The sequence below is a fragment of the Armigeres subalbatus genome, chromosome 3 (genome assembly GCF_024139115.2).
Source record: "Armigeres subalbatus isolate Guangzhou_Male chromosome 3, GZ_Asu_2, whole genome shotgun sequence".
NCBI classification, from domain to species: Eukaryota; Metazoa; Arthropoda; class Insecta; order Diptera; family Culicidae; genus Armigeres; species Armigeres subalbatus.
The window spans coordinates 428,098,242-428,242,420 of NC_085141.1; the positions used below are offsets into that span (position 1 = coordinate 428,098,242).

The window sequence follows — 144,179 nt, forward strand, 5'->3', positions numbered from 1 at the left end:
TACAAAAAGGGCGATAAGCTGGTTTGTAGCAACTACCGAGCAATCACATTGCTGAACGCCGCCTACAAGGTACTCTCCCAAATTTTATGCCGTCGACTAGCACCAATTGCAAGGGAGTTCGTGGGGCAGTACCAGGCGGGGCGAACGCTCCACCACGGACTAATCGATCGGGACCAGCTATGGCAACTAATGCACGAACACGGATTTCCGGATAAACTGACACGGTTGATCAAAGCGACGATGGATCGGGTGATGTGCGTAGTTCGAGTGTCAGGGGCATTCTCGAGTCCTTTCGAAACCCGCAGAGGGTTACGGCAAGGTGATGGTCTTTCGTGTCTGCTATTCAACATCGCATTGGAAGGGGTAATACGAAGAGCAGGGATTAACACGAGTGGTACAATTTTCAATAAGTCCGTCCAGCTATTTGGCTTCGCCGACGACATAGATATTATGGCACGTAACTTTGAGAAGATGGAGGAAGCCTACATCAGACTGAAGAGGGAAGCCAAACGGATCGGACTAGTCATCAACACGTCGAAGACGAAGTACATGATAGGAAGAGGTTCAAGAGAAGACAATGTGAGCCACCCACCGCGAGTTTGCATCGGTGGTGACGAAATCGAGGTGGTAGAAGAATTTGTGTACTTGACTGCCGAAAATGATACCAGCAGAGAAATTCGGAGACGCATAGTGGCTGGAAATCGTACGTACTTTGGACTCCGCAAGACGCTCCGATCGAACAGAGTTCGCCGCCGTAACAAACTGACAATCTACAAAACGCTCATTAAACCGGTAGTGCTCTACGGATACGAGACCTGGACGATGCTCGTGGAGGACCAGCTCGCACTTGGAGTTTTCGAAAGGAAAGTGCTGCGTACCATCTATGATGGGGTGCAGATGGCGGACGGTACGTGGAGGAGGCGAATGAACCACGAGTTGCATCAGCTGTTGGGAGAACCATCCATCGTTCACACCGCAAAAATCGGACGACTGCGGTGGGCCGGGCACGTAGCCAGAATGTCGGACCGTAACCCGGTGATAATGGTTCTTGACAACGATCCGACGGGCACAAGAAGGCGAGGTGCGCAGCGGGCAAGGTGGATCGATCAGGTGGAAGATGACTTGCGGACTTTCCGTAGACTGCGTGGTTGGCGACGTGTAGCAATGGACCGAGCCGAATGGAGAAGACTCTTATATACCGCACAGGCCACTTCGGCCTTAGTCTAAATAAATAAATAATAATGAACAAAAAGTTTGTTTGTGATATCTGACGATACTCACGCGTTAATCGGTTTGATCCGAGAATTTGCTTTTATTTTCAGATAAATTTCAATTTGTTTGTTGTTATGTTTTCTTTTAGTCTTTGAATCGATCATACACATTTTATAGTTTAACCAACAACTTCCACTTCGTAAAATAAGATTTCTGATTATTGCATTTACCCTTGCCAATTGCCTATACATATATCAAGTTTAATACTGCTTATGTACTAATACTGAGCCAATGATTATCGCGTCGTGTACGCTTTCATTAATATACACTTATTCAACCATTTTTTTGCCAAACCTCATTTTTATTCAGAATCAAATTCTGGGAGAACTTCAACGAACTGTATTTTATTATGTTTACATCACCGCCTAACTATGGTGTCGGTTCATCCATCTGATACTTTACTGTGAATACTCGTTGATAACGGCCATCTCGTCCGCGAGGCTGCTGCCATGCTGGAATCCATTCGGTGAGGCTTCATCCACACCTTCAACCCCTCGGAAGAGCCGCTTGTTGAACTTGCCGTATCGATCGATTTCGTCAAAGTTGCGTTTTCCGTAGCCGGACATGCTGGGCCTCAGACGCGAGTTAAATCCTGACCAATGAGACAGGAATGAGAAATAGAGAAGAAAATTCATATAGGCCCATTACCTGCCCACTGATCGATCTCGTCGAAGTTGCGTTTGAACTCGTTGTTGCGTTTGCCACCGAATGTGGAGTAGCGATCGATTTCGTCGAAGTTACGCTTGTCGTACATCGGAGCGAGCCCACGGGCGTAGTAGTTGTACAGGAGGGTGCGCCGGTCCGAGTTGTTCAGCGATCGCTTGGTTTTCATCGAGCTTCCAGAGCTGGTGCCCGAAGCGAGGTGGCTGCGAATGATTAGGTTTTGAGATGTTTGGCGGGAAATGTAAACGGTCAGCTGGTAACAATGTTTTATAAATATAATCAACGTTCAATAATATATGCGGGGAGGTTCTATCATATTAACTGGTAACTGGGTTCGATTCCCGGTGCAACTAAAAAAATCGGGTTTAAGCTTTTCAAAGCTAATCATAATATAGGAATGAAAAAAGAAGGAAGCTTGCAGTTGGAAGTGGAAGTGATTCAAGAACACGCTGGGAGGTTATGATATTCTAAGCACAAAGAAGAGATCAGGAAAGGAAACATGAGTAAGCTATTCAAATACGGTGATGCCCCGCAGGTTAAAACCGAATGATGGCTATGACTGATGGCTTAGTGATCGAAAGGAGAATTATCTGAAAAAATTGGTGGTAAAATGACAACCTTTGTTATAATTTCTTATGTTTATCAGACAGGCCGGATAAGAACTAAATAAAAATGCATGTTAAAAGGTAGGATGGACTGCAAAAGTACCTACTGTGCAAAAAGATAGGACAAGGAAGGGTCAAGAATAGATTCCTTGAGCAGTACGGAGCTGGCAAGTAGAGCAAATTTCGCAACACAAATAACGCCTGCTACGCAAAGTAAGTGGAGTTGTCATTATTCTTGCCTTCCCATTTTTCCACAAGGAAAAGTGACATTACTCTCATACTTGAGCAGCTGAAGCTCAATTACAATGAGTGAAGCAAAAAATAATTCTTTTGATGATGCGTTAGGCATGGATGTGCTAAATCCCTTTGCCAATGGGGGGTTTGGCGAGGAGCGAGGAGTGACGGAGGCTGCAGCTAGCAGCACCAGAGTCTCCCCAGCAGTGATGGGGTATAGCCCTATCAGCACGCTCGGCGGTCCACTACTCGGGATGCGGGTGGTCGTCGAGGAACTCGATGATATCATCGAGCTCGCGAGCGCAAGGCAGAACATCAGTAAGAACTGAAGCAGAACCTTTGGATGATCCGCTAGGCTGTTCGAGTTGCAAGACAAGATAGGATGTGTTTGTCAGGCGGGTGGTGGGAAGAGAGAAGGCCGACAAAGGTGCCCAAACCGATGCCTTATCCTTCCTTTGAAGAGTGGATATGGCCCAAGAGGCGATTGATTTCGCCCTGACTTCCAATGAGGAAAAAACTGTACCTAACCCGAAACGGCTCAGGCAGCAATCCGGCGAAGGCGCTCAAGGGAACGCCAAGCGACGTGTGACAATAAAGGCCAAACGTTGTCTGGGCGGAGCTGATCGGGGTGCAGAGGAGCCCGAAGGGCGTCGACCCGAAAAGGTGACTTCTCGGCCCAGAAAGACGAAAGGCACCAACCAGACGCAAGTCGCTGCATCGCAAGAGGATACCAGGTGGCCGGTGCCATCGGAACAAGGGACCGAAAATCCCTGGCAGCTGGTCAGTATGGCAAAGCGGAAGTCGAACGCATCTCGACTCCAGCTAAGCTAAGAGGCGAACAAGGAGGCGAAGCTTTGTTGATGAAAACTGATAAGGAAAAGTACGCTGAAGTCCTTCAATCGACGCGGGCGGCCGAAAAGCTTTCGGCGCTGGGTCAGGACGTGCGAAGCGTCAGACGCACCAAAACCGGTGAAACGATCTTGGCTCTGAAACGCGGAGTGCAGGCTAGTGGGATTGACTACAGGAAGCTGGCCCAAGAGCTCTTGGGTGACGGCGACGAGGTAAGGTCGTTGGAGGCGGAAGTGACCCTCTAGTGAAGCAACTGGACGAGGTCACGAACGCCGACGACGTCAGAGACCAGTGCGGTACAGAGGTCGAGAAGTCTTTAGTCTTCAGTGTCTCGTAAGTCGAGTCAAGTACGAGACACTGAAGACGGCCTTACTGTTGAGGTCGAAATACGTATCTGTCAAGATACAATTAAGTGGTGGAATTCAATGGGATTGTACAAACTCGTCTTATGACAAGGGAAACTCCAGATGCATTAAGCCCGGACAGGTGCTATCGGTGCTTGGAGTCAGGGCACAAGTCCTGCAACTGTAAGGGTCCAGATCGTAGCAACATGTGTCGTCGTTATGGTGAGGAAGGACACAAGGCGCAGGAATGTGATTAGGCACCAAAGTGCCTCATCTGCGCCAGCTAAAAGCAAGCCTGTAACCACGTTATGGGTGGACCTTCGTGTCCCATCGGAGAGACGAACAAGAAGAAGCCGTGAAAGTAACACAGGTGAGAGTTACCATTGTGCAACTGCTGTGGTAGTCGGTTTCGGAATCGAGGACCGATGTTGCACTCTTTTCCGACCCGTACAACGTCCCTGTCGATAACGGCAATTGGGTGGCGGACGGGTCTGGGATGGCGGCTATTTGCACGACGGGCGGTAGCCGATGAGAAAATGTGCAGGTTGAGGATCAAAGGCCGGATCTTCAACTTCAGCATAATCAAAGGAAGCATTCTACGCGCAGCTGGAAAGTGAGTATTACGACAGCTGCCCAAGCCACGAAGTCAAAATCATCATAGGAGATTTGAACGCTCAAGTTGACCAAGAGGAGGAGCTTAGACCAACTATTGGGAAGTTCAGCGCTCACCGACTGAAGAACGAAAACGGTCTACAACTAATTGATTTCGCCGCCTCCAAGAATATGGCCATTCGCAGCACCTACTTCCAACACAGCCTCCCGTATCGATACACCTGGAGATCACCACTGCAGACCGAATCACAAATCAACCATGTTCTGATTGTTGGACGGCACTTTTCCGACATTATCGTCGTCAGAACATATCGTGGCGCTAACATCGACTCTGACCACTATCTGGTGATGGTTAAACTGTGCCCAAAACTATCCGTTATCAACAATGTTCGGTACCGACGACCGCCGCGGTACAACCTAGAGCGATTGAAGCAACCTGATGTCGCCACTTCATACGCATCTCGAGGCAGCGTTGCCGGAAGAGGGTGAGCTCGATGGGGCCCCTCTTGAGGACTGCTGGAATACAGTCAAAGTAGCCATTAACGACGCAGCGGAGAACAACGTCGGATATGTGGGACAAAGTCGACGGAACGATTGGTTCGACGAAGAGTGCAGACAGATTCTGGAGGAGAAGGACGCAGCGCGGGCGGTCGCGGTGCAGCGAGGTACCCGGCAGAACGTGGAACGTTATAGACGGAAGCGGAGACAGCAGACCCGCCTTTTTCAGGAGAAGAAACGCCACATGGAAGAAGCGGAGTGCGAGATGGAACAGCTGTGCCGTTCTCAAGAAACGCGCAAGTTCTATCAGAAGCTCAACGGATCCCGCAAAGGCTTCGTCCCGCGAGCCGAAATGTGCTTGGATAAGGATGGGAGCATCTTGACGGACGAACGTGTGGTGATCGAAAGGTGGAAGCAGCACTACGAGGAACATTTGAATGGCGCTGAGAGTACAGGCAGTGAAAGTCAAGGCAGCGATGAGATGATGATTTGTTCGTTGATTTCAAGGCGACATACGACAGTATAGACCGCGTAGAGCTATGGAAAATTATGGACGAGAACAGCTTCCCTGGGAAGCTTACCAGACTGATCAAAGCAACGGTGGATGGTGTGTTGTTGATGGACTCCAGTTCGTTCGAATCGCGCCGGGGTCTAAGACAAGGTGATGGACTTTCGTGCCTGTTGTTCAACATTACGCTAGAACAGGCCTGCCCAACCTTTTCATGCCACGGGCCAATTTTCCAAAATTAACACCGGATGGCGGGCCAAAAAAAAAAATCAAATTTTAAGTTTTTTCTCCTTTTTCCACAATGGCAAAAAAATCTTCAGAAAAAAACTAAACACTATTGAATTGCGTTCAATTTTTTTTTACGTAACAGGTCTTTTGATTGAAAAAAATTAACATGAAAGCTTTCGAGTTGGATAATAATAACAGCTTTATGTTCAAGTCATTGGGATGTTTGGTAATGTCTACCAGAAAAGCTAAGTCACTCGCCCAGAAGTGTCGCAATGCCAGTGCCGGCCCCATCGGTTGTAAGGCTACTTAAGTTTTTAGAGGAGCGTCAAGCACCTTCATATAGCTCCTCTCAGATCCTTTTCGGTAGTCGTTCCACTCATTGGGTTCAAAGCTACTAATTCCCCTGTGATTTAAAGATGATCAGCTACTTGCACCATGTTTTCAACATAGAATTTGAAGTACCGTGACCTGCCCTAATTCCGCGCATCGCTTAATACCGTGGTTTTCATAAAAAATCAGAATCTGGGTATCATGGACATCACATTATTTGGTAAAATGTTTAAACATAATATGTTTGAACATTTCACCAAATAATACGATGTCCATGATAGCCAGGTTCTGATTTTTGATGAAAACCACGGTATTAGGCGATGCGCGGAATTAGGGCAGGTCACGGTATACGGCTTTTCCGCGTAACGTAGTTTTCAAATCTTCTGCTAGAAGTTTTACTCACCGTGTTCCGAGGCAAATTAATGCTATTGAAGGAGACTTTTTCCTTAGGGCACACAATGCCGACAATAGCCGATGTGCATCCCTTAACAAGTTTTCCGTCATAGAATAGTTTCATTCGTTTTGCCAACATGTCAAACGTACAACGTGAAAACACAGTGTGTTTCATATCAACCTTTAGTTTCATTGGGTCACTCGGGTCAAACAATCCAGCCATTTCCAAATATGTATTTTAAAATATTATTCTTTGGTTTCAAATACGAATAAAAGGATTATTGGAACACATAAATTAAAGGGCTAGATTACCAGATTTTTGCGTTAACTAGTGATATCTTGCAGTATTTATTAATAAATTATAAGAAAGAAGCTTCTCGGGTCGCAAAGATAGACCTGTGGGCCGGTTATGATGTAAATATAAATAATGGGTAATGAGTTACTCACTGGTTGAGCTCAAATAGACTCCAAAAATGGAGGTTGGGGATGTTTATTTGAATGCATCACGATTAAAAAGTTGTAGGTGGATTTGAATAAATTTTAAGTTTTTCCCATATATATTTCCACATAAACATAAAGTAACTTCGCGCCACCCCTAAATGGTCACCGAATTGCCTGAAATTTTGCCAGAACTCGTATATTATCAAAATGATGCTAATAGACATATGGGAGTTGTAATTTTCAAACATTTTTGAAATGTGAACTGCCCTACTGTACACTCGCCTGAAACGTGAAGCAACAAAAGTTGGACTGGTGGTGAATGCGTCAAAGACAAAGTACATGCTTGTGGGCGGAACCGAGCGCGACAGAGCCCGCCTGGGAAGCAGTGTTACGATAGACGGGGATACCTTCGAGGTGGTCGAGGAATTCGTCTACCTTGGATCCTTGCTAACGGCTGATAACAATGTTAGTCGTGAAATTCGAAGGCGCATCATCTGTGGAAGTCGGGCCTACTACGGGCTCCAGAAGAAACTGCGGTCAAAAAAGATTCGCCACCGCACCAAATGTGTCATGTACAAGACGCTAATAAGACCGGTTGTCCTCTACGGACATGGACAATGCTCGAGGAGGACTTGCAAGCATTCGGAGTATTCGAAAGACGGGTGCTTAGGACCATCTTTGGCGGTGTGCAAGAAGACGATGTGTGGCGGCGAAGAATGAACCACGAGCTCGCCCAACTCTACGGCGAACCCAGTATCCAGAAAGTAGCTAAAGCCGGAAGGGTACGATGGCCAGGACATATTGCAAGAATGCCGGACAGCAACCCTGCAAAGATGGTGTTCGCTTCCGATCCGGCAGGTACGAGACGGCGTGGAGCGCAGCGAGCGAGATGGGCAGACCAGGTGCAAAACAACTTGGCGAGCGTGGGGCGTATCCGAGGATGGTGAGATGCTGCCTCGAACCGTGTATTGTGGCGTCAAATTGTTGGTATGGAGGTAGTTTTCAAGAACGGCGGTGTGAAAGTGTTCAAAGACGGTGAAGTCGTTGCGAGCTAGGGTTGCGAGTGGCCAGCGCCGTGGATTGCAATATGGGATGGACTTTTATGCGATGAACGAAGCAGCTTCTTTGCTGTTTCGTGCGGGAAGATTCTGAAGTGCAATGAACTATGGCATCGACGTTTCGACCACTTGAGGGAGAAGAACTTGGAAAACATTATGAAGAAAAAGATGGTGAAAGGTATTGACAAGAGTGTTTGTGATGAGAAAAATGAAATGTATTGCAAGTCTTGCATCGAGGCAAAGTAGACTTGGAAACCGTTTTCTGAAAGCTCGGGAAAGAGATCGTCTCGTGTGTTAGAGCTGATTCACACAGATGTGAGTTTCATCGACGAATGGAGTAGATTCACCATCATCTACCGGATGCAGTTCAAGAGTGAGGTGCTAGATTGCTTCAAGCAATACGAGGCAATGGTGACGGCGAAGTTCGAGCACAAAATATCGCGCATTCGGTGTGACAACGACGCTGAGTACCGAAATGCAAATTTTGAACGTTTCTGTCGTAAGAGAAGAATCCAGATGGAGAGTACTGTACCATACACACCAGAACAAAACGGCGTCAGCGAGCGAATGAACCGAACACTGGTGGAGAAGGCACGAGCGATGCTTTTCGGTTCCATTATGCGCTCTTTTGGATGGTAAAACTCCTTCCGAGTTGTGGAGGGACACAAACCTGATGTGTCTGGATTACACGTATGGGGAAGTCCTGCGTATTGCCATGTACCGAAGGAACGTCGTAAGAAGTTGGATAGCAAGACATGGGAAGGGATTTTTCTCGGATACCACTGTAACGGATACCACTGAAAGTGGTAGTGCTGCGCGATGTGATCATCAACGAGACTGGTGACAAAGCTCAGGAGAAAAATGAATTGTCTGATGTAGTGGAGATCAGAAAACAGCGGTTTAATTCTGACTCTGGAAGCGAATCCGACGATTGCAGTGATAGTGAAACCGAAGAAACAGGTAATGGTCTGGATAGTCTGGATGTTTCAGCAGATCAATACGAGGACTGTGAAAATTCAGCAGAGGATTCAGATTCGACAGAGGAACAAGATACAGCATCAGGGCATCAGGAGGTCGCGATCGTTGTGCTAAGAACCACCAATATGGCACAAGGATTACGATATGAGTTGTGCCATGGCTTTGAGTGCAATGACGAGACGAGGAAGGAAGATGAGGAAGGAAGGAGGACGAGATGAGGATGCGTGACGATTGGCCGACGTGGAATACTGTCATCGGTGAGGAAATGAAGTCCCACGAGAAGAATGTGAACTGCCACAAGGAAGGAAGGCCGTATATTGCAAGTGGATGTTTGGTATTAAACGTGGCGAAGACGGAGGTGTCAACCGATACAAGGCTAGGCTGGTGGCGCGTGGATTTAGCCAGCGATACGGATACGACTACATCGATACGTATGCTCCAGTGGCAAGGTTGGGCACGGTCCGAACGGTACTAGCTATGGCGAACCAGGAACGTCTAGAAGTCCATCAGATGGACATCAAGACGTCGTTTTTGAACGGAAATCTTCGGGAAGAAATATTCATGACGTTGCCAGAAGGTATGGAAGGTACACCGGGCAAAGTCTGCCGGCTGAATCGAGCGTTTTACGACCTTAACCAGGCATCTAGGGCCTGGAACGAGAGGTTCCATGGACTGGTGACCAAGCTTGGATTTCGGCGTAGCGAGAATGATCGTTGTCTGTACGTACGAGGAGAAGGCAGTTCGATGCTATTTTTGCTGTTATATGTCGACGACATTCTTATTGTTGGACGGAATTTGGTGGAGATTTCAAAGTTGAAGAAGCGTTTAGTACAGTATGGCCCATAAAAAAAATGCGAAAATATTTTTAAACTTATGTTTTTTACATTAAATGGTTATTTCTACTATTCATACATATGTGTAAGCAAAAACATTTGTATCTAGTGAATGTATTAATGAAAAAAAATGTTACTATGTAACATAGCCTCTCAACTATGTAACTACGTAACTATAATTTTGATGTTTTTGCATTTTTTATGGACCATACTGTAGATTTGGCATGGAGGGTTGTAAACCGGTTACAACGCCAATGGAGTGTCCTTTGAAATTGACGAAGGGAATTGAAAAGGATAGAACAACTCAACCATATAATATCTGCACTGAAACCACTGTGCGACGAAGCAACCCCCATCGTTAGTGATGCGCTCATGCAGCGTTGCGCGCGAAGAGAAAAGGAGAGAAAAGCCAGTTGTCAATGAATTTGTTTCATTATCTTTTTGTTACTGAACATGAATAAATACGTTTTTGTATTTGCTTTGTAAATCGCGTTGTTTCGTTTCTTGTTCCATATTCCCGGCCGAATTTCCAATCCCTCAAGAGAAGCAGCACTACGAGGGACATTTAAATAGCGCCGAGAGTACAGTGAAAGTCGAGGCAGCAGAGGAGATGACTACGTCAGTTCAGCGAACGATTGAAGCCAACCAGCGCCCGCCTTGAGGATGAGTTAAGGATGGTATCGGAGCTGAGCTCATCAAGATGGGCCCGGAAAAACTGGTCACTTGCCTTCACAAACTGATAGTCATAATCTAGGAAACTGAACAGCTACCGGAGAAGTGGAAGGAAGGGGTCATATGCCCCATCTACAAGAAAGGTGACAAACTGGAGTGTGAGAACTCTCGAGCGATCACCATCCTTAATGCTGCCTTCAAAGTGATATCCCAAAGCATCTTCCGACATCTGTCACCATTACCCGAGCAAAGCTTGAGAGCAAATCGATAACTAATTTTGTTCTTGTGAAATCGCCTAATTTTGATAACTCAGGTTGATATCCTTTTGGTTGGAGATCGAAGTGTGCCGTGTAAACAAATGGACGTATTTTTGTTTTATAAAAAAATTGTTTCCGTCAAAAACAGAAAAAAAGTGTTATTAAAAAATATAAAAGGTGTGCGGAATATTCAAGGACGAAAGAAGAAAGAAAAAATCAACCAGAATATAGAAAGTCATGTATGAGGAGCAGCAACACCTGTAACACCTGTCGACGTATAAGAGGACCTAATGCCATGTACATACTACTTCCGGAGTTTGGTATCAATTTGATAATTTCTATTATCAGTAATATGGTGACCATGCAGGTATTTAAGAACATTCATACTTAGTGCCAGGTCATTTGGACGCTGCTGCCATACTTCTGAGGATGCTGCCCAATTTTCGTCCTTGAGGCGTTGAGTAGCTCAGTTGTGAGACTCATTTCCTGGGGCAGTTTGGGATTTTTCTATATTGTAGAAATTTTTTTTGGCTTGTATTTCGCAGAGTGTGCCAGTGAAATCAAATAATGCGTGATAAGATTGGACAAGTTTATTCAATAGTCGTTATGAAACCTCCCCTAACCGAATGGCGTATTGTTTACACGTTTTACTAAGTTCTTCAATATCAGGTACCCCAAACAACCATCGACAATATTACTAATAGGCCACATTTTTATCTTTAATGTGAATGCTTTAAATATTTCTAGTTTGTATGCATTGTCCTTAATTCATGATGTTATCAGTTATCTTAACTTCGAAAATAAGACATAAAACAGACTTAATCCTTATTTAGGATGGTCCAGTTCTTTAAATTTTCATAATATTTTTTTCCATCAATTGAAATTAATTTGGAAAATAGCTTACACTGCTGCATCATACGAACAGGCAACTGGGTGGAGCTAATAATTCAACAAGCGATTGCATTTTCATTGCACACCCCCCGTTGTCGAAATTATCCCCTCCTCCCCTATGTATAGGGGTATGGTCACCAAACACCAAAGTCATGTTGAATATTTGTATGTTTTTTAAACTCCTGGTTAGGAAATTTTTTACCGTTTTTGTTAACTTTTTTGGTGTAACGCCACTAAAATTTAAAAATGCTTAGTATAAAAATTGCATTCAATATACATTCAAGATATATTTATAAATACTTGTATTGAATCGGCTGACATCTATAAAAAAAACACAAATACAATCTAGTTGGTGTTCCAGAATTTTGATATTGAGGTGCCCCCACTTAGTTAGTTCGTTGAAATTTCTATTCATCTCTATGTAAATGAAAACCAGCAACTATCTATTAGTTTCTCTCACGGGTAACGAGTAAACTGTACATTTCTCGCTTAATTTTTCAGAGGACCTAGATAGCATTTTTTTCATGCATTGGTTTGAGTATTGCAAGCAACAGACTAATATGAAAGCTTTTGATTGCAGTACTCAAATTGATTTGTGAGGAAGGTGTTGTTTTACCTTTTGAAAAGTTAAGCGAGATTTCTTTTGTGTTGTCCGCTTGGTTAATTTGTTTTCTTTTTATCGTGTACTAGTTAATCCACATTCCCGGTAATCCATAACAAATGTATCACTGCATGGAAAACATTCTCTTTTATTGTCCCCAATCACAACTCGTATTTAACATTCTTTATTACGATTATTTAAACATTTTTTTCTATTAAACCTATACATCAAATTGTTTTGTGAGAAACAGAGTAGAACATGATATGCCAAATATACGGTAAGATAATCGTTTTGAACATAAAGTGTACTGGCGTCTTACTACGTTTCCGTGCTAAACAAATCGAGTACACGTTTTCATACCGAGATTTAGGTATATGTTGAAAATATTGCAGGCCAGTTTTTCTTTTCATTTTTCGTGCGCAGAACGATCCCACGATCACCAAAATGTTTTGTTCTACGTTGTGCAAATGAGTAAATTAATTAACAAATACAGAACAATCGCGAAATCTCGCGCTTAGTTTCATGCACGGCTGTGTGGATCGATTTCTCTTCGTCGATGTTTTCTTTTCATTATTGTACCGAATTGTGCTGGTTTGTCGATAATTTAATAGTTCGGTGTGATAAAGGATGATTGTGTATCTTGCACCAGAATCTATAATCATGGTTGTAGCTTTTGAAACAATTGAGTTATTAACAAACTATAAAATCGATTGAGAGGGGTCGGTTAATACAGTTGCGCCCCTGTTTGTTTGTTTAAATTAATTACCCGAGCAAAGCTTGAGAGCACATCGATAACTGATTTTGTTGTTGTGAAATTGCCTAATTTTGATAACTCAGGTTGATATCCTTTTGGTCGTTTTAACGGTTAAAAGATCAAAATCTACAGCAGAAAATCTTACTGTGACATCAAATCGAAAACTATTCCTGCTATCGATGAGAGCAAATCGAAAACTAATTTTGATATTGGTTCTGATAACAAAATTAGTACACAGTGTGCTGTCAGATCATACAATTTAGAAATCTACAGCAAAATGAGATCAAAATATGTAATCAATCATGATGATTCATATTTGAAAACAAATTATGATTTCGATTTGATGTCAAAATCAAAATATGTTTTCTATATGCTCTCATTATGTTTTCAGACTTTGCTCGGGTAGCAAATGAAATTAGTGCGCGTCCGATTGTGTTTCCTTTAATGAGCAGAACGATCGCGCGATCATAGAGATATCAGGCTTTGCGTTGTGCGGGTAAATAAATTAATTACAAAATAAAAATTTTGTGCGTGTTCTATCGTGTTTCTATTGGTACGCAAAGCGATCGCGCGATCATCGAAATATTTTGTTCTGCAAAGTGCGGTCGTCATCAAACTACACGCTACACACGGCAAACCGTTTACCAAAACGAACCCTGCTACACTTCCTACCCCATATATCCAACATCCCAGTGATTTCTCGTGGAAGTGCAGATGACTCGTCGGCTTCCATTAAAGCGAGTATCACGTCAACAATTTCCTACCTATTCCCTAATTGACCTGCATTCGGACACGGCCGGCGCTGGTATTGCTTGACTTTGGGTCACCAGTTTTTACACATTGAGGATGATGTTAGTCCCAAACACCATCTGTTGGTTCTCTGTGTAATAACAGCTGACCTGGCAATAACGGAGTAGCAACCGTGGGCGGTCAATCCCCGAGCAAAGCTCTAGAGCAAATCGATAACTAATTTTGTTATTGTGAAATCGCTTAATTTTGATTACTCAGGTTGATATCCTTTTGGTCGTTTTAACGGTTAAAAGATCAAAATCTATAGCAGAAAAATCTTACTGTGACATCAAATCGAAAACTATTCCTGCTATCGATGACAGCAAATCGAAAACTAATTTTGATATTGGTTCCGATAACAAAATAAGTACACAGTTTGATGTCAGATCATACGATTTAGAAATCAACAGCGAAATGAGATCAAAATATGTAATCAGTCATGATGATTTATATTTGAAAACAAATTATGATTTCAATTTGATATCAATATCAAAATATGTTTTCTATATGCTCTCATGATGTTTTCAGACTTTGCTCAGGTCATGCTCATGCTCATGCTCATGCTCAGGTTGATATCCTTTTGGTCGTTTTAACGGTTAAAAGATCAAAATCTACAGCAGAAAAATCTTACTGTGACATCAAATCGAAAACTATTCCTGCTATCGATGAGAGCAAATCGAAAACTGATTTTGATATTGGTTCCGATAACAAAATAAGTACACAGTTTGCTGTCAGATCATACAATTTAGAAATCAACAGCAAAATGAGATCAAAATATGTAATCAGTCATGATGATTCATATTTGAAAACAAATTATGATTTCAATTTGATATCTATATCAAAATATGTTCTCTATATGTTGTCTTTATGTTTTCAGACTTTGCTCGGGTAGTGAATGAGTTCGTGGAAAGTAATCAAGCCACTCGACAACGGAACAGATCTTTGCTGTACGGAAAATCCTTCAAAAATGCCAGGCCCCAACGCACCATCTGCTCATCGGTTTCAAGGCGGCATACGACACTATAGACCGCGTAGATTTATGGAAAATTGTGGACGAGAACAGCTTCTCTGGGAAAGTTACCAGACTGATCAAAGCAACGATGGAAGGTGTTCAAAATTGTGTGAAGATTTCGGGCGAAAACTCTAGTTCGTTCGAATCTACTAACACTAAAACTAAGACCTTTGTGCCTGTTGTTCAACATTGCGCTAGAAGGTGTCATGCGGGAGAGCCGGGTGTAACAGCCGGGGTACGATTTTCAACAGATCCAATCAATTACTTGTTTCGCGGATGACATGGATATTGTCGGCCGAACATTTGCAAAGATGGCAGAACTGTACAACCGCCTGAAACGTGAAGCAACAAAAGTTGTACTGGTGGTGAATGCATCGAAGGCAAAGTACATGCTAGTTGGCGGAACCGAGCGCGACAGGGCCCGCCTTGGAAGCAATGTTACGATAGACGAAGATACCTTCGAGGTGGTCGATGAATTCGTCTATCTTGGATCCTTGGAAACGGCTGCTAATAAGTTAGTCGTGAAATACGAAGGCGCATCATCTGTGATAGTCGGGTCTACTACGGGCTCCAGAAGAAACTGCGGTTTCTTCTGAAAATATGTCATGTACAAATTGCTCATAAGACCGGTATACCGGTACAATACACGGATCAAGGCCGCATCTCTTCATCCTCGAATGCGCCCCATATAATTATCTACCTGGTCAGCCCACCTCGCTCGCTGCACTACACGCTGTCTCGTACCTGCCGGATCGGAAGCGAACACCATCTTTGCCTTGATCCGTGTATTGTGGCGTCAAATTCTTGATTCAGTGTAATTTGTTTAGATGTAAGCTAAATTAATGAAAAAAAGAATGCCTTGCAATTTACAATTAAAAAACAGTTACTTTTGGTGCAATCATGTTTTACACGCAAACAAATGGAGAGAGAAACTCCGGGTTCTAAATAATAATTCCAAAGCCTACTTTCCATCTCAATTTTTAGACATCAAGTCAAGTCAAGGGCTACAGTCAAGTATATGATCAGGATAAGATAAATTATCAATAAATGACTGATGATGCTCAAATTTGGCCTAAACATTCGTTGCATATCAAAGAATATTGTGGCCAAATTTCATAAAATTTGGTCGACAAAACCCCCCTGACAATAATAGAACAAAACCTGCCAAAGCCGTCTTTTCCCCTATCTCATATCCCCTCTAATTTATTAATATCTCATGAGGTGAACGGATTTCGGTACCACACAATAACATCAAGAATGCTTTTAGAGTAGTAAATACTACCAGGCGAGATTCATAGCCGAACAAGGGACAGTTTGTTCGTCATACTGATTTTAATCATGTTTTGGATATCTACCATATTATACTTTTAAATATTTGACTATATAATGCCACTTATGCCATTAATTAGATTTTAATTTCAATTACCTTCTTTCCTTTTCTCCACCACTGCTTATGTGTTGATCCGTTGGAGATACCTGAGAAACTTTAACGACAAACAACATTTTATGAATAGGAATTAAAGTGCATAACAATTATAGTGCAAATAGAATAAAAAACAATGCGCAGGATTCAATGAACTTTTATCTTTATTAGTACAAACTAAATCGTAGTTTATAAAGATGCATCCGTGTAGCCGGTCTTTGTACGATTCCGTCTCCGATACACATCCTATTTGGTTAGATTACATTCTTTATTCAGGGACATTCATCATTAAAATGCGATAAGGATGGCGGTAGAGAGATCAAGATTTTTTTAACGTGTTTTAATACCTTCACTAATCTGTTATTTTGCAACCATTCCTATCCTTGTCCCATTTCTCACAACCATTATTCTACATTGTATTTATGAAGATTAAAATTTAAATAACATAGTTGAAAAAATGCGTTTAGGGGTAAACAGTCAAAAATAATTGTTTCTATTCTCCGCCGTTCGGGGGAAATTATTTCTTCAACAGATTTCCACCGCCGATCGAGTCCAGCGAACGCTTCAGCAGGTTTCCTCCACCGATCGAGTCGAGCGAGCGTTGATTGCGTCCAAAGGTGCTGGTCCGGGATGGGACCATCTCCAGCGGGGACGGCCCTCCGTTCAGCAGCAAGCGGTTGAAGTAGAGATACTCTGTGGGATGCGGAAAGCACCGTGCGAATTAATACAGGCGTAATGTTGATTAGATGCCGAAATGATGGGACGGGTACAGATACCTGAATTTTGTATGAGATGTTACATGAACACACACACATATACACTTGGACTGGACACATTTAATATTCACGTGGGACAGACGAAATGCAACACTTATTTGCTCTGGCGAGGGTGGTCGGTTTTTTTTTTCGTGGCGAGTATGGACTACGACGGCTTGGCAAAGTGTAGCCAAGACAAGTAGCAGATGATTGATTGTGAGCTGAATTAATTCTAATTCGAGAATAGTAGTCGTAATTAAGAGGATTTGAGGTTCAATTAACGTAGAGTGTGGAAGTTTTTTTTTCTTCTGGTGAGTTGGTTGCCGGAAAACGCGTGTTATGAGTGTCTTTTCTTCTTATGGATTCTTGATTACTTAAACAAGCAACAAACGAATATCAATAGAAAAAAATACATTCGAACAAGAAGTAAAATGCAACTCGTAAGTCCGAAAAAAAGGCTTTCATTGCGTATTTTATCTTTTGAAAGTAACAGGCAAGTTTAGTTTAGGCAAATCTTGATCCAGTCAATGCCAACCCCATTTTCCAACGTGATAGTTAGAATAAATCTATTGCAGAGGATTTAAAAATAAAATTTTCTCATAAAAGCTGTTCTAAAACTTTCTTTGGCTCTCATGACACCGATTGAAAGGCAATCAGTTTAAACAGTGCAATTAATTAGGTGAAAGAGTGGCAAAATCGGGAGATTTTTTCTAAGGAAAATATTTTTGCATGACTACCCAGCATTACGGGTTGAATCCTCCAGCCCTTTTAGTCCAAATTCTTTCAAAATATTTTCGATTAACAGATGTCTCCTAAAAATGTTTTTACGAAGCTTGTTTCAGGGTGTCCTAGCAAAGCTGTTCTATAAATTCTGACTAACTTGTAGCTTGTACAGTAATTTATCTAAGATATTTTTACAGGAGCTTCACTAGAAATTTATCCAAAATTTTCGTTACAGGCTTCAGACTTTATCAAAATGAATTTAGAGAAGTTAATTTGAAAGATATTCCATGAATTACTGAAGCTTCATCACGAATGCATCCAACTCTACGAAATGTTTCGTCCAGGCAGATGACCTAATTCAGTCCAAATTTGATTCTCTTAATTGGTACGGTTCAGGGGTAGAAATATAAATTGATTTCCACTGCTATTTGAGGATTTGATCTTCCCAATTTTTTTCCGCGTTTCCTTTTCGACAGAATTTACCTTAACTACAATTTTTGATGACGACTTAAATCGAATGGCATTGATAGAGACTCACCAAAGAGGCAAATGACTAACCTAAAAGCTGCTAGCGTTTTGCCACCAAACTCAAAACTCATATCGTTACTTTGACAACGGTTTTTGTTCTTCCAAATTGAACTAACAATCTGATTTTAAAATTAAAATGTTGGAAAACACGATGTGCATATGAACAGCAAGTGGAATATTCAATCCAAAAAATGTATTGAAGATAACCATTTACCCTTGAATTAAATCTTTCACGCACTGAGCAAATGCACAATGAGTTTTCCTACATTGTAATGAATGTCCATGTCGGGTGTCCAATACCCGTAAAATAAGGCAATTAACATTGATTGAACTGATTTTAAAAATTATTTTCAATCATCTGCCTACTGAGGTCCTGGCTTTAAATTTTTCCATACTGCCCATAAAGACGCACGATGGGATCGAAGTGTGCTGTGCTCGTGAATGGACGTTATATTTTTTGTTGTTGCAGCTCCTTGTTGTTTCGGCCGATGAAATTCCGAAAAACTTCGCGTCGCCATTGGCGTTAGTTCGTGGAAAGTGGAAAACAGTCAAAAATCGACGATATCGCCAGCTTGGATGTTTTTTTCTTCGGGCACGCTACGGAACTGTTCCGCAGGTGATTGCAGTGCAGTGTCGTGATAGTAAAACTTGGTGGAACTCTGGGGTTCCAGAGAAGAAAACAGCTTTAGTTGTCCTGGATTCTTCTTGCATAGGATGGTCGTGCGCGTGCTGCGGCGGAGGAATAGGCTGCAATTCCCTACAGTAGCCAGGTAGACTGGATCAATTATGGACATTTGAAAAACAAGCCGGCTGACAAGAGTTTGAGTTTTAAACATATAAATAATATGTGCTTTAATTTTACTGCTCCATTCTATTCAATATTTTAAATATGTTTGTAGCAATTGCTTCCTCTTTTCTTGTGTTTGTTACTTTTTTCTCGTTCCAGAGAGCGAACAAAAGCGCCTAAACCTAGGTCTATATATCCTCGGAAAGAATTATAACGCATTCGCTGAATTTTATACAAAATAATCATGTATTAGCATCAAAATATCAATTTCTAGCTATTAGATTGGCATTCCAGCCTGAAATGACCTCAACTTTCAATTAATGACTGTTTTATGTATTCATGTTTACTGAGAAGGCACATTCTAGTTGGAAATAATTATTGAGCCACCACTTTTAAATGGCGCTCCATTAAAGTTTATGTGATTGGAGTCGAGCCAGCCTAGGGCTACAAGTCTCTCTAATAAAGACAAAAAAAGTTTATGTGGATTTTGGAACATAATCGCGGAACATAATCCATACCACTCAAGTACCCTAGAATAATTATTCCGGAGACAGGTGGCCAAAGCCAATTCTCAATTTTAGAAACTAGAGAACTAACCGGTTAGTTTGGTAGGTGAATCGTCAAAATCGGTACAGAATGAAAGAAGTTATGAGTGCCTAAAAAGTATCAAGGGAGGATAAGGGACCATACTGTAGTGATGTATAGAGCAGTGAAAGTATTAAACATAGCAGCCACTGGTTTATGATGAACGTAAGAAAAAGATTATTACAAATCAGTCATCCAACTAATATTGAGGAAGTCGGAAGCTAAAATGGAGGTCTATCAAATATCCGGTCACACACATACGTTCATGGAAACGCATGGTTGCTCACCATGGTATCACTCAGGTATAATCTGTTTGTTCTTACGCTGGCATTTTTGAAGTACAATGGGGTTGCTTTTTCCAAGTTTATTTAAAAATGACTATTTGCGGATGGGGCCTTCCTTAGCCGTGCGGTAAGATGCGCGGCTACAAAGCAAGACCATGTTGATGGTGGCTGGATTCGATTACTGGTGCCGGTCTAGATAATTTTCGGATTGGAAATTGTCTCGACTTCCCTGGGCATAAAAGTATCATCGTGTTAGCCTCATGATATACGAATGCAAAAATGGTACCTTGGCTTAGAAACCTCGCAGTTAATAAACTGTGGAAGTGCTTAATGAACACTTAAGCTGGAAGGCGGCTCCGTCCCAGTTGGGGGATGTAATGCCAATAAGAAGAAGAAGAAAAACAATTAAAAAAGTTTACCTAACAAAAAAAATGATGAATTTTGACATTTGGTGAGTACATTCGTAAACATATAATATACGTTGAAAAACTGGACTCAACGAACTGAACCGAAATCGTCTATTAATTTAATAGCCGTTAAAACTGTCACCCGATGAAAAGGTGAGATGTTTACAGTTTCATTGCAGTTGAACTTTTTCATTGGCTTGAGGAAATGCTTGTACCCCACTTATATTGCTACTTGATTTGATTAAGTTCTTCTTCTCAATCACGTAGTTATGCTTAAGATTCGTATTTTGGCTGGGCAACTATGAATTTTGAATAAGAAAAAAGATTTTTGTTATAGGGTAGAATGCCCAATAGCGAAATTTTGCCCTTTTTGTCATAAGGAGTAGAAATTTTCAACATATTAATTCTGCTTGACATCTAATACCAAGTTTTGCATCCCCTCTTCACGATACATACATAAAACACTCAAATACACGACGTTATTCGTTGAAATTAACATTTTAAAGTCTGACTAAATTCGCCCTATAGTAGACCCCCTGGGGGTCCATAATAGGAATTTGCTTCCCTATAGTCGACATTTCATTTGATTTTTATGTTCCGTTTCGGGACGTTCTTCTTCCCTATTATGGACCCCCCAAAATATTCCTATAGTGGACACTCTCATGTTTATTTTTTATAGAATTGTAAAAAATCATTTAATTTTACTTTCCATAGCATTTCCAATGCATGTAATCAAATCATAGGACTGTAAGGTAGGTTCTCCCGATGGAATTTCATAGCAAAATGTTTACATTGTGCTGTAATAATGCAAAAATGGCTAGAGGGTCCACTATTGGTTGGGGGTCCACTATAGGACACTTGACCCTAGTTGCTTTTTTATCACTTCTCTTAAAACAAACAACTCAATTTCTTCATAGGTGCTCCCGCTTGCTCTATTCTACAGCTTTTTTAAATATGTTACGAAAAATCAAGCAGGATCAAACCGTCTAAGACGAATTAAGTACTGTCCATTTAATTCCACCAGTGAATTTTCGTTATCTTTGCAGATACGTATTTCGACCACAACTGTGTGGTCGTCTTCAGTGTCTTGTACTTGACTCGACAAGCAGGATCGTCAAATGTGAAATGTTATCTGGCTATAGGCAAGTGGCAGGAACACCTCCATTTGACGGTTCACTACATGTGACTGTCGACACATTGCCCGATTGTTTTGATGACTAATGATGTGACTATCAGTTGTGATTCACATTGGGCCTACTTCGATTGAATATTTGCTTTATATACAGTCGCCTCTCCACATCTCGATATTGAAGGGACCATCGAGATAGGGAGAGATCGAGGAATGGAAGGAAAATTGAAATGGGTACTAGATCCAAAAAAGCTCGTTGCTATGAAAAACGACAACAAAACAAATGTCGTTTCCTGTTGTTGATATGTTTGTTATTGTTCAAAGATGGTCTAGTAGCCTACAAATTTGAACATATCGACATAAGAAGAGTGAATCCTGAACCAAATATGATCAGAACACATCGAGATAGAGAGATGTCGAGATAGGGAGGTTATCGAGATACAGAAACCCAAATGTACGTAAATTGAAGGGACTAAGGAAACCATCGACATAGGGAGAGATATCGAGATATAGAACATCGAGATGTAGAGAGTCGACTGTAGTAAACTAGAGTGATTCAAATTTTGACTTGTTTGCCCCTTCCGATGCTTAAACGATTGCATTTGCCATTTTAACAATCCTCTTAAATTTTTACCAATTTGGATGTAATTTGATTGTGCACACGTCATTTGAAGTGTGTGTGGAAATTACTGTGAGATGGCCCATGAACTATTTATATATAATCAACACATTGGCGACATAGTATACTTCTTAAGCTGAAAGGCAGTTGTTGTTTTGGGAGCAAAGTTGGGAAGAAAACAAAAATACTAAAAAATACTAAATAATATTCTTGATATTGATGTTATGATTTTAGGTGTTAAATTGAATTTCCCACGATTAAGTATGCCCTTAATAACTTTTCGTGTAAGCATCAAATCTTTTCGACCTGTTTCCTGTTTCTATGTTGCCTATGTTCTCATATGCTTTTAGCATGAAAGTAACTGTTTTCATAGTAATTTTCATACAAACATCAAACTGCACGTGCTTACTTATGCTGCTGCTCTGCTTATTAAAATGGTAAATGCAATCGTTTAAGCATCGGGGGGCAAAAAAGTCAAAATTTGAATCACTCTAATAGTAAACGGCAAGCGCTGTTTTACTGCCACACAACATTGCTTTTCTCTAAATTCATTTTTGTAATAATATCTTATGTTTATTCTGTCTTCTGTTGCAATCTGTTTGACGGAAAACAAATGCTTACAAAACAATTTTTATTTTGCAACTGTTAAAATATTATAGATTTTTAACAGAAGCAGCGTAAGAGGTGCTTCAGACAATCATAAGCTTAAAAGTGAACACATTATTTACCTCTGATCAAAAAAATGACACGGATGTCATCATCAAGGTTCGTTAATTACTATTCAGTCGAGTTTCACTCAGATTTCGTGGAAAATTACTGAAAATTATTAATTTTAAAACTATCCCATAACTGCAAGCGATTTTCCAGTATCATGAGACACTATCTTTAAAAGTATTTTTTGCAAGCAATTTTTTGCTAAGTCCAAGTAAATTGCACCAATCCTAGACAGTGTTAAAGCAAGAGCGATGGCAGTACTTACAGCAGTGATGCTTCGAACACGACAATTTCCGAAGCACCAAAAATGTATTTTATACATACATTAGGGGGAGATCCTTTACAGAAGAAAACATTTAGAGTAGTTACACGTTTCATTCGTTTTAAATCTTTATTTATGTGAGTTAAGATATTTTAAGCAGTTCTTTGTCGTATATACTCAGGCTAGGCACAACAAGTTAGTAGGCGAAATTCTTCCAGAAATTACACGAAAAGCTCCTCCAAGAAATATTTCCAGAGTTCTTTCGAAAGATGTATCAAAATTCCTTCAGGAATCTCTTAGCATGTTTCTAATACAATTTCTTCAAAAGTTTCCCCAGGAACCCCTCTGGAAATTCTTCCAGGAATTCCTCCGGAAGTTCCTTCGGGAATTCCACATGACGCTTCTCCATGTGTTCGGATTATGGGTCAAGAAAAAACTTCTCAAGAAGCGGTTTTGGTGATACGCTCAAAGCTGTAATAGATAGTGTATTTAAGTTTCATTGTGGGTTAGATTCGTGTGGTATGAGATATAGCACGTCCTACTATAGATATACCGGTCCTACTATAGATATAGCACATTAGGCTTAGCTTGGCAAAAGAGGGTTGCACTTACACTTACAGTCCTATTAAAAATAAATCGATGTCGAAATACGACCTAGACCAGATAGCATTTGACTCCCACAATACCTAACCTAGGGTATACAAATAAATCAATTACTGCATAAATTTTACTACGAAACACAATCTTACAAGTCTTAAACTGAACTATTCCCCTACACTGTATTTATATTATCAACAAGTAACCGTCCATAACACGTTTCAAAGCGCTCGATGGCAATCCATATATGATCTCCTCATTATATACCTTTGACGTCGGCTCATCTCTTTCGTATTGTGTTTGCTAACTCGTTCGCTGTCGGGAGATTCACCGCTATACAGTTCAATCCTGTTGGTTCGAACACCATGAGTTCGTCCAAGAATGCCTCTTAAAGATCCTCCAGAAATTTCTCCTAAAATTCCTGCAAGAATTCCACCGGAAGTTCTTCCAGAAATTTTTCCAAAGGTTCCATCAGAAATTGGTTGGGGTGTTCCTCCAGGAATTCTTCGTGAAGCTTCTCCGAAGATTCTTCGGGAAGTTCCATCAAAGTTCCTCCTGGAATTCCTAAAAAAGTGTCTTCGGAAGTTTCTTTAGGAATTAATTTCGAAGCTTCTCAGAGTTCAAAGCTCCTAAGATTTGTATGGATGATCTTTTAGAATGTCCACCAGTTTTTATCTCTCTCTGAAGTTCCTCCAGAAATTCTTCCAAGAACTTTTTATAAATTATTTCAAGAACTCTTCAGCAATTTCAACGGAATACCTTTCGAATCTTGCATAAAATTTCTGAACCAACTCCACCCCACCTCCGGAAGTTCTTCCAGAAATATTTCGAGGATTTTTTCTAGGAATACTTATGGTAATTCAATTGTATTTCCCATAACATTTCTCCAAGAAGCCCTCTGGAAAATCGTTCTGAAATTTTTCAGTAATTTCTTCAGAAATTCGTCAGAAACAATCGTAAACAAAATCCTGTGGAATACACACAAAAATCTGATTAGTGATGAACTTAATTTTAAAATTAAAAAATCACTTAAACAAAGGTTAAAAAAAACAAAAATCTGATTAGTGATAATTATGTATTTGAAATTCTCTCAGCAATTTAGCAGAAAGTTTTACAGAAATTCACTCCAAAAGACCCCCAATTTTTATTCCGGGTACTGCCACCCAAATTTCGCCCCTGGAAATTCATTCAAATTCTCCTGCGTTCTCTGCCTCCGTAACTATGCTATGCTATGCTATGCCACATAAAATAATAGAGTGCCGATTGAATCGTATTTCCGGAGTTCGCGTCCGATTGTGTTTCTTTTAGCAGAACGATAGCGCGGTCTTCATTTTTCTTGCGTTTTGCGGATGAATATAAAATAATGAGAAAAAAATAGTTTGCGTCCGAATGTGTTTCGTTTTGCAAGCAGAACGAACGCGCGTTCATAGAAATGATCGAAACATTTTTTTCGCTTTTTGCGATCTGAAAGTCGTACAATTAATGCGCGTTCGATTGCATTTTGTTTAACCTCGACCAAACTACACGCTACACCCGGCATACCGTTTACCAAAACGAACCCAGCTACACTTCCTACCCCATATATCCGTGATTTCTCGTGGAAGTGCAGATGACTCCTCGGCTTCCATGAAAGCGAGTATCACGTCAACATTTTCCTACCTATTCCCTAATTGACCTGCATTCGGACACGGCCGGCGCTGGTATTGCTAAAATTTGTGGTCTCCAGTTCTTACACATTGAGGATGATGATAGTCCCAAACATTCTCTGTGTAATTACAGCTGACCTGACAATAACGGAGTAGCAAACGGGGGCGGTCAATCATGCTCATTGCTCATGCTCATGATCAAATAGCCATTCTTTGCACCTGTTTTGCTAAACTTACTTCAATTCAATTGTTTTTTCTTGCTGAGGTATCAGAAAGCTACAGAAATAGGCAGAAACAAAAATTGAAGATGTCATTGAACATGGAGGGAATTTTGAGTAGGATAAGAAGTTGAGCTGTAGAGTCAAATAAGCTCTACTAACACGAGTTAATATTTACAACTTGAAGCAAGTGAAAAAACTTACTATTCTAAATGAAGTCTTTACTCATGTAATAGGAACTTGGACACCTTTGAATATGATGTAATAGTGTCCGGTACTCGGGGACACTTTTCTGAACTGTGAACATTTTCACCAAAATTCATCATCAATATACATTAGGGTGTCCCAAAATTGGGCCAAGTCTGGGATTTTGGGGGCTCAACCTTCAAATGAAAGCTTAGGGTATAACAAAAGCAAAATTGTTCTACGACAACTCTGGAAAATGGCGTTTAGGGGTAGCCCCGACGCATTTTATGAAAAAAGTGCATTTTTTATAGGTAACATCGAAAATACCGGTATATCGGAAAGAAATTCGATGTAACCCATCCATTTTATATTTTTTACATTTAACTTAGGGTCTATACTTTATGGCAGCGGTTCTCAACCTGGGGTACATGTACCCCTGGGGGTACCTTCGCTAGACACCGGGGGTACCTCGGATAAAAATGCGTAATGGCGGACGTAGTACAATTGCAACCAAAACATATTGATAATGTTTGGATAATTTTGTATTTCTATAATTTCAAAACTTATAAACTGTCTTGTACATAATACGTATAGTGATCAGTAAATAAAAGCCAATTAAATCCTGCCCTCCACAACCAAGGGATACGGAACAAAACATCGAACGAATGGACACATTAAAAAGAAAAATTTTCTATGCAATCTACCAGATCGATGCCTCTTAACTAAAATCTAGAATTCTAATTTTCGGAAGCCTTCATTTGAGAGACATAAAGGCTTATTTTCGAAAAGGTCGGTTATTTTGTTAAATTTGCAAGAGGATTAGAAGCATCTTTCTACGCTTCTCGGAAGCGTTCTTCCAAGCTGCTCGAAGCCCGCCTTTCAAGAGGTTTGGAAGTCTTATCTAGAGGCTTGAACGACTTCTTTCAAGAGGCCTGGAGGAGTCGTTTCAATATGCCTGGAAGCTTCGTTATAAGAGTCCCGGAGGGCTCCTTTCAAGAGGATCGGAAGGTTCCTTTTAAAAGGCTCAGAAGGCTCCTTCAAAGAGGCACGGAAGCCAACTTTCAGAAGGACGGAAGCCTCCTTTCAAGGGGCCTGGAAGTTTTCAAGAGGCCCGGAAGCCTCCTTTCAAGAGGCCCGGAAGCCTCCTTTCAAGAGGCCCGGAAGCCTCCTTTCAAGAGGCCCGGAAGCCTCCTTTCAAGAGGCCCGAGAGCCTCCTTTCAAGAGGCCCGGAAGCCTCCTTTCAAGAGGCCCGGAAGCCTCCTTTCAAGAGGCCCGGAAGCCTCCTTTCAAGAGGCCCGGAAGCCTCCTTTCAAGAGGCCCGGAAGCCTCCTTTCAAGAGGCCCGGAAGCCTCCTTTCAAGAGGCTCAGAAGCCTCCTTTCAAGAGGCCCAGAAGCCTCCTTTCAAGAGGCCGGAAGCCTCCTTTCAAGAGGCCGGAAGCCTCCTTTCAAGAGGCCGGAAGCCTCCTTTCAAGAGGCCCGGAAGCCTCCTTTCAAGAGGCCCGGAAGCCTCCTTTCAAGAGGCCCAAGCCTCCTTTCAAGAGGCCAGAAGCCTCCTTTCAAGAGGCCCGGAAGCCTCCTTTCAAGAGGCCCGGAAGCCTCCTTTCAAGAGGCCCGGAAGCCTCCTTTCAAAAGGCCCTGAAGCCTCCTTTCAAGAGGCCCGGAAGCCTCCTTTCAAGAGGCCCGGAAGCCTCCTTTCAAGAGGCCCGGAAGCCTCCTTTCAAGAGGCCCGGAAGCCTTCTTTCGAGAAGCTCGAAAGCCTCCTGTCAAAAAGATTGGCAGGCTCCTTTCAAAAGGCTCGAAAGATTTCTCTCAAGTGGCTCAGGAGCCTTTTTTCAAGATGTTCGGAAGCCTCCTTTCAAGAAGCCCGGTAGTCTGTATTCAAAAGGCCCGGAAGTCTGTATTCAAAAGGCCCGGAAACCTTCTTTCAAGAGACCCGGAAGTCTCGTTTTAAGTGGCCTGGACGCCTCCTTTAAAGAGTCTTGGAAGCCTCCTTTCAAGAAGCTCAGAAGGCTAGCTTTAAGAGGCTCGGAAGCCTCCTTTCAAGAATCTTGGAAGCCTCCTTTCAAGAGGCTCGGAAGCCTTCTTTCAAAAGGCTCGGAAACCTCCTTTCAAGGCATATAAGCATCCTTTCAAAAGGCCCGGAAGCCTCGTTTCAAGAGCTTTCTTTTAAGAGTACGAAAACCTTTTTGCAAATAGCTCGAAAGGCTCTATTCAAGAGGCTCGGGAGGTTCTTTTAAAAGGCTTGGAAACATCTTTTCAAGAGGCTCAGAAGCCTCTGTTCTAGGGGGTACCTCAGTTAATGCAAAAGTTCGAAGGGGTACCTGTCATGAAAAAGGTTGAGAACCGCTGCTTTATGGTAAAACTTTGATACCGCATGTTTTAGCTCTATATATTTTCCACTGATGCTTTATATGCCCAAAAATGATGAATTTTTCTTAATATTTTTTTATTAATGCATCCAAAACGGGAATCCATCATAATGCTTTCGAAACTAGATATACATAGAAAGGTGGGGAATTTTATAACGAATATTTTGCTTAAAATAGCAACCTCCTATCTCTATCCGTTTAAAAGTTATTCACGATTTACTGCAGCTTGGAAAAAGACTTTTTGAAATTTCGGTTCATAATACCTGGATCATGTTTAAGTAAAGAAACGCCTACTTTTCCATACCAACCAAATGAGTGCTTTAATAACCAATATAGCATTCATATGAGTTGCATAAAATTGATTTTAATACTTATTTGAGTGTTATAATGGAAATCCAACGATGGACCAGCAGTAACATGACTGACTACAAATTGTTCAGTTAGTCTGGGTGAGTACTCAAATAGATTGATGAATATGGTTTCAAAACTACCCATAGGTAGGTTCAGCTATCGTTTCATGGTTTGGTGAGCTGTGCAATGTTTCACGATAACATGGAAATTAATTGCTTTCTGACCAACTTGATTTTTTAACCAGCACGATCATGTGAAGTTAATCCGGCTGGATCATTTTGGTCCCGATTTATCGATGCAATCAATTTATCATTGTATTCAGTATTGGTAGGCAAAATAGTTCGTAATTAGTGTAGATTGTTCTTATTTCCAGAGATTCCGTAGATGGTAGATGCCAAATATTTCAATATGCATTATAAAATAATAATGATAATAGTAATTTGTGTAACTAGTTGCAAAAAGATGATTTAATCAGCATGGTTGTACGTTTATCCTACAAGGCTTGCCGAATGAGATAAATACTACGAGTGCTGATAAAATCGAGTTTTGCAATTAGTTGCAAACACTATTTTTTGCAATGGCGTTAAATGAGCTTCAATATGGCGTAAAATATGACAAATCGATATCAAAATGATCTAGTTGGATTTGCTTCACATGATCGTTCTTGCAAAAAATCAAGATGGTCACAAAACAAATAATTTTCATGTTATCGAGAAACATTGCACAGCTCGTCAAACCATGACACGAAAACCATAAAGTATAGACCCTAAGTTAAATGTAAAAAATATAAAATGGATGGGTTTCATCGAATTTCTTTCCGATATACCGGTATTTTCGATGTTACCTATAAAAAATGCACTTTTTTCATAAAACGCGTCGGGGCCACCCCTAAACGTCATTTCCCAGAGTTGTCGTAGAACAATTTTTCTTTTGTTTTACCCTAAGCTTTCATTTGAAGGTTGAGCCCCCAAAATCCCAGACTTTGTCCAATTTTGGGACACCCTAATATACATCGTCCAAAAACGTGTTCAAATGATCAAATACAGCTTGTATGAATCATTAATGATCATATTTTGTCATTTGTGTATATGGTGTACAAGTAAACATAATCCGGATAATTAGAGAGTTTTTCGTTAAATGTCTTATGTGTCCGGCACGGGTGGATCTTCCCCTAAACCTTACCAAAACCAAGTTAATGTCAACAATAAAGTTCAGTATGATGTTTGGCATTGTGTTTTGATGTTATGTGCAGAGAAAAGTCTAAAAAGTAACGGTAAATGCTTTAAATCCAGATACAGCGATTCTCACTCGCTAACGAGTTTTTATCAATTGATTATTTGGATATGTTATCGCGTGAGAGTGGTGTTCATCCTCGATTATTTGAAAATTTGATTTTTCCCATCCCTGCCAGGAGATTTCTGCTCCCGTTTTTGTTCCAATTTTTGAGTCACCTGTAAAGAATTTTGTGGAATTTGAAATTAGTCGACGTTTTCATTTGATTCACTTTGTATACTTTCGTTTTAACATTGTTGAGGACACCAAAATTATCCGATAAACTGATACACATTTTTTTAAATTTTTCATTGTGCTTTGGCTTAGGCCCTTCTAGAGTCAAAATAGTGAACCAATTATGCAATTGATGTTAAATATTTAGCAAAATTTTAGCGTATACGACCTTTGCAATCACAGAGAATCGTCCATCAAACAAACAACCACGCGTTCCCATGGCACTACATGTAACGAAACCGACGACACTTTACCAATCCAAAGATATAGGAACTGCTTGCGTCCAGCATTGAATCACATTGTCCCAGTTAATTCGGTTCCAATTCACAGATCAGCCCACCGATGTTATTTACTTTTCCGATGTTATTCCTTTCCGACCAGCTGATGCAACGCAGGAGCCGGAAAGTGCATAAGCAAAGCGCTGGGAAAATGGACATGGAAACGACATCAAACCACACAGCTTGATTTTTCCGTCGGTTGGCCGGGCCCTCGCATTGTGTGTTCCACAATCAAACAGACGTCTTGTGCGTGTGAAAAGGCAACTACTGGTTTAAGTGGAGAACTCTTTGGTCAATAATGTTTGTACGTTTGTAGAGTGGAGTGGCGCTTTAATGCAATCAATCATCCATGAGGAGTGGTGGCTCAATTTAAAAATGCCATTTAACAACAGCGCTGGAGTCGCCACAACACAGGAGGCTGCGCCTGAGAAAAACTGCAATAAGCGGCAGTATCGCGCCATTTTCAATAAGTTGCATTCCATGCAGCAGGGATATTCCCTTTTTCATCGGCCGTCTTCCAGTATCTTTATTGTGGCCGTAAACAGATCCTTTAAATGTTTATGCATCCATAAAATGAGAGGGTGCACTGGATGAGAATGATGAAGTTGGGTATTTTTTTACGCGCGTCAGTGAAAATTTCGCGAAAAACTTTTCCTGCCCTTGGGTGAAGAAGCAGTCGAATATTTTGCAAACGGTAACTTTTTAACTTTTTCTTATCATCACACTTATTCGCACACCTGGATGAAAGGATCGCGCTTACATAGCATAACGCTAATACCAAAGGAAACAACAATGTTTCGAGTGTCATAATAGACACGATATAAAAAAAAACTATACAGCGAAGTAAAGTTTGTTGCGTCGCATTTTTAGCAAATTGGTTGTTAATTTCAACTGAGTGATTTTGTTGTACGCGAATTGCGGCCACGTGCCATTTCGTCGATAATTTGATGTTGGTAATAAATAAGAAAGATCTTAATAATAACTGAATACTGAATAATGATGTTTTTTATTTATTACATCGAGTTTTACTAACAATTTGATTATTTAATGATAGGACTGAAATAATTTTTCCCTAATCTACAAATAGCTTTGCGAGTATTTAATTACATATCCAGAAATGCCGCATCTGAGCTTTCTCATCTTAGCGCTTATTTTTGGAAACAATAATTCAGCACAAATCCGGTTAAGGGTTTTATTATGGCCATCTAACGTGGACAGTGACGAGAAGCGAATCGAGCCAATCATCTCGAATTATAAAACCGAGCTTAAAGTTCCAATACGTGCGTGGAATAGAAGTGGTAGGTGAAGAAGATATGATTTATCAACCGATAAACGTCAACTGATTGTATTCGCATTGGCCTTCCAATATCGTGATTGTGCACTTCTGTAATTTTCTAATGCTTCGTCATCCATCGAAGTGTAAGAGCAAGGACAACGTCCGTTGCTCTTTCTCGACCAATCATCAAGCAATTTCAAGTGCTTTTGCAGTCTAAGCTATTAAAATTATTGTGAATTGTATGAATGTAGGTACCTGTTCTTCCTTCAAATTGCCAACTGTTTTTGCGTTTCAAATGATGAACTGATAGCAATGCTGCATTATAGACCATTTTCGATATCAATTGAACACAAACAAATAGCAGATTGGTTAATCTGTTTGACAGTTAAATCGTAATAAAATAACTCATTTTTATTTATGAAATTTCCCATGAATTCTTCCTCATAGTCCACCAGTGTCAATCGGAGAAGACTTCCACGCTGTATTATTTTCCCACGGATGATGCATATTCATTCGCACAAATAAAAGTGATTTTTTTATCTGCTAATGAATGTCACCCAGAAGCACTGACGAGGCAAACGCTTGTACGTCCGTGATTGATGCTGAATAATTTATGACTCAGAAATTAGAAATGCTTGAGAATGCCCTTTTGACTTGTAAGATCATCGAATTATATACGTGGGGAGAGTAGCTGGAAGATTAACATTTCTCTAATCCGAAGCAACTTCGAGATGTTTGCTATTTCCGGCGTGTTAGCAAAGCAATTCAAAGTGATTGCATCCCACGGCTAGGGTACTATCACTCGGTATGACTTACTTGTTCTTTCGCGTTCAGAATGCCAGCAAAAAGAACTTAAAGAACACATAATTTGTCACGTCTGCCGCCTCTGTTTAGTGCGGAAGGAACGTGTTACTAGCCCTAAATGGCGCCTCCCAGCTGAGGATTCACCCCACAGGAAGTGATGTCACTTGCGCTTTACTGCTGCTGGGTGGCTGACGTGCAACGCTGTGTTGAGTTTTTGCACGAGCCCGGTATTAGTAGTCAAACTGACCAGCAACAACAGTTCTAATTACATAGTTGACCGGGACATGATAATCGCGTGGCGTGGATGGGCGAAGTTAATTTATTTCGATGGTGACTTCCGATAAAGTTCATTTTCTGGATGTCTTTATAACTCTGTATAGAAGACAAGTTTGCACTGTGTCGTCCAGTACCACCACTTTATTTATATCTTGACAAATACGTGTATTTGCATCTCAACTGTGAACTCGCGAATGTACAAGTAACCTTCACATTTTCCCCTTCTTATTTGACAATGAATTATTCAAGAAAAATTTTCCGAAAGTATCTCGTAGAAATTCAGAAAAGTTAAAATTAATAGAATAAATTAAAAATTAAACTGGATTACGTTCCCTCATGAAGTAACTATGACAGACAAAGTGATTGTTGAATTAATCGTGGAAAGGCGAAACGACACAGTATGAAACATTCGACTTACTTATGAACAGATTGACAATAGAACCAAAGACGTAAAGATCGACCATATTCAAAATGAAGCTCATAAAATGTTTGGGGACTTGTTAAATCTTGTTTGGAGGCAATTCCGATGCTGTTGATGACTATCATAGGTCCATTATGTTAGTATTCGGCGTTTTCTTGAAATGAGTTTCAGAATATGTAGTGGTCAAAACTGTGAGTGACAAGCTCAAAGTAGATGTAAGTTGAGAACCCAACACACAATTTAGGCTGAATAAGCTACAGTTACTGGCCTTGTTGTTTTCTAAGTTGTATGAAGAAAAATAGAGAGATTCTGGACACATTGTCTATCCAAATGAAACCTCAAGTGAAATTTTCTCAAAAGATTCCGGCTTTGGGTTTGTTGACGTTAGTGATTAAGGTTCACATTTTGAAAATATTTAATTTTAACTAACACCAGAACAGCTGAAAAGTGTTCTGTTTTTGATTGAACTGACTGAGATAATCATAAAGAAGAATAAGAATATCAAAAGTTTGATAATGATCTTTCCTTATTAAAATTTTACTTTTAAAAATTAAAAAAATTAAAATACTAAAATTTTACAAGACTGATTACTGCTGGATTGGTAGCTCGTGATCCAAACAACAAGCGCTGTAGTGAAAAGCCTGGCAGAACTGCAGAAAATATTTTTTTAAATCCAAAAGGGTCGTCTTGCCTTTTCGGTGCATATCACCCCAGTTTCCCCTACTAGAATCTTCAGAAAAAAACACTTGAGTTCTGCTGATGCTGATGACGGCCACGCGTTTGACGTAGCCAAGCAAAATGATCATCCGAATCTACTCGCGCGGACGCAGTAATCCAACTTGCGTGTTTCCGCTTTAAGGTCACTCCTGACGGAATCCAAGTTTCAAAGTGCTCGCGTTTTCGGGGGCACACCACTCGATACGGAGGCGGCGCACAACTGTCATTTTTGTTGATTTTGCTTTGCTGCGTCGCAGCATGCGTGAAATGATAAAAATGACAGTTGTGCGTTGCTTCCGTATCGAGTGGTGTGCCCCCGAAAACGCGAGCACTTTGAAACTTGGATTCCGTCAGGAGTGACCTTAAGAAACGAACACTGAATGATATTTCGGGACCGATTTGCGATTTGGGCGTAACTTATTTTGTAAACAAACATTGAAAGGTAAATTCCTGCTAAAACAAGTATTTCCCGGGAAAACCACGATATGTATCCGACAGAATGAGCTTTCCTCTATCATGTAAGGGAATTAGTTTTGGAGAAAAGCACTTACATTCTTCGAAATCTTTGAAACAATGTTTGTTTACAAAATAAGTTACGCCCAAATCGCAAATTGGTCCTGATTTTTCTCCGACGCGAGATGCAATTATGCAATGCTAGCATCCCATTTCAGACCACTGCGATTGAATTTCAAATTTGTGCACATTTACTTTGTATGGCATGCTAACACTTCACTTGCCTACTGCGATTGAATTCCAAATATTCAAACATTGGTTATTGTGATTACTTAAAATTCTATAACTTTAATTATTCTATTAATTCATGATCAATAAGTTGCTTTTACATTTTCGATTACTGTTACCGGATAAATATATTTTTCAAAACGTTGTTTTAAATAACGCGCTAACCACGCCAACGGCTTCCTTTCAAGAGGCTCGGAAGCCTTCTTTCAAGAAGGATCGAAAGCCTCGTTTCAAGAAGCTTAGAAGCCTCCTTCTAAACGGCTCGGAGCCACCTTGCAAGAGGATTAAAAGCTTCCATTCAAGAAGTTCTGAAGCCTTAGAGTAAAATCAGCAGTGATTCAAATCGTTTGGGGCTATCAGTTGAAATATGAATCTGAAACATTAATTTTCCCAGCAGCTGTTCTAGATTCATTTTTTATATGAGTCAGCTGTCAAAAATAAAACTGGTAGAACGTTCTATTTTCTACAGATTTGAACCACGGATGAATCACGCGATTCAAATATTTTTCAATTGTTTTTGTGTATGAATGCGTCATTTTATCCACGGATCAATCCACTTTGCCATTACAGCACCTTTTTGGCGCCAACATGATGATTTCATTGAATTGAAAATTTGAAAACATGAATAGAACACTGCTGGGGAAACCAGCGAGTTTGTTCTATTTGGCTCCAGATTCAAACTAGAATAGTGGTCGAAAATTTGGAATGAAACTGAATAACTCCTGATTTCACTCTTATTTCTAGAGGCTCGGAATCCTGCTTTAGAGAGGCTCGGAAGCCTCCTTTGAAGAATTTCGGATGCATCATTTCAAGAGACTCGGAAGCTTCCTTTGGTATTACAATCAGGATGGACGCAATGAAGATATTTTTTAATTTGTGAAAAATCATCTAGTGGTGATTTTTGGCAGCAGAACTTAAGTGACATACCTCGCATTCTGTTTGTAAATTCGAAGGCGCATTATTAAACTAAATCGGTCATCTTCAAGACCAACATTTTAAACAGAAGAAGGATTGATTTGCCGCAAAATTCTGTACTGTACACTACATAGCGATAACGTCGGTATTAGTCCCAGTGGCGGGTGTTTGCTGCAGAAATAGCGAAGATGGCGTCTGTAGCCATACAGCTTTCCAGACTCATGAAAATAATTTTCTTGAAAGGTGGCATCCAAGCCTCTTGAAATGAGGCATCTGATCCTCTTGAAAGGAGGCATCCGAGCCACTTGAAAGGAAGCTTCTTGAAAAAAGGATTCCAAGCGTCTTGAAAGAATGGTCCTTGAAAGGAGGCTCCCGAGCCTCTTGAAAGGAGGCTTCCGAGCTACTTGAAAGGAGGCTTCCGAGCCACGTGAAAGGAGGCTTCTGAGCCTCTTGGGAGCAGGCTTCTGAACCTCTTAAAAGGAGACCTCTCGAGCCTCTCTGAGGGAGGCTTCCGAGTTTCTTAAAATTACGATTTAGAGCTTCTTGAATAGAGGCTTCCGAGCCTCTTGAAAAAAAAACTTCTTGAAAGGAGGCATCCGAGCCACTTGAAAGGAGACTCCCGAACGTTTTGAAAGAAAGCTTTTTAAAAGGAGGCTTCTGAACCTTTTGGAAGGAGGTCTCCGAGCCTCTTGATTGAAAGAATGCACTAGGACCTTTTGAAAGGATGCTTCCGAGCCTCTTGAAAGGAGGCTTCCGTGCCACTTAAAGGAGGCTTCTGAGTCTCTTGAAAGTAGGCTTCCGAACCTTTTAAAGGAGGTTTCGAGCCTCTTGAAAGAAGGCTCTTGAAAGGAGGCATCCGAGTCTCCCTAAAAGAGGCTTACGAGTTTTTTTGAAATTAGGCATCAGAGCGTCTTAAATGGAGGTTTCTAACCCTCTTGAAAGGATGCTTCCGAGTTTCACGAAAAAAGGTTCTTGAAAGGAGGCATACGAGCCTCTTGAAAGGAGGTTTTCGAGCCACATAAAAGGAGGCTTTCGAACCTCTAGAAAGGAAGCTTCTTGAAAAGAGGACTCCGAACCTCTTGGAAGAAAGCTTCTTGAAAGGAGGCTTCCGAGCCTCTTAAAAGAGGATTCCGAGCCACTTGAAAGGAGGCTTCCGAGCCTCTTAGAAGGAAGCTTCTTAAAAGGTGGCTTCCGAGCCTCTTGAAAGAAGGCTTCCGAGCCACTTAAAAGGGGACTTCTGAACCTCTTGAAAGGAGGCATTCGAGCCTCTCTAAAGGAAGTTCCGAGTTTCTTGAAAGGAGGCTTCAGAGTGTCTTGAATGGAGGCTTCCAACCTTCTTGAAAAGGGGCTTCTGTAAGGAGGCATCCGAGCCTCTTGAAAGAAGGCTTCCGCACCTCTTGAAAGAAGGCTTCCGAACCTCTTGAAAAGAAATTTTGGAGCCTCTTGAAAGAGAGCTTACGAGCTGCTTGGAAGGAGGCTTCCAAGCCTCCTGAAACGAAACTACCGAGCTTTTTGAAAAGGCCTCCATGCCTCTTAAATGGAGGCTTCCGATTAGATTCTAAAATTTTGTCACAAACCGTTGTTCCACACCGTGCTGGTTATAATGGCAGGATTAAATAGGTTTTGATTAAATGATCGTTTTGCTTTTTATGTACAATACAAAGTTTTGGAATAAAAAATTACACAATTGACAAAATTTTATCGATAAGTTTTAATTGAAATTGTAATACGTCCGCCATTGAATATTTTTGTCCGAGGAACTCCCTGGGGCCAGCAAAGGTATCCCCAGGGGTACATGTACCCCAGGTTATGAACCGCTGGTCTAGAGGATCTATACTAAAAAGAACGCTAGAACATAACAACAACGGTAAAACCCCTTAGGGAGGGAGAGTCTCCCTTAGGGATCAAGTCTCCTAAACCTTTTTTTTTAATTTTCGCCGATGGGATTGTTTCTTTGAACTCTGACCAAATTCTTAAGAGCTCTCAAGCGGTGCTAGTTCGTAGAACCAGAACTACACAAAATGGAGCGTAAAAGTACTTAACATTGATTACTTTTACAAGATTTATTTCCATTTTGATTGATGAATATTTTTAATTTGGTAAGAAAATTATTTTGAGCTTTTTAGTGGAATGTTTTCACCTGTCATAAGACGAGTTTATACAATCCCATTGAATTCCACCACTTAATTGTATCTTGACAGATACGTATTTCGACCTCAAAAGTAAGGCCGTCTTCAGTGTCTCGTACTTGACTCGACTCGTCGAGTTGTAATCTCGCCTGCACCGCCGTTTTATACTTCCATTATCAATTGGATAATAGATCCAGAAACAAACTTCCGGATTCTCTCAGCGCATATTTATTTTGAGTATAATGGGGCCATACACTAATTACGTAAGCATTTTTTCTGGGGTTTTCAACCCCCGCTCCCCCCATGTAAGATTGTTTCCATACAAATCATTTTTTATTTACACACTTACTTACAACGTAAGAACATGGAACACCCCCCGTCCCTCCATAAGTGCTTACGTAGTTAGTGTACGACCCCTAAGTATAAGTATATTTATTTGTTACGACAGCCTACCAGTTACAGGACTTTTACTTAGCTCAAGAAAGTTTGATTGGGAATTTCATTAACAATGGACTTCTTGTAACTTCAGTGGCATTTGAGTGGTATACCTAAATAATTGAATTTTTGATTAGAAGTTTTCCAAGAAAGCTTTTAACGTCGAACGTCGGTTGTTGTCGAGTAGCCAAAGGAAGATGATTCCAAGTAGAGGCTCCACTTATGAATAAACTTTTTGCACTTGATGACGTATGGTGCGGAATGATGAAAGTTCTTGCTCGAATGTTCGTTCCTTTTTGGAGGAAACAACAAACACGAAAATCGTAATTCTCCAGTAGATCTTTCCCCATGATCGTATGCCATAATTTCACTGTGGTGTCCCGTTGACGAAGGCCGTAAACGAAACGTACGGCTGATTTGAAGCTTCGAAGTAGTTGCTGCTTCAGTGCTGTTGTCAGTCCAGGATAGTATACAGTAGTGTATAGTGGTGTATAGTGGAGTAATGACCGATTGCACGAGTTTCTTCCTCGTCGGTAACGACAGTACACTCTATTGCCTTCCTTACAAAAAAACGTTTCCTTGGTTTTTTTTTGGGTTGGGTGAAAGAAAATTTTGCTCGGTCCATTCTTCAATTGGGCGAAACACGTGATGAACTTATAAATTAATTTAAAAAATCACGATAATAAAGTACCCAATTAAAAAAAAATGAGCATAAGTCTCGGTTTATATGGACTACCAATCTGTAAATCTTCTCCACAGGTCCCGATATATAAATCTCGAGATCATCTGCATAGAGTTGGTATTTGCAATTCAAAACGTTCGGTAGGCTATTGATAAAAATGCTGAACAGAAGGGCACTCAGGCAAGAGCCTTGCGGAGTTCCATCTGTTCTGTACAATTGAGCTGGCAGGCAGAGATGGAAAACCCAAATTCGCGACTCAAATTAGCTTGAAGGTTCCTATGGTTGACGCAGTTAAACGCCAGAAATAAATCAACCAGCACCATGATAGTACAGTGTCGATTATCCAAATTGGCGTAGATGTTATGTATCGCTTTCCACTTCTGTAAGTGCAGTTGTTGTACTATATCCTCGACGATAACCAGATTGGTAAGCAGCCAGCAAATGGGGGTTGCTGATATTTAGGTGGTCGGAGATTTGCTCAAGCAAGATTTTTTCAAGGATTTTCGATTACACTGATTGGACGAACATCTTTGGGAGCAGTTCGGTGATTTTGAAATCGGTGTTACCATTGCTTTCTTCCAGGAGGACGGGAAAGTTTTTGCTGCAACTACACCATTAAAGACGTGTGTGAGTAGTGGAAGAACAAAGGGGCTCAACATCTTCACGAATGAGATCGGGAGACTATCACTTCCAATGGCATTTGATTTTATCTCGAACATTTTTCTGGATACATCTTCGACAGTAGTGTTTGGGTGAAAAGTAAGCATTTCCTGAACATTGATTGGTGGAGTTTTGGGTAGTGGTTGGTTTGCGTTGTTATTACTGTTTCGTAGCGTCAGGTGCCTTTCAGTAAAGAACAGATTTAGTTGGTGACGATTGAAATCTGCAGAGTTTGAGTTTATTTTTGTGCTGTTATGTCCTCCTTCTCTTCGTAGTAATTTCCACAGTTGTTTGACCGGAAGATCGTTTGAAAAGTTTCTTTTAGAATATTGTTTTTTGGCATTAAATATTAGTGACTTTACTCTGTTGCGGGTACGCACGTACTCTTGCCACTGAGCACTTCCTCTGAATCGATTAGGATTACGAATGTATAGCACGTAGTCGAGATTTCTAACTGCGATGGCTCGTTCGATGTCACGGGTGATCCACGGAGTATGCTTATCATGAACCTGGATGGTTCTCTCAGGAGCATGGACTTCCAGGAGGGACTGCAGCTTGTCTGTCATCAGTTTCACCTAGCGATTGATGTCATTTGTGTGGTAAATTGCTTGAAGATCAGCTGCTTGGAAATCCGTTTGCAGTTGAACTATGTTGATTCTACGCATTTCGCGAACTTTTACCACTTGAGGTACTCGGATGTCGGCGTTCAGATAAATCACTTCATGATCCGAAATGGAATAACCGTATTGCGCTTTAGACTTGCAAATTGTACCCGAGAAATCGGTCATCAATAGGTCAATAGTTGTTGTGCTCTGTTCGGTAATACGTGTGGCGTCAGTTGGCAACACAGTGAGGTTGAGGAAGGAATGTATGCGACTTGAAGATTTTGCATTTCCACAAAGACGATTAGCAGCTACATTGATGTTGTAATCGCCGATCAGATATATTCAAAATGAGATATATCCTGTCGAAGTCGTATTCGTGTATGTCCAATAGTATCTTTTCGTAGTTTTGGGCGAATAATGGGTTTGATTATAGCGTATTGTACACAACTACAACACATACATTATAACAACCGTCTAAGACGAGTTTAGTACTCTCCTCGTCTTAGACGGTTGAATACATTCCACTAAAAAGAGCTTAAAATACTTGTTCTGAAAATGACATATATTATGGTTGTTGATTTTGGCTTGGACTACCAAATATTCTGACCCTATAGTACCGATGACGTTTCTTGGTTTGTGTGTGGACCTAATTATCGGCGTAGTTTTGATTCCCTTTCGAACATTCGAACATTTCGAACATTTGGCAATTATAATTATATTAAAACCTTATATCTCCATAAAAGGAAATAGTAGTTAAACTAAATTGGAACAATATCACCAAGTGATACCACTTGCGTGTAACTGACTATCCACGGCAAACTATGAGCTGGAAATAATGTTTGTGGAAGGATCTCTGGATCTGCCCTCCTCGTTCGATCCATGTTGTGCCTACTGCGACTCCTGGTTTCAAATGCGACGCATTCATGGCAGAAACTACAATCGTTTTTCACAATGTGACCCACAATGGGCAAAAAAAAAACGAGCGCCGAAAAATTATGACATCTATGGCGCGCTGCACTTTTCGATCTACCCCCTCAAGATCTTTTTCTGGGATATGCACCCTGAGGATAATCCGTACATATTTATCAACGAAAATCCAAAAATTTAAATTTAAAGATTCATTTATATGTGTGCACATGTCCATAAGACACACTTCAAACAAATTTGTGTAATATATTTCATGAGCAGCTGCACATATATTTTACCAGCGCTAAACGTTTTTTTTAGCCGAACAAATGAATCACAAATGTGTAGTTAGCTGATCACTATCTATGAGTGTATACACATACATATTACGTGCAGATTATTCTGAGTGTATGATATCCGAGTGCAAAATCCAAAATGTTTGTACACCCTTGGACAAAAGATCATCCTTCTGTTCGCTGGATTTTAGCTCTTCAATGGATAAACTTGTTGGTTATTGTTACTATGACAAATGCTGTTTTGACAAGTTTTAATTTTTTGTATTTTTGCGTTCATCTAAAATGTATTAATTATGATCTGGTTTTTCTTTGAATTAATTATTTATTATTTTAAGGAAGAAGTTGCAAATATTTTGGTGGTCAATTGTCTATCTATTTGCACAATACTTAAGGATTGCACACCACCTAATAAAATTCCGTACACTAATTACGTAAGCATATTTTCTGGGTTTTTCAACCCCCGGTAAGATTTTTCCCATATAAATCATTTTTTATTTATATGGTGCATAAGAAATAGGCAGAACCCCATAAGTGCTTACGTAATTAGTGTAATATGCTACAATTGTTCCAAAATGACCGATTTTTTATATGTGGAAAGGACTATTTTTCTGCAAAGAAAATTGACAGCTCAATTTGTTTTACATGGCAGTCCGTACTGCATAAGGAATTCCATCAGCGGAATCATTCCTTGGTTCTGTGGCATACACGCCGTCCCTTCAGTGTTGTATATAACAAGCGAGCATTTTTTATGGTTTTGTACTTTTTATATGGGTGCGAATTCCGGACCAATAATGGAAGTGGTGTTTATGGTTTCTTGCTCACTTGGGATCAATATAGCCACATTAACTTTTGATCCAGAGGGCCTATGGAATGAAATAAACATTCACATCTAATGTGTTTCACGGGTTCCAGGATCATTAAAAACATCTGTTTCTATTATTCCTACACCATGGGGTTAATATGGTCTCATCAGCCAACATCGGGATAAACATTTCTTCAAAATGCGGAATGTGGTGCAGTCGTGTGACGCCTGAAGCCTCATAGTTTAGTCAAGTATTATGAAACTTACGTTTAATTACTTACAGATTTGGGATCAATCCAGTCATATTGGCAAAGATCCAGAGTGTGTGTGTATCTTCAATCTAACCCCCACTGTCCGGCAGTGGTATTATGGAAGAAAGCTGTCTTTAATAAAGTCAGCTTTAGCCCAGCAGTTAGAAGGTGTTAGCTCTACTGCAGCTCCAATGACCCATTTCAGACTGCCTGGTAACTCACGTCCAGTCCGAGGTCACTTTCACTTGCCCCGCCTGTTTATGCTACCATTATCAATCGGATAATGGATCCATAAACAAACTTCCGGATTTTAAAATCCAGCGCGTATTTAGTTTTTGAATCATATGAAAACATATTGAAACAATCTCACCAAATTGATCAAATTCCGGATAAATGAACTGAGGAAGAGAAGACCACAACTAGTGTCCAGGAAAAAATCACTACTCTTCCAGAGCTATTCCGAGCAATTCTTTATTCATCCATATTTTCCTGGTATTATCACACATTCATACATATTTTCACCAAATACATACCGTATTCAAACTACACAAACGATTTCGCACGCTCAAATAAGAATACACTTGAGTAAAAGTCAGCAAACTCGTAAATCTCAAACTTCAAATAACTTAAACTTTTTTTTCTAGTACTTATGCAAAATATATACATCAGCCGGATCTATTTATTGCGGAAACGAACAAAAACCGTGACAGCAAATTTAAAAGCAACCGTCCGCGCGCATATATTGGCCAAGATCCAGAGTGCTACGAAAAAAACCTTTCCAAATAGTCTAATTGATATGTCCATTTCGTAGGCTCTTTGGGTCTTGGCCGATGGAATCCTATTGATACCGATTGAGCTGACAATTATAGGAACAATGTTCTCAAAATTGTTTTCCAAAATTATTAATCTTGGGATTTGACCCTCTAATAAATGATTATATTTACATCAAACATTCGAAAAAAATTATATCAAGTTGTTGCAGAAAACTATTAGTGTTTTCGCTATCGCTCTGAATTGCACATCTTAAAAACCATGAAGCGATAGCTGAACCTGCCAGAAGATAATTCAGTATTGACCCGATTTTGTCACTCCCCGATTATGTCTACCCCCCGATTTTATCACGCTTTCGACCCGATTGTGTCACGTATCGATTTTATTACGTTTTCGACCCGATTTTTTTTATTTTTGTAAATAATACCGCAAACAGCAATGACTATCATGAAATAACCTTTACCGCCTGTGGTTTACTATGAATCATTTCTAAGTACCCGTCAAAAATTGTATAAGCATTCTCCACAAGAAATTGCGGGTTCCGATCTTATATTTTGTCTTTCCAAGGCATACACCAGAGGGTTAAAAATCGGGATGTTACTATATTTAAGTCATGTTCATTGATCTTTTTCACTAATTGCGTGACTCAGATAATACACAATTTGGACATTCACGCATGCTCATTGGCGTAACTACAGGGGGGCTAGGGGACTATAGCCTCACCTAGGACCAAAGTAGCCCCCTAGAATTATGGTCACTTTCCATTACTATTGTTTATATCTAACTCTCTGGTCACATGAAGGCGTAACTGTAAGCAATGGATTCTGTCTATCATCTCTATACAAGCTAGTTGAATTTATTTTATTAAGTTTTCAAGCTGTGAACAATTGTTATGTTGTGCGATAAAAATGTTGAAAACGAAGGATATTAGCCCCCTTGATTATCTAGCACCAGAAATTCAAATTCAGCAACAAATGATCAATCCTTCAATATTTTTAATTTATTTCCAGAATTAATGCTTGACGACTGTGGATACATAACGGAGCGTGTAGTTTTTGGCTGTTACAGTCTTGTAACACAGCAAAAATAAATTTATTTCTGCATCTGACGGTTTCGGTAATTTATTTTAACTTTTTCAAGTATTATATGTCCAAAAATCTACCAATCCTTGAAAAGATAAAATGAATTATAGAAACCGTCGGATGCTGAATTGAACTCGTTTTTGCCGCGTTACAAAACTGCAACAGCCAAAAACTAACCATTTTTTAGTGTTTTTTACCCGAACGAGTGATCTTTAGCTATCTGACATGGTCCCTAAAGATGCATATAAAAGCATTATCAAGGCATCCCCAGAGATTTCAAAGAAAGGGAACTGAAATTTAAATGTGGAAGAACTCTTTCAGATGAATTTATTGCTAAGTTCCTTCAAAACGTACCAAAGTTTCCGAGATTCCTAAGCCATCTCTAGATTTTTTAAGTCAGCGTTGAACCTCGATGAACATTATTTGTAATGTTCAAGTCGTCAATGGATCTGTTGAAATAGCTGAAGGCCAGTTTGCGAACAGTATACATGATTTGGGCAGACTTTTTTGTGTTTATAAAATTAGAAAAAAGTTAGCCCCTAGAATTTTTGTTAGTTACGCCAATGCGCATACTAGTTAAGCAAAATGGAGTCATGTAACTACTGTTCGATTGTAGGTTTTCCATTACAGCAAACAAATGAGTGTTCTCATGAATTTTATGAAACTCCTTGTGTACTATAATTGTTATCAGAGCATTCATTTCATTGGTCTGGAATTGCAGAAAACCACATTTTATACCAATTTTAGAGTAAAAGGAAAAGGCATACCCCGTTAGGCATAATGGACGTTAAACATTACGGACTTTAAGCATAATTTACGTTAGTCATAAAATGCCCAAAAAAAAGAAGGCAGAAGGCAGAAAAGCCCATTATGATTAACGTACATTATGCCTAACGTCCGTTATGCCTAACACACTTATGGCTGACGTCTTAGGCCTATCGTCGCGGACCCTAAGGACATGATGTTATATGCACACGAATAAAAGACAATATTACCAAATTTGTTTTTGGGTTTGTTTGACTCAGCAAACATCCTTAAGTCCAAAACTCTCACGATTTGTTCTGTTGCTATTTAATTCCGACCAATTGTCCATCTGGTCAGATGCCATTCGACTTAATATAATTTGAATAAATGTTCCAAAACTGATGTGTAGTTCAGATACAAGAATCACGAGTTGTGGAATAAATTGTCGAAGGGCAAAGGGTCAAAGGACAAAAGGTCAAACAAAATGTCGAAGGATTAAAAGTCAAATGAGCAAAGGATTGAATGAACAAATTTTAAAAATCTTAAATTTTGTACCGTTGATTGAGACAAAATGTTCGGAAATATCGCACTTTGATCATAATAAAGATTGTGTCAAAGTGTACAAATTTATATTAGAACAGAATACAAATATTGGAAAGTTGAAAACTTCAACAAATGCCATAATGCTTTCTCATTAACTACCAATTTGGAGCAGTGGACAATTTTGAGATGCCGATTTCTTTCGCACAACTCGATGAACTATAAATTTGACACTAAATGACTCAATAACCAATCGTTTGAATGATAACATATTCTTTAAAACACAGTTTGCTAAGATGAAGAAACGTAGGCTGCTTTGTCACTGAAACACGAATTGCAAACACTGCAATTACGATCGGAACTTGTGAAAATACATTAGCAAAGTAATCCTAAAAATCCATCACGGCTTGATTATGTTTCACACTTGGTTAATGCTGCTACTTTGCAATTCTCATGCCACTGAAGGGTAGAACGAAGAAACGGTTGCAATGAGCCGGAAATTAGAAAAGGAATTTCATCGCCAACGTTTTTTTTTTGCCGTCAAAGGAAAAGGACATTCCGCCAGGCGGAAAATGGTACTTTGGACCATTTATGGCTTTGCTTCCTTTTCACGCTGACTTCACATGCGAAATAATCACCGGGCCTACTTGGACTCACACAGGTTTCCACTGTGCAATGATGCTTGCAGTTTTTCCAGATTAAATGCCACTGTCACTGATTTCTTTCTTTGGTGAACACACATAGTACACACGTTGACAGTTGACCTGGGACATGACCGTTGCTGGGACGGGTTTTCTCGACAAAGGACACGTGCTTGAAATACGTACAACAAGTTGCTTCTTCGGACAATTCACTGGTGATTTCGGACGCGGACAAATCTTGACACACAAAACAGGTTGGAAATATTTACCATCATTTAGTTGTTTGAGTTGTTGCAGTTTGTAAATTAAATCCTCAACTTCCTGTTCCTTCACTGGTTGTGCTGTGGTCCAGCTTAGGAGCGCAAACAGGAAAATGGCACAAAACACGTGTAACTTGAACATTTTGACACTAGTGCGTTCGCCAACGGTTTTCCGGCACTGGAAAATATGATGCTTATCAGTCAACGGATGTTTAGTGAATGTTGGTCTATCGGTATGATGGGATCCTTTTTATATGCTCTCTCCTTACAGGCCAGACTCTGGCACACAGGATCATACGCCACTGCTCTCTGACTTGTTACTTCGTTTGCTGGTAACGATGGCGACATTAACGGCGTTGATGGCCATCCTGTCGTCACTCGCTCGGAGCAGGCGGTGATTAGCAAATCAGTAGCAAATAGTAATCGTCGCCCACTTTGTCACCACTTGTTGCGTACTTGGCAGCACTGCTAAGCACGTGGAAAACCTCTAGCAGCGGCGACGGGGGAAAACAAACTTTGAAAAATTAGTGGATTCACTTTATTCAAGCGATTAAAAAAGTGCACAAGAGAATCAAGCACTAATATCACTCATCAGAGCCCCATTCTTATCGGTGTCGGGAGAAGCGCCTGATGAGTGTGTTAATAATGAATCAAATTAAAGAGTAAACCACTGATGAAGCAGCAGGTTCAATAAAAAAAGCTTTTCCTCCAGTAGATATAATCCTGGGTGCGCATGGTAATCCTTGAGCGATGAATGGTCTCGTAGCCGAGTCGTTAATGTATCAATTAGTAGGTAAAATAACTTCCGCGGCATATTGTGGGCAATCAATCGAGCGCTAAAAGCTACCACCATAACATGTGTCCCAGATGTGTTTTCCCGCGTTGACACCGAAGTGGAGCCCTTTTTAGCGACCATATAATGGAGAGAATGTGCTTTGCTGGGGAAAGTAGGTACTTGACATTACTCGGAATTCGTTTGGGTAAATGTTTTACTAGCAATCAAGTAACTTATGACGTATGTTCCGGTTATATGGGTTGTGCAAAAGTAAAACAAAAAGAATCGGTTTGTGACTTCCCTGTTAATAGAATACCGCTCTATTGTCTTCTATATTTGTGCTATGTTGATATTAGTGGCAGATAACAGTTGCAGAAATCAGATGCATAAGCAAATTTGTTATGCTTACAGTTTTAAAAAGTTAAAAATATATTTATTATAAATCTTTTCATGAAACATTTCCGTTTCCTTTTTAATGTTTTCAGATTGTTTTGATCCAGCCATCTAGCCCAAGGGTCCAAATTTCAATCGAAAAATGTTGTTCGCTTGAAGGAAAGCGATGATAAATAAAGTTTCTTACCTCGAAGTATTTACGACAGTCGACTCGCTTCTCGATTTTTCACATCGCGAGATCTCAGAGGCATTTAGTGCATTTGTTGTTCAAAACGAATTAGTATATATGAAGTGCCTTGGGTCGTCGCATCCTTACAGAACCTCCGCCTTTGCTAGAAATAATCTTCCGTAGCATAACATGTATCAGAGTTTTCTGGGCCATTAGTGTGCGTTAGATTGGATTAGTGCTTGGTACTCCAGCTCGTTTAGGTAGATCGTGAAGTAAGAAAAAGTAATTTACTGTTCCGATTGACAGATTCTTTTCTCTTACACGTGAAAAATCCGTAGCAGGATTCATGACTAAATATCAAGGGCGACTAACTCTAAACTTTCGGCAGTATCCGAAAATACTAACAAATTCTAGCGAAAAACCACGTCGTATATACGGTAAATTGATCGAAGAGGTCTGGTTGGGAAAGCATGAAACACAACGCCACCCAGTCGATACAGTCTACCCAGTTTTAGGCAACACATGATTTCAGCCTACTTTAAATTCTAGAAAATTACTGAACAATTATTCCTATTACTACTACTTTTTGAGCAACCTTTGGAGCCAACGTTTTGGTTTGATGGCATTAGAAACATAAAATGCGGTTTGAAAGTTTTTTAGAATCTGTGGAGGGTTGAAATCAGGTGTTTCCTATACGGGGGAGCACTGTGTTTCATCAACTAACTGACAAACGCCATAACAACCGAACTAGCAACCGTTTCATTGTTTGACGAAAATCGTGGATACTAGAAATATCACGAAATACTATTGCGAGACAATGAGTGATATTATCGCAAAGTTTAGAGTTACTTGTAGGTTCCATTTTTCCCGGAATCAACTTCCGGAAACGGGAAATAAAATGTTAACTTCCTGGGATTTCCAGGATCCCTGAAATAAAACAATTTTGCGAAACTTATTTTAAGTAACGTGAAATAATAACTAGGATAATATACTCTCGACCTGAAGGGATTGATACTTGATACATTGTGCAAAAATGATTAAAGAGTTGTTGAAAAGTCTGAAAATTTGTCTCTTTTTAGTTCGAGAGCGTTACTTAGGTCTATGTCTGCAAAACGCTCGATATATCATAAGCATCAGATGGCGAAGTTTCAGCATCTACTCTCGTTAGAGAGTAAGATCTGCTGTGTCCAGATGATTCCTTGATTTTTCCTTGATATGGAGGAGAAGACGGCTTTGACAGGATTTGTTCTGTTATTGCCGGAAGATTTCTAACATCAACCATTCTGGTACTCGTCCGTATATTTTATTAAAGCAAACAATATTCTGGTCAAATTTGATATATAATAACAACCATCATACGAGCACTTGACCACATTTCGCCTTTGTATTTGAAGTATGTAAGCAATGAATGTTTTTTTCAAAAATACGTTCAGACGAGCGTTTTATGGTCGTACCTTACAAATCATAACTATCAATATTAAATGAATCTTTCTGTCAAACTTTGTTTGAAATTTCGAGCAGCACTAGAAACGCATGAAATTACATAAGTTTGGCGAGATTTTGTTATTAGACTGTTGTAATGTTCTTATAGTAAAGACCTAAAATATGTTAACTTTTGTACTCTAACATATCCAGACAGTAAATTCTCAATAGTTTATTATAATTTAGCAAAAGAAACTGTTTGGAACACGTATCGGGGTTTGATTCAAAAAGTATTGAAAGTCTTAAAAGTGACGGCTTTGGTAGGTTTATTGTCAGATAATAAACCTACCAAAGCCGTCACTGCCCTTGCTTAAATATCTGCGATCTGGAGAAAATTTGTCGCTTTGCACAATTAAATAACTTTATTTTTGCTATTGAGAAATTTCATCAAATACTCGATTTTTATTTCGACTTCGTAATGCCCGTAATGATTGGGCTTACTAAATAAATGAACGACCGATGGAATCTTATGCTTTGATTCGCCTCCCTTCAACGCGCATTAGAGTTGAACCCTGCGATACTGTAGCATCTACAGTTAAAACTTAATTATTTTTATAATTTGGGGAGTAATCTACATTGAAAGCGAAATATACTATTAAATAGACATTTCATTATGGGAACAGTGAGAAGGTGTTAGTCAAAAATATAATTGATACTCCCTCATCAAATTTGCAAAATAAGAAAAGGATTTCCAAATACTTTAACTGATTACATTCGTCTCCAAAAATTGGTAAATACTTTAAAATAATAATTTCCCGGGAAATTCGCAAAATTAAAGTGTGCATCCCGGGAATCGGGAATCCCGGGAAAATTGATTTCCCGGGAAAACATTTCCGGGAATGGAACCCCTAGTTACTTGCCCTTGCTAAATATTAATGATTCCATAAAACTGGTTGCTTCATGATATCATGACCAAGGTGAATACAAACAGGTGTAGCAGTATGCCAATTTCATGATTCAGCCATCTTGGATTTTTATATGGGGCAGCAACCGAGTTTGTTTATGTTTTGTGCTGAAAATGAATTATTCATCCCCGCGCTAGTCTCTCCCATCTACTGTCGAAGTGAGTGAACCCTGATATAAGAACCCTGATCATGACTACAATTCATTCATACAACAATAGCATTTTTCATAAAATCGTGAAAGTCATGAGATAATTAAGTTATATAATTAAGATAATCAGAGTCATCAAAATATGCCAAAATATCAGATATAAGCGTTACGAAAACATGTGAAAATGTTTTTTTTATTTTTATCAAGCTATCAAGCTGTCAAGTAGCTGAAGTCTTTGACTTTCTCTATTTTTTTAACTCAACGGAACGTGGTTCTGTGCAAATCGATTCAGCAGCTGATTCCGGTATCGTGATGGTGAATCTTGGTGGAGCTCTGGATGTTTAGAGCATGAGCATTGTCTGGAAATAGCATCACACCCCAGTCACTACAACCCTGTACCGGCGCTAGAAATTTGCAATGTAGCCCCAACCAGCATCGATCGTCTGCGCCTTATACAGATCGTTATATTGCATCGCTGTTTGTACCGGATCGATTTGCGATATAAACACGACGCAGCAGTTTCAGTGGACAACGACGACGTAGTTTACAGGATAGCAGTGGATGATGGAAAGATCTTCGTACCTGCATGTATGGTTTAACCAGTACGTCGCCCAGAATGATTGTACGTGATGTCGGCTAATAACGAGAGATATGAAAGTGGACATGAGAGGCGTCGGACCCGACCGAAACCCAAATCATCGCACGGAGCGATCCTGATCAGATGATGACCGGTAGGTATTAGGTGCACCAGAACCAGAAAGGCTACGGACGAGCGTAGAGGCCGCGCGCGTTTAATTACAACCCGTACTAAATGTGTTAGTTTGTAAGCAAAAAGCGTAAAGTTTAGAGCCAAATTAATGTAGTGTCGTAAAGCGTGCTTTTAGATAAATAAATGTAGTTTTGTGAAACGGTTGATGTAAACTCGAGTGTTATTTTAGTGGCAAAGGAAGAAAAAACAGTCCCAGATTCCCAGACTTTGAGTCATAGTGCTGGTGGAGAAAAGAAGAATCCACCGATTAGTTTAGCCTGTGTTGTTATGGTCAGATAACGTCGAGTGTTGGAGGGCTGAAGGATAATTATCGAAGGCGGAAAGAAGGCAAACAGTTCCCCAACATTTTGGTCCTGAACGAACCGGATCGGACGGACTGGAAAGGGATTGAAAGGAACTTGGTTTTCAATCGGATTTGGAGAATCGATTGTGGAGGATTATTGCGCCATTGTGAAGCCATTGCCATTGGATCGGAACAATTAAGGGTAGCCATCATTTCACTCGCGGATATTTGGCGCGGTAGCCATCGAGTTGTGCACAGACAGGGGTTCTTCATCACGACACTACAAGGATCACTACGCTCGAGGATTGAGGTCCATCTTCGCGGTTTGGAAAAGACGATCGGCTTGCTGTGGACTACTGAACCAGCGTATAAACTGGTTTTCCAGGTAAATATTTAAGTTCAGTATATGTCCAGTCGTCGTTAGGATTGCATGAAACTAACACACATTTTTCGACATTTTTCCCTGGACCTCGCTGTATTGGATTGCGGTGAATGCCGAGACGATCCAAGACGAATTGTGCATGGGCGCTAGGACACCGATCAATTGCTTTGGATCTAGGACACCGTTGGTATCCCGGAACATACGATCGATTCGCCGTGGTTGAAGAGGCGGCAACGTATATCTTCTGTCTGGGTGAGTGCTTTGAATTGTATATGTCACCGAAGCGGGACGCAGAAATATACACTTTGTAATTTGAAATTATCCTCTTCAATTCATTGGCTACGAGTCCCTGCATAAGACTGTTCGTTACCAGAACAATCATCTCGATTTGGATACGCTTGCTTTTCTATTTGGATTGGTGCTGTTTATGTTGTTCCGGGTTAGTTGAACAGTATATGTCTGGCCGAGGCCTAAATCTCTGCATACTACATGCATATTTCCTCTTCTTGGATCCCACCCTGATTATTGAGCTACTGTTATACATTGGATGCCCCACCTGTGAAATTTGGAAGTTTGTAACGGTTTTGGAATAGAACCGTAAAGCTGTTAGTTCTCCTCGGTGAGTTCTACAGTATAGGCCTGCCGAAGCCTAGGACTTCCGGAATATTACATGCCCTTTTCCTCTTCTCCAATTGATTATTACGAGTTGTGTTTCGTGTGCTGTTGCTGTGTATCCGTACCTGCTGTGAGCTGAACGATCGTGACGTGATCCTGTTGGATGCGGTGTAGCAGATCTCGGTGCAGCATATTGTTCTCCAGGTAGGCTTCTACAGTATATGTCTGCCGAAGCTTAGGACTTTTGGATCTCTACACCATCCTATTTCTCTTTTGTCGGATCGAGTGACGTACACCAATGCCTCCCAAGGATAAGAAGCCGCCAGCGCTGAAGCTGTTTATGGTCCAGCTCAAGAACATCCAGACGGCTTTGGACGACATCTTCAGATTCGTACAGAACTACCAGCCGACCTGTACTGTTAGCGCGATCAACATTCGTCTGCAGCGAATTGATGAGTTGTGGGGACGGTACGAGGAGACTTTGAATGACATCCAGGCTCACGATGACTTTGAGGATGAGGAAGGAGAGTTTGATGCGGCTAGGTTAGGGTATAGCGATAAGTTCTATGAGTGTAAGGCTTTTCTTATGGATAAGGTCAAGGAACTGGCGGGAGCTGATGATGTGGATTCGTCGATGCGAGGAAACGAGACGTTACCGCACGGGCATGGTACACTTGATCATGTTCGTTTGCCTCAAATCAAGCTCCAGACTTTCAACGGTGACATCGACGAGTGGATCAGCTTTCGTGACTTGTATACCTCCCTCATCCATAGAAAGACGGACTTGCCGGAAGTGGAGAAATTTCACTACTTGAAGGGCTGTCTTCAAGGTGAACCAAAGAACCTCATCGATCCCTTGAAGATAACTAAAGCAAACTACCTAGTGGCTTGGGATTTGCTGATTAAGAGGTACGATAACAGCAAGCTGTTGAAGAAGCGTCAAGTGCAAGCCTTATTCAACTTGCCAACACTATCTAAGGAGTCGGTAGTGAACTTGCATTCCCTGAAGGACTGGTTCGAAAGAGTTGTCCAGCACTTGGATCAAGTGGTTAAACCCGAGGAGTACAAGGATCTTCTACTTGTTAACTTGCTGACAACTCGGTTGGATCCTGAGACTCGAAGAGGATGGGAAGAGCATTCATCTACCAAGGAACAGGACACGTTGGCAGACCTCACCTATTTCATGCGTCGTCGGATACGAATCCTGGAATCACTCTCACCGAAGACTTCGGACAGCAATAGATCCCATCAATCGCAACAGCCATGAAGCAGAAGTCGTCAGCTGTAAAGGCAAGCTACGGCTCCGTGACGATGGGTGGTGTGTGAGGAGAACCATTCGCTTTATCAGTGTTCTTCTTTTCAACGGTTGTCGGTGCGGGATAGGGAGGCGGCGCTGAGGTCAAATTCTCTGTATAGGAATTGCATCCGGCCGGGTCACATAGCGAAGAATTGCCCGTCTAAATATTTCTGCCGCAGCTGTCAAGGTCGTCACAACACATTGGTGTGTTTCAAATCTGGGAAAGATGGATCAGCAAAGGTCGCTGCTGCTACGGAACGCAACAATTCTCCTCCTCCGGATGCTGGCGAGCATTCGGGTTCGACATCCGCCCAGGTGGTGAACGTGGTCGCCACCGATTCTACAATATCTGGTGCAGCTCAGCAGTTCTCCTCCCATGTCCTTCTGGCCACGGCGGTCGTTATCGTGGAAGATGACGAGGGTAGCCGATTTTCAGCTCGAGCGTTGCTGGACTCCGGCTCTGAAAGCAATTTTATCGCAGAACGGTTGAGCCAACGACTGAGGACGCGTCGAGAAAAGGTGAACATCTCGGTCCTTGGTATAGGTCAAGCAGCTTCAAAGGTGAAGCACAGGATTCAAGCAATGGTGTGCTCAAGAATCACGGATTTCTCTCGGAACGTGAATTTCCTGGTTCTGCCGAAGGTAACTGCGGATTTACCAACGGCGAAGGTCAACATGAACGGATGGAAGATGCCTGAAGGATTAGTTTAGCGGATCCAGCCTTTTTCAGCCCCAGTGCGGTGGACATGGTGTTGGGCATCGAGTTCTTTTTTGACTTCTTCGAATCTGGTCGAAGAATTTCCATCGGAAACCAAATGCCGACATTCAATGAATCGGTCTTTGGATGGGTGGTGTGCGGAGGTCAAACAAAACCCACGGAGAGCCTACGTGTTAACTGTAGCACGGCAACTACAGCAACTTTGGAAAAGTTGATTGCACGGTTTTGGGCTAGTGAAGAAGTTGGTACTTCGAAGATTCTTTCCACCGAGGAGCAACGGTGTGAAGAATTGTTCCAGCAGTCAGTTCGCAGGGAATCTGACGTCGGTATACTGTTTCGTTACCGAAAGATGAGGACGTCGTTTCGAGGATTGGTGAGTCGCGGGACATCGCCTACCGGCGTTTTCTAGGCACGAAGGGCAGATTAGACAGCGATGCTGATTTACGGAAACAGTATCATCAGTTTATGGCAGAGTACATACAGGTGGAATACATAACAAAAGTAAAGGATACAACAGAGTCCGAGAAACGTTGTTTTCTACCACATTATCCCGTCATCAAAGAAGCTAGCACCACCACGAAGGTTTGTGTGGTCTTTGATGCGTCGTGCAAAACGTCGTCAGGTGTATCGCTGAACGATGCTTTGCTGGTGGGTCCAATCGTCCAAGAAGACCTTCGATCGATCATGCTTCGAAGTCGCATGAAGCAAATAATGCTGGTGGCTGACGTGGAAAAGATGTTTCGGCAAATCTTCATTTATCCGGAGGATCGACATCTTCAATGTATACTTTGGCGTTTCGACACCGGTGCGGCTATTGATGTGTATCAGCTGAATACTGTCACCTACGGGACAAAACCTGCGCCTTTTCTAGCGACACGCACTTTCAATCAGCTGGCAACTGAAGAGAAGCTACAGTACCCGCTGGCTGCTAGAGCAGTTACAGAAGATACGTACATGGATGACGTTATCACAGGAGCGGATACGATTCAAGCAGCAAGCGAAGTTCGGAAGCAGTTGGAGGAAATGACCTCTAAGGGAGGATTTCGGCTGAGGAAATGGGCTTCCAACAAACTGGAGGTACTGGAGGGAGTTGCCGAGGACAATTTGGCAATTCGTCTGTCAGAAGGAATTAACCTGGACCCTGATCCGACTGTCAAAACACTCGGACTGACATGGATGCCGAATACCGATCAACTGCGATTCCAATTCGACGTTCCAGCATGTCCCATCACCTCACAACTGTCAAAACGGCAAGTGCTGTCGGTGATTGCGTCGCTATTCGACCCACTGGGACTCATAGGTGCAGTTATTACCACGGCCAAGGCAATAATGCAGCTATTGTGGAAGATCAAGGATACCAACAATCAGGCATTGGATTGGGACCAGCCGTTACCTTCGACGGTGGGTGAGTTGTGGAGATCCTATTATGACCAACTTCCCATATTGAACGAACTCCGTATCGATCGCTGTGTGGTGGTTTCCAGAGCGGTAGTAGTCGAAATCCATTGCTTCTGCGATGCTTCGACCAAAGCATTTGGCGGCTGCGTGTACATCAGGAGTGAAGACCATGAAGGAGAAGTGAAAGTCCGGTTGTTGTCTTCGAAATCAAAGGTGGCACCGTTGAAGACACAGTCCATCCCAAGGCTGGAGCTTTGTGGAGCATTGTTAACAGCACAACTGTACGAGAAGGTTCGGGAATCAATCAAAATACCAGTTCGAGCGTTTTTCTGGTCCGATTCCACCTGTGTATTGCGTTGGATCCAAGCATCACCGAATTTGTGGAATACGTTCGTGGCAAATCGTGTTGCGAAAATTCAATCTATAGCTAATCCGTCACAGTGGCAGCATGTTGCAGGCAAGGATAATCCGGCGGACTTGATTTCTAGAGGTATCAATCCAAAAGATATTGTAGAGAATACTTTCTGGTGGGAGGGACCGGAATGGCTGAAACAAGAGCGGGAAGGCTGGTCATGTTCATCAGCGGAGTTGACTTCGGAACAAGTGGATCAAGAGCGGCGACGAGAAATGGTATCCTGTTCGGTTTCGGTGGAAGCAGAGTTCAACGAATGGTATTTGGGGAAATTTTCGTCCTATTCGGACCTCATTCGCCGAACTGCGTATTGGTTGCGGTTAATGGAGCTACTTAGAACAGACGTGCAGAACCGTGTTGCAGCAAGAAGTCCTTTGTCTACCAGAGAGCTGGCCGCGGCAGAGCTGACCCTAGTTCGGCGAGTGCAGAGAGAAACCTTTGGAGGAGAGTGGAAAGCACTTGCTAAGGGAGAAGAAGTGTCTAGGCGATCCCCACTTCGCTGGTACCACCCGTACATCTCGGATGACAACGTGATTCGTGTCGGCGGCCGCCTTGGGCATTCAGTGGAGACCCATGATGCAAAACATCCGCTGGTCCTACCAGCACGTCATCAATTCACACGGATGGTTCTTCAGCATTTCCATTTGAAGCTTCTGCATGCTGGTCCTCAGCTGTTACTTGGTGCGGTTAGGCTCCGGTTTTGGCCTTTGGGAGGTCGAAATATGGCACGTTACATTGTGCATCAATGCATGAAGTGTTTCCGATGTAAACCTCCACCAATTCAGCAGTTCATGGGAGAGCTGCCAGCACCACGAGTCACAGTATCACGACCATTTTCGCAAACCGGTGTGGACTTTTGGTCCACTCTACATCAGACCAGCACCTCGTAAACCAGTAGTTAAAGTGTATGCGGCAATTTTTGTTTGTCTATGCACAAAGGCAGTGCATCTCGAGCTGGTTACGGATCTAACGACTGAACGCTTTCTACAAGCTCTTCGTCGATTTATTGCCAGAAGAGGGAAATGTCAGGATATTTATTCCGATAACGGGACGAACTTCGTTGGCGCTAGGAACAAGATGGTGGATTTGCTGCGGTTGCTGAAGTGCCCCGATCATCGTGAGAAGGTAGCTAAGGAGTGTAATGAAGAAGGGATCGAATGGCATTTCAACCCGCCGTCCTCGCCCCACTTCGGAGGACTTTGGGAGGCGGCTGTTCGTTCAGCAAAGGCGCATTTGCTTAAGGTAATGGATGAAACATCTCCATCGACAGAGGATTTAAGCACACTGCTGGTTCAAGTAGAAGGATGCTTGAATTCACGGCCTCTTACTCAATGTCGGATGACCCAAATGATTTGGAACCCTTGACACCAGCTCACTTTCTCATTGGCACTTCTCTGCATGCGCTACCGGAACAAAATCTAGAAGCAGTTCCGATGAACCGACTGGATCGTTGGCAGCTAATGCAGAAGAAGCTACAGGACTTCTGGAGACGATGGCGTAGAGAGTATTTGTGCCAATTGCAAGGGAGAACCAAACGTTGGCAACGCCCAGTTCAAATCGAGAAAGGAAGGTTGGTCGTTATTCGCGACGAAAATCTGCCACCAATGAAGTGGAGAATGGGAAGGATTAGCGAACTCCATCCGGGAACAGATGGAGTGGTTCGAGTGGTTACATTGAAAACCGTTAATGGATATATTAAACGAGCCGTCGAGAAGTTATGTTTCTTGCCAATACAGGAATCACCAATTGAACAGTAGCTTTCAGGCAGTGAAAACATTGAATCCCATCCTCCCATTTCCTTTCGAAGAGGATATGTTTTATTTTCTTTCAGAAATCACACCAATTTCTGGGTGGGTGAGGATGTCTGGAAATAGCATCACACCCCCAGTCACTACAACCCTGTACCGGCGCTAGAAATTTGCAATGTAGCCCCAACCAGCATCGATCGTCTGCGCCTTATACAGATCGTTATATTGCATCGCTGTTTGTACCGGATCGATTTGCGATATAAACACGACGCAGCAGTTTCAGTGGACAACGACGACGTAGTTTACAGGATAGCAGTGGATGATGGAAAGATCTTCGTACCTGCATGTATGGTTTAACCAGTACGTCGCCCAGAATGATTGTACGTGATGTCGGCTGATAACGAGAGATATGAGAGTGGACATGAGGCGTCGGACCCGACCGAAACCCAAATCAACGCACCGAGCGATCCCGATCAGATGATGACCGGTAGGTTTTGGGTGCACCAGAACCTGGAAGGCTACGGGCGAGCGTAGAGGCCGCGCGCGTTCAATTTCAACCCGTTTTTAATGTGTTAGTTTGTAAGCAAAATGTTAAGCTAAGATCCAAATAAATGTAGTGTCGTAAAGTGTTCTTTTAGTTAAATAAATGTAGTTTTTGTGAAACGGTTGATGTAAACTCGAGTGTTATTTTAGTGGCAAAGGAAGAAAAACAGTCCCAGATTCCCAGACTTTGAGTCATAGTGCTGGTGGAGAAAAGAAGAATCCACCGATTAGTTTAGCCTGTGTTGTTATGGTCAGATAACGTCGAGTGTTGGAGGGCTGAAGGATAATTATCGAAGGCGGAAAGAAGGCAAACAGTTCCCCAACAAGCATTATGACCATACAACTGAATTTTGTTGTCAAATTTTTTACCTCCAGTTTAATTTTGGCGATTTTTATCAAGTTGACAAAAATTGACAGCCGACAAAAGACATCAAATTGCTGAAATCGGTGCCACATTTGGAATGAATCATATCCGATACTGAAATAAGAAAAACTTTTCCGTGCCAAGTAACAAATTCCAATTCCCGTGCCCAAGCTGTGTGTCCTTGGAGTTCATTGAGTATAATTTCACTCCATTCATACTTTTCATTTGTTGCTTCAACTAAACCTTTCATTATCTCCTTTTCTGTATAGTTGTGGGCAAAAAAGTTTGTCTTTTATTTTAAAATTATTTAATAACTAAAATGATTAAATTGTGATCATTATTATTATTTATTTATTCAGACTAAGGCCGAAGTGGCCTGTGCGGTATATAAGAGTCTTCTCCAGTCGGCTCGGTCCATGGCTACACGTCGCCAACCACGCAGTCTACGGAAAGTCCGCAAGTCATCTTTCACCTGATCGATCCACCTTGCCCGCTGCGCACCTCGCCTTCTTGTGCTTGTCGGATCGTTGTCAAGAACCATTTTCACCGGGTTACTGTCCGACATTCTGGCTACGTGCCCGGCCAACTGCAGTCGTCCGATTTTCGCGGTGTGAACGATGGATGGATCTCCCAGCAGCTCATGCAACTCGTCCTTATTCGCCTCCTCCACGTACCGTCCGTCATCTGCACCCCACCATAGATGGTACGCAGCACTTTCCTTTCGAATACTCCAAGTGCGCGATGGTCCTCCACGAGAATCGTCCAGGTCTCGTGTCTGTAGACTACCGACCGGTCTAATGAGCGTTCTGTAGATTATGAATTTGGTACGGCGGTGAACTCTATTCGATCGGGGCGTCTTGCGGAGTCGTCACCACCGATGCAAACTCGAGGTGGGTGGCTTACATTGTCTTCTCTTGAGCCCCTTCCTATCATGTACTTCGTCTTCGCCGTGTTGATGACTAGTCCGATCCGCTTAGCTTCCCTCTTAAGTCTGGATGTAGGCTTACTCCATCTTCTCAAGCCATAATATCTATGTCGTCGGCGAAGCCAAATAGCTGGACGGACTTATTGAATACTTTGCCACTCGTGTTAATCCCTGCTCTTCGTATTGCTCCTTCCAAATAGTTGAATAGCAGACATGAAAGACCATCACCTAGCCGTAACCCTCTGTGCGTTTCGAAGGGACTCGATAATGCCCCTGAAACTTGAACTACGCACATCACCCGATCCATCGTCGCTTTGATCAACCGTGTCAGCTTATCTGGAAATCCGTGTTCGTGCATTAGCTGCCATAGCTGGTCCCGGTCGATTGTATCATATGCGGCTTTGAAGTCGATGAATAGATGATGTGTGGGAACGTTGTATTCGCTGCATTTCTGCAGTACTTGGCGAATGACGAACACCTGGTCCGTGGTGAAGCGTTCGCCCATAAAACAAGCCTGGTGCTGCTCCACGAACTCCCTTGCAATTGGTGCTAGTCGACGGCATAAAATTACGGAGAGTATCTTGTAGGTGGCGTTCAGCAATGTGATTGCATGGTAGTTGCTACAATCCAGCTTATCGCCCTTTTTGTAGATGGGACACACGACACCTTCCATCCACTCCTGCGGCAAAACTTCCTCCTCCAAAATCTTGGTAATGACTCAGTGCATCGCTCTAGCCAGTGCCTCACCATCGTGTTTAAATAGCTCTCCTGGTAGTTGGTCAACCACAGGGGCTTTGCTGTTCTTCAACCGGCCAATCTCCTCCGAGATTTTCTGGAGATCCGGAGCCGGTAAAATTATGTCCTGCGCGCGTTCTCCCAGGTCTATCACCATACCGCCATCTTCGTCTTCTACATCGCTATTCAGGTGTTCTTCGTAGTTCTGCCGCCACCTTTGGATCACCTCACGCTCGTTCGTTAGAAGGTTCCCGTTTAGGTTCTTACGCATATCAGGCTGTGGCGCGTGGCCCTTACGTGAACGGTTCAACTTCTCGTAGAACTTTCATGCGTTATTAGCGCGATACAGTTGCTGCGTCTCCTCGCGGTCTCGATCATCCTGCTGGCGCTTTTTCCTCCGGAAAATCGATTTTTGTCTGTTCCGCGCCTGTTTATATCGTGCCTCGTTCGCCCTCGTGCGGTGTTGCAGCAATCTCGCCCATGTTGCAGTCTTCTCTTCAACTAACTGCTCACATTTGCCGTCATACCAGGGGTTTCTCTGATCACGGGACACCGTGTCAAGCGCAGCGGTTGCGGTGGTACCAATGGCGGATCGAATATCTCTACAGCCATCTTAAAGAGATGCTGCGTCTAGCTGCTCTTCCGTTGGGAGTGCCTCTTCCAGCTGCTGCGCGTATTCTTGGGCTAGTCTACCGTCTTGTAGCCGCCCAATGTTAAGCCGCGGCGTCCGACTTCGACGCGTGTTGTTCACCGTTGAAAGTCTTAAGCGCAGGCATACTGCAACGAGGTAGTGGTCGGATTCAATATTCGCACTGCGGTAAGTGCGTACGTTCGTGATATCGGAGAAGAATTTACCGTCAATTAGAACGTGGTCGATTTGGTTTTCCGCTTCTTGGTTAGGTGATCTCCATGTGGCCTTGTGGATTTTTTTGCGGGGGAGGAAGGTGCTTCGGACTACCATTCCGCGGGAGACTGCGAAGTTTATGCATCGTTGGCCGTTGTCATTCGATACGGTGTGCAGACTATCCGGTCCGATGACCGGTCTATACACTTCCTCCCTTCCTACCTGTGCGTTCATGTCACCGATGACGATTTTTACGTCCCGCAGTGGGCATCCATCGTATGTCTGCTCCAGCTGTACGTAGAACGATCCTTTCTCAACGTCGGGTCTCCCATCGTGTGGGCAGTGCACGTTGATGATGCCATAGTTGAAGAAACGGCCTTTCCTCAGCTTGCACATCATTGCGTTGATTGGCTGCCACCCAATCATAAGATGGCGCATCCTACCCAGCACTATGAAGCCGGTTCCCAGCTCGTTGGTGGTGCCACAGCTTTGGTAGAAGGTAGCCGCTCGATGCCCGCTTTTCCACACTTTCTGCCCTGTCCAGCAAATCGCCAGCAGTGCCACGACGGCCAAGTTGCGGGGATTTAATTCATCGTAGATCATCCTGTCGCAACCTGCGAAACCTAGGGACTTGCATTTCCATCTTACAAGTTTGCAATCGTGATCCTTTATTCGTCGCCTAGGTCTTTACCGATTATATTGAGTCGTATTATCTCTTATATTGCTCGTAATTATTGGTTTTCCAGGCGGCTTATTGTGCCTGCGCAAACCTCCTGTCTCGTCGGAGGGCCGTCGTGTCAGGTGTGTTTTGTGTCCCACCTGACACCAGGACTTGGGCTTGTGCGCTTTGAGCAGCACACGGTCGTTTTGGTGGGGCCTTCGTGCGGATACATGAAGCTTTTTATAGAGGTTTAACAGGGCCCATTGTTAAACCCCACCACATCCTAGGCAAGCCTCACAACTCGCAGATGGCGTGGGGAGGGATCGTCAAGCCCTTGGACATAGTCCCTGCCTGTCTGCTGTCTGAAAATCAACTTAACAATTTAGTGTAATGTTCTCGTTCTCAACTAAACAATTTAGTGTAATGTTGACTTAATATTGAGTCAGGGAGGGAGATGCGAGAGAAAAAAGTACCTAAAATCAGGTGTTTTTTCTAACCGTGTAGAGTCCGTTTTGTGTTGTAATTTTTGTTAATTTTGTATTACTATGCAGCCGCCTGAAAATTGCTCTCCTTTGTATCTGCAATGTCTTCGTTGAATAACCACGCCTTGACGAGCATACCTGCCGCAGTGATGAACACAGTGCTTTTTCCTGTAAAACTGAACGTTTGTCTCGGTAATGCCCAAAGTATTTGTGCTAGAAAGTCTACCAAACTTATTGAAGTCAAGAATTTGTTACAGAATTCCAAAGTTAGTGTGGCATGTTTTACGGAGTCTTGGCTGTTTCCAAAAATGAGTGACAGTAGGTACCCAGCGGCTGATTTTTTTCCTCGTTTGTCGGATGAAGATCACTGCGTCCAGATTTTAGGACTATTGTGATATACCCTTTTGCTGTGTAATACGCAAGTTATCTCAGTAACATGTTTGTCACTGAGATACCTTGGTATCGACTGAACTCAAGACCATCTATTATTGATGAATAGAGATCCTGAGTTACAGTATGTGACTCCCCCATTCTGGCGAGACTAGCTTTATGAAGCCAACCACGTCCTTGGAGGATAAGATCCATATGTCAGCAGGCCCTAAAAAGGGCTTGCTGAGAACTTTGAACCTACGTTGGGTGAGTGCACTGCAATAGCAGAGGATGTGTTCTGATGTTTCTCTCTCCTCGTCACAGAAGCGGCAATTTGAGGTTTGGATTGCTCCGATCTTTTGTAGATGGTATCTGCAGGGGCAGTGTCCAGTTATTAGACCGGTGTAGATGTTGAGATCCCTTTTGTTGAGACCTAATAGTTGTTGGGTTTTCTTGGGGTTAATCGTTACGAGCCTTTTGAATTGGCTCGTATGGGGAAGTGCATTCCAGTTTGATGTGATTTGACTGACCATATATTTGTTCAGTTCCATTTTTACAGAGCAGTCTAAGATCCCGCAGAAGGGCTCAGGGCCAATGAACCTTTCATTAGATCCATTCCTGGCTAGCTCATCAGCAATCTCGTTTCCCTCTAGACCCGTATGTCCTGGGATCCAATATAGGTAGACTCGATTGCGTATGGATAAGTTTTTCAAAGCCAGAATGCATTCCCACACTAGCTTTGAGTTACAAGTGTAGTTATTAAGCGACTTAAGTGCCGCTTGGCTGTCAGAGAAAATACATATTTTTGCAAATCTTTACTTTCTCCTCAGGCATAATAACACGCATTCTAATATTGCATATATTTCCGCCTGAAATACTGTGGGCCACTGTCCTAAGTGGACAGAAATTTTTGTTGTAGGGCCATAGATTCCGGATCCTGTCAGATTATTCATTTTCGAACCATCTGTGAAGAAATTTATAGAGCCTGTTGGAACGCTGGGTCCACCTCCTTCCCACTCCTGGCGGGAAGGAATGAACACATCGTAAGGTAAGTCATAATTGACTACCGTTTCCATCCAGTCACTACAAATTCCTATTGCGGGATTTATGGCAAATTCATTTAATATGCTGAGGTGACCCGTAAGGTCTCCCGACAGCAGTGTTTTTGTTCTCTTTAACCTTAGAGCACTTTTTCCGCTTCCAGCTTTATGAATTGATCTAACTGGGGCAGGTGAAGCATTGCGTCTAGGGCCAAAGTGGGTGTACTACGAACTGCACCAGTGATGGCTATGCAAGCGGTGCGTTGGATTTTGTTGAGCTTAGCCCTTGCAGCAGCCTCATTAGTTTTAGGCCACCAGACAAGGGAAGCGTAAGTTGTCCTGGGACGGACAATGGTTTTATATATCCACATGATCATACTTGGTTTTAGGCCCCATCTTTTACTAAGGGTTTTGAACAATCCCAAAGTGTATTGATTAATGAAATCGGCTGATTAATGAAATACTGTATCGCGTCAGCTATACCTAAGGTGGCAGCCCCACCAGCGCGATGTAGGTAACGTGACCCCGGTAAGGTAGCTTACTGAAGCCTCTCAAATACCACGAAAAATGGAGATAGAAGAAAAAGAGATCGTTATTTTTGGCCACCGACCCGGCAACGAAATAAGGACTATGATTGGAAGCTCGGTACCTGGAATATCAGGACCCTGAATGAAACTGGATAAGTGAGCCTTCTGGCTTGTGAACTGCAAAAGGTTAGAGTGAACGTGCCCGCTATTCAAGCTAGATCCGGAGAACGTGAATTCCGAACCGTGGACCCCACGACTAACATGGCATTCAAGTATAACATCTATCATAGCGGCGGCGGAAAAGCAGAGCATGGAGTTGGTTTCGTAGTGATGGGCAAGCAGATGAAGCGAGTGATGCGATGGAAACACATTAACGAACGAATCTGTGTGTTTAGGATACGGGGCAAATTCTTCAATTACAGTCTAATCAACGTTTATGCACCGACAAACGATACATCCGACGACGTGAAGGACACGTTTTATGAATGTCTTGATAAAGCCTATGGAGAGTGCCCAAAGCATGACGTGAAGATTGTTATCGGAGAAGCTAACGCTCCGGTCGATGGAGAGGACTTTTTCCGTCCCGTAATTGGTAGGGAGAGCCTTCACTCCGCTACCAATGACAACGGCCTACGGCTAGTAAATTTCGCTGCTGCCAGAGGGTCATCAGTAGCACCTACTTTGCACGAAAGAATATCAGAAAGCACACCTGGAGACACCCAAATGGTCGCAACCAGATAGACCACGATTCTCGGATGTTATTGATGTACGGACATTTAGAGGTCCGAACATTGACTCTGATCACTACCTCGTTGTCAGTAAAATTCGATCACGGTTGTCAACTCATTCGATAGAAAGATCACAGCAAGCTATGCGTTACAATATCCAGCGTTTGTCGGCGGAAGGAGTATCGGCTGAGTACCGCCAGAAGGTCGACGAACGGATAAGTGCAATCAACGTTAGCGACAACATCATCGATCTATGGGAGTCGACCCATGGAGCGGTGAGCACAACAGCACGAGAAGTGGTAGGTACTGCACAGAGGCGACACAAGACGGGTTGGGTCGATGTGGAGTGTCAGAGAGTGACAGACGAGAAGAACATTGCCAGAAGCCGGATGTTGCTGTCCGGTACCCGATCGAATAGAGATCGGTACAAGGAAGCAAGAGCAGCAGAAAAATGAACCCACCACAGGAAGAATAAACAGTATGAAGAACAAGTGATTAGCGAGGCGCAGGAAATAATGGAGCAGAACGATATGCGGAGGTTTTATGATACTGTAGATAGTGTGTGAAGGAAGACAGCGCCATCTCCCGTCATGTGCAACGACCAACAAGGGAATTTGTTGACAGACAAAACTGAAGTAGCTGCCTGGTGGAAGCAACACTTCGAGAATTTGTTGAATGGAGGAAGTGACGGTGCATCGGTGAACAGAATAAATATTATCGACGATGAACAAGCTGTGGAGCCGCCTACTTTGGATGAGATTAGTAAAGCTACCGCCATCGGGGGTGACAATGGGTCTGGGGGGTGAGAATGGGTCATCGCTCTCACCGGCAGCCTGGAGGTCGGATAGCAAAATCGTTCAAAAAGGTCTCTTATATTTTAGTCTTCTTGTCCTCAGATACATTCAATCTATTCTACAAGCATTCTAAGTACTTGAAACAGTGACCCATTCTCACCCCCATTTGACCCATTGTCACCCCCGACGACGGTATTAAAGAACTGAAAATAATAACGCTACTGGGAAGGACCAGCTCCCGGCTGAACTTCTCAGACATGGCAGTGATCAACTTTATGACATTCTGCACCGTATTATGTCGAAAATATGGGAAAACTGCACACTGGTTGGACGGTCTCATTTGCCCACTCTTCAAGAAAGAGCCCATACTGGAGTGCGTCAATTACCGAGGAATAACCCTCCTTAATTCAGCGTACAAAATTATGTCCCGTATTCTGTTCAACTGAGACAAATCCTTGATAAATTCCGGGAGTACAACTTGCAGACACATCACCTGTTTATTGATTTCAAGGTGGTGTACGATTCAGTGAAACGTAATGAATTATGGAAAATTATGCTAGAACATAGTTTTCCGGCGAAGGTGATACGTCTGATTCGTATTATAACATTGGACGGATCGAAATCATGTGTAAGGGTTGCGGATGAAATATCGACATCAGTTGTTACCTTAGATGGATTGAAGCAGGGTGATGCACTCTCGAATCTCAATCACTCACGATCAATACCAGCAAAACGAAGTACATTATTGCTGCCAATCAACGTGGGTTCATTAGTGGTGGTGGTGGTAGCCATGGTGCTGCGGATGTAAGGTGCTGCGGACAATACTCGGCGTAAACAGCAGAACGGTATCTGGCGGCGACGCATTAATCACGAATTGTAACAGGTATATAAAGGGCTGAATATTGTTCAGCTTATACAACACGGCAGATTACGGTGGGCTGGACACGTTGCTCGTATACCGGAAGAACGTCAAGCGAAGATAATGTTTAGTAAAAACCCGGATGAGGCCGCGTACACGATGGCTTTTTGCAGTTGAAGAGGACCTGAGGGCGCTCAATGTTCAGGTCGACTGGAAACGATTGGCCCAGGATCGAGTCCAGCGGAGAAGGATACTCCATTCGGCGTAGGTTCATCGAAGAGCTTTAGCCCATCAAGTATCAGGTAAGTGATATAAAAATGGAATGGTACAAGTATTTTGTCATTTCTCATAGTACGAAGAGTACACAATATTGAAATAGAATGATAAAATCTGCCTTTGAAGCACATGAAAAACAATTTCATAAGATGTAGACAACCCCTAATTATTAATTTGCCATCCGAATAATCTGAAACGATGAAATCGATTTGCAGTGATGAACTCTCCCCCGCAAACTGGCACTGATAGAAAATAATCACAATCTCAGTATGGCGCAACCGATAACAATGATGTGTCAAACAATAATTTTCTATGCATATGGCCGGACCACCTGTTGAGCAAGGAGGTGAATGATTTTCCGCGTTTCCTCCAAAACAAGATGAAATCGAAACCACTTGAAAGAAAATCGCTCTCCGCCGGATTGATCTCGTAGCGACAGCGAATGCTCGTTCCAGGCAGAGCGTTATCGACTAGGTGCTGCCGGCAAATATGATTGAACCGTTTACGGCATTCGTCTATGAGCGCCCTGTGGAGTTATGAGGCACTTGGGAAGAAGATCTAATTAAGTAAGTACCATCGTAGAAATGGTCGCTTGGTAGGTAGATAACTGCACGATGATTGACAACAAGAAACAGGATATGCCTTCTAAGCTAGGAAAGAAAACGATTTTTCGTAATGGGTTACACACTTTCAGCAAAATTTGGATACGTCGCTAATTTTGAATGGCATAGCAATTTTACAACTTCCACTTTATGAATGTGCTGTGATGAACAACCTAATTGTGCATTTTGAATAATTTTGGTAAAAATCTGAAGGAAATAAGTCACGTGATCAAACTGGGTACACAAGGCAATAGATCAAATTTTGCTGATCGAGAAAATTTAAAATAAATCGATGAAATTGGTACTATGTATAGGTATTGGACAGTATTGGAAAATTAGGCAAATTGAGAAAAAAAGAATGTTGTGCAAATTGGATTGGATAACTAAGAAAAAATCAGTTGTTCAACATTACAGAAATTTAATAAATCAATCAGATTTTGGATGCGACAAATTACACATGCTGTGCATTTTAGACAAATTATTTGAAAAAGACATCTAAGATAAAATAGCTGAAAAAATCGAATCAAACAAAATAGCTAAACAAATCGAATTTTTATCTGTATCTTTTATTATTGTATTGTATCCCGTATACACCATTTTATATCTATCTGCTAAGGTAGGTACTGTTGTTTTAAATGTGTAAACCAAAGGAAAAAAAATGTTACGTATCGTATCGTTATACCGGTTATACCACGTTATACACCTGTACCTAATAGAACTAGGTTCGTGAAATTATTTACTTCCGCACTTTCAATCAGCTGACGCATGGTCAAGTACGTGCCCACAGCTGAGACGGAGAGATATACTATTTTCTTAAGGGTTGGAAAAGTCAGATAAATAAATCAATCAGCATGTTGAAAATGAAGTGCTAGAGACCAAAAACATCCACTATAGATAAAAACGCCGTTACGGTATACCATATTATTTATCGTGCTAACGATAACGATAAAATTTCTACAAAATTCTACAACATTTCAAAAACTGATGTTTTAGATATATGCATGATTAGATTTATTGCGGTTTTATAGCACACTTGAAGAGTGAATCAATGTCTCCAAGGGCGTTGAAAATGTTTCTTGAGTGCGACTTCGCACAGTTCGACCCAAAATTTGTAAAGCGTACGCGTGGTGCGTTTTTGGTATGGGAAGATCCATAAAGTACGTCACGCAAAATTTGGCTATTTTCAAACCCCCCCCCCCTCCGTCACACTTTTTGTATTAAACCTCTAAAATTTTTATATGAGTCGTCACGCTGTTCGGAACTCCCCCTCCCCCTATGAGCGTGACGTACTTTGTGGATGGCCCCTATGAGGTAACTGGAGTTCTATATCTTGATGAACTTTCCAATAAAGCTTAACAAAATTTAGAAAATGTAAATTTTCTGCAATTTTGAGGAGAAAAAACATCTTTGCTTAAGATAAAAATGCAAATGAAAATCGTAGCAACTCAAAGATTTTTGTTTTTTTTTAAGACAAATGCATTGCTCTGCAACTAAACAGGTTTACAAAATATTTTCAATTCTTCGATTCAACTGAACAGAAGTTGTTTCCACATATAAAACATCGGATGATAGGACCAGACATTCTCTGGACACTGAGTAATTGGGTACATACTAAAAACCCCTTTTCACAACTCGTTTTAAAAGTCAACTAGGCATGGAAAGTCGTTCGGGAAATAGCTCTACATTCAGCATTGCATGCACCGGAAAAAAATGCTGTTTAATTGTGTTGTACTTATTTGTTATTCACCTGCGTTCTATCTTATACTATTATACGTTTACCAATTAGGGGAACTGTTCCATTTTTTATCTCATTGAACATATATTCATCTCATCGCAAAACAGAGAAATACAGCACCAATCTCCCCTACAATGTTGAATACAACGCGTATCGTACTTTTTCTGCATGTGCGTGCTGGCCATTGCACTTTATGGTTACTAGGTTTGTTATTGATGGGAGGATCATAAATAAACAATCTGTGTAGGGTTTTAACCGTCCATTTGTCGTGTTGACAACGGATTTTATTACTGGCAGAAGGTGTATGAAACGTGTTGGAAATGAAATGATTTCGCACCACCATATTCGATGTTGCTGATATGCAACTGAAACCATTGATATAATTGCTGAAACTGATCTGTATATAGGAAATAAAAAGAACGTACAGTATATTGCTTCTGAGTTTGAATGTGTTTAAAAAATGTTTAAAGAACGTTATGGGTCATATAAAATACAAGGTCTCTGTGTAAATTAAGGTTTGAAAGCAAATTCCATGCTCATGTTCAAAAAATCATGAACATGAGCTATTTTTGACTGTTTTTTTTTCAATTTGCTTTTGTGCAAGATTAGCCAATTATCAATTAGCCAAATTTTCATATAATAATAACCAATTTTTCGTATGGTAATCCTTGGTCGATATTATCGCAACAAGTTGCATTCATAAAGCCTTGTCGGTCGCTATTGAATTTCATAACGATCGGTCAATGCGTTCAAAAGTTGTGAAGAAAATGGTGTACCAAAGCAAAAAGGTTAGTGTGTTGGATAAATGCGAGAAAGGCACTATCACTACTTCTTCTTCTTCGTTGGCATTACATCCCCCACTGGGACATTGCCGCCTCGCAGCTTAGTGTTCATTAAGCACTTCCACAGTTATGAACTGCGAGGTTTCTAAGCCAAGTTACCATTTCTGCATTCGTATATCATGAGGCTAACACGATGATACTTGTATGCCCAGGGAAGTCGAGACAATTTCCAATCCGAAAATTTCCTAGGCCGGCACCGGGAATCGAACCCAGCCACCCTCAGCATGGTCTTGCTTTGTAGCCGCGCGTCTTACCGCACGGCTAAGGAGGAGCTAAGGAGGGATTTATTCTTATACATTTGAATTGGACGGGAGTTTGTAGATTTCAGGCGCCAAATTTGTTTTAATCACGTTCGAATTCTAATCTTGAATCTAACTCTCCCAGTACAGGGTGCGGCAGAAAATAATGCGAAAATGTTTAAACTTGAATATTGGGTTAATTCGAGTAGTTAGTGACTAATTTCTGTTGAAAGTATATTTGTTTATGTTTACTTTTAAATGCTGCACCGAGAGATTGTAATTGTTTTATTCCAAATTTCTAAAAATGTACTCAAAAGAATTGGTTACTAGTTTGTTGCTCGCCCGGAAGACGCCGAATGAGATAGCTATAGTGATAGAATGTCTTTTGGTCACAGTTTATCGCCTTAAAACGTCTCCACAGGATAGTTCTAAGCAGCGGAAGCCGGAAAGTGGACGTCCATGCTTTACACGCATGCCAAACGTGATCAAATCGGCTCGTGGAAAGATTACGTTCCATTAAAAAATTGCCAAGGAAGTCAACATTTCTTAAACATCCAAGCGAGATCCATCAAAGAAGACTTGCCTGTACCTTCCAGAGCTTGAGTGAAACGCCACTTGATTACGGACCTGGTATAGGAACTACAAGTGACTCGTTCAAAAAGATTGCTTTCTTTGTTGAAGGAGGAAAAAATATAATCCTGTTCTCCGACGCGAAAAACTCAGCATCGATGCTGACGCCAACGACCGCACGGACCGGTTCATTTCAACGAAGAAAATTGTGGATGTTCTGGAGAAAATGAAGTTTAAATTCCAAACCAATCCGGCTGATGTCATGATGTTTGGCCACAACGGTTTGAAACTGCGCCTGTTTTCATTTATGTTGGGTTCAAAATCAATACCGAATTATTTATCGGTATTTTAAAGGAACAAGTGCTTCCCTGCGCTAAGGCCAAATTCGCACGTCCAATCGACCCAACAATGGCTGAAGAACAAAATGAAATTTTGGTCGAAAGATTTGTGGCCCCTAGCAGTCCGGATCTTAATCCGTTGGGTTATACGATTGGGGCGTATGTTGAAGCACGAGCCTGCAAACCATCGCACCCTTGTGTGAAGACCCTAACGTCAGCCCTAACATGCACATGGCAGTCGATGTCGGAGGACTAGGTTCGAAAGGGGTGTTTTAGCTCCGGCGTCGTCTTGAAGATATTATTAATAAAAATAGAGCACACATTCAGTAAATTTGTTTGAAAGGGCCTTATAATGATAACTGAACTCGAAAATGTTGATATTATTGCTTGGAGCAGTTCAAATGGGATTTGAAAGAAATAGAACCAATTTTCGCATTATTTTCTGCCGCACCCTGTATCTTAGAAGAGAAAAACCCTGTCTCCTCCGCTCGATCATTGCCACTCTGCCGTTGAATGTCTAACCTCTTCCTGCTCCCACAACAACTGGGAACTGTGTGACCCTTAGTGTTGAGCTTTGAGTACTTACCCTCTTTTTTGTTAAATATCTTGGCTGTGCATATGCACAGCCAAGATATTTAACAAAATATCGTACGGCCGAGTTGCCGAATAATATGCAATTAATTGTACTTACCCTCTATTAGCGGATGGCAGAATTTAGCACAGTTCTGTATTAATAACTTGTAAAATTTGTATTAAAGTTTGACATATGATACTTGATACTTGATGGGCTACGGGGGGCAGCAGGGACTTTGTCCAAGGGCTTGACGACCCCTCCCCATGGCCACTGCGAGTTAGACCGGGACCATCGTCCCTAACCCCTAATCCCAAGGCGTCAAGCGACCCCTGCCGAGGGAATGCATGGCCAGGGGGATGAAATAATAAGTTAGGCGTTTAACGGAGCCTGTGGGGTACCTGGGCACTCTCCACAGTAATTGTCCCTTACCGCGTCATGCTGGGCTCTGGCGTGGTGGACCTCTTTTCCCGAGCAACTCGTGGGACCAAAATGGAAAACCAAGTCAGTTCTTCAATTAGTGGTAGTAGTGTAGGCGACAACCCCTTCGCAAGAGGTGGGTTGTTCAGGTTTCCGCCTAGGAGGCCAGAGGCAATAGTCAGTAGCTCAGTGCGCAGCGCCAGCGTGGGTCACTCAACCTTCCTCTCGGCTAAAAAACGCCGGTAGGGGTTATTGACGGCTCATGGCTTGTGGAGGCGATGAACCGCAAACGCGATGGGCTCTCGGCCTTCGAGGTGGCGACGGAACAGCTGGACGCCATCATCGACTTTGCGTCATCGAAGCATAATATCAGCAAGGACCTCAAGAGGAGCTTGCAGGAACTTCGAAAGCCGATGCTGGACGCCAAGCTGGAGAGGGCGGTCAGGACGGCCAAGTGTAAACCCGTGAAATCGGTGGAGTCGAGGTCTACCCAGACTGAGGCCCAAGGATTCGCGGACTCAGGCAAGGTCGAATCGACCGAAGGCGTGCCAGCGAAGACGGTGGCACCAAAGTCTACCCAGACTGCGGCTCAAGTATTTGCGGGTACGTCGGGGTGACTGCTCCAACGGAGCAGACACAAAACAGGGAGACAGTCTCCAGGATGAGCTCCCTGGGGCCGCTCAAAACCCGGAGGGTTACTACCCCGAACAAGGGTAGTGGGGCTGGGAAGCTGAACCCCGGCCAGGTGCCTCCAAAACCGGGGTAGGAAGGACCTGGAAAGGTCCGTCCACTCAGGAAAGACGGTGGTAAGGGTTTACGGCAGGCTGAAAGTTCTCAGCCGCACCAGACCAGGGGAATATAGGGGATGACGCCTCCTGGATCCTGGCCAAGAACAAGAGGAAACCGAAGACGTCAAGGGCCGAAAAGAAAGCCCAGGCGAATGAGGGTAGCAAGAAGTCTAGGGTAGGCGTCAATCGCTCCAGGGCGATGCCCTAGTCATCACGGCGGACGAGGCTAAGTACTCGGACGTTTTGAAGGCGATGAGGAGTGACGTCAAGCTCGGTGAACTCGGCGCCGACGTACGTCGAATAAGACGTACCCGGATGGGCGAGATGATCCTCGAGCTGAAACGGGGCGTCTCGCAAAAGGGCGCCGCCTACAAGAAGTTGGAGGAGGAGGTCCTAGGCGAGACGGTCAAGGTGAGGGCACTCACGAAGGAGGTGAATCTAAGGGTTAAAGACCTGGACGAGATAACCGAAGTCGAAGAGCTCGTCACGGCACTGCAACGACAGTGTGAAGTGGAGACGCCCACCGCAGCCGTTCGGCTACGGAAAGGTCCGGCAGGGACGCAGGTAGCATTGTTTCGGCTATCTGCAGCGGACGCCTCCACGGTAATCAAGTTAGGGAGCGTCAAGGTGGGATGGTCGGTATGCCCTGTGGGCATATACGAGCAACCCGAAGTTTGCTTCAAGTGCCTGGAACCGGGGAACAAGCAATAGGACTGCAAAGGCCCTGAATGAAGCAATCTCTGCCGACGCTGCGGATTGGAGGGACATAAGGCACAATGCTGCACGATTGTTTGATTTGTTCCAGCAAAGCTGTGAACAGCAAGCACCCCATGGGGGGTTCGATGTGCCCGGCGTTTAAGCGTGCTGCAAAATCACAGTGCAGGTAACGCAGCTGGCTTGCTCGACCTCGCCCGAGTGTTTGGTGTGCGCAGATTTAGAGGAATCGGCGGAACACGTGTTGTTCGTGTGCTCACGTTTTTGCGCAATGCGTGACCACATGCTTGCCACATGTGGTCTGGACACTACCCCGGACAACCTAGTTCGGAGGATGTGTAAAGATGAAGTTGGCTGGAACGCCGTTTTATCGGCTATCGCCCAATTCGTCTCGGAGCTACACAGAAGGTGGCGCGTGACTCAATGATGGCTAGTTCAGGCGCAAATAAGAGGTGGCCCAAGAGATCGGAGTCGGCTTCATGGGTCATACCGGTGGTCATGCTCTGTGGTCGAACTCGATCCTTTTATCGAACAAGTGGCCGCGCGAAGAACAACATGGTATCGTCGCTTTCGCGGCGTTTGTCAACCGGGCGGGTTCCGAGCCCGAGGACGGAAAGAGGTCCTCGTCAAGGCTGGGGCAGGCGTAGGCACCGCGTCGGCAAGTCCCTCTGTGTGCTGGCGAATAGGCCCTATCGCAGAAAGGTCAATTTGGGGTGCACGCGGCATCATCATTCTTGATACCAGTCGTGCAGAGGGAAGCAGGACATAGCCTTCCGAGGACATAGGGCGTGGTAAGGCCACCTGGAAAGCCGGTAATGCGCAGGCACGATGGTGTTCTTCTAAAAAAGCGAGTCACGAAGTTCGATGCTGCAATGACACGCAGCTAACCTCGAGGGTGCGTTGTGCACTGGCACCCCTTTGAAGCATTACTTTCTGGTTGTACCGAAGGGACTATGGGCTTGGCGGCAATGGAAACGGTTTAGCGGGTCGGGGATGTAGTCCTGCTTCCCTCGTTTGCTATTGGAGGTGATCACTAACCCCGCACTTCCTGGACAACCCAGGATGTCTGTTGAGCAGATTCCCCCTCCATTGCTCAGGAAGAAAAAAAAACTCACACACACACACAGACATCACCTCGAATCATCAAACTGAGTCGAATGGTATAAGAAACTTTACTATCAGATGTTCCTGTAAAAAGTTCGTTTTTTAGTGAAATGATAGCCTTTCGGTACAACTTTGTTGTACGAGAAAGGCAAAAAAATATTGATCATTTTTAAAATAACGTCAAAAATTATCCCAATTTTTTCAGATCTAAATTATCCAAAACTAAGAACTATCCAAAACAAATCTCAAATGACAAAGTTTTCTGCACTTTCTTAGTCTCACCGAAAAACCGCGAATAAATTTGAAAACTGAGTTGAAAAAGTTATACGAACAACTGTAACTGTTCGGTTCCAATGAACAGCTTGTTGGCTCCACCACAAGTCCCCATCCAATTTCCCTTCCTGATGACGACCCTGAAAACCGACAAAAAAAAAAACAATAAGACATGTCTCACTAAAAGATATTTTAGTTACTAGATAAAGATTGTCGCTGTCGTCGCTGTCCGGAACATCTTTTCGATGATAGGGGAGCTAAATGTCAAAAAAGGAAAATCCATACGATTTGACAGGTATGTACCACACATGTTTCGGACAGCAGAACAAAGGGAACCGAAGCGACAATCTTTATCTAGTAACTAAAATATCTTTTGTCTCACTCCTTGTGCATGGAAATGACAACGAGTGAGAATTCCATTTCCACGTCACACCAAATTGACAGATAACAAAAAGCGAGCAGTTTGAGTTAAGGCAAAAGAGAACCCAGCCCTGTTACTGTCAAACTCACTCATAGAGGGTGAGACGATACTACACGGTGGGCATGCAAAGCATAAATTTAAATGTACGATGCATCAAAAAATTATGATAATTCATTTTTTATATAAAAGAAGGAGTCCCGGCAGAATCGTTCTCTTTTCTGTGTGATCCTCGAACGAAATTGTAGTGCGCGCGTGTGTAGAGTTCATTTATTAGAGGTTAGAAAGTTGTTAAAAAAACCTCGTGGCAAATTTCTTAATGTCGAAGTGTTGTTTCTATTCCAAACTTTCAGGAATCATTTCAAATCTAATAAGGAAAAGTAGTTAGTAGAATTAATAAGATATGTTTGTGAGTTCAAAGTGTTAATGTGGTTAGTATTGTTAGACCCTTAAGGTGGTTATACAACAAAGCCACAAATCGGCCATCTTGGAAACCACGTGCTTTTTATAGTGATTTTTCAAGTACACGAATTGAGAAAACCACAACGCCCATGGAGATGAAACATCCGTAGATCGTTTGCTTACTTAAGCTAAACAATCGACTTTAATTTCAGCATTTCATAGGAGTAGATGAACAACCGTGTGGTGAATTTGAAATTCACCACATGGCTTGATTGTATAATCACCTTAAGTGTTAACCTAAAACTAATGTGAACCTAAAATATAGTATCTTATGCTAAAATAATTACCACACAAACGAAGAACAAAAACATCCAATTAGCCGGAAAAGAAAAAGAAAAAGGTAATAGTGACATGATAGCTACAGTGACGTCGCAGGGTATTTATTGGTGGTGTTCAGGCCCGAACAAAGGGCCTTTTTCTTCTTGTTCTTCTCCGAGTATTTCGCAGCACTGATGTCCGGCAAGGTCGCCGATGGGTAGCCAGGAGGATTGGGTACACGGGTATCGAGTGAACGAAATGACGGGCGGCCATCTTGCAAAATTGCCGATCGGAGCCAATACTCGTTCCGCCACCATCTCAACTGTAGCGGACAGTTCCACGGCCGCTGGCATCAGTCTTCCGTCAAACCAATAGCATGCACGACCAACGAATCCCAATATTCGTCGTGTCACCTACTCCGATACTCCATCGTCTTCTCTGGTCTGCAATCCGGCAGCCAAATCCAGTCTGCCATCCAACTTCCACTCGGTGCTGCAATCCAGCAGGCAGTCTTCGGTTGTAATCCTGTGAGCAACGCTAGATGGTGATCCCACCGTTCTCAAATCAATACCCCAAGCCACAAACGATTCCTGAAGCTACAACCACCAAGATCCGGATCTATTCTGTCGAACCAACATGAAAGTATGTACCCCTGTGTGACGTCACTAATAAATAAACCGTCTAAGACGAATTAAGTACTGTCCATTTAATTCCACCAGTTAATTTTCGTTATCTTTGCAGATACGTATTTCGACCACAACTGTGTGGTCGTCTTCAGTGTCTTGTACTTGACTCGACTTTTCGTGTTTCGTCATACCGGGTTCATAACGGAACCGTCAAGCCTCGTCCTTCGGGGATCCTTGTTTTAAAACCGATTCTATGACTTCCAGTAATGCTATGCTTGCCTTCCCTAAGTACGGAAAACCTCCATCAGTCGAGTTCAATTCCAAGTCTACTCCTGCTCGAGATAGTTTATGTTGGTTTGAATGTGCATGTGGTACGAATGTCCATCAACGACCCTTAGATTCCCGTACCGGTGAGTCAGCTAGTTTCACAACACTTCTGATATTTTTATGAATAATAGTTACCTGAAAGTTCCATAGCCTTTCTTCCCCATGTGATTTCAAATTCATTTCCATATATCTGAAGGAAGATATTTCAACGAATTTCCAACGAAAATACCTTGGGGGTACCTCAAGCAATGCCAAGGCCAGAAGGGGTACCACAAAAAAAAGGTTGAGAACCGCTGGCCTACATTATGGATGGAAATCCGTCCTTGTAGCGTACCAGATGTTTATACGTGACGTAGGCATTTACATTGAAAGTAATTTTTTTACAGGATAATTATATCAACGTTTGTTATAATTTTGATATGAAGGTATCAACATCTGATTAAATTGTGTTACGGCTAGAGGGATTTTTGATATATTTTTTGTTATTTCAACAACTAACCAGCCAAATTTATAACACATTTTGTTACAATATTTTTCTGAATGAACTTAATTTTAATATTAAAAAATCACTTAAATGAAGAAAAAAAATTCTGAAATAAATAACACCCCTTGTTATAATTTTGTTATGCATGGCTGGTCGGGTTGTCAGTCGCCATTGAATTTCATAACGATCGGTCATTCCGTTCAAAAGAAGAAAATGGTTCAATGGCAGGTGCCAAATATGTTTTAATCACGTTCTCGAATTCTAATATGAAATCTAACTCTCCCAGTCTCTTAGAAGAGAATAAACCTGGCTCCTCCTCCCGAACATTGCCACTCTGCCGCTGAATGCATAACTTCTTCCTGCTCCCGCAGTAACTGAGAACTGTGTGCGATTTTTCCTTTTCCACTTCCCCCAGTGTACCTTACAAGGTTATTACGGGTAGGAGAATTGCGACAATATCATGATGCAGGCACTTTATTTATCCACATGCAACGTGTAAGGGAAGGGGGGAGGGGGGCTTGATCTTGATCCCCCTGTTTTACCGAGAACCATAGTAGTTTAGTTCTAGCGTATTTTTAGTATCAAATGATCGTTATGTGGTGAGTTATTTTTAAAATTGACAATCGTATTTGTACTGCAGGACGGTTTGTGTGTTTTGTCTTTCTTAAAGATTTTTTTAGTGATCACGCAGAATTTTAATAACTTAACCTAACTAAGACCAAATGCTTTAAGAACAAAGCCATAAATATACTAAATGATCTGTACTGATAAAAATGTAAATATTCCATCACACATTTTAGGATATTTGTATTTTAAGTTGTTGCATCAATTTGGTGACACTTGATCCCTCATAAGTCAACCATACACAAATTAGGCGAAACAATTTCAAAAAATACAAATTCGTTCTCAGATCTCTTACTGTCTTCTTCTTCTTCTTCTTCTTCTTCTTCTTCTTATTGGCATTACATCCCCACACTGGGACAGAGCCGCCTCGCAGCTTAGTGTTCATTAAGTACTTCCAAAGTTCTTTACTGCGAGGTTTCTAAGCCAGGTTACCATTTTCGCACACGATGATACGAAAATTGCCTAGAACGGCACCGGGAATCGAACCCAGCAACCCTCAGCATGGTCTTGTTTTGTAGCCGCGCGTCTTACCGCACGGCTAAGGAGGGCCCCAAGGAGGGTATCTTACTGTACCGCTCATAAAAAAATCTACTCTTCCACTAATTTTTGGTCGCAACGAAAAATACGCGCCAGATAGTCGTCTAGGAAAAACATACACAGTTAGAAAAAAGTACCTATTTTTAGGTACTTTTTTTCTCCTGCATCTCCCTCCCTTTCCCTTTGTTGTCATAAAATGAAGAGCAAAATCACTCAACAAGGGCACAAAAGTATGGGAACCAAACGTTAAGTAACCTCTTGTTTACAAAAGATTAGTAAAGTTTATCTAACTATTGGTTAGTTTCTATTCAAAAATAAGTATATTTGATTTAATATTAAGTGAATTTTACTTAATCTCAAGATAAATTTACTTAATTTTGGGTTCCCACACTAAACCCCCGATTTGAGTGAAAAGTACCTAATATTAGGTACTTTTTTCTAACCGTGTACTTCCAGAAAAAAAGCTCATCGATATTTTTTTTGAATTTGGCACCACGTGGTGCATTCCGGCGGTGAATGCTTGGATAGCACGTACTATTTGTACTGCGGCGAAATTTTTCACATCTATGAGAGCCTTAGAAAATGATTAGAGTTTCCATTTCCCGGCCATTTTCGTTGTCCTGGGATTCGGGATGAACTTGTTCGTATATCCCGGGAAATCCTGGGATTTTTCAACGTTTCCTTAGAAAACTTATTTTTTGATTTAAAAACGATTTTATTCAATGTTCAGGGGTAAAGTTCATATTTTAGAAAGGCCAGATAATACAGATTTCAATTCAATTCTAATTTAAATCGATACTTTCGAAAAAAAAAAACGATTTCAAGAATCAAATAATACAGTATGACCCATAAAAAAATGCTACATGCGACATTTTTTTAATAAGTGTGATTCCTTCAAAAATAATTATGGAAGGAAATATGTTTTATGATTTCCCAAGTTTATTTGACATGTTTTGAATACATTTATTCAATGTGTCCACCCTGATTTTCAATCACCTGCTCCAAGCGGGGTCTGAATCTGGAACACACGGTCGTAATATACGACGCTGACATTGAGGCCCATGCCTTGCGAATGGATGATTTGAGTGAATCCACACTGGGATGAGAGGTTTCACATGCCTTAGCCTGAATATTGGCCCATATTGAATAATCCAATGGATTCAAGTCCGGGCTGCTGGGGGGCCAAAACTCCTTCGGCCAAAAATTAAGGTTTTCAGCCAGCCAAGCTTGAGTCCTCTTGGATGTATGACAGGGCGCTCCATCCTGCTGGAAAACTACAAATTGGTCTTTTCCAAAGTTGGCCTTGATCCATGGCAACAGATGGTCCTTCAAGATTCCGATGTAGACCTCCGTATTCACTTTTAAACCCTCTTTGATGAATACCGGGGGCATTGCCAATCCATTGGATGCGACTGCCCCGAACACCATAACTCCTGCAGGGTGTTTGGTGGTAAATTTAAACTTTATGTGCTCAGGAACTTCCTCGACCTTCTTCGGCGAAATAAACCGGTCAGTGCGCGTGTTGGACACCGCATCTATGTTGAATAGTTTTTCGTCAGAGAACACGATTATTAGTTGTCCCTTTTTTAAGTTGGAGAGAAGCCGCTTGCTTCTCTCAAGCCGCAGTTCCTTGATCCGGTTCGTTATCAGGTGGCGCTCCATCCTAGCCCTAGACGAAGCCTTCAAGTCATCTTTGACCAACCGTTGCATCGGTATTGGTATTGGTATTGAAGATATTAGCTGCTTTCGCCAATTTCCGGATCGATCTAATAGGATTCAATGTAATTTTCCTCTTGACGGATTTGATGACTTTTGGAGTGCGTGCCGAGCGCGGACGACCACTTCCTGCCTTCCGTGGATGTGGTCCATCAAGAAGAGTGTAGAATATACGATTACAAACTGTAAGAATAAATAAATTAAAAGCTAATCCGTTGTAATTAATGATTAGAAAAATCACATCCTTTCATTGATGCAATTTCTTGTGTTGTGTTTTTATTGGTCGAAAAAATATCATCCATTAACCAATCAGCGAGAAGCAGCCTGCAGCCTGTTTTGATTGGTTGAAAAAAATATCACCCATGAACCAATCAGCAAACAGCAGCCTGCAATGATCGGCTATAAAAAGAAGGGACCAAAACAAACCAGCTCATTCGTAATTCGGAAGCCGACCAGTGAAGATCAGCAGCAACAGCCAGTCCGGCGGGCGAGATATTCTATTCCCCTGCCATTTAGGGACCGTAGGCAAACCAACGCATTCGTGACTCGGACGCCGACCGAGGAAGAGGGCAGCCATTCCGGCTGAGGATTTGCGAGATCGAGCAAGATCATTTATTCCCTTGCCATTTAAGGCAAGGACCGCAGGCATACCGACTCATTCGTGACTCGGGCGCCGACTGAGGAAGAGGACAGCCAGTCCGGCTGAGGATTTGCGAGACCGAGCGTGATCGTTTATTTCCTTGCAATTTAAGGCAAGGACCACAGGCATACCGACTCATTCGTGACTCGGACGCCGACCGAGGAAGAGGGCAGCCATTCCGGCTGAGGATTTGCGAGACCGAGCGAGATCGTTTATTCCCTTGCCATTTAAGGCAAGGACCGCAGGCATACCGACTCATTCGTGACTCGGACGCCGACCGAGGAAGAGGACAGCCATTCCGGCTGAGGATTTGCGAGACCGAGCGAGATCGTTTATTCCCTTGCCATTTAAGGCAAGGACCGCAGGCATACCGACTCATTCGTGACTCGGACGCCGACCAGGAAAGAGACCGAGACAAGAGAGACTGCAAACACTTGTCTTCCTTTGTGAACGCTTTCAGGATCCCTCTTGTGCAATCACAAGCAGCGTTCCTTAAAGTGCCGCTCTCAAGCCAAAATGATGACCAGTCACGACAATTGGTAGCTTACTTGAATGGCTGATTGCTGGATTAGTTGGTTGGTAGCTTAGTTGGTTGGTTATTTGGTTGATGGGTTGCTTTACCGTTTGATTGAATGGTTGGTTGATTAGTTGATTGATTGATTGATTAGTTGATTGGTTAATTGTTGCTCGATTTGTTAGTAAATAGGTAGAATTGTTGATTATTTAGTTCCTTGATAGTTGGTTGGTTGGGGCCCTCCTTAGCCGTGCGGTAAGACGCGCGGCTACAAAGCAAGACCATGCTGAGGGTGGCTGGGTTCGATTCCCGATGCCGGTCTAGACAATTTTCGGATTGGAAATTGTCTCGACTTCCCTGGGCATAAAAGTATCATCGTGTTAGCCTCATGATATACGAATGCAAAAAATGTTCTCAACTGAATACACCTAGATTCGAACTTCTGACCTCTGGGGTGGAAGGCGCTTGCCATACCACAAAACTATCGGAACACACACACTAGCTTTTGATTTATTTATTCTTACAGTTTGTAATCGTATATTCTACAAAGAGAACGTTTAATCCGATGAACAGTGGCCCGGTGGCATCCTACGATCTTCGTTATCTCTTTTATCGACTTTTGGGCAACAAGCAAACTTGTAACTAAATCTTTTGCGAACATTTTTGGACTTTTTTTAAAAGAAACTCACTGTTTTGTTTACGTCAATTGACAGAAGAGATTCCAACGAGTACACACATATATAATAATAGTTAAAAAAAATCAATTCTACCCAAAAATAAGTTGAAAACAATGTCGCATTTTTTTATGGGTCATACTGTATTCTCGTTTTTCTCGGAAGGTAGAGTACCCTTTTGGAATATAAGATCGCCGAGGCCGAGAAAAAGGGTTCGCTGACGGTTAAAGTCGGCTTGTCTGTTTGCATTGTTTTGAAAATGCATTGGGTTTAGACAGTTGCTGGGATTGCATTCAATACCCTAGTGACGGGCCCTAGGGCCCATAACCTATTGGATATATGGGAACCCCCGCACAAAGAAAGCACAATACTAAAGTATTCTCCAAACTATGGCAGGCTACTAATTGATACTTTTGCTAAGAGCTGCAGCTCTTCCTAATCTTGAACAGATCGCTTCCTAAACTTATTCAGGGTGTCGACTACCTGGAAAAACCTGGAAAGTCAGGGAAAGTCAGGGAATTTCATTTTGGACCTGGAATGTCAGGGAAAGTCAGGGAATTTTGATTTAGGTCAGGGAAAAAAATCACAAACCCAATTTTAAAAACTTAGGGTAAAGTGCCCAATAGTGGACCCCCAACCAATAGTGGACCCTCCAGCCATGTTTGCATTATTACAGCACAATATAAACATTTTGGCATAAAATTCCATCGGGAGAACCTACCTTACTGTCCTATGATTTGACTACATGCATTGGAAATGCTATGGAAAGTAAAATTAGATGATTTTTTACAATTCTATAAAAAATAAACACGAGAGTGTCCATTATAGGAATATTTTGGAGGGTCCATAATAGGGAAGAAGAACGTCCCGAAATGGAACATAAAAATCAAATGAAGTGTCGACTATAGGGAAGCAATTTCCTATTATGGACCCCCAGGGGGTCTACTATAGGGCGAATTCAGTCAGACTTTAAAATATTAATTTCAACAAATAACGTCGAGTATTTGAGTGTTTTATGTATGTATCGTAAAGAGGAGATGCAGAGCTTGATATTAGATATCACGCAAAATTAATATGTTGAAAATTTCCACTCCTTATGCCAGGAAGAGCAAAATTTCGCTACTAGGGGGTCCACTATTGGGCATTTTACCCTATACTGATTTTTTTTATTGCTCGAATATACTAAACTAAGGACACTTATGACAATGAAACTTTGAACCAATTTTAATCCATTGAAAAGCGACCAATAACTGTATTGAAACGTCGGATCAGAATTAATATTGCGCTTTATAGCCGGTCATCAGACTGCATAGCCGATAAACAATACTCCGAGGCAGTTATATTCGACAACCATCTCCACTATCAAGCTATAAAGCTTTTTTTGTGGCTGTTGGCAGTCTCTAGACTAAATGTCTATTACGAGGCCATTTCATGTTCCCCATGGTAATCGAGTTTGTTTCTATTAATCTCTAAGCAATAACAGAGGTTCAAAGCCACGTTGCTCAAATGGTCACTGTTGAGACCTGATACATTTTTTTTTAAGATTATTTAGTTTGAGTGGTTTTGTGTCGGTGTCGTTTTGAATTGTTTGCAGTTTCCTTATTAGTAGCGTTTGAGTCATGTTCCCATCAAGCAAAATAAGTCCTGAAAATTGGTTCAAATACTTAATCGCGAGAGTCATTCCTTATAAAATTATGTTGATGTATTTATGATATAGGAAAATTTCATATAATGCGGTCTATCCTGATGAATTTAAATTGCTGACTAGTGACCAACTCAAATTGAAAACCAAATTTATCATATTACTTTCTGATGAAAAGCAGTCGAAACTGAATCAAATGACTGACAGAACCGTTCAACATACAATCAACTAGGAAGCTTGTTGAAAGAAAACGACGAATAGTATCTCTGTGGACCTGTAACAGCACTCCACAGCATCGGCATCATCTCTAAACAAAATTCTGTGGGTAATGTCTTAAAAATATTTCGGGAACTTCCATTTGATGATGGGGTTATACAGTCATTGGTCGATCCTGGTCAAAATAATGGACAAGTAGAGAGAATGACAGTGGATAAAAGCATCATATGGTCTACCTCATATAAGTACGTGGCGAAGGTCTCAATTAAACGTTACTCGATACTCCATAATTATGCTTGGACGCAAGAGACGCATAATGTTGTTATCAATGGTAATGTTTCAATTTTACATTCGCTACCGATGTTTATAGAGAAAAGAAAAATACCTCAGAATTCTCACTGATAAGTAAAAAATCCCAAGAGATTTAAAAAAGCTGCTTCGATAGTTTTTATCCTGGAACTCCTCGATAGATGTTCAGTAGATTTTTTCAAAAGCTCTGCTCTAAAAACTTGGTGGATTGTATGGTATTTACTCAAATTTGAATTGAAGGTTCCGTGAAGGAATCTATACATTGAAGACGGTGTTCAAATAAATAATTCAAACCTAATTATTTAAAGTATTGCATTGGTTAGAATATTTTGCTGGGCTTACTGTACTGCCGTTATACGCATAACTGTCCCATGTATATAGGAAATCCCAGCAAACATGGGACAAATATGCGTATGACGGCAGTGTAAGTGCTGCATAGATAGCTTGTAGGGATTGATCCGTAACTAATTTTAGAAGTCTATAATCTCCACAGAGAGTGAATAAGAATGCTCCGTAATACTCCGTAATCATACTTAAGAGCCAATGGAGGTTTTTCAATGTTCTCGAAAATACCTTTATCGTACGATTTTTTAACGGCATTAGAAGGATTTCTAGAAGCTTCTCAGACTGTTTGGAAGTTCAAAAATCGTGTCAAAAGATACAACGGTTCACACAAATTTCCAGAAATATAATGAAAACTTCAACGATTTGAAGAAGTCCAAGTCTATTGTCTTGAGTTTATATTGCGACTTCAGGGAGTCCAAGAGAATTCCTAATGGTTGATGAAGGCACCAGAAAACTTATAACATTAATTAGAGCCAATTTAAGAAACCTGTAAAATCTAATTTTGGATTTATGCGCATTCACTTGAATCTTTGTGAACGACCAGAATTACCTACGATATTCTACAAATCCTTAACCCGTATCGGCCTGAGTGAAGGAAAAAAATCAAATCACTGCCATTTCGTCATTTGTTGTATTGGCCTGGTTTTTATCACTGTTCTGCTCGTACGGATCCCAGAATTCAGAATACATGTTGGGACTTGTGATATGGTCCTCCTATCCGGAGTTATTCCGGTGGGTCACTGAGTCAGATGCAGTAAATTTGACAACAACTTCCTTTTTTGGCTCTATAAGTTCAACAAAATGTTGCTTTTTTAGTCTCAATTCATATCATTTCGGTAGATTTGTATAATCCGTGTATACAAATCTACCGAAATGATATGAATTCAGACTAAAAAATGTCAGAACCAAAAATCTCGGTGACACCTGTTCCAGAAATGGCCAACAACGGGGTTTCTTCGAACTGACGTTTCGGGAACCGGCCCAAAATAGACAGTTCTGTATTTGTGCTCCATACTAGCAATATGGGTATCAAACTTCAGCATTTTGGAAGACTAGTGGAATTATGATATCCAGATATGATTCAGGGGATATTGGCCACACTGGGGCCAGTTCCGAGGCTCTTGGGGAAGCCTCCAGGGGCACCAAAATCGGCGATTTTCAAAATACCACAAACTATGGCAATATAGGTATCAAACTTCAGTATTTTGGGAGACGAGAGGAATTATTACATCCAGATATGACATTGGCCACCCTGGAGCCTGGTCAAATTTACTGCATCTGACTCAGTGACCCACCGGAATAACTCCAGATAGGAGGACCACATCACAAGTTCCAACATGTATTCTGAATTCTGGGATCCGTACAAGCAGAACAGTAATAAAACCAGGCCAATACGACAAAAAATGACGAAATTTCAATGATTTGAATTTTTTCCTTCACTCAGGCCGATACGGTTAATGTTCTGTTTCTAGAAGTGATAAGGCTTCCAGTAGCTCAGAAACTCATATGGACTTCAATGATTCACACAAGCAGAGATTTTCATACGTTTCTAGGAATTAAAAAAAAACATTTTTCATATCTGGAATTTTTTGAGGAAAGGTCTGGAAAGTCAGGGAAAGTCAGGGAATTTTATTCTCAAATTTTAGTCGACACCCTGTTATTGTAATCGTTTTTTATCGTTATCGCCGATAAAGTTAATTGTGTTCAACGTAATCGCTTGCTGCGATAACGATGAATTAACTCAATTATTATCGGAGTTCGATAATTTAACGTAAGTTAACTCGATAATTTAACGATAATGGGGTTAATAGGTTACGCGATTAAAGTTGGTATACAATTTTGACAGAAGCCGAGAATTGAACAAATTGATTGCAGCCTGTTGACCAGAGTTGATTTTGATCGAAGCGATACACCAAAAAAAAAAGACAGAGCATCGGGGTCAGACCACTTGTACTTGCGCATGTGCTGGAAAGTTTGTTGTACGAACGTCGATTGGAAGGACATGAGTTGGATCAAGAAATGTGTTGGAGGCAAGAAGCTCAGGAAGACTGACTCAATGTTGAGCGGCGCGAGGAGATTAGCAAGGCGAGTATCAGCTAGTGTACACAACCTTGCTGTAGACGGGAGATGGGTAGGAAGCAGGCGTCAAATAGATGTAGCTGATCTTGTACTGTAGATTCATTCATTTATTTAGTTAACATCTAAACAGATAACACTGAATCAACAATTTGACGCCACAATGCACGGTTCGAGGCCGCATCTCTCCATCCTCGGATACGCCCCACGCTCGCCAAGTCGTTCTGCACCTAGTCTGCCCATCTCGCTCGCTGCGCTCCACGCCGTCTCGTACCTGCCGGATCGGAAGCGAACACCATCTTTGCATGGTTGCTGTCCGGCATTCTTGCAACATGTCCTGCCCATCGTACCCTTCCGGCTTTAGCTACCTTCTGGATACTTGGTTCGCCGTAGAGTTGGGCGAGCTCATAATTCATTCTTCACCGCCACACACCGTCTTCTTGCACACCGCCAAAGATGGTCCTAAGCACCCGTCTCCCGAATACTCCGAGTGCTTGCAAGTCCTCCTCGAGCATTGTCCATGCTTCATGTCCGTAGAGGACAACCGGTCTTATAAGCGTCTTGTACATGACACATTTGGTGCGGTGGCGAATCTTTTTCGACCGCAGTTTCTTCTGAAGCCCGTAGTAGGCCCGACTTCCACAGATGATGCGCCTTCGTATTTTACGACTAACGTTGTTGTCAGCCGTTAGCAAGGATCCGAGGTAGACGAGGTGTACTGTAGATACTTGTCGTTTAATTAATAGAGAGCTGTAGCTGCTGGAAAAAGTATCAGTCAGTAGCCCTCCATTGCACAGTGGGAAAAAAGGGACATTGAGTGGTATAGGGGAATCTAGTATTTTTTGTGAAGGTGTTCTATTAGCTATCTCCGATATTTTCATGTCTATTCATCTCTTACTAATTTAATAATAAGATGATATCGTTTGTGCTCCACAAAGAACCTACATCCCTGAGCTTACCAAATAAACGAACTTGCAAAAAAAATCATGTCTGATGGGAGGTATAAAAATGTGATATGAGTTTATCACCTAAGTTGGGTTTCGCGTTCATTTTGTAAGAAGAAAAATGACACTGTTTGCGAACCGGAAATGAAACAGCATTTTTTGTCCCGGGTATCCCGGGATTTTCGGGACTTCAAAAATAATATCCCGGAAATCGAGAAATCCCGAATTTTCCTAAATCCCAGCATTTTTTTGTCCCGGGATGTCCCGCGATGGAAACTCTAAAAATGATCATGAAAGTTGTCATTGCAAGGCACAATATTTTTGTGGATTTGACAGATTTGATGAAGGGTTGGCTCGAAAAAATATTTATTGTGTAGATATCATTGAAAGGGGATCAAGTCTCCAAAATTTTTAAGATGACATGCGCTGTTAAATTCCATAACAAAAGTACTCACAGGAAGTCGGAAAATCTGCGTATTTTGGAGGAAATACATTAAAAAATGAGAGTGCACTAGGGTGGCTCAAAAAACACTTTTTCAAATTTTATGATGGGCCGCCCTCTTATTCGGTTCTATTTGGTGCCCTGATGCTCTGGACAAAATTTCAGCCAAATCGGTCAACGTTTGGGCAGTGCTAAACTCATTGGAAGTTTATATGAAAAAATATATGCAGAAACATCCTTAAACAGTGATTTGCAGTTGGACGGCACAATTTACGATCAAGAACCATGATACTCATTCAGTTCTTGTAGAATTAGATACAGAATGTTATGCTGAAAACTGCGAGAAGATTAGACTTTATTAGGCAAAGATATTAGCATTTTACTGGAGTGTTGTAGGGGTGAATTTATTTCTTTTCAAAGGTAAAAGAAACGAAATTTGCTCAAACCCCACTTCAGAGGAATGCTTATAACTTAGCCGGGCAAACTCCAATCTTCTCGCGGTTTTCTGCATAACATTCTGTATTAAATTCTTCAAGATCTGAATGAGTATCATAGTTCTTCATCGTAAGTTGTGCCGTCCAACTGCAATTCACTGTTTTTGGATGTTTCTGCATACATTTTTGCATATAAACTTCCAACGAGTTTAGCACCACTCAAACGTTGACCGATTTGGCTGAAATTTTGTCCAGTGCATAAGGGGCATCAAATAGAATGGAATAAGAGAGCGACATATAAAAAAAAAATGAAAAAGTTTTCCCATACTAATTTGAGCCACCCTAGAGTGCACGTTTCTACTTTTAACAAAACGAGATCTAAGATAGGGATCAATTCCCCCCGAATGATTTTGAAGTCGATTTTTGAGAGAACTAAAAAAAAAGGATTCTGTATTAATAAGAACAACAATTTGCAGACTGTCACATTTAAGTAAAGTTTAATTATACATTTCATAGAGTGATCTTCGATTTCCGAGGGTTTCTGGAAAAGAAGTATTAAACGAAAGAGTAAGATCGTCGCTTTGGTTCGATTTGCTCTGCTGTCAGAATATGTTATGGAACAGAACTGTCGAATCGTATAGGGGAAGAGGCTCCAAAACGCCCAACCCCCCTCGCCCCGGAGCAAAACGCCTTCCGTGGTTTCCCTCATATTTACCGTCATTAAGATGACCGTAACAAAACTAGATCTAGAAAATTATGTAGGTTAGGCGAAAAAAGTTTCAAAATAGTGTATGGGAAGGTCGGAAAAACCGAAAATTTCCACATTTTAAAGAAACGTCTAACATTTTGGCAAGGCAAAACGTGCTAGTGGCACTAACCTACAATGTACTTGCGTCTCCACGCACTATCCATACCAGAATGCTGATTCGCCGACGCATGGTGCTTTGTTCCCCAGAAGCTACCAGCTAAAAGACGTTTTGCTTCATGAGTTTTCCGGCTATCTTGTTTAACTGATGCATAATGTAAAAATACCCATGAATAGCGTTACAAATAAGACAATAAAGCAGTGTTTGCTTAGCTAGGACATATTGACCCCCCCCCCTTCCCCTAATCTTTTTTTGTTTGATTGTTTATTTCACAATGTTATCATAACCCTGCCGACATCTTGTACATGTCTAGGTCTACTATGATCGATCATAGCCATGAAAATGTTTCCCATCCGAAAACATCCTAGACCAGAATCGAGAACGGTGGAATTAAATGAAATAGCACTAACTATTATAATGAGACGATATTTAAGTTACATATGTATAATAATTCTCTGTCAATCATTATACAAACGAACAGATGGAGAAGCATGGTACAGCAAATTTTCACTACCAGAAGTGCAACCTAGTTTTTGGTTTCTAGTTTTATTTTCACATTACTGATTAGATTATTATTACTATTGAAACGTTTCTTTGAAACGATTCTTTGAAGAGAAAAATAGTTCATATTTCCATAACTACTATTTTTCATTGTATCGATGGGCCTCAGATCGAAATACTAATATTTGTGACATAAATAATCTTGAAATCTCGCATATTATCCAGCAAGCCAAAGCCATCATTTGATATCTGTGTGGTTTTGAGCTTGAGTTACACCGTAAGGTAGAATATACATTTACGTGTCACCTCAGGGAATATACACATTGCATGTTATTAGATTCATGGTCCTGCATTTTGTGATCAATTGAAGCTTGCGCCGAGTCGGGGCGAAAGCGTAGACAATCAAACGGGTGAACTTTTCGTGAAATATTTCAACGGGCGCGGCGAGAGTGCACAAAAGCTTTCGGTCTTGGAGGAGCTTTAGATCATTTCGTCCGCGGCGAAACAGGATGAAATTGGATTGATAATAATCAGTGTGCTTTTATGTCAGGATTATCAATGGCGTCAATTATAGGTTATTTGAAATAGATCTCATACCTATCATAAATAATAACATATTGCATCAGATAATACAACAGTCGAGCACTCAAATAGGTTAATTCGTGAAATTGTGGTCATGCAAGAAATGCTATATTCTTACAACTCAATTGATAAAATGAATTTTGTGCATTATGCAAGTAGGTTGTATATTAAAATCAACTTCATAGGATGCAACAATGAGGATAAAGTTTTCCGTTTTATTAATTACATAGTAGGGTAAAACGGTATAATGCGCCCCACCTGGCAAAAACCCCCCTTTAATTTCTAGAAAACTATAACTAACTAAGAGTAAAAATCAGTTGGTACCTTTAAATATTTGTAAAACCATCATACTATGTAAATGTGGAAGTATTTTTGTATTACATTAATGAAAATAATAGCAACATACAAAAAGCTACAGTTTTGATGTAACTTTTAATGTTTGTTTGCACAACATTCTAGAGCGACCCTAGCATACTGTCCGCAAAATTTGCACTGGAACACTCAGTTGGGCAACAAAATAACTTTTCTCAGTGATTAATGTAATATAAAATTGCTTCCATCTTCAAAAATGTAAAGGATTTCGAAAATATGTTTCACGGGCCAAAACGCCCCAGTGTAGGCAGGACGGTATGCCCTTACCAACTGGACACAAGCGCAGCGAGCCTGCAGCAGTTGCTTCCAAATTATATGGAAAATATTAAAATGTAATTCACACCTGCTTGAATGGACTTATGTTGGTTTTTAATGTCAAGCACATAAGGATTTGTATCCTTTTTATAATGGGATAGAAAAAATAACACAAAGTTTGCATGAATTGCGATGAAAAGTAAAAAGTTATCATAGGTATTGCCTTAGGGGGCGTATTATACCGTCTTACCCTATTAGTTACAAATATTTATGATCAAGAATTCGAACCTTCAGAGTATCCTAACTTGTAAAATTCAAATATCAGTTGATTTAAATCTCTTCAGTCTGCGGATATGCATTTATCTCATCTGAATTATCCAGCTGCCAATGTTCTCACAATGGATTTAATTTATTTAGCCTTTGTTTTAATCTCAGTTCATTGTGGTTTGCATATAATGTAGAAAATAATTAAATTTTAATATGATTTTTTTATTCAAATTATGCCTCTAACATATTATTTGAATTGACTCCATTGCATTGCATTTGCAACTAAAACAACTAAAACAACAACAACAAAAAATACGATGATGTTTTAAATATTGTTTTTAAAAATTTATTTCAAAATTGGGCGAGGTTAGAAGTCAATATGATGAATTATGGAGTTCATATAGACTTATCAGCAAAAGTTAACCTTCCATAATGTCCGGCCAGTAAAGGTAAAATTGAATCAACACGTCCTTTGGCTGGAGGAAGTGAGCAAGTTCAAAGGGATGAGAGTTACCGAGAAAGCAAACAGAAAAAAAATGAAACTATCGTGACCCGGTCGACCCCGGTAGCAGACAGTGACCGGTCGATAGCACTTTCCGTTCGGATCAAAATATTCCGAGTACCTTTGCCAAGGTGCACTGAAACTGTGGTATGGTGACTTTGGGGTTGGCGAACATCAAATTACCTTTCACAGAGCATGCCATGTCTGGGAGGATGACGGCAGTGAATCGGAAGTGAGTCGGGATCGTTCCCTTTATTCCTGGTCGGTGTCTACGAACGCCATTATGCCAAATGGTAGGGAACGATGAACGATGGCAGTCAGTTCTGGAGACGAGCTTCCCTGCGTAAAATGAGGAGGTGGGAGAAAGTGTATGTTTGTTGAACTATATTTTCCCTGGCCCATGTGGACAGGAGGACGCCGACCAACGGCAACGGTTAGGTTAGGGCTGATGTGGGGCAGCATGGCGGTCTGTCGGAGTTGTTCCGGGATGGCGTTTTTATGCTACTGGTACATTGGCGTCGCCATCGAGACTGCAGGAACGACGCGGTAAATGGCTTGACATATTTTGCTGCAACTGTGTGTCTGTACATCCACATCATCATCATAACGGCCGTCATCGCAGTAGACGCTGAACAGGGGTACCCCATCCCCCCGGCAACGACGGCGTGGCGGCAAATAGCAACCGCGCCGGTTCCTATGTACTAACGCGGACTTTGCTACTTTGGTAGCGCTACAGCGACGAGGGAAAAGCCGAAAGTGGCGTGGTTTTTAAATATTGTTTTTTTTTTGTTTCCCTTTAGAGTTTGCGTCTGTGGATTGCAGGATAGTTGCCGGGATGTGGGGAATATTCTATGTGCCTTCCGAGTTGGGGAGTACTTTTCCGGAGTGCTTTGACTCCTTTCTCGGCATTGCGGATATTTTTCGAACGTCCCGGTCTGGGTGGAGTACGCTGCTCAGGATATTGGAAGGAAATGTTCCAGAAATATAGCTAGGAAAGGGATAGTAATATTTTGATGTTTTAGGTGGGTTGCTATGATGATAATTCACTTTTGTTTCTGCTCGCAATATAAACAATCGGTTTAAAAGTAAATTCGATTGCTTTTACTTTCTGATACGTTATAACAATAGAAGGTGGATGGGTTCGAATCTTGTTTTGGCCCAGGAAATGTTCTCGACTTCTCTGGGTACACAAGTTTTCGTTTTTGCCACATAACACACGACCGAAAAAATGGCTACTATATCTCAGCCGTCAGTAAACCGATTTGAACAATTTTGGAACTCACACATTTTCTCGTCATCCAAGATCTGAAACGATGAGACCTCCGATAGGATCTATCGGGGCCTCAAAACGTCGGAGCATGTTGTGATTTTCATACAAATTGCGTGGTGGGTGCTCACGAGCTCGATGTTCATGGTGATATAAGTATGATAGTTTGGAAGATTTAAAAAGTTGCAGTCTTCCACAAATTTGTTCAAAAGGTCAATACGAAACTGTCGCACGTCATATTGTTCCGGAAGTCATCCGCTGGGCGGCACTAGTGTATATGGGAATATTCGTTGGATTAGATATAAGTGGAATCCGTAATATTTAGAACGTTGCAGTCTTCTACAAAGTTGTCCATGAAGTCAAAACGGAACTGTCACAAATCATATTATTTCGGAACTCGTCCGATTGACGGCGTTAGTGTATATTTTTTAAAGATTTTTTTAACATCTTTTCAGGATATTTTCAAAACTTCACCGGAAGAAACTTTTGGATTTCGTCGGAAAAATCTGATGAACTGCTCCCGAAAATTCTCTGAGCTTTTCCAAAATATTCATTTGAAAATTATTTTCAGATTTTCCAAGCTACTTCAAAGTAACCAAGCTTTGGAATTTCCAAGGAAAGTTGGGAAATACTTTTGAATTCACATGAAAAATTCTTCATAATAAAATTGAAAAGTAGGAGGGTCGTTTGGCAGAAAGCCATTTGGCCGAATAATACGATAAGTCGAAAATCATAAAATCCAAGTGCTTCTTCTCCTTTTTCTTCTTCTTCTTCTTATTGGAATTACATACCACACTGGGACATTGCCGCCACGTTGCTTTGTGTTCATTCAGCACTTCCACAATATTTAACCGCGAGGTTTCTAAGCCTGTTACCATTTTTGCATTCATATATCATGATGATACTTTTATGCCCAGGGAAGTCGAGATCACTTCTAAACCGAAAATTGCCTAGACCGCACCGGGAATCGAACCCAGTCTCCCTCAGCATGGTCTTGCTTTATAGTCACGCATCTTACCGCTAGGCTAAGGAGGGCCCCCAAAAACCGAGTTGCATTTGGCCGAAATTAATGTTTGGGTGAAAGGGTTATACAAAGTAAAACAGTTTGATCGAAAAATTTCATTTGGCCAAAGCGACATGCGACCGAGTTGGTAATTTGGCCGAAAAAGCACTCTTCTCTAACACGTCCTTTGGCTAAAAAGATGTCGTTTGGTCGAAATGGTTGTTTGACAGAAAGGGCCATTTGATCGAAAATGTTGATAACTAAACTGGTTATATGGTCAAAAACAACCACCAAATAATAAACGACCATGTCGGCCAAAAAAACAAACTATGAGTAGTCCCGTTTTTGGCGGAAATTGAGTAAAAGTAAGTTAGCGTGTATATGTCATCTAGCAGACAGTCATTCGGAGAAAAGCCATTTATTCGAACGCCACATGGTTGAAAAACACTTTAAGCCGAGAGTCATCTAGCCAAATTGCATTAGGCCGAATTAAAGTTTGTCTGAAATGGTATTAGGTCGAAAATGGTTTGACCGAAAATGACATTTGACCGAAAGCGACAAGCAGCCGGAAAGCACATTCGGCTGAACTGGTAATTTGACCGAGAAGTTGTTTGCACTAACAGGTCTTTTTACCAAAATGGTCGTTTGGTCGAAAAAGGCATTTGACAGAATAGACAATTTAGCCGAAAATGCCATTTGGTAGAAATCGTCGTTTGGCAGAAAGAGCCCTTTTTTCCTGAAAAATGAAAATATCTTTTCTGCAAAACACCAATTCGACCAAGCGGCATTTTCTGCAAAAGGATCTTTTCAGCTGAATGGTTTTTTTTGGCAATATGACCAGTTCAGCAGAATGACACTTTTGGCCCAGTGTTGGTAGAATCATTCATAAATCTGAACCATTGAGCGCTTCCGTGCGAACTTATTTGTTTGTGAGTTTAACCTTCCGGGACTCGCATCGTTGTAAAAAATATAACATATTGAGTCAATTTGCACCAAACCATCATGTATTCCTTAAAAAAAATAGTTCTTTATCAATTGAGAAGATAATAAAAGTAATTTGATAGAAGGCTCGGGTAAATATACCTAAATAAAGGGCTCAGGTGCATTGGGAAAAGTGACCAGTAATGAATTCTATTTATTTCATTAACAATTCATCCAAAAGTAGCGCGATTTTTACAATAACCTTGGAGTTAATTCGCAGTTCTCTCTCACCTATGATCGTAGGTGGCCACCTAGCGGCCTTCCGGAAAACCCGAAACGTCCGTAAAAATGGTCATTTTCAGAAGTTCGCCCTGGAGCAGCGCAATTTTTTCTAAACCATTTTTGATGGTGGTCTTCGAGGTCATACATAGCTGTTACTCTGCTATGACCACAGTGGCCACCAGACGGCTTTCTGGAGAATCCGAAACATCCGTAGAAATGATCCTTTTGTGAAGTTCATCCTACAATAGCGTAATTTTTTGATGGTGGTATAATGTTAATTCATAGTTCTTACTCTGCAATGGCCGCAGGAGGCTACCAGACGGCCTTTCTGCAAATCTATAACGTCCGTAAAAATTGTCGTTTAGTACAGTTCGTCCTAGACCAACATTTTTCTTCTAAACCGTTTCTGATAATGACCAGGGAATTTGTCAATGCTCTTTACCATACAATATTGTATATAGTTTACCATCTTCACCATAGGTATAATAATAACTCAAGAAAATACTACGCAAACAAATTCTATCATAATAATACTAAAATTGTAATCATTGGTGATAATAACCACATCAGGTATTCGAGCGTTAAGTTATTCGACAAGTATGATGTGTTTGTAATGGCTATCTACATTCCTGAAAATACAACAATAAGCTACCATACCTACTTGAAGTACTGTAACTCCTGTAAATCCTGGCTGATCAGTTTCTTGATAATAAGCTCGATAGTTATAACAAGTGATCAATCGCAACAAGCATTGAATGTTGTCAAAGATCTTATTTAGCCAAAAAGAAGCTACTTCAGCTAAAAAACTAGAATGTTTGTTGGGATATAGGATAGGAACGCACAAGACGGAATTCTAATTGGATGTAAGAAACAAGTTTTTCCTGCATTTCCAATTTAAACAGTTACTGATAGACTAGTCAAGTTGAAGGTACAGGATTGAAATGGAAATGGTACCGAAATCCATTTCCTTTTCTAGCGATTGCTGGTAAAAGACAAATATAAAAAAGATGCAAAGTAGGAGAATAAAATGGACCTGAGATCGAACCCACGGCCTCCTGCGCATGAGGCAGAATCGATGACCACATGACTATCAAGCACACTTTTCTGAACACATTGGTTTTCAAATCCCAAATAACTGTAAGTGACGGCACTGCGAATCCCACATATGCTAAGATATCTAACAAAACTGGTTGACCCAAACCGTTTTTCAGAATATTGGTTTTCACCCTCGAGGAGCTGTGTAGAAGACGCCCACTCTCTAATACCTCCGGGGATTCATGCATGCACTAGCTCGACTCTACGGATAAACTTTAAACTTCCCAATTTTCCAACATATTAGTTTGCAATCCTTGAACAACTTTGTAAAAGTCGGCAATTTTCTAAGTCCCATAGATCCCGAGATATCGAACTAAATTGATCACTCATATACACTAGCGCCGCCTTACGGCTCAATTATGAACTAAAAAGTTTCTTAGCATATTTATTTCCAATCCTCGAAAAACTTTATAGAAGACGGCAACTATCTAACTGCCACAGATCCCGAGATATCGAACCAAACTTATAACACCGCGCCATTTATTGAGAAAATTGACTATTTCACCGGTGTTTCGGATCTTCCGGAGAATCAGCAGAAGATCCATTGGACTCTCTTGAAAAATGTCCTCAATGAGAGTATCCTTTATCCCTTTCTTATTTTCACAACACGCGAGTTCTCGTGTAATGAAAGTTGAAGCGAGTTGCGGAAGATTGAAGGAAAGCGTCACGTCTGAGTTTTTCATGCTAAAACGGATCATTTCACTCATTTCCCATAAAATCACTTCGCTTCAAAAAGTGTTTAAAATCAATTTGGGGGCAATTCATTGTTTACACACGCAAAAGTGGGGGCCTTCCTTAGCCGTGCGGTAAGACGCGCGGCTACAAAGCAAGACCATGCTGAGGGTGGCTGGTTTCGATTCCCGGCGCCGGTCTAGGCAATTTTCGGTTTGGAAAATGTTTAGATTTCCCTGGGCATAAAAGTATCATCGAGTTAGCCTCATAGTATACGAATGCAAAAATGGTAGCTTGGCTTAGAAACCTCGCAGTTAATAACTGTGGAAGTGCTAAATGAACTCCAAGCTGCTAGGCGGGGATGTAACGTCCCAGTGGGGGATGTAACGCCAATAAGAAGAAGAAGAACACGCAAAAGTATCCATTGTTCTATGTGTTAAACGTTAATCAATACCGTTTATGCATCCCCAACACGGACATCAGATTGATGTTTGGTACGGGCATTTTGGCCCACTGCTTCGTTTTCCATGTGTTAAAAAAGACTCGTGTTTTGCGTGCGCACGTAATTTTCATGGAATGCGAATCAGGGCGCCCGGAAGCGGTACCAGCGTCAGCGGCTGTCGCAGCGGTGGCGATAGCGGTTGAGGCAGTAGCAGCGCACCATTTACGTCCGTGTAACGATGATGAACGGATTCACAATTTTCTTCTGAATTTCATTATTATCATCCACCAAGAAAATATGTTTCCCCTTCAGATCCCCTCCAGAAACATTCCCTGAGTAAATATATACGTAGACTTTTTTAATTTTATTTTTTTGAAAACAAATTATACAGAATGTGCAAAAGTTCACTTGCTTGATTTTTTAGGATTTTACCAGATTTTTTTGCAAGACTTTATCAAAACAATCTGACTAAAGTAATAGTCTGAACTACGGTTTAAAACTATATGGATATTCTTAGGAAATTCTTATGTGTTCAGTGTTTATAAAAAAATATAAAAAGTGTTCTATATAAACTTTAGAAAAAAAAAAAAAAAATCAAAATATCCATTTGGATTTTATTGCAGATTCTACCAGATTTTTTTGTCGGGGACTTTTCTGGAAACTAGTAGTGATTCTTTACAATTTTCTCTGGAAATTATGTCGCACTTCAACGAGGAATTCCGCGAACCCTTCACTGGAGATTTTCTGGGAAGTCCCGGGAATTTTTTCTCAATTTCGTAAATTCTTCGGAATTTTCGCGAGGAATTCTTTGGATTTCGAAATTCTTCGAAATGTCCATGGAAAATTATTCGTATATTTTACGGCAATTTCTTCGAGAGTACTAATGCGAATTCTTTGGAATAATCGATGAAATTTTTTAAAATTTCTGAAAAAAACTGTTGAAAATTTCCACGAGAAATTATTTGAATTTTCACCAAAGACTCTTTGAGTTTCCGCAAAAAAAAAACATTTGCAATTTTCGTAAGAAAGTTTTTTCTAATTTCCATGAAAAATTATTTGAAATTTTTACGAGAAATTCACCAAAATTTCAACTGAAAATTCTCATAAATTTTCGCTAAAAATTATTCGGAAAAGTCTTTGGAATGTCTAAAGAATTGAAAAAAAATCCTCAGGAAATTGCTTCAAATCTGCAAGAACGAAGGAAACCATTCCAAAATTCCACTGGTAATGTTTCGGAATGTCCATACCTCGGGAAATAATTATAAATTTTCACGGAAATTCTGAAAATTATTCGGTTTTCTACAAATTTGAACCAACGTGGAGAATTATAAATCATATGCGTGACAGATTTTAAGCAGTGCAGTGGCGCGCCGATGCAAAAGTGTCGGCAGCGGTGATGCACACCTCTAGAAGAAATCGAGTTCAACAAAAATTAAATTAATTGACTTGGGGATTTGGTTTCAGAAGCTGTATACAGAGGTTTCAATTTGAAATCGATTTTGATTGTCCTATCACTTATGATATTTTGTAAAATTTGGAAAAGTCTTAGGGGCTTCAAGACTTCACCTTAGACTTCAAGGGGGTGGGGGAGGGGTTTCGGAAAAGTCTACGAAAGTCTACTAGAGGGGAGGGGGTTTTTTAAAATGTCAAATTTCAGTCTACGTGGTTTGTGGACAGCCCATTACCACAGTCTGCGACAGAGCTTGGAAATATATAAACGATAGTAAAAATTACCAAAATTGATGAACACGAGTATTATGTTTTCTTGATTATGGTCAACTTTATGAGACTGAAAAGCATGTTTCTCCCCGATTTCCATTCTCAGACATCTCTTAGAAGATATTTCAATTTTCAGCTGTCATTCAAGAGCTATCTGTATTCAGATTATTGAATAGTATATCGTGGATTATTGATAATTCATGTGAAAACTACACAAATTGATATATTAAACCTTTTTGCCTTTCTCATATACTAAGTATACGTAAAGGCTATACGTTTGTTCCAAAAACGAACTGTTATAGGATTCCCATCGAATCCATAGAATTAGATACCAGATGATATATGTCTGTGCGTGTGTATGTATGTGCGCAAACAACTCACTTATTTTTTAGGCACTTATACTTAACCGATTTGCTCGAAACAAATTGCATACGACGTGGAATCATATCCTCTTGTTTTCTAATAAAAATTGGCCAGATCGCACAATGTGTCTGAAAATTATAACAAAAATACTATTTTACGTAGTAGGGCAATGAAGGATATGATCTCTTCTTTAAAAGTAGGCGCTTGCCCGGGTTAAGGTCATGGTGGATGCGATCCCTTTTTTACAGGTAGGCGCTTCCATGGATTATGGCAATGGATGATGTGATCCCTTCTTTAAAAGTAGGCGCTTGTCCGAATTATGGTAATGGTGGATGTGATTCCTTCTTTAAAAGAAGGCACTTTCCCGAATTGAGGCAATGGTGGAAGTGATCACTGCTTTAAAAGTAGGCGCTTGTATGGATTATGGCAATGGAGGATGTGATCCCTTCTTCAAAAGTAGGCGCTTGCCCGGATTATGACAATGGTTGATGTGATTCCTTCTTTAAAAGAAGGCGCCTGCGCCCGAATTGAAGCAATGGTGGATGTGATCCTTTCTTTAAAAGTAGGCGCTTGCCCGGATTATGGCAATGGAGGATTTGATTTGTTCTTCAAAAGTAAGCGCTTTGCCGGATTGAAGCAATGGTGAATGTAATCCCTTCTTTAAAAGTAGGTGTGTGGCCTAAATTGTGGCAATGCAATGGTGATCCCTTCTTTAAAAGTAGGCCCTGCCCGGACTATGGCAATGGTAGATGTGACTCCTTTTTTATAAGTAGGCGCTTGTCGGGAATAAATCAATGGTAGATGTGATCTCTTCCCCGAAAAGCACAATTCAGATTGATTTGACTGCAATAACTCATATGTGACTTGATTGGTTTTAGTAACTCGTCTACGACAAGTGTGTTGCTTGAGTTCTTAAAGTTAGGCGCTTGCCCGAATTAAGGCAATGGTGGATGTGATCCCTCTATCGGAAGTAATTCTGCCGTTATGTTATTTCGTTCTTCCAGAAAATGTCTACCATCAGTCTAAATTCATCAGAAAACAGCCTCGACCTACTCCATCTACGCTAAACATTATATGAAATATCACGGGGGTGCTTGGTGGCCTTGTGTCACTTCTTCTGCCTCATAAGCAGGAGATTAAGGGTTTGATCCCTGGCCCTTTCCAATTTCCTATTAGATAATTTCGTTAATCATATAACTCAATCTCTTTGCAAATCGAATTCTCATTGCTAGCAAGTATGATTCTAAATATAGAATTGTTATAAAAAGCTGCCTGTTACTTAGTAGCAGTAAATAAAATGTAAAATAGATTGGTATTCATTTGTACCCGCATACGAATGCTATATCCAGCTTTCCACGCTCGGTAATGGCGACTTGTCGGTGTGAAAAAATCAATCGGTCACTGTAGCATTTGACACTAGCTGGAGGAAAACTCACTGGCGAAAAGGCCTTTTTTCCCTTCCCCTCACCCAGGAACGCCAATGAGCTTTCCTCCAGCTAGTGTCAAAAAGTACAGTGACCGATTGATTTTTGCACACCGACAAGCCGCCATTACCAAGCGTGGAAAACTGGAGACGGTCGCTATGCTCGTGCAGGCCTCATACAAGTAAGAGTGTGTGAGGTTGATGTGCGGGTAGCGATGGTGTGGTAGACGTGTGCGTGGTATTAGAATCCAATAGCATTCAAATTATAATTGTAAAAATGAATCCCATTAGAATTCACTTTAATACTTTCTCATTACTCTAGAACTTCTAATTCTCATTCATATATTCCTATCCCATAGATCGCATCACTTACCAAAGTGAATCCAGATAATATATCCCTTCATACTAACACAATATCCTATCCTAAGACTATCGTGGAGATGCAGAGGTATACTCGGTCTCTAGTAGCAACGAGAGTTGAACTAATAATCCTTCCTTCCCTTGATGACCGTAAGGACGTGGCCGGCGCCGTAATTGACTTAGTAAAATGCATTGAATTTCCGAAATTTGCACATTGAGAATGATAGCTAAACCCAAGCTCCATTCAATTGGTTCCCTGTGCAATTTCGCAAGTTCTAATCAATCACGGAGTAGCAACTACGAATTGTACGGTTATCCTGCTCATGCTCATGCTCATGAACATTACATGAAATATCCCTTTCGCTTTCACAGTTCGAAATTATGCCAAATGTCCGTTATGCCAAATGATCCACTCTTTTCTTGCAGTTCAAAATTATGCCAAATGTCCGTTATGCCAAATGACCATTATGCCAAATGACCTTTATGCCAAATGACCTTATACCAAATGACTTTATGCCAAATGACCCAGACCCGTTTTTATATTATTCCAAAACTAAATACGTGCTGGATTTAAAAATCCGGAAGTTTGTTTATGTATCCATTATCCAATTGATAATGGTAGCATAAACAGGCGGGGCTTATTGCAAGTAAAAGTGACCTCGGACTGGACGTGAGTTACCAGTCAGTCTGAAATGGGTCAAATGGTAAAATCTGAAATGGTAATTAAAAAAATAGGCTGTTTAATCCGAAAAATACTAAAACTTTTACCGTAGAATTTCCGTAATTTATATTTATGACCGCTCTTCTAGGGGAATGGAACCACTGTGAGGTGGTTGCTACAGAAATTGTAATTTACTAATAGCAACAAAACCAAAATCATGACTGCAGGATTTTGTGAGAAAGTGATAATTTTCGAGCCAAATCGATGAAGACGCCAATAAGTGTCTGCCCCAAGCACCCGTCGACGGTCTCCTCTCAGAATGACACTGTCGCCATGATTCCGCGAACCCACGCCAACCAATTTGTTGTAGCTCCGCATCGGTTTGCAGAGCTAAGTGGTCGCAAGATTCAACCTTTTGAGTGATTGCTGATAATGATAGAAGAAGCACATTTTATTTAAATAAATTAGGTCTTGTCGGGACCAGTGTTATATTCGGAAGAAAATAAAAGGCTGTACTGTGACTGTAGCAAATTCATGGCATCCAGTGAAAATTTCTCGGGAGGTCCGAGCTAGACCTGTGCGCCGGTCACATAATCGGCGGCGGCGGCGTAGCGGTTACTTTTGCTCCGGTGGTGGCGGCGTCACGGCGGCGCGCCGTTGGTTTTTATCGGCGGTGGCGGCGGCGGAGTGAACCGGCGTGAAAAATCGTTGGCTGAAAAATTAATTTTAACTCGGTTTTTTAATTCTCGTGGATTTGATTCACACGGTACGAATCGCCCGTATAAAAGTCAACTTCAGTGGATTAAATTTGTAATATTCTATGTATGTCGATCATCAAACAGCACATTCCATAGTAAATTACCAGCGAAATTAATAAGTACCTGATCTCAAAATGTTATATAAATTAAAAAAAAAATTTCTCTGATTTTGATGAATCAAAATTTAAAACGAAAATTTTAAAATTTTTGGAGGAATTTTCGATAGAACTTAGTGTTAAAATACTTTGTCTGAGCTTGACCAACTTCACTATTGATCCCACGACTGACTTCCCACAAATCACACCAAGGAAATACAAAACCGAACTAGCTTGTTTGCTTGCATGCTAAATGTAGACTCGTTTATTCGTCGTAAGGAACAAAGGATTGGGCACACAGGCCTTGCTTATTATGTGTATAGGTATTTTATAATTTTGCCCGGTAGCACCGACTTCAAAAATAGTTTACATTAGGGAACCGAAGGAATTCCCGCAGAAAAATCAAAAAGAATCTTTTCAGTAAATTTCGAAAAAAATGTTCTAGGGAATTCCTAGAAGAATTTACGAATGGTTCCCAAAAGCAATTTCCGAAGAAATTTCTTTGAATCAATTTCTGAAGAGACACCCGAAAAAAAATGGAGAATATTGTGACGGAATTACTAAGGGAAATGTCCAAGAACATCTTCCTAAAGTTAACAAAGAATTTTCAAAGGATTACCCTATAAATTCCCAAGGAATTACTTAAGATAGTTCTGTGAATTCCTATGGGAATTTAAGGAAAAATTATCAAAGAATTTGCTAAAAAAATTCCAACGTTTTTTTTTTTAATGCGAAGGAATTCCTAAAATAATCCTCTATATTAATTTCCGAAGAAATTCCTAAGCAAACTTTCAAAGAGTAAACATATTTCCGAAGGAATCTGTAAATGAATTTCTGAAGGAATTTTTAGAGGAATTCTAAAATATTTTCCGTCGATATTTCAAAAGGAATTTGCGAATTATGAATTACGAAAGAATTCCTAGGATTGTTTTGAACAAAGTTCTTTTTGAGTTTTTTGAACAAAGGAATACGTGGAGGAAATTCTGAGGTAAATTTTAAGGAATATCCGAAAGAATTTCTGAAGAATTTTCTGGAATTCGTTTTTGTTTATTTTTGAGGCAATTTACTAGGAAATTTTTAACGAATCTTCAAAGGAATCTCTGGAGGAAATTGCGAATAAATTACTGGGAAAAAATTCAAAGGTATTCTTTAAGAAACCTAGGAATTACATCAGAAATACCAGTAGGCATTTTCTCTGGAATTCTATTAGGATTTTTTCGTAATTTTCTTTGAGAATTTCTTCTGGAATTCTATCATAAAATCCTTCAAAAATACCTTTATGGATTTCTCTGGACATTCCTTTAAGAATTCTTTAGGGAAGTATTTTACCTCCAAAAACTCTTTTGGAAGTTCCTTTAGGAATTATTTTCGAAAATCCGTTCAGGTTCTCTTTTGGGAATGCCTTCAAAAATTTATTTGGAAACTCTTGCACTAAACCCTACACAATTTTCTTCAAAATCGCCTTCTAAAATTTATTTGAGAACTCCTCCAGAATTTCATTTCTTAAATAATAAAAAAAAATATCTCCCGGAATTCCATCGTATCTTCCAGGGACTTCGTTAAAAGATTATTCGAAAAACCTCCGAGATTTCCTTCGGAGATTTCTTCAGTTTTTTCGAAAGATCTTCCAGGAAATTCTTTAAAATTTATTGAAAATTAAGTTGTTTGCGATGTAGTTATTTATTGAATTTTCGAAAAAAAATCCAAAGATAAACAACAAACAGTAAAAGACTTTCGGAAAGATGGAGGCATTTTCAAAGAAATTCCTGCAGGAAGTTCCGGAAGAATTCCCGGAGAATGTTTTAAAGGAATTGCTGGAAGAAGTTCTGAAAAAAATCCTTAGGTAAATTTTGAATGAATTCCTTATGGATATCTAGAAGAATTCTTTCCAGCCATTCATGAAAAAGTTGCCGAAACAATTTCAAAAGGAAAAATTTCCGAAGAAATTCTCAAAAAAAAAATCCGAAGACATCATCAATGAATTGAATTTTTAGGGATATTTCCACAGGAATTGCTAAAGAAACTTCCAAAGGAATTTCTCAAGGAGTCTCCGAAGGAGAATGTAAGAATTCCTGGAACAAAATCCGAAAGCATTCCTTTAACAATTTCCTGAAGGAATCCGTAATGAAAATTCTTAAGGAATTTTTGGAGAAATGTTGTAATGGAGGAATTATCAAATAAATTTCTTGATTTATTTCCAAACTAATTTCTGGAGTATTTTTCGAAGGAATTAATAAATGAGTGTTTAAACGATACTTCTTTGAATATTCTCAGAAAATCCAGAAATTTTACAATAAGGCTTTTACAATACTGTTTTAAATAATTTACACACAATACACTAAAATTAAATTTTCGTAATGTTTGAAAATACCTGACGTTTTAACTAAATAATTTGGCTAAATACTATGCAGCGAGGCGACAACGCCCCAGTTCTGTGTTATAATGGCTGTGAATAAGAAAATAAAAAGCGGTTTTGACTGAGGCCCCTAATATTTGCTCAGCAATATTTGATTTGCTGATGCTCAGCAAGTGGTTTTGTCAGTTATTTTCAGAAATTGATTTTAAAATATAAATTACTTACTCGAGTCGGAAAAAAAAATCGGTAAAGCATTCACAGTTGGGATTCAATTATTTTGCTAAATCAGTTTGTCTTATTAGCCAACTGTCCTAGTAGCACAAATCTAAAAACAAAGAAAACTGGTCAAATAAATTGATTTAAATAAATAAAAAAAATGTCAAAATAACTAATGTGCAACTTAACTTGAAATTTCTAAACTGCAATAATTTACCTGCACTAATGCCAGATGCTTTAAGAATGGTGACGATTTGAGCATGGCCCCCATCCAGGCCCCACAAAAGCTTATTATGAACCACAACAACCCATTTTGCGAGTCACCTACAAATTTAGATACCCGACTAATTGAGGCCTTGGCTTAACACATTCCAAAGATCAGTTTAACAATTTATTTATTATTATACTAGATAAAGCCTCATTCAAACTTGTAACGTTTTACGTTTTTGCGATCAATTTTTGATTAAGTCAAAATAAGAATTTATGACGTTTTTCTCTTTTTAAGTAAAATCATAAATTAAAATTATTTGGAATTAATTAAATAGTGAAACATTACGTTACGTTAATAATTTGAAAACCGGACGAAAAGAAATTTGAAATTTTATTTGTATGTCGATTACGAGGTTTGTGTCTTGACTAAATTATTATCCAAAAGAAATTCACCATGTACTGTTTTTTTTTTCCAAGTTCGTTTATTTGGTAGGCTCAGGCGTGTATAACACTTTATGGAGCCACGTTTCTTTGTGATATGTACAATCGACATAATCTTATTATTAAATTAGTAATAGAGGAAATAAGCCAACGTACTCGTGGTGACTCGAGGTTAGGTTTACAATGTTTAAGGATGGATGGGGATTAGGATTCGGGAATCAGGGAATCATCATAATCAAGGAATTTCAGCAGCTCATCCGGTCATTTGGCGTCGGGGACGATGTGGTGTGTCGTCGTGCTCGAAAAATGGTTCGCATGGGAGCATCTTCCGGACGGCCAGAGCTACGGCGCTCTACGGGACAGAAAGACAGAGACAAAACAAAAAAAAAACTTCGAAGAAAAGAAAAAAAAACAAAAGTATTAGACTTTTATGTCAGAGGAACAAAGAAAACTATAAATGGCTTGCATATAGACCACATCACGATCCCCCAAAACACCTCTTATCTCCTGGAAGGGTTGTTTACCTCGGGCCACTAGGGTATCCAATAATTGCTCTCTGGAGACGTCGTTTTCCGAGCAGAACCAAACTACGTGATCGATGTCATCATAACCGGCTCCGCACCTACATAAGTTGCTATCGACAAGGTTTATTCTGTACAGATGTGCGTTTAGTGAATAGTGATTGGACATAAGTCTCGACATCACGCGAATGAAGCCTCGACTTAAGTCCTCACCTCTGAACCACGCTCGCCCAGAAACTTGAGGAATTATAGAGAATAGCCACCGTCCAAGTTCGTTGTGTGTCCAATTTCTTTGCCAACTTTGAAGAGTACTCTGACGGACTAATGGGAAAAACTCGTTGCTCGAGAATTGTCTATCATAAACCTCACCTTCCTGTGCGCCCACCTTTGCCAGCGAGTCTGCCTTCTCATTGCCGTGGATTGAGCAGTGAGAAGGGACCCAAACAAAGGTAATCTTGAATGATCTCGATCCCCAAATGTCTGGCCCAAACAGTCAGATTATCTAGGGTACTTTGCAATGGTCCTTGCAAGACAGCTGCACTTGGACCTCTTAGAGAGACCACGGCATCATCTGCAAGTTGTCTGAGCGTGCATTGTCCTTCCAAACAATTGTCAATATCTTTAACATAGAAATTATAAAGCAAGGGACTTAAACATGATCCTTGGGGAAGTCCCATGTAGCTAGTTCTGGAAGTTGTCAGAGTGCCGAGTGTGAAGTTCATTTGTTTTTCTGACAACAAATTGTACAAGAAATTGTTCAAAATAACGGGTAATCCACTACTGTGCAGATTGTCTGACAGTACTTCTATGGAAACTGAATCAAAAGCGCCCTTAATACCCAAGAATACTGAAGCCAATTGTTCCTTGTGCGCAAAGGCCAGCTGTATATCTGAAGAGAGCAACGCTAGACAATCGTTTGTTCCTTTACCCTTACGAAATCCAAACTGAGTATTTGAGAGTAATGCATTATGTTCAACCCAATGGTCGATTCTTGAAAGGATCATTTTTTCCAATAATTTTCTCATGCATGAAAGCATGGCAATCGGTCGGTAGGAATTGTAATTAGACGCTGGTTTCCCAGGCTTTTGAATAGCTATTACTTTCACCTGTCGCCATTCAGGTGGCACAATGTTGTACTCCATGAAACAGTTGTACAGGTCAAGTAATCGTCTTTTTGCGATATCTGGGAGGTTTTTAAGAAGATTGAATTTGATGTTATCGCATCCCGGAGCAGAGTTATTCGATGAAAGAAGAGACATAGATAGTTCCAGCATTGAGAATGGTCCACCCAAAGAACCGGGATCAGTGACTGATTCTCGAAATAGCGGTTCTGCTGGTACGGAATCTGGACAGATCTTTTTGCGAAATTGAATATCCATCAATTGGAGTATTCTTCACTCTCGTTGGTGGAAATGCGGTTCCGCATGTTGCGGGCCGTTTTCCAAAGTGTTGTCATTGAGGTTTCTCGTGATAGTCCCTCGACAAAACGTCGCCAGTAGCTACGTTTTTTGCCTTGAAAAGATTTTTGAGCTTTCTTTCGAGCCTCAAATACTCTTCAAAGCTCGGACCTTCCGTGTTTACGGAAGGCCTTGAAACATCAGATTTCTCAGAATACAACTTAGTACATTCATCATCCCATCCAGGAGTGGCTGGTCTTCTTATAACAGATGTACTTGGAACACGTCGTTTCTGAGCTTCCAGTGCGCTTTTATGAATCAATTCGGTAAGGAATCGATACTCATCCAGTGGCGGAAGAATATCAGTTGATTCAATACCAATTTTCACCGCCGATGCAAATTTTGCCAGTCAATGTTCTTCGTGAGATCGAAAGGAACATTAACTGGCTCAGATTGTTGATAGCCACTCTTAACTGTGGTGACTATCGGCATATGGTCACTACCATGGGGATCTTGAATTACCTTCCACGTGCAATCTAATGATAGTGAATTCGAACATAAAGACAGATCAATACCATGTTGACCATTTGGTCCTATTCGAGTTACTTCACCTGTGTTCAAAATATTCAAATTGAAATCGTCACACAAATCATAGAAAATAGGCGCTCTATAATCGTCATACGTTTCGCCCCATCCAATACCATGTGCGTTCATATCACCCAATATCAATACTGGAGATGATAGAAGGGAGACTGCGCTCCAAAGCTGTCGACGATTAAGAGATGCGTTTGGTGGAATATAAACTGAAGCTATGCAAAGGTCTTTATTCTTTACATTTACTTGGCAAGCGACGATTTCTAAGCCATTAACAACCGGAATGGGAATTCTGTAGAAGGAGTAGCATTTTTGATCCCCAAAAGAACGCCACCATAGTGGTCATCCCGATCTTGGTGAATAATGTTAAAATCGTGGAAGTTGATTTCATCTTCAGAAGAAAGCCATGTTTCACAGAGAGCAAATACGTTACAATCGGAATTGTGAATCAAAAACTTGAACACGTCCAATTTATTTTTTAGACTATGACAGTTCCACTGCAGCATAGTGATTGTATCTTGTATGGCCGTATTATCCATCGAAAGATACAATTTCTGCAAGAAGGGGCCATGAAACAAACAATTGCTTCAGATAACTTTCTATTGTTGGAATAAAGCGGTCAATGATTGGCCTCTTTGAATCCGGAATATTGAATAGATTTAAAAAGCGGTTCACGAGGTCCTTAAAGGATATCAATCCTCGCTTGGACGAAATTCTCTTTTCGGAAGTGCGAGTAGCATTCTCTTTTTCATGGATAATCCTAGCCGGATGTTTCCTAGGAACATCGGTTTTAGGCAATGGCGGGAATGTCTTAGAGCAGCAAGGATCTGCAGTGAAGACTGGTTGCTTCGGGATTTTAAATAATCCCCCATTACCTTCAGATTTTGCCAAGCCTTTATGGATGACTTTTGTTTTCTTTCGGCGCGTTCCCGGGGAAAAAGAATCATCCATATCGGCTGCGTCAGAGTCCGATTCATCAATGGAGATGGAATCATAATAGTCACTTACTTGAACGGTAGCTGAAAAAGCAGTCTTTGCGGTGGCAGTGGCGGATGTGTCTTGCGCTTTAACCATTTCCGCATAAGACTGCTTGGAGCGCTGTACCAACGAGCGCTTCACTTTTTGGGTGCGCTTTCTGTACACCGGGCAATCTTGCAAACCATGGGCAGGATCCAAACCACAATAAGCACATTTTGTGGCTTGTTGCTGACAGGTATCCTCCGATGTCTTTGGAAACATTTACCACAAAGTGGTTTATTGTCACAAAACTCGGCGGTGTGACCTAATTGTTTGCAGTTTGTACAATTAAATACCCTTGGTACAAACAAACGCACCGGAAACAACATATTCTCGATATCTACATATTTTGGGAGCATCGAACCGGCGAACGTCACCCGAAGCGAGCCTGACTTAGAATATACCTTTTGCCGTCTACCATGGCTGCTGAATGCAATTCCTTGCAATCCAAAATATCCACGGTAGACTCCATTGCGCTCTTCAAGCGGCCTTTTCCCGCAAGTACATCCTTGCAAGTCAGGCTCGCTGCGTTGATCACACCTTCTATTTCGATCTCCCGCGAGGGACATAAACTAAATATTCAATATTGTACGCCTTGTCGCCAGCAATTTCATTCGCCACGTGGTTTGTAGGTGGGGTGATGCGTAGGTTGTTTCTGTTGATTTGTTTGAAATCAAGTTTCGTAAAACGACGCTTCAAGTCTCGTTTGGTGCTGAGATAATCTTGGCTTTTCGCTTTCTGCCGAAAGTAAACAACCCAAGGGCCAGGCGATGATGCCTGGTAAAATCGTGTGCGAACCTCTTTTGGTGGCACATCACCTTCCACAGTCTCTGCTTCCATTCTCACCCCGAAAGGTGGAAGGACAATTCTGGCTTATACTAACTTAAAACTATTACCAAATCAGAAAAAAAAATGAAAAAAAACTAATTCAGTTGATTTAAATCAGTCCCGCTCCAAAAGGGAGAACAATAAAACAAAATCTGCCACTTATCTGCGCTGCTGCTGTAGGTAGCAGCAGAAACAATAGCCTGCTTCACTGGCGTCGCCAGAAGCAGCTACTTCGCTCGCCGACAGTGATCGCCTTGGATCCGTAGGTAGGCACCACACAATAGACTCGCACTACCGAACAACACCCGCGATGAGACACAGCACACACGTCTGGCTCGTTCGAACGGAATGACACCATGTACTGTTGTAGTGTTCTTATGTGCTCGTCGACTCACCGAAGGCGCGCACTCTTTGTCGCCATTTCAAATTTATTTGGCGCAAATTTAAAATAATTGACGACTTTTCAAAGGATAAGTTTCTTTATAAAATTCAGACAAGAACTCGATCATTTCGCTAAGTGAACGGCTGGTGATTACAAGTGTTTGCGAGTAGGCTACGAAGTTTTTCAGTATTTTAAGTTGAGTTTGGCTAGTTTGACTAATAGGTAAAGTGTGATTGGAGTGAATTATTCTGTGTCTATTTTAATCAAATTTCTAAAATTAACAGTTAACGTAGCAGACGTCATTAGGACGTGTTTTTTGAATTCCGCGAACACCGAGTTAGTTAAGTGAAACGTACAAAAAGGTAAAACGAATTTTAATGTTTAATGTAAAGTTTTTGTTAATGAAACGAATTCGCGTTGGACTTTCCAGCGCATTGCGCTTTTTGGTACGGGCTGGATTTTGAGTATTCGACCGGAGTCGGGTACGGGAATACTTGTGGCGTCTACAGGGCCCGCCATTTCGTCCAACGGACATCGAGAGCTCGAGCGTGCGTTAAGGCCCGCCTGTAAAGGTAGTTAAACGGAGAAGGAGTGAAGTCGCTCGTCAAAAAGCGAAAACTCGGCGGTCGCCAATCAACCGTCGAAGGTAAGATCCCCAAGCCAATTCCCGTGGATCATTTCCGAGAGTGCGGTCCTCGTAAGTCGTCAAGGATCGTACCCAGGATCGAAACCGAACCAACGGTTAGTAGTTTGTCTTTTAGTCCAAATTCAGTGAACCGGAAAGGTACGCGAAGCCAGGTCGATTGGGAAAGGAAGTTTGAGGGAAAGTTTATTCCGGAACACTCTCGAATCCGAAATCGGAAGCCTTCCGTCCAGCCGTCACTCCCTCCGCATCTTTAGTTTCGGCCATATCGCTCGAGCTCCACCTCCATCGCTGCGCGCCAATCTGCAGCATCTGCGGCAAAGCCAATCGGCCGCCATCGCTACAACCTGGTCGGAGGACATCGTCGCCATTTTCTCGGTGGAGTACTTCCAACGCATCAGTGCATCGAGAAGAAAAAACCTGCGCAGGTATGTGAGCTTGTTGTTTCATGGCCATGATTTAGCTCTTTTCCTCCATTCCGTACCGTTAAAATAGTCCAACCCGAATATTAGAATAAATGTTGTGTACTTCGAAGTTAGCTTGAGTTTTAAATTTGTATTGCGTTTCACGGGGCTGGGAAAATTCACTCCCATTGCGTTCGCCATGGCTACAGTTTGAAAGTTAGCTTCGAAAAGTTGCTTCCCGTTCTCTTTTTAGTGGGTTGAGCGAGTTCAGGTAGGTGGGAAGTTGGGAAGTAAAGATAAAGCGTAAGTAATTTTGGAGCCAGCGACCGTTCGAGAGTCCCCAGAGGTAAAGGGTCGGTAAAAGTCGGGCAAATAGAGAACACGACCCTCTCTTCGAGAGTGGCGCTTAAGTCACCGTGTTTTAAAATCACCTCGAAACAATTCGCGAACAGTTACAAACTCTCAAACTAATCAACCAACCTATTAATTAACCAAAACAATGCATGTCACTACACCGACTTAGAGACACTATCGCTTGAAGTAGATTTGAAATTGAATTTTGACGAGATCCACATTTATGTACTGTCATAAGACTAGTTTAGTACTGTTCCAATAGTACTCCATCACGCTGTATTTCTTCACAGATACGTATTTCGACTTCAATTATTATGCCGTTTTCAGTATCGCGTGCTTGGCTCGACTCGACTTAAGTTAATTGATTTTTTATATTGCGATTAGTCATCGGCGTGGAAAAATTATGATTGGCGGCGCGCCGACCCAAAATCGTCGGCGGCGGCGGCGCGAGTAAAACCACCGGCGGCGGCGGCGTGGCGCGGCGGTGCACAGCTCTAGTCCGAGCGGCGGCCGTCGGCAAGTGGTTGACAAGAATTGAATATGATTGCGTCGTCCACGAGAAGTAAAATTTGCTCGCAAAGATTCTGACTTTGGTTTTGTTGCTGTTAGTGATTGGAAATGCGTATTACATATTGAAAATTAATTGGGTTAATGAAAATAATTGGCTGGTAACAGGATTTTATACAGAAGAGTGTTGATCCGAGACGAATTTTCTTCAAAGTACAAAACATAATCGCTTGGCGATGGTAGAAAATTGGCATTTGTAGCGGAATCACAAGCGTGCGTTGGACGCTGCAATAAATGTATTCGTATGGATGATGTCTGACGCTACAATTACACTGGACGACAAAATCAGAAAAAACTCAAAGGTGCAGCACAATCGGGTTGTACGCAAAGGTGACGTAGGACTACGTAGCTATACGAACTGGAGGGTATTTTCATCATAATTTGTGTAAATTTATTAGCATTGTGCAAACTGCTCGGAGGTCAACCGAATCAAGAAACTGAAGGTAGCTCCCAGTTGGATGAACCAGCCGTGGAAAAGGAACGACTCATCGGCCGCATCGCCACTGAAGGCATTCGTCTATCTTTCAGTGGATATCACCAGAATCCTAGAAGACATTATGCTCACAAATGTCCGGACGAAAGGAAAAAATACGCAGAATCGGAGGTGGCGCGAAACAAAACACAAATATATTAATTTGCAACGTTCGACTTCCGCCTGCGATGGAAGCGTACATGCATCGTTTTCTATAGCGCTGGTGGCAACGTGAGCAGGACTTCAAGAATAAATTACAAACAGTCCTTTTCAGGACTTAAAACTATTTATCCAAGAAGAGGTTTTGACCGTTGGGAAATTTTTTTACCCAGACAAACAGACTGTTCGGCTGTTTAAACGACAATGACGATTTAGGAAAGATTTAATGTTTTTAATAATGCGTCATTTGATAAACTAAGGCAGCTATACAACATTTTTCACTAAGGTGGCGTCTTCATCGATTTGGCCGTCGTCGACGGAAAGTGAAATTTTCTGCCAAGATTCTTTGGTTTTGTTTCGTTAGTCATTAGAAATGATATCGATTTTGTTCGGGTTACCTGCGTTTGGCGACGACAGAAAGTTGCCCTTTGGTAGCACAACCACAAGCGCACTTCGGAGGGAGATGATGCAATGAGTTTGTTCAAATGGATGGCGTCAGTAGCAGTCAAATGGAATTTCCTCACAAGATTTTGATTATGTTTTGTTGTAGTTGAGGATTGAAAAGCTCCATTATTTGAAAAATATCGGTTCTTTACAGTACCATTATTTTACACAAGGGTAGTTTAATCCGGGATGCAAGAATGTTCATCAACGTCCAACATTAATAGTTTATCGTTAACAGAAGGTTTTTCTTCGATAGCGGAATGAAAAGCGCGCGTCGGTGAGTGACAACGCAACAAATTTGTTCGAATGAATGGAATCGCTTACAGCAACCGAACTATCACGCCAAACGCCAATTCCACCGAAACAGTCCATTTTGCAATCAACCCTTTCTGTTCAGAAGATGCCGGTCCTGAGAAGGACCAATTTTGTCCCCAATGCACGTTTCCAATAACTAACTGCAACCCAATGCTTGTCGAAACGTTAGGGTTAGAATTCCACTTCGTGTTGTTATTGTTCGACGACCACTCGATGAGTTTTATCTAAGAGGCCACCATTTGGAATAAATTTTCAGCATCGCCACTGCATCGCACGGGATCGAAACAGACGTCATTTTTGTAATCAACTCATTCTTCACATAAAATGCTGATTTGTTGAGGTTGAATGACGACCACCAACGCAGACTTCCACCACCAATTCGATGATTTTCCTTTGAAAACACCATCAGAGCGCCTTCGTGCTGCTGTGTTCGCTCCGCTGCGTCGGCTCTGCGTAAAATCTTATTTAACCGCTCTCTGCGAAATCCCTATCAAAATGGCTCGCGCGCTCAAAGCAACTTTCTTGTATTCAATAAATTAAGCCCGTTAGCTCCGCCCCTTTGTGGTCTGGTATAGGTGTAAATATAATGTGCACTCATAACGATTAATGAAGGGCGGGGCTAATCGAAATTACTTTATTAGATATAAGAAAGCTGGTTATAGACGCGCGTGAGCCATTTTGATCGGGACTCCGCAGACAACGGACCGTGACCGGACCGCAGACAACGGAGGATGACAAATTTTAAGAATCTTATGAAATTTTCTCGCGAGATTCTGAATTTTGTTATGAGATGTTGTTTAGCTAAGATGCGGATTGTTGCGAGGAATGACAACAGAAATTCGACTGAAGACGAAGTTGCTCCTAACTACAAAGCATCATCTTTCGGCATCTGTCTGTCCGAGCGACGTTCATCGATGGGTGGTTGCTGTAGAAAGTTTCCACTGAGGTGACGTCTTCATTGATTTTATACAAAAGGCACCATTTTATACAAAAGAAGGTTGATCCGAAATAAACTTTCTTCAAAGTGCAAAACTCAATCGTAAACAGCAAATTTGATGGCGCGTCGGAGGAGATGATGTAGTGAATTTTAATGGATGGAATCACTAACAGCAACCAAGCTACCACACCAAACCCGATGCCACGGAAACAGTCCTTTTTCGCAATTTACTCTTTCTTTTCGTAAAATGTTGGTCCTGAGAAGAACCAATTTTCTTTTCCCAATTCCCATTCAAATGACTAACTGCATTCAATCGCTTGTCGACACCTTGCGCTGCAACTGTCCGATAGCCACTTGATGATTTTTCGCTAAGCCTCCAAAGGTTGAAATAAATTTACAGCATTGCAACACTGCCATGCCACCCACTTCGTGCTGCTGTGTCCGATCCGCTGCCTTCAATGTCGAACCACTCTTTGTGGAATCCCGATCAAAATGGCTCGCGCGCGCCGGACATCAGCTTTCTTATATTTAATAAATTAAGCCCGTTAGCCCCGCCCCTTTGTGAGCTGATATGGTTGTAAATATAATGTGCACTCATAACGATTATTGAAGGGACGGGACTAATGAAATTAGTTCATTAGATATAAGAAAGCTGCTTTTCGATAGCGCGCGAGCCATTTCGATCGGGTTTCCAGACAACGGACCGTTCGGAGAATAATAAATTCTAAGAATCCTATGAAACTTTTTCACAAGATTGTTGCGAGGAATGACAACAGAAGTTTGACTCAAGACGAAGTTTTTTCATATTACAAAACATTTTCTTTCGGCATCTGTCTGTCCGAGCGACGTTCACCGATGGGTGGTTGCTGTAGATAGTTTCCACTGAGATGGCGTCTTCATTGATTTTATACAAAGAAGGTTGATCCGACTATCCGAAATAAACTTTCTTCAAAGTGTAAAACTCAATCGTAAATAGCGAATTTTATAGCGCGTCGGAGGGAGATGATGTAGTGAATTTTAATGGATGGAATCACTAACAGCAACCAAACTACCACGCCAAACCCGATGCCACCGAAACAGTCTTTTTCGCAATTAACTCTTTCTTTTCATAAAATGTTGGTCCTGAGAAGAATCAATTTTTTTTCCCAATGTTCCTTTCCAACTAACTGACACCACAATTTGTAATAAATTTCCAGCATCGCACCGCCAGTGCCGATCGCCACAGTGCTATTTTTATGGTCAACCTTTTCTTCATATGAAATTCTGGTTCGTTGAGGTTGAATGATCTGCAGCAACACATCGAGGACCACCACCAATGCGATTGATTTCCTTTGAAAATGTTATTAGCGCCTCCGTGATGCTGTGTTCGCTCCGCTGCGATCGCTTTGATGCGTCTGCTCTGCGTGAAACCTTGTTCAAACTGAGGATTAGATCCAAATCCGCAAGTGATTGATTTTTGATGTCTGTGCTAGTGATGCATGAACGTGATTGGTTAGTTTACCTATTTCTAAACTTTTCATCAATTATCGATAATAAATAGTTGAAAATCAGTATTTACAAATAAATACAAAGAAGCGTTGACTCATCCTTGATCGAATGGTCCAAAAAAAATGAAAATCCATCGAGAAACGGCTTAGATATTAAAGTTTAAAGTCTATCATATTTTTGTGACGGTCCCCGATTTTCGCAATCGTAAAGTGTACCCCAATATAGAAAACACAGACGTAGTCCTACGTCAAAAAAGTTTGTATCCGCGATGCTTATGTGTTGCATTTGTAGTTCTTGATCTCCAAAATCGACTGTTTACTGGCGTTTGTTGTTTGGTTGGGAAGATTCCGAGATTATTTGGTCACAAAGTAGGAAGGGAATCATGATAATCAATGCACTAAAAGGTTTTTCGTAGTTTACGTCGAGCGGTCGTCTCTTATATACAGCCTTTCTGATATTTTTTCTCAGAAATTGCTGCAATGCATTAAAGTGAATGCATATTAATGTGAATTAATGAATATAAGGAATTTATCGCCCTTAAGTCTAATTTTGACTTCTCTTATGTATTTTTGCATTACATGTTGTTACATGAGCGAGAAAGGCACCAATGGTGAATTAATCTTTTGTTTTTGTGTCAGTGTTTTAACATTATTTTGTTTATTGGAAATTTCTCATCTTATCGAAAAATATTATTTCGTAAGAGAGCAATTATTTCACTACCATGAACTATAATCAGCTTACTAAACTTTGTGAACTAAAAAAAAAGTATTCGGTTGGAATTTTGCTCTGTGCAACTGTAAAACCACCAATATGTCTCTTGAGCATCATTGTCATCATTATCTGTTGAGGATCATATCAGTATATTATCACTTTATTATGCATAAGCGGTCAGTTTTCATAATACGATCTGTACAGGGAGTATTTGAACAATAGACTTCGCATCATGACTCGAATATCCGTACTGAAGGGCAGTCTAGACAAACCACCGTAGTCGCGATGAAAGTATTTCATTAAATTCCACGTTCCCGGCGTACGACGGGGCCCTCTCATTATTAAGTATGTCATTGCCAAGCCCAGTCCGGGGGGACATTGCCTATTGTTTATCCCTTCAATAGCAGACGCAATCTCGGTCCAGACTGTGCCCGCTGATATTCATCTTTCTGCAGTGAGCACAATAATGCAGCGTCGGTAACCCTCCTTCACAGCGATTATAAAAATTACGTCTAGTCGAACTTTGCTCTAGGGCGAAAAAAGTCGTAGACGACAACAAGCGGCGAAAGAAGTAAGAATGCGCGACGTAACCATTCCAATTTTCCGTTTCCCCAGGAATCAAAAAGAAACACCCTCACTATTTCTTCCCTGTTTGGTTCAGGTTCGCTTTTACAACAATGTCACGCCATGTTGATTTTCCCCGTCTATTCGCTCAAGTTGACCGGATTATTGTCGGAATGGTTCTCTCCACTTTCGCTGTCTGCCGCCAAGCACATGTTTCTGAAGCTAAATGTCTCTAAATTTGCGTCTTGTAATATGAAAAAATCCCGACTAGCAGGATGTCGCTAGTTACAAACTCTCAAGATGCAAGTGATACAAGAGAAATATGTGTTTCCTTATGTACAAAGTATGATAGGGTGAATCATCCGTCGTGAGATATGCACAGGAAGGATTTTTCACATTTTCCTATGAATCACTATTGGAACTATGATGAGTAATCTTTCTCATTCGGGTGCAGCTTTTGGTGAAAACGTGATTTGATGCTGCGAGAACCGACGAGACTGAAGTCACAAACTTTCCCAAGCATATGCTGGCTTGAGACTTGTTTCGACGCGTCCTAACGTGAGGAACATTTCGCAAAGTTCGCATCCTTGTAAAGGACCGAACATATTATTTTCCAGTCTGGCTGTTTTTTCATTCGCTCGAGTGGTCCTGATGTGTGCATTTTTTCACAATTGGTTTGCATTTAATTAAAAATCTTTTTAAAAACTTTTCAAATCGTTTTCAATTCGTTCAATTTTTTTTCAACTTGTGTTGGATAATTGGAAATGTTGTTATAGATTCCCATTTAAGTTAGTCTCGTACAAAAATAAAAATATTGAAATACAATTACCAACAATATAAATATGATTAAAAACAAGGAAAAACGACTACACATCAATATCACTAATAGTGAACTAGTGTCCTTTGAATAAGAACACGATTAACATTTATCTGGTACATACGGAAATAGAGATATAACGAGCTTGTATGAAGATCGAATGAGTTGACATAAGGAAAGATACCGATATGTAGAACATCTACTGTAATGTGAATTATGGCGTAATATTGATTGCTGAAAGTATAATAGCAGTTGGCCAAGAGCCATTGCTATTGCCAACGTAGACGATAGACGTTGCTTTATTCATAGTTTGCCAGTGATGCCAAAAACGATTTCTGTGAAATGCTATTAGAAGATAGCAATTTTGGCTTCAATAAAATCAAAAAGTATTTGTAATCAATCATTATAACTTAATTCATAGTCCAATGTTTCTTATAGAATCATAGTTCTAACACCACTGGAAAATATTTGAAAACACAACGCTCCAACAATCCAACGGCTCTGTCCCTGGGCGCCCATTCCAGGGCCATCCGCCCAAGGCCTAGGCCTACGTAGTCAACTTTCAGTCAACACGAAGCAGCCCAGTTTAGAACGGGCCTGTAAGAAGAACAAACATAGACAATCTACTCGACAGAATGGAGCAGCCGACACGCAAGCAGAATTATTCCTCCCTTCGAAAAGCTGATACTCAATCCCACCATTCCATGACCGCCCAGACGCCGTCGATTCACCCTCCGACGGCTCAATGGCCTACTAGTCTTCTTCGAATGTCTCTCCTGCCACTTGCACTCCGAAATGTGCCTACTACGTGAAACATAATTGTGCATTTTTGCCGTCGCCACCCCTCGACGCAGCCAGCCTACTAGGATTCGCAGAACTGGTGCCGGTGGGATGAGTGCAGCAGACAGACCCCCAAACCCTTTTTTTCTCCCCATTGTAAATACGACTGCACCCCAAAACGTGCACCCCGCGTTGAAACGGGCTGTCTGTGTGTTGTTTGTAGTACCCATGGCGATGGCAGTGGCAGTGGCAGTGAGAGTGCACCACACTCTACTATACAGCAGGTTCTTCCTCGTTACGATGAAGGGAATGTGCGGGTAGGTCGGGTCGGGTCGGATCGGCAGCAGAAGAGTCCTTTGGCCGCGCGACGAACGAGTATATTTCCGCAACATTTATGTTATGTACTTGCGTTCGCCGACCTTGCAATTTGAAATGTATAAATTGACGCCTGCGTAGAAACGGCCGTCTGCAAAATTCCTAGCCCAGATTCGAAACAAATTTTAAAGGAAGCGTACAGTTTGCCAGGACAGACGAGTCCGCCGGCGGAGGGGTTGGGTGTAGCCGGCAAACGAAACCACTCGAGTCCTGATGATAGGGGATGGATTGCACTACTTTTTCGGTGTACGGACGGTATTGTGTTGATGGTGCTATTGTTGATGCTACTGTCGATGGACGTCTGCTGTGGTGAATTGGCGAGTGTGGGAGTGAGAAGTAGGCTGTGAATTGCGATGGGATTATTTATGGAAATGGCACACGTTTTTGATAGGCTTCGACGGTTCTATTTTTTATGATTACTGAAATTGGCTTCGATGTTTGAGGTCATGTAAAATTTATTCTAAAAATGGTGATTGATTGTGCGTGATAATGATAAAATATATTGGGGAACTTATATGGGTTAAAACATAGTAACGGAACCTCCCGAATGCGGTAAGACTCGCGGCTACAAAGCAAGACCATGCTGAGGGTGGCTGGGTGGCGATTCCCGGTGCCGGTCTAGACAATTTTCGGATTGGAAATTGTCTCAATTTCCCTGGGCATAAAAGTATCATCGTGTTAGCCTCATGATATACGAATGCAAAAATGGTAATTTGGCTTAGAAACCTCGCAGTTAATAACTGTGGAAGTGCTTAATGGACACTAAGCTGCGAGGCGGCTCTGTCCCCGAGTGTGGGATGTAATGCCAATAAGAAGAAGAAGAAGAAGAAGAAGAAGAAGAAGAAGAAGAAGAAGAAGAAGAAGAAGGTCAATGTGGCCATTTAAATATAAATGCTTTCTCTGATTTTTGACGTAGGACTTCTTTCTTTTTACTATTTTATTACTATTATTATTTCATTTAGTTTAAATCAACTGCGTTAGCTGTGTTGGAAGATTTTTAACGTTGATAGAATTCATCTCAGTGAACGGATTTCAGCGTTGGATCCTTCAATCGACAAATTATAAATATGCCTTGATTTTTTCCATTCATTCTGACCGGGAAGCAACAGCAGAATCCATCCACACATCGTCGCATCAGATGGCTTTTCGCTACTCGGCTGACCAAGCTTCAAGCCCAAAACCAGCAGCATGATCACTACAGCCACAGCCAGCTCTCGCAAACCCAGGAGCAAGACTGCATCGTCAGCACCATCAGCACAAACAGCGTTTGCGGCTCGGCAGTGTGAAGGATAAACAGACAGCAACGTCAGCATATTCATCACCATTTGGTTCTCAGTCCGATACGAAAAGGGACTGATGAAAAGCATATTTTTGGGGTGCTTGCATCCCGAAATTCGAACCAAAACCACATTTTAAGGACGACAAAATACTTGCTTCATGAAATTGTAAATTTAAATTCAATGTACCGCCGGCTGTTCCTCACCTAAACCTTGGTTCCTGCATGCCTAGCCTAGCCACTGAGGATGAGCCACCGTCAACAATACGACATCACCTACCGGGCGGCGCGGTGGTGTGTCCTGTTGGAAGAAGCAATGATCAAGGAAGAACTGAAATCGTTTTCTCGGTCTAGATGACTCGATGGCATCGAATCATCATGTAATCTTCAAACAATCTGACCATAAGAAAGAAAATCTACATTAGACTGGCCCAGATTACTATGGGGAGGAAGAAATGTTGTCGAATTCCACGAGGCACCCCCCAGAATTGTGTCTTTGGGTGAGAAAATCAATCTCTGAAAATTTCAGCTCAATCGCTTGTTGCATAAGCTGGCGCATTTGATTTGAAGTTTGTATGGGGATTTCAGCCAAAATGTATAGGAAAATACACCTCCGTCACTCATCCGATCTGGAAATTGGTTCTGATTGCTCGATTGACCTCAGAATTGCAAAAACGGCAGTTGGTATGCTACAGAACAATTTCACAGAACATTGCATGATGATTAAATGAACTTTTATATAATTTTCGGCTGATTTATTAGGAGCTGATTTATGTATTTTGGGTTTTTGATCGAATCGCATCAGCCGAAACCTATAAAAGGAGGTGTATTTTCCTATACATTTTGGCTGAAATCCCCATACAAACTTCAAATCAAATGCGCCAGCTTATGCAACAAGCGATTGAGCTGAAATTTTCAGAGATTGATTTTCTCACCCAAAGACACAATCCTGGGGGTGCCCTGTGGAATTAGACAACTTTTGTTTCTGGGCCAGTCTAATCTACATTCTACATGAGAACTACTTAGGAGTTTTCCGCAGGAGAATAACCTCCACAACCAGGTACAAAGAAAAAAATAAAGGATTTAATAATAATAGAAATAAATAAGGGTTTAATTAAGGGAAAGGGTTTAATCAGTTCCAACAAGAGATATATGCCTCACGCTTCAACTGATCAATTATTTTGTTTTGAAAGGATGCTTTCTACTGTTGTGCTCAATTTTGTTTGACTATTATCGGCTCTTTCAGTCTTATAAAGCAGCTAAAACGTTATTGCATCTATTTTCCGACGTTTCGGTGTATATTTCATCTTCTTCAGGGATTTAGAGGCTACGTTTTGTTGTGTATGTGTGTGTCCTGTCTGACATAACGTTGTCAATAACAATTGCGTCTCACTACGGTTCATACGCCTCATTATTTTTGCACTGCACTGTAGTTTTCGAAATATTTTCTGTGGTATTTGAGCTTTATCCCACCTACACTCGCGATGAAAGCTTCTATAGATTTATTATTATGTATTTTTCAGGGTTGGCCAAAATAGGCACTAAGTTGGCCAAAACCGGTGCACTTCCCTAATTTCAAAAGTGTTTGCGCTACAATTTTGCCAAGTTTCAAGCATTCATATGAGGCAAATTTTGATTAGTTTCAGAGGTTGTTTTTAGATGATCTAAGTACTGTGGATGTTCTAGGAACAGAATTTATGCTTGCATGCGAAGTGGTATTACCTGTTGTCATGGGTTGTAGGTACTCTACAAACTTCATACAGTCAAGGTCTTCAGGTCAACATCCGTATTGGCCTTCCTTAGCCGTGCGGTAAGATGCGTGGCTACCAAGCAAGACTTTGCTGAAGGTGGCTGGGTTCGATTCCCGGTCCGGTCTAGGAAATTTTCGGGTCGGAAAATTTCTCGACTTCCCTGGAAATAAAATATCATCGTGTTAGCCTCATGATCAGGGCTGACAATCGTCATCGTCATAGCACGAAATGCCACAGTAGCGACGAGTTGCATTGTCTTCATTGCTACTCTACACATCGTCAATGACGCACACGACGTTAGCTTTCGTCGTGTAACCAAATCGTCCTGACGACATCGAAGAACGAAGACTTCATACCGTTATTCTTCAAGCGGCAGCTACCATGCGAAGAATTTTACTAATTCTGTGTAATAATGAATTTGAAGCAACGTATGAAAGCGTTATGGATGTTATCGATACATTTATGTTACCAAATTTCCTACTATTTGTTTATTTGAGACGCTCATTCATTCATTTATTTAGTTAACATCTAAACAGATAACACTGAATCAACAATTTGACGCCACAATACACGGTTCGAGGCCGCATCTCTCCATCCTCGGATACGCCTCACGCTCGCCAAGTCGTTCTGCACCTGGTCTGCCCATTTCGCTCGCTGCGCTCCACGCCGTTTCGTACCTGCCGGATCGGAAGCGAACACCATCTTTGCAGGGTTGCTGTCCGGCATTCTTGCAACATGTCCTGCCCATCGTACCCTTCCGGCTTTAGCTACCTTCTGGATACTGGGTTCGCCGTAGAGTTGGGCGAGCTCATGGTTCATTCTTCGCCGCCGCACACCGTCTTCTTGCACACCGCCAAAGATGGTCCTAAGCACCCGTCTCTCGAATACTCCGAGTGCTTGCAAGTCCTCCTCGAGCATTGTCCATGTTTCATGTCCGTAGAGGACAACCGGTCTTATAAGCGTCTTGTACATGACACATTTGGTGCGGTGGCGAATCTTTTTCGACCGCAGTTTCTTCTGGAGCCCGTAGTAGGTTCGATTTCCACAGATTATGCGCCTTCGTATTTCACGACTAACGTTGTTGTCAGCCGTTAGCAAGGATCCGAGGTAGACGAATTCCTCGACCACCTCGAAGGTATCCCCGTCTATCGTAACACTACTTCCCAGGCGAGCCCTTTCGCGCTCGGTTCCGCCCACAAGCATGTACTTTGTCTTTGACGCATTCACCACCAGTCCAACTTTTGTTGCTTCACGTTTCAGGCGGGTGTACAGTTCTACCACCTTTGCAAATGTTCGGCCGACAATGTCCATGTCATCCGCGAAGCAAATAAATTGACTGGATCTGTTGAAAATCGTACCCCGGCTGTTACACCCGGCTCTCCGCATGACACCTTCTAGCGCAATGTTGAACAACAGGCACGAAAGTCCATCAAGGTCTTAGTCCCCGGCGCGATTCGAACGAACTGGAGTGTTCGCCCGAAATCTTCACACAGTTTTGCACACCATCCACCGTTGCTTTGATCAGTCTGGTAAGCTTCCCAGGGAAGCTGTTCTCGTCCATAATTTTCCATAGCTCTATGCGGTCTATACTGTCGTATGCCGCCTCGAAATCAACGATCATATGGTGCGTTGGGACCTGATATTCACGGATTGGTATTTTGAAGGATTTGCCGTACAGTAAAGATATGGTCCGTTGTCGAGCGGCCGTCAACGAAGCCGGCTTGATAACCTTCTACGAACTCATTCACTAATGGTGACAGACGACGGAAGATGATCTGGGATATCATTTTGTAGGTGGCATTAAGGATGGTGATCGCTCGAAAGTTCTCACACTCCAGCTTTTCGCTTTTTTTTGTAGATGGGGCATATAACGCCTTCCTTCCACTCCTCCGGTAGCTGTTCAGTTTCCCAGCATTGATAATCAGCAGTTTGTGCAGGCAAGTAGCCAGCTTTCCCGGGCCCATCTTGATGAGCTCAGCTCCGATACCATCCTTACCAGCTGCGTTATAGGTCTTTGGCTGTTGGATAGCATCCTTCCAACTTCTCTCAAGGTTGGCGCTGCCTCGAGATACTGCGCGTATGTAGTGGCGACATCAGCTTGCTTCAGTCGCTCTAGGTCGTACCGCGACGGTCGTCGGTACCGAACATTGTTGATGACGGATAGTTTTGGGCGCAGTTTAACCATCACCAGATAGTGGTCAGAGTCGATGTTAGCGCCACGATATTTCCTGACGTCGATAATGTCGGAGAAGTGCCGTCCATCAATCAGAACGTGGTCGATTTGTGATTCTGTCTGCAGTGGTGATCTCCAGGTGTACCGATACGGGAGGCTGTGTTGGAAGTAGGTGCTGCGAATGGCCATATTCTTGGAGGCGGCGAAATCAATTAGTCGTAGGCCGTTTTCGTTCGTCAGCCGGTGAGCGCTGAACTTTCCAATAGTCGGTCTAAACTTCTCCTCTTGGCCAACCTGAGCGATCAAATCTCCTATGATGATTTTGACGTCGTGGCTTGGGCAGCTGTCGTACTCACGTTCCAGCTGCGCGTAGAATGCGTCCTTATCATCATCAGTGCTTCCGGAGTGTGGGCTATGGACGTTGATTATGCTGAAGTTGAAGAACCGGCCTTTGATCCTCAACCTGCACATTCTTTCATTGATCGGCCACCACCCGATCACGCGCCTTTGCATATCGCCCATCACTATGAAAGCTGTTCGCAGCTCGTGTGTTGCAGCAGCTCTGGTAGATGGTATGATTACCTCTAAACGTTCGCACCATTGATCCCTTCCAACAAACCTCCTGCAGCGCTACGATGCCGAATCCACGGTCCTTGAGCACATCGGCGAGTATGCGTGTGCTCCCGGTGAAGTTGAGAGATTTGCAGTTCCACGAACCGAGTTTCCAATCGCTAGTCCCTTTTCGTCGCAGTGGTCTTCGCCGATGGTTCCGGTCCGTACTCTCTTGTTGATTGTTCGTTGCTTAAGATTTTTTAAAGGCTGGCTTGCAGGGGCCTGACACCAAACCCCTAAATTTCTGGAGGACCATCCCTCCTTATTTCCGGTGGACCATGGTGCACAGTTTCACTTAGAGTCCCTCGCTGGTACTCGATGATCAGACGCCCCTAACATGGAGAACAGACGCTGTTGTGAGCCGATCCTGACATGAAGAACAGACGCTCAATAAGATTTGCACACCTCCGGAGAGGAGCAAACCCCCTTTTCCTGTCAGCATACGACCATAGTTCCCACCGTGGTTGGTTACCCGATCTTCCCTGAGGTTTCTCGTATCCCGGCCATCACCACGGGGAGGTAGGGATAGGAGTTGCTGGGTAAGAGGCTAAGGACCGCGAGATGGGGTCTATTTTATTCCTTCAGGTACGCGAAGTACCAATGGTACGCTTTACCCAGCATTTGCAGTGCCATTTGAGACGCTATTATGTTTTTAACCAGTCCGTCTAAATAACGTGCAATCAATCATTTGAAGAAGTTCCGACGGAAATCTTCATAACTTTTGGATGCGCGACTATCTTCGTGGTACGCATGCGGCGCGATGAAAACAAATAGTTATTGCGTCGTGCAATGTTATGACGAAGACTAAATTTTTATCGCTTTCTTCATACGACGAGAATGACTATTGTCAGCCCTGCTCATGATATACGAATGCAAAAATGATAATTGGCTTAGAAACCTCGCAGTTAATAAATGTGGAAGTGCTTAATAAATTCTAAGCTGGGGAGTGGCAATGTCCCAGAGGGGGATGTGATGCCAATAAGAAGACGTGGGAGAATGGAGGCTTGTTGCTGGAGAATAAGCAAGTTGTGTGACCCTTTTTTGATATATGTTTGTATTCCAAAAAGTTCTCGTTGTTATCGCGGGATCCAGGTAGTCTTTGAACTCCATAGAGTTGAGGTCTGTGGATCAACCTCAATAATGGAGGCATGTGGATCAACTTCAATAATGTTGTCGTGGGCTCCTGGTAGTCTACAAACTCCATCGATTCCCAATTTCAGACCCGGTCGGAAATTGAAGAATGCACAAGCTGTGTGCCCCTTGTTCTTGTTGTTGTCGTTACAGGTTACAGGTAGTCTATGAACTCCTTACAGTCAAGAACTACGGATCAACCTCCGTAGTTTTTAGTGATGAACTTAATTTTGAAATTAAAAATCACTTAAATAAAGAATTAAAAAAAACCCTCCGTAATGAAGACAGATATTGAAGAATGCGCAAGTTGTGTTACCCCTTCTTGAAATATGTTTGCATTCTAAGTAGTTCTTGTAATTGTCATTGGTTCCAGGTAGTCTACAAACTCCATAGAGTCAAGGTCTGTGGATTAAGCTCCGAAATGGAGGCAGTTATCGAAGAATAAACAAGTTATGTGACCCCTTCAAGGTATATGTTTGAGTTTTTGAGAAGTTCTTTTATTGTCGTAGGATCCGTAATAAAGGCAGTTATTAAACATTAAACACTTTATGTGACTGCTTCTTGGTACAGTAGTATCCCGATTTCATCAGCTCCTGATAAATTTTGAGGTGATAAAATAGAAAATGTGACAAAATCGAAACAATTTTTGTTTTCAATTTTTTAATTTGTTTCGCAAATATGAATCAGTTTATGTATTGAAAAGGCAAAATACGTGAACGGAACCCGTAGTTTCTTGTCGAAGAGGCTTGAAAACATTCTTGACTGGTACTCAGAAATTATTCATAATAAACCACAGGCGGTGAAAGTAATGCCATGAAAATTGGTTGTTGCTTGTGGTATTATTTAAAACTAGGCGGGCTAGACAGGCTAGGCCCGATCTAGCTCAGGTTTTATTTTGGATCTGTCAATTGATTAGTTGATTGCTGCGTCGCCCTCTAGGTCGATTTCAGTTCCAGCTTGATGGCATGCTTCAGAAATCATAAAATCGTTGTATTGAACATTTTTCAACTTTTTCCGTCAAATGCACCAACTTTTTGTAAATATAAACACAGCTGAGCCAAAGACGAATCGATTCGTGAGGAAATCTTGCAAGTCGGCCCATCCTTTCTTGAGTAATATTACCTCAAAGGAAATGCAAAATTCTTTTTATATATAGAGATAATAAAAGCGACAAATATTTTCAAAAATTTTTAGAGTGATAAAATTAGGTCGAAACCGTGACAAAATCGAGGGTAGACACAATCGGGGAGTGGTAAAATCTGGTCGATACTGTACATGTTCTCAATCCATGTTTATTTATTATCAGACTCAGGCCGGAGTGTCCTGTTACTTACTTACTTATGGATCCTGTACACCTCCGGTGGTGCAAAGGGCCGACTTGAAAGATCTCCATCCTGAGCGTTGCCCGGCTATCGCTTTAACCTGTTGCCAGGTTAGATTTCGGTCGACTTCTTTTATTTCTTTATTGAGGCTTCGCCGCCATGAGCCTCTGGGTCTGCCTCTGCTGCGATGTCCCGCTGGGTTCCAGTCTAATGCTTGTTTACAGATTTCGTTTCCGCCCCTACGTAGAATGTGGCCGACCCAGCCCCACTTCCGATCCCGAATTTCTGTTGCTATCGGCCTCTGTTGACAACGACGATGGAGCTCGTTGTTTGAGATCCAGTTGTGAGGCCACCAGGCCCGAATTATATACCGCAGGCATCTGTTAATGAACACCTGCAGCCGTTGAGTGTTCTCCACTGATACACACCATGTTTCGCTAGCGTATAACAGCACAGATTTCACGTTAGAGTTGAAAATTCGTATTTTGGTGCGTTTACTTATCTGCCTGTTTTTCCAGATATTTCTTAAACTCGCAAAGGCAGCCCTTGCTTTCTTTATCCGTGCGCCTATGTCGATCTTGGTACCGCCGTCTGACGCCATTTGGCTACCAAGATATTGGAAGCTTTCAACATTCTCCACTGGTTGCCCGGCTACTGTGAAACTGGAAGGAGTCACCGTGTTTACATCTAACGATTTGGTTTTGTTGACGTTGATGACTAAACCTCTCGAAGAGGAGCGTTTGGCAAGGTCGTTGAGCTTAGTCTGCATATCAGAGCGCCGTTGCGCGAGGAGTGCAACGTCATCATCATCAATTCAAAGTCATTTAGGTGCTCCATGGTTATAGGCTGCCATAACAGCCAGCGGTTTGGTTCACGGTCAATCGCATCTACCAGAATCTCGTCGATTACGATGAGGAACAGTAACGGTGTTAGAATACATCCTTGCCTCACACCAGCTACGACCCGGATAGGGTCGGACAAGACACCTGTTAACGCTTTTAGTAGTGCCTGGTACACAGGCTACAGGATTAAGGAATCCGAACCTGGCCAACTGGCCGGGGTATAAGGAAAACAATCCGATCCACTTGAGGATTTATTACGAACTAACATTCTACATAGTACGGTGTCCTATTTATAGTCAGCTCTACCCTATTCATTACATCACGCAGCGAAATTGTGTACGGTCGAACTAATGATAAATATTGTTGGTTTCAATAATCGCTTTATTGTTGAATCAACAATATTTGATTATTGTTTCTACAGTGATTCCGGATTGGAACAACAATATAAATTTAACTTCAACAATATTTCTTTTTATTACAAACTTGCTTAAATTTTAGACAGCGTGTGTTTTTCTACGTGTAAAAATAAATTAACAATAATAATTTCAGATTCGAAAGTGAAATATGTTAGCTTGATCCTGTTGAAGTTAAATTAATTACGTTAGCCTCAAATTTCTAATTTGAGTAATGATACGAGTTGGGGAAAATAACGAAGCGACTGATCAGTCCAGTTTGACAACGAAATACGTAAGTCTGATTAAAAAAATTGAATTCAATTAAAATCGTAACAAGCATATTTTTTATTTGCAGAGCGGTCTTATAACGAGTAAGAAGGGAAAAGATGGTTGACCTTCTTTCAGCTCCGAAATAGGAAAGTTCCCGAGTTTGAACAAATTGGAAAATTAGGTAAAAATTTTGTAATTTTCCAAATCACTTTAAAACTTCTCTTTTATTTTCAGGGCGGAGGATATGGATCTTCATATATATCGCCAAAAGCAGCAGATTAAGAAAAATGGAAATTCAATTATTAAATTTACTGTAAAAATAAAGTCTCAACTGTGTACATTTATTTGTTTTATTTATTTTCACTTTAAAACATAAAAAGTAGTCTTTATAAATAAAATCCAACAAATCCAATATAATCCAATATTATTTCGAAGCATATGCTGTGCATATGCACAGCCAAGATATTTAACAAAAAATAGTTTTCGTACGGCCGAGTTGCCGAATAATATGCAATTAATTGCCAATATTATTATTTAAAAATTTGATATTGTTGAATCAATCTGAAAATATTTTTGAAACAATAATTCAATGATCATTATTTCAACAATAATATTGTTGATTCTACAATATTGCGACTCAAACCACGACACGTTTTGATCTTCCGGCACGGAATCCGGCTTGCTGCCGCCGGAGAGTCGCATCGATCTTCTCCTGAATCCGGGCTAGGATAATTTTGCACAGAACTTTGAGAACGGTACACAGCAACATAATGCCTCGCCAGTTATCGTATACAGTCAGGTCACCCTTTTTGGGCACCTTCACTAAGATACCTTGCATCCAGTCGACCGGGAAAGTTGCGGTGTCCCAGATATTACGAAATAAACGATGCAGTAGTTGAGCGGATGTCATGGGGTCAGCTTTGAGCATCTCGGCTGATATGCGGTCGACCCTGGGGCTTTATTCGATTTCATGCTTTGGATGGCTGTTTGAATCTCTAGCAGTGATGGAGCTTCGGTATTGACGCGTGTTATACGTCGGATCCTAGGCAGATCATGCCGAGGTTGTGATGGCCTGGCTGGCACTTGAAAAAGTTGTTCGAAGTGCTCGAACCAGCGTTTCAGCTGGTCAGTTGGGTCGGTCAATAACTGATCATTCGCGTCTTTCACAGGCATCGTTGCATTCATCTTCGCCCCGCTTAAGCGTCGTGAGATATCGTAGAGGAGGCGAATGTCCCCGGTTGCGGCGGCTCTCTCTCCTTCGTCGGCCAGAGAGTTTGCCCACGCTCGCTTGTCCCGTCGACATGAGCGTTTTACTTCCTTTTCAAGAGCCTTTGGCTCCTCTGATTTTCGATCGCTCTATCGCGGCTTTGGTTTCTCTTCGCTCCTCTATCTTTCTCCAGGTCTCATCGGTGATCCACTGTTTTCTCTGGCTGCGTAGTTCGCCCAGATTGTTCTCGTTGGTGGTGATGAAGGCATTCTTGATGGCGGTCCATTGGTCTTCCACCTTCCGGAATATCTGCAGCATGCGTCTCCAGTTCTGCAACGAAGGACCGTTTCACCGTGGCATCTTCCAGTCGGCGTGTGTTGAATCGTCATCCAATTTTTTCCTTCTGCCGACAAATCCGCGCAATGCGCAGGCGTATTTGGCCGATGAGGAGGTGATGATCAGACACGATATCAGCACTTTGTTTATTCCGTACATCAAGAAGGCTCCGTTTCCACTGTCGGCTGATGCAGATGTGGTCGATTTGATTCCCTGTAAAGCCGTCACGGGAGACTCACGTGACCTTGTGAACCGGTTGATGAGGGAAGAGCGATCCCCGATCACCATGTCGTTATTACCACAAAATGGAGTGGCCTGTGCAATACATAAAAGTCTCCTCCATTCAGCTCGGTTCATGGCTGCACTTCGCCAACCACGCAGTCTGCGGAGGGTCCGCAGACCGTTCTCCACCTGGTCGATCCACCTTGCCCGCTGTGCACCTCGCCTTTTTGTTCCTGTCGGATCGTTGTCGAGAACCATTTTCACCGGATTACTGTCCGACATTGGCTACGTCCCCGGCCCACCGCAGTCTTCTGATTTTCGCAGTGTGAACGATGCATGGTTCTACCAAACAGCTGATGCAACTCGTGGTTCATTCACTTCCTCCACATACCGTCCGCCATCTGCACCCCACCATAGATGGTACGCCGCACTTTCCTTTCGAAAACTCCCAGTACGTGTTGGTCCTTCACGATCATCGTCCAGATATCGCGTCCGTAGAGAACTACAGGTCTAATAAGCATTTTGGAAATCGCCAGTTCAGTACGGCGGCGAGCTCTATTCGATCGAAGCATTTTGCGGAGTCCGAAGTAGTACGATTTTCTGCCATGATGCGTCTCAGAATTTCTATGCTGATATCGTTCACCAGTGGGTCACCAGTGAGCCCAAGAACACGAATTCTTCAACCACCTCGATTTCGTCACCACCGATAGAAACTCGTGGTGGGTGGTTTACATTGACCTCTCTTGAGCCTCTTCCTATCATGTACTTCGTCTTCGATGTGTTGATGACTAGTCCAATCGTTTAGCTTCGTTTTTAGCCACATGTAGGCTTCCTCCATCTTCTCAAAGTTACGTGCCATGATATCAATGTCGTCGGCGAAACCAAATAAATGGACGGACTTCGTGAAAATCTTACCACTAGTGTCTATCCCTGACCTTTGTATTACTCCCTCCAAAGTGATGTTGAATAGCAGACACGAAAGACCATCACCTTGCTGTAACCCTCTGCGCGTTTCGAAGAGACTCGAGAATGTCCCCGAAACTCGAACAACGCATATCATCCGATCCATCGTCGCCTTGATCAACCGTATCAGTTTATCCGGAAAACTTCTCATAGAACTTTCGTGCGTTATTAGCGCGGTACAGTTCCTCCGTCTCTTCACGGTCTCGATCTTCCTGCTGGCGCTTTTTCCTCCGGAAAATCGAGTTTTGTCTGTTCCGCGCCTGTTTATATCGTGCCTCGTTCGCCCTCGTGCGGTGTTGCAGCAATCTCGCCCATGCTGCATTCTTCTCTTCCACTAACTACTCACATTCGCCGTCATACCAGTCGTTTCTCTGATCCGGGGGCACCGTGCCAAGTGCAGCGGTTGCGGTGCTACCAATCAATGGCGCATCGAATATCTCTCCAGCCACCTAAAAGAGAAACTGCGCCTAGCTGTTGTTTCATTGGGAGTGCCACTTCCAGCTGCTGCGCGTAGTCTTGGACTAGTATATCGTCTTGTAGCCGCCCAATGTTAAGCCGGGGCGTCCGACTTCGACGCGTGTTGTACACCGTCGAGAGTTTTGAGCGCAGACATACTGCAACGAGGTAGTGGTCGGATTCAATATTCGCACTGCGGTAAGTGCGTACGTTCGTGATGTCGGAGAAGAATTTGCCGTCGATTAGAACGTGTTCGATTTGTTTTTCCGTTTCTTGGTTAGGTGATTTCCATGTGGGCTTGTGGATATTTTTGCGGGGAGAGAAGGTGCTTCGGACTACCATTCCGCCGGAGGCTGCGAAGTTTATGCATCGTTGACCGTTATCATTCGATACGATGTGCAGACTATCCGGTCCGATGACCGGTCTATACATTTCCTTCCTACGTGTGCGTTCATGTCACCGATGACGATTTTGACGTCCCGCAGTGGGCATCCATCGTATGTCTGCTCCAGCTGTGCGTAGAGCGCTTCTTTCTCGTCGTCGGGTCTCCCTTCGTGTGGGCAGTGCACGTTGATGATGCTATAGTTGAAGAAACGGCCTTCAATCCTCAGCTTGCACATCCTTGCGTTGATTGGCTGCCACCCAATCACGCGTTGGCGCATCTTACCCAGCACTATGAAGCCGGTTCCCAGCTCGTTGGTGGTGCCACAGCTTTGGTAGAAGGTAGCCGCTCGATGCCCGCTTTTCCACACTTTCTGTCCTGTCCAGCAAATCTCCTGCAGCGCCACGACGTCGAAGTTGCGGGGATGTAATTCATCGTAGATCATCCTGTCGAAACCTGCGAAACCTAGCGACTTGCAATTCCATGTTCCAAGCTTCCAATCGTGATCCTGTATTCGTCGCCTAGGTCTTTGCCGATTATATCAAGTCGCATTATCTCTTATATTGTTCGTAATGATTGGTTTTTAAAGGCGGCTTATTGCGCCTGCGCAAACCTCATGTCTCGTCGGAGGCCGTCGTGTCAGGGCTATTTAACGTCCCACCTAACACCGGGACATGTCCACAGGCACTTTGAGCGGCACACGGTCGCTTTGGTGGGGCCTACTTGCGGATACATGCAGCTTTTCATAGAGGTTTAACAGGGTTGTAATAAAATATTACGAAATTGTATATGCGAAAATTTTATACAACTTCTGTAAGGTTCTTATGCAGATGTTGGATGGTTTGATGGTTGGATGTAGACAGTCACAATTATTGTTTATAAAATTCTTTTCAAAAAATGTTTCAGCTTGGTTCGGAGACGAGCCAGCCTCGGGCTGAAAGTCTCTTTAATAAAGATACCAAAAATGTTTCAGCTTGGTTCAAACCTATCCGTAGTTGCAAGTCAGAACAGGAATGTATATTTTTCAAACAATATTGTTTTTGAACAAATCCGAACGTTAACACGCTTTGCAGACACAATCAATGGCAGTAAACGTGATTGACATTTAAAATCTGACAAATCTATATTACTCGGAATTTTCATCGACAAGTTCGATAAAGTGCCGAAAAAATGATCAAAAAGGCATACTATGCAATGAGGATATATTTTTGTGATACATGAAAATTTTGGAATTCGATTTTCAAATTTTTGGGAGGGAGGGGGGTGTCACAAGTGGGTCTGGAGAGGGCCAGGCCCACCTGCCAACCCTTCCCTTAGTTACGCCAATGTGCATGGGGTAACTTTCGCTCCAATCAGAATGGCGTGATATGGGGCAACGATGCGATGTAGGGCCACTATGCCGATTTAGGGCCATTATCCCATTACCTAATAAGAACTCAGTCTTGACCACTACCTGGTGTTGGCAAAAGTTGGAGCTTCAGTCAGTCGACACTAGCTATCCTGACGAAACTATCACCGAGTCGACTGGGTTTCAGTTTCAAAGGTGCAAGGATGACAACATTGACTACCAGCAACATCCGGTTTCATCTGAAAACGTCGACGAACAGCTCCACGTCATCCAAGAGGCGCTTTCTCGTGAACAACAAGTACCAAAGGCGCGTCAGGTAAACAACTCCCTGGCGATAGATCCACTCGCCAAAGGTTCAATCCGTCTGCGAAATGTCACAAGATCCGCGCTCTCCAAAACAATTAAAGGTTCCCCCAAACACACGCGACCCGATTCTACCGCTTGGCGACTTCGATTCTGTTATCGTTGATTTGGAAGCGTAAATCGAATATTGTTTGCAGCGACCCAACGATGGAATCGAGACTACTAGTTGCGCCATCGCAGCGATGAAATCGCTTAGGTCTGGGGGAGCCTTAAATCTGACTATGTGGGCTGAATATGTGGAAGTGGAAAAAGTAAAAAATAGAGTAGAGGGGGTTCCGAGAAGCGTAACTATCCTTAAAATAGTGGCTCTATCCAGTATTTTGCGCTCGATAATGGCGGCTAAGTGAGTGCCTTTTGACATTCAAGAGGTAGAAAATATTTACATAGTTCAATCAACGTAGGCCTCGAATTCATGGAAAATATTGGCAATCATGAGCTCTGTCTTGAATAAACAATTATGTTTATCTAAAGTCAAAAAATAGCCTATGTGGATATTTTGTTACTTTTTTCATTAGCTACATTTATGCCCAGCTTTTAAATATACATTTTTGTTTTCCAGCTAAAGAACATGTAAAACAAAAGATCAAAACGTCGTAAATTCTGTTATGCAACACCTGTATTTACAGTACCCGGTTTCTACATAAGATGAAATTGCATAGGCAACATCAATTTTCATTCGTTACTTCCGATTTCAACTACGAATATATAATCAGGAATCACGCATAAATTGGCTGATCGCTCTCAGGACAATGGTTGCAATCAATATTTATACACCGAACTAGGCGAATACTCGACGGATTAGATGGACAAACAGTCTGAATACCTACTAAAACGCACAGACTCTGGCCATGTCTTGGGCATACAATAAATTTCACATTTTAATGCAATAAATTTGGTTTCCTTTCTACGGACTCGTATAGATTCGAAGAGCGCAGACTATTTTTCAAAGCTCATTCTTGAGCTGACAGAGGACAATTAAAAATAGTATCATCTTTAGAACACTAGATTACGATTAAGATAATATATCGACCGGATTCGATCTCAGCACGATGACAATTAATATTAGAAACACTCAACTTGGCGGATACTCAAACGGACTGGATAGACTAAGGGATGGTTCATATTCCTGATAATAGAATCTCTGTACAATATTTATATATTCGACATCTTTGGTTTGCTTTCAACGGACTTGAAGAACTCAGATACAAACGGACTTATGGACTCCGACTATCGTCCCTACTACCAGAGTTTGAGGTACAATTCTTTTAGAGCGGACAAATTTTCTTAGTCGTAATGATGAGTCCACAAAAGGAAACCAAACTCATTGTACTAAAATAAAATTTAATTTACGCCCGAGAGATGATATTCGGGGTTTTGGTATCCCGTAGTTTTGGTTCCCGTTGAAACTATTCGTCCATCTAATCCATCTGAGTATCGAAGTTCGGTTACAGGATACAGATTTTGAGTAGCAGGATTTTCAAAATTCAACTTTTTATGCTTTTGGTATGCGCATACTTCAGCTGCAAAACAAAAATACATATTTAAAATCAGGGCATAATTGTGACTAATACAAAATGAGGAAACAAATCAACAAAGGATCATTTTCGACTTTAGATAAACAAAATTGATTATTCAAGACAGCGCTTATGAGTGCCAACACTTTTCATGAATTCGAGGCCTACGTTGATTAAAATATGTAAATATTTTCTACCTCTTGACTGTCAAGTGGCACTCACTTGGCCGCCATTACCTAGCGCAAAATACTGGATATGAATACTTTGAAACGGAGGATATGGAATCTCATATTGAATTTCATATCTACTCTCAATCATTAGATATTCATAGAAACTGCAGTTTCATGGCAGAGTGATGGTTTGGAAATATGGTACGTTACCTTAATTTTATCGAACGTATGGAACATTGAAATGAGGTTATTTTCGGTCTGATATTTGACACTTTTTACATTTTTGTATGACTATGCGATGCACACAGAGCTTTATTTATTTACATTTTAAAATGCGCACTTATTTACGGTGGCGTAGAAATTTGCTCGACATATTACGCTGACAATGAGGGTCCTACTCGTTTGTTGATGACTAAATTCAGAGCACAAAAGGAAAAACGCAGTAATTGGAGTACATACATCCAATGGGAAGCAGAAAGGTGCAAGCAAAGCCGTCGTCGACCAAGAAGCAGAACACACGAAGCGCAGTGAGCTTGAAGCGCCAAGTCGTGCCAAAACAGGCGGCCGTCATCGCTGGCTTCGTTATCGTTCTGCTGCAAACAATCCGAGGGAAATCCGAGGGAAAAATATATGAAAATAAAAAAGAAGCTCCGCGGCTACGGTGGCCTCGGTTCAGGTTCTGACGGTTTCTGGTTTCTTGCACAAGCAAGTGATCACTCCGTGGCCAGCTATTCAATGACCCCACGACACAGAGCAATCAACTTTGCCAGTAAACAGTCCCCCCACAGATGTTGGTCACATGCGAATAATAATCGGAAGCTCTTTCCAAGACTCATCTTAATTGTTGCCAAGATCATAGTAGCACCATATTTGATGGTTTATAGTCTTTGAAATGTTTATCTGATTCATAACAATGGGGATGACTGTAGAATGATGTGTACACTCTTCATTTCTCCTTTGAATGCATCATGATTATCGTTACTGTATGGTGCACAAACACATCAAGTATATTGTGACACTACTTCAGCACTTGAGAAGGAAAAAGGAGAATACAAATTAGATGGCTCCATTGGAATATCCTGAAAGATGTCTCACAGCTAGTGATAATCGTTTATAGTCGATATGCATTACATAAATCCTCATTTATTATACATATTGTTAAATAGTTTTTAATTATGTCTCAAAACTAAAATTGCAAAGATTATTATTAATCTATTTTTGAACATGTCTTGAGAATAAGAGTTAAAAATAAGTCTATATCGAATTACGCCCACGATTATCGAGCACTGTGTCTGAACCACTCTAGACGCGATTCACTGATACACAATTGCTATCATTACCGGGAGGGTGAGTTGGAAACGGGCATAGAATAATGTACGACTCGTTCTGCGACGTGAATCTGCTGGAGAATGTTGCTCCCTCTATAGATGAGTTCAATTCGTAAGCGCATAGCCCACATAACAGCACGTTCCTTCCCGGTGGCAACCGCCGGAGCATATCCAGCATATCATACTCACACTCAGTCGAGCCACCGATGCGATGATGCGACATAGAGGAAGTGTGCAAAAACCGAGGGAAATCGCAAAAACCTTCACCTTTGCATCTGTATTAGTATGCCAAATGGCCAACCAATACAGAGGCCACCGGCAGATTGGTACCTTTTCCAAGGTCAATAGACTTTTCTCCCGCTCTCGTTAGTTCGAAAAGTTAGAGCAAAGCATGCTTCGGATGAATATGTGATGTTCTGCAGGCGAGGGAATTGGCAAGTTATCGTCCACCACTTGCTCTGACTGACTGACAAACGCTCTGAGGCGAGATTTTTGTTTTAATTCATCGATCTATGCTTCTAACGCTAAGCCTGCTATGCTACGGGGTGGAGGAAAGCCAGACTGCTCCTGCACTGCACCCACCCGGTAGTAGGCTCTGAGCAGTAAGGCCTACAACCTACAACTATTTTCCGCAGAAGTCGGGTAGTCAAAATACCCTCAACCTACTGGAAAGGGGTGAATTTTCATGTTTTATGCTGTGCTTCATCCGGCAGTCGTTTCTGCTGCGGATTGTATGTCGCATATGCTTTCACCATTAAATCTATGTAAGCAGTTCTGTCTGATGTATGTGCTGTGCATGACCGAAGTACACCATACAGTCCATCATCCCCCCAAGCGGTTGTCCTGATTGTCGCATTATTACATACTGGTAACGACGGCCACCACACCAAGGATAACACGGATGGCTCTTGGACAGACACATAGCAATATGACAGACGCCTTGTCTAGTTTTTGGGTTACTTCGGGAAAAGGGAGCAAAAAGTGCCTTGCACCATTTAGCATCGGAATGATGAGCCACTTGAGAGATTGACTAGAATACTTTTTTTTGGCGTTGCCGATGAACTGTTTTGGAGTTCAACAGACGGGTCGAGAGCTGGCGTCGTCTTTGTTGTTTGGTCATGAGGAACGCCTTACCACGTGATTTCGATTTTGGAAGCGTGGCGCGATAGTTCTATCGTTAGACATGTCTGGATAGTGGATAGTGCGATATCCGATAGAGCAACATTCTTTGTATCGCTGGAAATTACTTCCAAATCAGATTTGATTGTTCGAGTAACGCAATGTAAAGCAAATGTTAATGTGAATTGATCGATCAGGGTTTCAGAATATTGCAATACTTGTATTTTACTGTAAATCAAAGCGTGATGTTTGCTTGTATCATATAGGGACAAATACAAGGCTTGCTTTTCGTTGCACCGTTTGCATGAATATTCATTTATTGAGTACTATCCGCGATCTGTTGTGGATTTAAACTAGGGCACGATGGGGCATGTGAATTGAATATGTTCCACTGAAATTTAATTATATACGCCAACATTATTCTGAAAAAAATCTGGTATCACGATTATTTGAATCAATTTTGTTCGAAATTTTCGATGGAATTTCTAGAGGAGTTCCTGAATAAAAGTCTGGAGAAATGTAGGATTTTTTCATCGGAAATTCCTCTGATATTTTTTTTTCAGAGATTCCTTCAGGAATTCCTTCCTTCAATAATTTATTTATTTATTATCAGACTAAGGCCGGAGTGGCCTGTGCTGCACATAAAAGTCTTCTCCATTCAGCTCGGCCCATGGCTGCACTTCGCCAACCACGCAGTCTGCGGAGGGTCCGCAAATCGTCCTCCACCTGATCGATCCACCTTGCCTGCTGTGCACCTCGCCTTCTTGTGCCCGTCGGATCGTTGTCGAGAACCATTTTCACCGGATTACTATCCGACATTCTGGTTACATGCCCGGCCCACCGCAGTCTTCCGATTTTCGCGGTGTGAACGATGGATGGTTCTCCCAACAGCTGATGCAACTCGTGGTTCATTCGCCTCCTCCACGTACCGTCCGCCATCTGCACCCCACCACAGATGGTACGCAACACTTTCCTTTCAAAAACTCCCAGTGCGCGTTGATCCTCCACCAGCATCGTCCAGGTCTCGTGTCCGTAGAGGACTACCGGTCTAATTAGCGTTTTGTAGATTGTCAGTTTGGTACGGCGGTGAACTCTATTCTTACGGAGTCCAAAGTACGTACGATGTCCAGCCACTATGCGCCTCCGAATTTCTCTGCTGGTATCGTTATCGGCGGTCACCAGTGAGCCCAAGTACACGAATTCTTCAACCACCTCGATTTCGTCACCACCGATGGAAACTCGTGGTGGGTGGCTTACATTGACCTCTCTTGAGCCTCTTCCTATCATGTACGTGTTGATGACTAGTCCAATCCGTTTAGCTTCGCTTTTCAGTCTGATATAGGCTTCCTCCATCCTCTCAAAGTTACGTGCCATGATATCAATGTCGTCGGCGAAACCAAATAACTGGACGGACTTCGTGAAAATCGTACCACTCGTGTCAATCCCTGCCCTTCGTATTACTCCCTCCAAAGCGATGTTGAATAGCAGACACGAAAGTCCATCACCTTGCCGTAACCCTCTACGCGTTTCGAAGGGACTCGAGAATGCCCTGAAACTCGAACTTCGCACATCACCCGATCCATCGTCGCCTCGATCAACCGTATCAGTTTATTCGGAAATCCGTTTTCGTGCATTAGCTGCCATAGCTGGTCCTGATCGAATGTATCATATGCGGCTTTGAAGTCGATGAATAGATGGGACACACGACACCTTCCATCCACTCCTGCGACAGATCCTCATCCTCCCAAACCTTGGTAATTACCCAGTGCAGCGCTCTAGCCAGTGCCTCACCACCGTGTTTAAACAGCTCTCCTGGTAGTTGGTCAACTCCAGGGGCTTCGTTGTTTTTCAGCCGGCCGATCTCCTCCTGGATTTCTTGGAGATTCGGAGCCGGAAGTCACATGTCCTGCGCGCGTGCTCCTAGGTTCATTACAATCCAAGCTTCCAATCGTGATCCTTTATTCGTCGCCCAGGGTCGTTGCCGATTGTATCGAGTCGTATTATCTTCTATGTCGTTCGTGATAGTTGTTTTAAAGGCGGCTTATTGGGCCTGCGCAAACCTCCTGTCTCGTCGGAGGGCCGTCGTGTCAAGGCTGTTTAGCGTCCCAGCTAACACCAGGACTTGGGCTTGTGCGCTTTGAGCGGCACACTGTCGCTTCGGTGGAGCCTACTTGTGGATTCATGCAGCTTTTTATAGAGGTTTAACAGGGCCCACTGTCAAACCCCACCACAACCTAGGCAGGCGCCACAACTCGCAGATGGCCTGGGAGGGATCGTCAAGCCCTTGGACATAGTCCCTGCTGCCCTTCCTTCAATAAAACCATACAAAATACCTGAATTCTATCCGATTTTTGTTGGATGTTGGATGGATTTTAATACTTCCTTGAAGGTATTTCCAGCAGAATGTTTGAAGGAATTTTAAATGGAATTTTCAACGAAATAGTCAAATAGGGAATCTTTGTTTTCCCAAGAAATTCCAAATGGTATTTCCAAACTATTTTCCAAAGGAATTCCTAAAAAATCGAAAGAATTCTCCAAGGATTTTCCGCTGGTATTACTGAAAAGCATTCTAAAGAATTTCCTCAGAAATGTTTAAAGAAATTCTGAGAATTCTGATGAGAATTTCAGAGAAATTTCTGAAAGAGTTGCTGAAAAAATTTAGGAATATCCCAAGTAATTTCCGGTGTCAGGCCATTAGGCCGAAGGCCGTTAGGCCGAAGGCCATTTGGCCGAAGGTCATTAGGCCGAATGGTCATTAGGCCGAACGGTCATTAGGCCGAATGGCCATTAGGCCGAATTAGCAAAAAGAAGCAAAAAGTGAAAAATTAGAAGTTCTTTTCTTCCTTCCCCTTCTTGTATCTACCTTCTTATTTCTTCTTTCTTCATTCGTCCTTCTTCTTTCTTTCTTCTTCCTACTTTCTTCTTCCCTTCGTTATTCTTTCTTCTTCCTCCTCCCTTCTTCTTTCTTCCTTCTTCCTTCTTCTTTCTTCCTTCTTCCTTTTCCTTATCTTCTTCCTTCTTCCGTTTTCCTTCTTCTTTCTTCTTTCTTTCTTCTTCCTTCTTCATTATTCTTTCTTCGTTCTTTTTCCTTCCTTCTTCCTTCTTCCTTCTTCCTTCTTCCTTCTTCATTCTTCCTTCTTCTTTCTTCTTACTTCCTTCTTCCTTCTTCCTTCTTCCTTCTTCCTTCTTCCTTCTTCCTTCTTCCTTCTTCCTTCTTCCTTCTTCCTTCTTCCTTCTTCCTTCTTCCTTCTTCCTTCTTCCTTCTTCCTTCTTCCTTCTTCCTTCTTTCTTCTTCCTTCTTCCTTCTTCCTCCTTCTATTTCTTCCTTCTTCTTTCTTCGTTCCTCCTTTTTCCTTCTTTATTCCTTCTTCCTTCTTCCTTCTTCCTTCTTCCTTCTTCCTTCTTCCTTCTTCCTTCTTCCTTCATCCTTCTTCCTTCTTCCTTCTTCCTTCATCCTTCTTTCTTCTTCCTTCTTCCTTCTTCCTTCTTCTTTCTTCCTTCTTCCTTTTTCCTTCTTCCTTCTTCCTTCTTCCTTCTTCATCTTCCTTCTGCCTTCCTTCTTCTTCCTTCTTTCTTCTGTCTTAATCCTTCTTCCTACTTTCTTCTTCTTTTTCGTTCTTCTTTTCTTCTTCCTTTTCCTTCTACCTTTTCCTTCTTCCTTCTTCTTCCTCATTCTTTTTCCTTTTTATTCTTTCTTCTTCCTTCTTCTTTATTCCTTCTTCTTTCTTTTTTTCTTCCTTCTTCTTTCTTCCTTCTTTCTTCTTCTTTCTTCCTTATTCCTTCTTCTTCTTTCTTCCTTATTCCTTCTTCTTTATTCCTTCTTTTTCTTCCTTCTTCCATCTTCCTTCTTCTCTCTTCCTTCTTCCTTTTTCCTTCTTCCTTCTTACTTCTTACTTCTTACTTCTTCCTTCTTCCTGCTTCCTTCTTCCTTCTTACTTCTTCCTCCTTTTTCCTTTTTTATTCTTTCTTCTTCCTTCTTACTTTTCCCTTCTTTCTTCTTCCGTTCTACTTCTTCCTCACTTCGCACTAGTCACTTACCACTTCTCATTCGGCCTAATGGCCATTCAGGCTAATGACCATTCGGCCTAATGGTCTTCGGCCTAATGACCTTCGGCCCTAATGACCCAGCATCGTAGTTTCCTGCAGAAAGTTCTGAAAGATTTGCGGGAGAAAATTCTAAAGCAATTTCTGGAGGAATTTTTAGGAAATTCTGATTTTTGTTTATTTTTATTAACGTATTTTTTAAATTTAGAAATTAGTTTCAACGCTAACAGGAATTTTTGAAGAAATTTCTTAAGGTATTTGTGAAAGAATCTCCAAAGGGATTTCCGGTGAAATTCCTGAAGAGTTCTTAAATGAATCCCTAAAAAAATCAAAAAAATATTCTAATGCAACTTCCGATAAAACTCCTACGCGATTATTCAAAACCTGAATAATTTTCCGAAGGAATTTGTAAAGGAATTCCAAAACGAATCCTCAAAGGAATTTTTGAAGGAATATCCGAAAGAATTATCAAAATATTTTCCGTAGATATTTCTAAAGGAGTTTCGGAGAATGTTTATAAAGAAATCGTGAATATATTTCAAAATGAATGATTTGAAGAATTCCAGGAGGAAGTTTTGAATGAAACGCCAACTTTGAGCGTGCTTACAGAGGCACACTAGGAGTTAACTTTCTGAAATAAGTATGACGAAAGGAATCTAAGGTTCGATTCCTCAAAATTAACCACCTTCATCGAAAAAATATTTGATAGGCGTAGTAGCAGACACCTTCCTACATAACCGATACCAAATAGTTTTTCATGAAAAGTTTCTATTTTCGAGAAAACCCGCGTTAACTCATGCTGGCTATTTTGCGGATGTACTATAGCGCCTGGATGTGGCAGCGGCGAGTAGAAAATCAGCCACTGCCAATAATTCATTCCGATGGAACT

At 41.6% G+C, this 144,179-nt stretch overlaps 3 protein-coding genes across 3 annotated transcripts; 2 read left to right on the forward strand and 1 right to left on the reverse strand.

The window, feature by feature from the left end:
- Window positions 1-1,288: 1,288 nt before the first annotated feature.
- LOC134224467 (uncharacterized) lies at window positions 1,289-46,379 on the reverse strand. The gene is made up of 4 exons (XM_062703823.1): window positions 46,153-46,379; window positions 16,249-16,306; window positions 1,921-2,138; window positions 1,289-1,864 (listed from the first exon to the last, which is right to left on the reverse strand). Exons 1-4 carry the CDS (start codon window positions 46,283-46,285, stop codon window positions 1,671-1,673), a joined length of 603 nt encoding a protein of 200 aa, XP_062559807.1. The 5' UTR covers window positions 46,286-46,379; the 3' UTR covers window positions 1,289-1,670.
- A 5,983-nt stretch (window positions 46,380-52,362) lies between these two features.
- On the forward strand, window positions 52,363-53,331 carry LOC134223151 (uncharacterized). The gene has a single exon (XM_062702291.1). The coding sequence runs from the start codon at window positions 52,363-52,365 to the stop codon at window positions 53,329-53,331; it is 969 nt and encodes a 322-aa protein (XP_062558275.1).
- An 845-nt stretch (window positions 53,332-54,176) lies between these two features.
- Window positions 54,177-56,779, forward strand: LOC134223152 (uncharacterized). Its single transcript, XM_062702292.1, has 2 exons — window positions 54,177-54,360; window positions 54,429-56,779. The coding sequence occupies exons 1-2, from the start codon at window positions 54,177-54,179 to the stop codon at window positions 56,777-56,779; spliced, it is 2,535 nt and encodes an 844-aa protein (XP_062558276.1).
- The last annotated feature ends 87,400 nt before the right edge of the window (window positions 56,780-144,179 follow it).

Bases quoted from the DNA above. Each gene is read 5' to 3' on its own strand.
- LOC134224467 (XM_062703823.1), bottom strand. From the start codon at position 46,285: ATGTTCAAGTTACACGTGTTTTGTGCCATTTTCCTGTTTGCGCTCCTA. The intron at 2,139-16,248 runs GTAATTGAAATT...AATCATTCGCAG, and splicing joins GGTGGAGAAAAGGAAAGAAG to CCACCTCGCTTCGGGCACCA. The intron at 1,865-1,920 runs GTAATGGGCCTA...CTCATTGGTCAG, and splicing joins CGAGATCGATCAGTGGGCAG to GATTTAACTCGCGTCTGAGG.
- LOC134223151 (XM_062702291.1), top strand. From the start codon at position 52,363: ATGCCTCCCAAGGATAAGAAGCCGCCAGCGCTGAAGCTGTTTATGGTC.
- LOC134223152 (XM_062702292.1), top strand. From the start codon at position 54,177: ATGCCGACATTCAATGAATCGGTCTTTGGATGGGTGGTGTGCGGAGGT. The intron at 54,361-54,428 runs GTGAAGAATTGT...CGTTACCGAAAG, and splicing joins TTCCACCGAGGAGCAACGGT to ATGAGGACGTCGTTTCGAGG.